General features: G+C 37.8%; 2 protein-coding genes and 1 long non-coding RNA gene across 3 annotated transcripts in view; 1 reads left to right on the top strand and 2 right to left on the bottom strand.

Annotated features, from left to right (window-relative positions):
- Nucleotides 1-27,562: 27,562 nt before the first annotated feature.
- On the bottom strand, nt 27,563-51,998 carry LOC141559960 (uncharacterized). The gene is made up of 4 exons (XR_012487592.1): nt 51,935-51,998; nt 50,709-50,869; nt 28,021-28,052; nt 27,563-27,631 (listed from the first exon to the last, which is right to left on the bottom strand). It is a non-coding gene; the product is annotated as an uncharacterized LOC141559960 (long non-coding RNA).
- A 266-nt stretch (nt 51,999-52,264) lies between these two features.
- CLSPN (claspin) lies at nt 52,265-95,534 on the top strand. Its single transcript, XM_074305108.1, is given in 26 exon segments — nt 52,265-52,441; nt 65,028-65,157; nt 70,614-71,089; nt 72,147-72,229; nt 72,231-72,303; nt 74,071-74,148; nt 74,363-74,435; nt 76,566-76,674; nt 77,184-77,773; nt 79,754-79,951; nt 81,046-81,263; nt 82,585-82,775; nt 83,769-83,833; nt 85,211-85,410; nt 86,075-86,229; nt 86,929-87,149; nt 87,495-87,606; nt 87,993-88,074; nt 88,298-88,431; nt 90,514-90,678; nt 90,781-90,902; nt 91,136-91,263; nt 91,819-91,924; nt 92,859-92,941; nt 93,588-93,749; nt 94,058-95,534. Coding segments are annotated over 26 exon segments (4,083 nt in total). The 5' UTR covers nt 52,265-52,417; the 3' UTR covers nt 94,163-95,534.
- A 15,208-nt stretch (nt 95,535-110,742) lies between these two features.
- Nucleotides 110,743-112,402, bottom strand: part of C3H1orf216 (chromosome 3 C1orf216 homolog) — a 10,479-nt gene continuing 8,819 nt past the window's right edge. The window contains exon 2 of the mRNA XM_074305106.1: nt 110,743-112,232. Within this exon, the coding sequence (XP_074161207.1) occupies nt 111,430-112,227 (798 nt within the window). The 5' untranslated portion in view covers nt 112,228-112,232 and the 3' untranslated portion in view covers nt 110,743-111,429. The remainder of the gene's footprint in view (nt 112,233-112,402) is intronic.

Here is a 112,402-nt window from a genome sequence, read left to right as displayed (position 1 = left end):
ATCCAGTTTTCCCTCGGTCCCTAACCTTGTGCCTGGTGCTTCGACCTCAGGTGGCTCACGCCTGGCCCAGGCGCCCCATGAGAAGACCCTAAGATTCAAAATTGGTAGAAGGTGGTCTGAGCCCGACCCTGGCCCAAAATAAAATCTGGAAACTCCATACGGATACCCTTCCCACCCTCCATTTAAAGCTCTACTCATTCGGACTTCTAACTTTTTCAGACCTAGTCATCATACTTCACCCACTCTTATGTTCTAGCTGAACCGGCATTCTCCAAGCACCACAGCCTCTGTCAGGGCCTTTTGCACTTTGGTGCCTGGAACTTACTTTTTGGAAACTTCCTCTCCCCTCTCCTCCCCCCCCCCTCCTTCCTTCAGGCCTGACAGACGGTTCCTCCTCTTTCCGGGAAGCTTTTCCTGTAGTTGCATCCTCACCTTCTGGTTTTCTGTTTGCGTTTATCTGGTACAGTTTGTGTATCCTATACCTATATACAGTAGAATGTATCCTATACCTATATACTGTAGAATGTATCCCATTTGAAAGCAGGGGCTGTTCTGGCCCCTGTGCTTGGCACATAATAGGCACTAAATATTGAATTGAATCCAGCACAGTTTACAGATGAACAGGTCAGACAGAGAAACTGGCTAAGGTCAGAGTCAGCAATAACAAAAGGCATTTGAACTGCCTAAGTTTAGCAAAGTACTGAGGAAACAGGATCACCTGAAGCCACTGCTGCCCCTGAGGGTTTCACATTCTAAGTATCAGCTCACCCCCTCCTCCTCCAAGGAACTCCCCAAGCACTCCTGGAAATTATATTTCTGTCTCAAGGAGCCTAGCAAATTGATAGGAGCCCAGGGCTCTAATTCTATAGATAATAACAGGGAATAATAATATGGGAACTAGCTAGTTCATAACCCTGTTCCACAATTACAAAGCCAGCCCTGTGGACCCTGCAGCTGTTAAATTTGGAAATTTCGACCTTCTAAGCCAGGATAATGAGAAAAATACGATGAGTATTACAATATTGGACTACAATCAAATATGAGTACTTCCTCAATTAAAAGAGTTCAAAAGTAAATAAGAAACAATTATATATTCAGGACACTCAGCAAACTTAGTTATCATCTAATGAAATTACACAAGATCTAAAAGGCCAACTCAAGTTTCCCTCAAATGGATTTTTCTCTTAGTCACATTCCTCCAAAGAAATCAGGTACCTTGCTAGTGGAGCTGTGAACAGATCCAACTTTTCTGGAAAACAATTAAGATTATGCAAATAATATGACTAAAATGTCCATCTGTATCCTTTGATCTAGAAATTCTACTGGTAGGCATATATTTCCAAGGAAGTCACTGACAAAAACAAAGTTTCCAATATGTACCAAAATACTTTTGACAGCATTTTTTGTGGTAACAGAATTGGAAACAAAGTAGATAGTTACTGATTAGGGAATGGCTAAACTGATATATGAATGCAATGGAATAAACTGTGAGAATGTTCTGGAAAGATGGTGAAATATCAAGCTCTCCAAAATTCTCCCACAAACAAGATAAAACATCACTTCAAAGTGAGGTTCAGAAATAATTACAAATTAAGGTGAAAGTTGTCCTTCTCTAGGGGCTAAAGCATGGCCCCATTGAAATAGAAACATGGCTCACTCCATTGAATCAACAAAGGGCAGGAACTTTCACCTTAAGGGCAGTGTTGGAGAAACAGCTAAGGCTAAGGAGGGGAGGGCTGAAAGACCCTGCACTGTCACAAGATGCAAGTTTAAGTATGTTGAATAGATGCAGTCCCAGGTCCAGGTGCCAGGTCTCAGACCCCAGACCGTAGCAGTGGGTGGGGCATGCTTGGTGAATGTGGTAGCAGAATGGGGCAGGGACCTTACTGGTTGTGGTGACTTTCAGGAGAACAGAGTCCCTGGCTTCAATTCTAGAGCAGAAGGTTAAGCTGAAGTTTGCAGCTGTGGGAGGGACCTGAGAGAGCAAGAGCATTTGAAATCACAATGTAGCTGTGGGGGGCTCAAACTGTAGCTCAGGAGCAGAGCAGGCACCCAGACAGAGCTCAAAAAATATAAGTATGAAAAACCTGAAGCTTAAGGCATCATCCTACACTCCTCAGGACTAGAACTAGACTATTAATAAGCCACTAAAATAACAATGTCATTAAATATATAAAATTTTTTGAATTTACAAATTTATAATTTATAATTTTTATCTAAATATAGTATATGAATATAGCATATAATGAGTTAATAATATATAAATATGTTACATTATAAGCAAAAGCGAAATAATCCAATCATAGATAGCTATTATGGGAATTGAGAAGACCTGGGTTTATACTCAAAGTAAAATGTCAAATGGTCACAAGCCCAAAAAGAGTTCTTGGAAGAGCCTAAAAGTCTCTTTAAAGTCCTAAAGAGGACTTTAAAAAATAAACATGAGTTTAAGGGAAAATTAGGAAAAAAATAAAAGAGCAATCCAAGAAAATCTAGAAATTTCTGAAAAGCCAACCATCAGAAAAAAGTTCCAAGAAATTTAAGGAATAAAAAAGTTCCTTAAAAACTAGAATTGGGCAAAGGGGAAACTTTAAAATTAATATACATAAAAATAAGGATTATTTGGTTTTTTATTGTTGACCTTTATCCTTGAAAAGGACCCAAAATGATGCCACTATGTTACAGTCAAGTTACAGAGTATCAAACTGTGGCTGATCAGACCAACATGAGTTTGAAATCCAGTTCCATAGGTTGGACACAAGTAGTCCATGTAAACATCTAAATTTATGCATCTTGCATTTCTTTTGAGCTATTTCAAATATGCTTTCTTCACAGAGAATAGTACATTCTCTGAGGCACACCATGCTTGACAGTCCTGTGCCAGTGTCTCCCATGTCATGCAATCAATTCCAAAGTTCTTCAGAGAGACTTTGATAGTGTCGTGTATCTCTTCTTGTGACCATCATGTCATTCACCTGCCTTATGTGATTTCTCTATAAATTATAAGAAAGTCTTTTAGACAAGCTTAAGTTAGGCATTCAAACAATGTGCTAGTCCATCAGAACTGGAATGCTTGACATTTTTTGTGGTAACAAAGAATTTGAAACAAAGTTCAAGAAAGGACCTTAGTCTTCAGTACCTTATTCTGCCAGGTGATCTTTGGAATCTTCCTAAGACAGTTTTTATGAAAGCAATTCAGTTTCCTGGTATGGTGCTGATACACTGTCCAGGTTTCACAGGTATACAACAATGAAGTCAATACAACAGCTCTGTAGACCTTCATAGACTAATAACACCTTTTTCCCCATATTTTCCTTTGGAGTCTATCAAACATTCTAGCTCTAGTAATGCATGTGTCAGCTTCACTATCAATATGTACTGTGTACTTTTGGCAATATGGAAAGTGTATTGCCAATGAAAATGAACATGCACAGTATTCAAAACTTCTCTTTTTGTTGTAATCAATGGTTCTACAGACAATATGGTTTTATTTTTTGTAAAGGGCTGGAACTGAGCAGATGCGCTTAGATAACCAAGCATTTAAAGCTAATTACCAATTGGACAATACTCTTTTAACATATGCTTGAAGAATGACCCTGCCCAACTATTCTGTGCTGGCTGAATCTCTGGGTGTAGACAGAGAAGTGTGAGAGAGATCGGAGAGTGAAGTAGAACAAGGGAGATCATTCTTTGGTGGTGGAGAGAGAGAAAGGAGGTATGGAGATTTCTAAGTCTATTCCCCTGATATCTACGTCAAAAGACCAAGAATAAAGACTTTTGCTTATCCTGACTCCGGATGATTCTAAAATATCCAGGGTACTAACATGGTCATTACAGTTTTTTAATCCATACATTGTTGCATCTCAGCTTTAAAGGCTGCATAGAATACATAATCACCTGCAAACAAAAAAGTCATGTATCAATATTCCCTCTACTTTAGTCTTTTCAAGCTGAGTCATTTACCATCAGTGTGCCATATTTGTCCTTATTCAAGGCATTTGACAACATGGCTAAAAACATCTTACTCAAAAGCATGAGAGCAAGCACACAGCCTCATTTCATTCTATTGGTGATTTAGAAAGTGCAAGAAGGCAGGCATGCTATCACAAAATCGATAAATAATATTGATGAACTCAATCAGGCAACCAAATTTTGATATTTTGATTTTTTATAATTTTTTATTTTTGAAATAATTTCCCATAAATCCTCACAACTGACAGTATGTAAGGCCTTGGTTAAATCAACAAATATCTTATGCAGAGCTCTGTTCTTCTCCTAGCATTTCTCCTGGACATCAAATACCATATCAATTGTTCCTTGACTTTTTCTGAAGCCACACTGGCTCTCATCTTCCAGGTGAAGGATAAGTCTATTAAAGAGAATTCTGAAAAGAATCTTACCAGCAATAACTTTGTAAGAGGTCCCCATGACTGTTATAGGACAATCTATTTCCTTTATCTTTTTATAGAGATGGATAATAGGAGTGTCCTTGAACTCTTGGAGGATAACCTTCTCTTGCCATTTAATCAAGAAAATATAAATCAACTTTTGTATGAACATTGAATTATTCCCCTTTCCTTCACAACAGCTTGCAAATCTCAGTTGAAATAGAATCAGCACTACGTTTTGCCACAGGAGAGGAACTTAATGGCATTCAAAACATCTTCTTCAGTTGGAAATTTGTCTAGAGAGGGACTGACTTCAACTTAAAGTAGATAAATTGACTGATTATAATCTGTTGAGAATACAATGGCACAGTTTATAATCATGTCCTTATCATTAATCAATGTGGCTCCATAGCATTGAGTAGCTAAGACGCATCATATGTCTTTGACCCATAAAAAACCTTCAGAGCATCATAAAAGTGCTTTGGATTGTTATTGTCAGTGTAAAATTGAATTTTATCTATCTTCTTACTAGGTCAAAAATCCTGCATCTCTCTAAGCTTCTCTTACACTTTATTTTTGAAGGAGTTAAATGCTGCCTTCTTAGAGGTGGATGAACTATCCTGCTGGTTAACGCTGTGGAGTTCTCATGTTTTCACTTAGCATCTTCTGAATTTCCCTATCATTTTTTTTCAGAAGATTCTTTTTTATTATTATTATAGCTTTTTATTTACAAGATATATGCGTGGGTAATTTTTCAGCATTGACAATTGCAACTTTTCCCCTCCTTCCCCCTGCACCTTCCCCCAAATGGCAGGTTGACCAATACATGTTAAATATGTTAAAGTATAAGTTAAATATAATATATGTATACATGTCTAAGCAGTTATTTTGCTGTACAAAAAGAATCAGACTTTGAAATAGTATACAATTAGCTTGTGAAGGAAATAAAAAATGCAGGCGGACAAAAAATTGAGGGATTGGGAATTCTATATAGTGGTTCATAATCATGTCCCAGAGTTCTTTCCCTGGATGGTTCAGTTCATTACTGCTCTATTGGAACTGATTTGGTTCATTTCATTGTTGAAGAGGGACATATCCATCAGAATAGATCATCATATAGTAGTGTTGTTGAAGTATATAATGATCTTCTGGTCCTGCTCATTTCACTCAGCATTAGTTTATGTAAGTCTCTCCAGGCTTTTCTGAAATCATCCTGCTAGTCATTTCTTACAGAACAATAATATTCCATAATATTCATATACCACAATTTATTCAGCCATTCTCCAATTGATGGGCATCCACTCAGTTTCCAGTTTCTGGCCACTACAAAGAAGGCTGCCACAAACATTCTTGCACATACAAGTCCCTTTCCCTTCTTTAAAATCTCTTTGGGATATAATAAGCCTAGTAGTAACACTTCTGGGTCAAAGGGTATGCACAGTTGGATAACTTTTTGAGCATATTTCCAAATCGCTCTCCAGAATGGCTGGATGTATTCACAATTCCACCAAAAATGTATCAGTGTCCAGTTTTCCCACATCCCCTCCAACATTCCATATTATGTTTCCCTGTCATTCTAGCCAATCTAACAGGTGTGTAGTGGTATCTCAGAGTTATCTTAATTTGCATTTCTCTGATTAATAATGACTTGGAGCATCTTTTCATATGTCTAAAAATAGTTTCAATTTCCTCATCTGAGAATTGTCTGTTCATATCCTTTGACCATTTATCAATTGGAGAATGGCTTGATTTCTTATAAATTAGAGCCAATTCTCTATATAATGAGAAATGAGGCCTTTATCAGAACCTTTGACTGTAAAAATGTTTCCCCAGTTTATTGCTTCCCATCTAATCTTGTCTGTATTAGTTTTATTTGTACAAAAACTTTTCAATTTGATATAATGAAAATTTTCTATTTTGTGATCAGTAATGATCTTCTGTGGTCATAAATTCCTTCCTTTTCCACAGGTCTGTTCTTCTAATTTATTTATAATCTTATTCTTTATGCTTAGGTCATGAACCCATTTTGACCTTATCTTGGTGTACAGTGTTAAGTGTAGGTCAATGCCTAGTTTCTGCCACACTAATTTCCAATTTTCCCAGCAATTTTTGTCAAACAGTGAGTTCTTATCCCAAAAGCTGGAGTCTTGGGGTTTGTCAAACACTAGATTATTTTTTTTTTATTTTTGTATTCATTTTTCCAAATTACCCCCCCTCCCTCCCCCCGATGACAGGCAATCCCATACATTTTACATGTGTTACAATATAGTCTAGGTACAATACATGTGTGTGAATACCATTTTCTTGTTGCACAATAAACATTAGAATCAGAAGGTACATGCAACCTGGGCAGACAGATATTAGTGCTAACAATTTACATTCACTTCCCAGTGTTTCTTCTCTGGGTGTAGCTACCTCTGTCCATCATTGATCAACTGGAAGTGAGTTGGATCTTCTTTATGTTGAAGATTTCCACTTCCATCAGAATACATCCTCATACAGTATTGTTGTTGAAGTGTACAGTGATCTTCTGGTTCTGCTCATTTCACTCAGCATCAGTTGCAAACACTAGATTATTAAAGTTATTGACTGTTTTTGTCCTTTGAACCTAACCTATTCTACTAATCAACTAGTCTATTTCTTAGTCAATATCAAATGGTTTTGGTAACTGCTGCTTTATAATATAATTTTAGATCTGGTACAGCTAGGCCACTTTCATTTGATTTTTTTTTCATTAATTCCCTTGAAATTCTTGACATTTTGTTTTTCCATATGAACTTTGTTGTTATTTTTTCTAGGTCACTAAAATAGTTTTTTAGGAGTCTGATTGGTGTAGTGCTAAATAAATAGATTAGTTTAGGTAGTATTGTCGTCTATTATATTTGCTCCTATCCAAGAGCATTTAATATTTTTCCAATTGGTTAGATCTGACTTTATTTGTGTGGAAAGTGTTTTGTAGTTTTGCTCATATAGTTTCTGATTTTCCCTTGGCAGATAGATTCCTAAATATTTTATACTATCAGTAGTTACTTTAAATAGAATTTCTTTTTGTAACTCTAACTGTTGGATTTTGTTAGTGATATATAAGAATGCTGATGACTTATGTGGGTTTATTTTGTATCCTGTAACTTTGCTAAAATTATGGATTATTTTTAATAGCTTTTTAGTAGAATCTCTGGTGTTTTCTAAGTATACCATCAATCATCAGCAAAGAGTGATAATTTGATTCCCTCATTACCTACTATAATTCCTTTAATCTCTTTCTCAACTCTTATTGCCAAAGCTAGCATTTCCAATGCAATACTGAATAATAATGGTGATAGTGGGCAACCTTGTTTCACTCCTGATCTTATTGGGAATGGTTCCAGTTTATCCCCATTACATATGATGCTTACTAATGGTTTTAAATAGATGTTACTGATTATTTTAAGGAAAAGTCCATTTATCCTATCATTTTTGTTAAACCCAATGTTGATGTTTGCAAATGTTCTGACTCACGGGAGCAAATTCAGTGTTGTATAACAAATCTCTGAAAGTTGCTCACTTCTTTTGTGCTTTACTGTTGTACTCTGTGTCATACATTGCCTTCATCACTCTTCTTATTTTGTCTTTTCCTTACAATGACATAGTTTATTAAATGCCAATATTTGCTGCAAGGGTGAAGCATGAAGTTTTATTGCTTTTAGATAAATGAAAAATAGTTTTGGTGATGAGAATGATATAAGATGCACCAGTATGCAGTAGTAACTAATGCTATTGCTATTTCCAACTCTATACCTCCTAAGGCCTCTTTGCCACATCTGGTAGTCTGAGCCTATTCTAGCATTAAAGTCACCCAGATTATAAACTTGCCCTCTTTTGGTATAGTGATGAGAACAGTCTCTAGGTCTTCATAAAATTCTTCTTTGACCTCATCAGGGCTCCTCATGGTGGGGACAGACATTGATGATGGTGGCCTGGCATTTTTCCTACAAATGGCAATCACATTGCCATAATAAGTTTGTCATTCATGCTTTTGGGGAGGCATATAAGTTTGTTGACCAGAGTAGTTATGATTGCAAAAGTATGCCAGCTTCACAGTGCTCCCTTCCATTGTGGCCACTCCAGAAAAATTTGTATTCATTTCTGACCTTCATTTGACATTCTTATTTCACTTGAGGCTGTTATTTGGATGTGATAACTTGCTGGATTTTCTCACAACAGGAGTTATTTGTCTTTCAAGTCTATTGGATTTTGTGTTGTCTGTAAATATGCACACATTCCATGTAATGATGGTGAGCAGAATCAAATTTGCAGAAGTTTTTGTACATTTTTTGTGTTTCAACTGCAGGGTGGATTTCTGCCTGCTGTTGTAAACAGACCAGAGTTGGATAAGCAGACAATTTTTAAGGTACCTTTTCTAATCCCTTCCTCACACTAGGAAGTTAATAGTGGGGTCCTTAAAAAGATGCTGCCCAATTCTACTGCTGCTTCCAATGAGAAGATAACTCTATGGCCTGGGCTGCTTGTGGGCAGAACTGTGACCAGAATCCAATGTATTTGGACCTTCGACTTCATCACTTGCCTGTTACCACAGGATTCTGATGTAAATAAAAAATAGTAAAGTAGTATGGGTGATGTTTTTGATTTGTGCATAAATTGGATTTAAGTTAAGGCAGAGTTGTATAAGGTTGCTGGCCTCACATTCTCTTCCAGAGTCATCACAGTTCAGTGGCTGGATAGAGTCAAAGTGAGTGAGAGGGCTCAAGATACTATAGCATGTAAATTTTAAAAGGAAAAGTGATACTATAATAGTAGGGAATTTTAATCTTTTCCTTTCAGAATTAAACAAACCTAACCAAAAAAACAATGAAAAAAGCAAAGGACATGATCACAATCTTCCCCCCCCCCACCATGGATACAATCTTAGATAAGCTAACTATGCTAGATATCTGGAGAGAATTGAATGGGAATAGAAAGGAATACACCTTCCTCAGTGATACATAGTACCTTTAAAACAAACTGATCATACATTAGGCATAGAAACTTTAGAGTTAAATGCAGAAAAGCAGAGATATTAAATGTATCCTTTTCAGATCACAGTGCAATAAAAACTGTCTTCAATAAGGGACCATAGAAATACAGATTAACAAGAGATAGCATTACAAGTTGCAAAATGGTAATTTTGATTACATTAAATTAAGAAGGTTATGTATAAACAAAACCAATGTAACTAAGATCAAAGAAAAATTGAAAACTGAGAAAAATTTACAGACAATTTTTCAGATAATGGTCTCCTGTCTCAGATATATAAAAAAGTTGTCAAATTTGTAAGAATACGAATCATTCTCCAATGTCAAAGAATGTAAACAGGCAGTTTTTTGATGAAATCAAAACAATATATAGTCATATGAAAAAATGTTCTAAAATTGTTAATAATTAGAGAAATACAAATTAAAACAACTTTTAAGATCATCTTAGACTTATAAGATTGGCTAAAATGATAGAAGGGGGAAAGTGACAAATGTTAGTTGGGATGTAGAAAAATTGGGATATAGAAAAACTGGGATGTTAATTCACAGTTGGTGGAACTATGAACCGATCTAATCATTTTGGAGAGAAATTATGCTCAAAGAGTTATAAAACTGTATACGCTTTGGCTCATCCATACTATGATTAGGTCTCAAGGTGATTAGGAAAAAAAGAAAAAAAATTTATATGCTCTAAAATATTTACAGAAGCTCTTTTTTATAGTGTCAAAGAACTGGAAATTGAAGGGATGCCTATCAATTGGGGAATAGCTAAACAAGTTGTAATATTATGAATGTGATGAAATATTACTGTGCTATAAGAAATGATGAGCTTGTTGATTTTATAAAAATATGCAGTAAAAACTTGCATGAAATATGAAGAGTGAAATGAGCAGAACCAACAGAATGTTGTACTTAGTAAAAGCAATATTGTTTTAAGAACAACTTTGAACAACTAAGTTATTTTGAATATTGCAAATATTCAAATCAACTACAAAGAAGCTATGAGAGAAGATGCTATCCATCTTCAAAGAAAGAACGGATAAACAAAGCAGATGTAGTATGGTTTTTACATATATCTAAAGCTATCTTATATCTATCTATCTATTGCTCTATATTTTTTCCACTAACATCAAGAAAAACAGATGTAATTTCTTTAAATACTTAAAAAACTGATCATGTTTCCTCTAAGTCTTGTAATTAAATAGTCTCACTTAATTCTACCTATCTTGACATGGTATGATCTCTAGGACCTTTGCCACCATTAAAATGCTCTTCTGGATATTCTATAGCTTATCCATGCTCTCCAAAATGTGTCACCCCAAAATGAACATAATATTCCAGGTATAATCTGACCAGAGCACAGTGCAATAGAACTACCACTTCTTTAGATCTGTAGGCCAAAGGAGTCCATATCAGAAATATGGAGCCCACAAGACACCCCCCCCAATATGGAAATATGGAGCCACATTAAAATGTAATTGGGAAATATTTAAAATAAATAAAAACATGCCAGACATTGTGATAAGTGCTAAGGAAATAAAGAAAAGCAAAGAAATCTCAATCTCTGATCTCAAGAAGTACACAATATAATGAGGGAGACAACATGCAAACAACTATGTATTAAGAAACTATAAAAAGGAAAAGCTTGAGATAATCATTAAGATTAAAGAAGAATAAGAAAGACTAAAAAATGTTAAAGAGAATAGGCTCAAGCACAAATCACTTTCCAAGATTACATATAAGGAGTTCTAAAAATGTCTAACTGTAATGTATAACTCAAATCTTTTCTATATGGACAACATAGGAAAGGTTGCTTCAAATCATAATAAAATACAGTTATCCCTTGTACACAGCAGGGGTTAGAGGTACAGCCCCTTATGAACTGGGAAATTTGCATAAGATTTGTTGACTTTTCCTTTATACCAAAGAAGAAGTCTGAATTTCTTCTTCTTCTTTTTTTTTTTAATGGGGTATTATAGTACCAGTAAAATCTGGGTTGATATTATATAATACTATACATATATTTTATACATTTTGGAGTTTCAAAACTTTTTCTGTGTTGTCTGCTGGCCCCCAAGTATCATCTGCAGTTTTTGCAAAACTCCCCCAAAATGCCCATTTAATTTCTTATGCTTATTTACAATATATTGAAATTTCAATAGGGAAAGTTATGATGTGGAAAGGATAAGTATAATGCAAATCAAAACAACTTTTTTTTACTTCACAACCAAATGATAAAAGATATCCAAGATGATTAAAAAAATAGCAAAAGTAAGTGTTGACGGCACTCTTAATAATCTTTTTGGTCAAATTGTGAATTGGTCTGCCATTTCCATTAACTTTCCCTTCCCTCCTCCACTCCTATTTTTCAACTCTTGTTCAGAGAATAGTAATCAAATCACTACTACCATTCCTACTAATAACATCTCAATTAATTGTCCATTCCTTTAGTCACCATTCCCTCTGCCTTCACTCTTTAAAATACTCCCAGAATATCAGTTTCCTAAATGTGTTACCTTTCCCCATAAGCTTCTTGAAGGCAGGCATTTCCTTCCCTGCTTATATTTGTATCCCTAATACTTATACAGTACCTGGTACACAGAAGGGCTTACTTAATAAGTGCTTATTTGTTCATTCACTGAATCATTCATTTATTGTGAGAAGTCAAAGATAGAAAGGTCTCAACTACATAAAAATATAGCTGTACTTTTTATATTAGGAAAGAACTGGAAACATAGTAGCTGCTTATCAACTGGTAATGATTAAATAAACTGGCATCAGAACACAATGAAATACTACTATTTCATGAGAAATAATCAATAATTTTAAGTGAAATAAACAGAAGCAGAACAATAATATATACAAAAATTTTAAAAATGCAATTGGATTATTTTACTTTTTTGCAAGGGTGAATGTTGAAAATTATCCATGTATGTATTTTGAAAATAAAAAACTTTAACTAAAGATGCAAATGAAAAAAATACTGACATTCAAAACTAGATAATTATCATGACTATAGATTTATTTTCTCTCATTTCTCTACTGGCTACATAACCTTAGGACTTCTCTTAGTACTTACCAAGCTCCAGGAAGCATATTTTTAAGATTATCTTTTCATCCTGTAAATTGTCATAAGCCTTGGCATTCCAATTTATCATTACCCTTGAAAGGACATTGAAATTGAAATTGAAAGATACATGGGACAAAATCAAAGGGATGACAGAGGTACCAGCCTTGAACATTTTATCACTCAACCTTTTAGCAACCGTATGTTTTTTTCACTTCTATGCCTTTGCTATCTCTTTCTCTACTGAATTCCAACCTATCTTTTAAAGTCCAGTTAAAATGTTACTTTTTCCACAAAGCTTTCTTTGATCTTTCTGGTCAGTAACTGCACTTTGTTTTGTAATTTTAATGGATGGACTTAACATAGTATTGTATTTTATAATTATTTGTGTTGGTGTCCTTTCACCCTACTATACTGCAAGCTCTAGGGTGAAGATTATGCCTTTTTTTTTTAAGCACCAAGCATTGTGCTTTGCATACAGGAGGTATCTGATGAATGTTAGTTGAATGTATATATGCTGCAGAGGTCATAGGACCAAAGAAACAAAGATTTAAAGCTGGTTCAAAACTTTGTTATTTGTTTTTACAATAAATTTCAAAGCTGGTACCTTGAGGACCTTAGAGGTCAAGTTCAGCTTCCTCATTTTGGTTTCTGAGAAGAAAAATAAAAGCTCAGAACCTTTCCCTGCAAGGAGAAGGCCTTCTCAAGTAGTTCAAAGACAGCTAACTCAACTCAGATCTGACCAAGATTGGGAGGGTATAAATGCAGCTAACACATCTGTCCCAATTTGCTTTAAAGAGTGGTGCCTGGAAATGAGAAAAGATTTATCTACAACAGAGAAGGTGTTCAATGGTGGTGACAAAATTTGTCCAGAAGAGGCTGAAGCTTCCAGCCAAATATAAGATAGCCAGGACCCAAGTTTCATACTATAAGCTTAATGGAGATTCCAAGTCTATTAGTAATGCCATGAAATCTAGGTCTTTCATTTTTCAGTTTCTGACTTAATTTAATGAATTAGTCCCTGACCCGGAAACTATTTTGCTCACTTGAAGGAGAGCAACAAAAGGGGACAAAACAAACTATATTTCTTAGAATTCCTTGAATTAAGCAGTTTCTATATTGCTTCTGGGACTTCCAAGGTTTAAGAAAGTGGCATATATGCAGTTTCTTATTAGATTGCTTATTAGCAATGTGTGCTAGTTATTATGTACTTTATTGATTCTATCCTAAGAGTAAGTTCTGTTTGCAATATCCAGACATATGTGTCTACTTCTGTAAAAAGCTAATACAAGGTTTTTGTTATGGTCATAGGACCAGTGTTCATTAAAACACATTAAGTTCAAGAAAGGACGTGAGGTTCCCCAAAAGAACAGGGGCTATAGGTAAGTTCTTATTAAGTAGAGCCAAACTTCAAATGCCCTTTGACACTGGCAGTGAGAGAGGAAGAACTAAGGCACAGATTGTCCCTTATGTATCCTTTTCTAATAGCTTCAGAGAGTACTAAGCTTATTAAATAAGCAGTTCTGCTCAATAGGGCATATAAGAATCCATATTTAATAGTTAACATTTGTTAAAATGTCCACATAATAACAGGCCATATTACACCACTGTACTATATGTTCCTTGTATGTACTATGATTGTTCCTTGATAAAACATTGTATATGAGGGGGTAAGAAGTTGTGAGAAGTTGAGAATGATTTCTAAGTTGTGAGACAGAAGGACTGCCTTCTAGAGTAATAAGTAAGTTATGAAGGGGAGAATTTTGGAGAAGAAAGGTAAGATATATACAAGACATTCAGTTCGAGATGTCTGAAGGGCAATAGGAGATGGAAGACTGGATGTCAGCAAAGAAATTGGGGAGATGATGATTAAATTTTAAGATGGTTAATGAGATGACCAGGTAGTATAGTTCATTATATATATATATATATCATGAGTGTGAGAGTATCCAACAAATGGATACTAATACAAAAATTAACTTTTTTTGGGCGGGGGAGGAATAAGCTCTAGGCATGCAAGACCAAAATAAGAGTATGAAAAGTTGATCAGAAATATCTAATCTTAGGGTAAGAAATTTTTCTAGAGTTAGATTCTGTATCTTTAATGCCTGTAAGCCTCACCTGTAAATAATCAGCACTATCTTCATTAACTCTAATTATTTTTGTGATAATCAAGAGAATTTTCTTACAGTGTTGATATCCTTATGATCCATGATGAGAAGAGTTAAAAGATAAGGGGAATTTGGAGGCAATCAACCTATATTCAATCACGAGAAAGACTCATTTTTAAAAAGGACATAAATCTTAAGTAATATTCACAAAACATTTCTTGAGCACCCCACTATTCGCCAGGCTCTTTGATAAGTATTGAGAACATCCTCAAAAAGGAAAACAGTATTTTGCCCTAAAATTGTTTTAGTCTTGAAAGACTACTAAAAGCATATAGAACAGAACATCTCTGTTGACTCTGGGCATTATCTCTGGCTGTCCCTCATATTAGGAATGCTCTTTCTTTTCCCCTCTGACTACTGATCTTTGGCTTCTTTTAATTTTCAGTTAAAATGTCACCTTATGGACCTGTATGTGCAAGAATGTTTGTGGCAGCCCTCTTTGTAGTGGCCAGAAACTGGAAACTGAGTGGATGCCCATCAACTGGAGAATGGCTGAATAAATTATGGTATATGAATATTATGGAATATTATTTTTCTGTAAGAAATGACCAACAAGATGATTTCAGAAAGGCCTGGAGAGACTTAACATGAACTGATGCTGAGTGAAATGAGCAGGACCAGGAGATCATTATATACTTCAACAACAATACTATATGATGATCAATTCTGATGGACGTGGCCATCTTCAACAATAAAATGAATCAAATCAGTTCCAATAGAGCAGTAATGAACTGAACCAGGTACACCCAGAGAAAGAACTCTGGGAGATAATTATGAACCACCACATAGAATTCCCAGTACCCTTATTTTTGTCTGCCTGCATTTTTGATTTCCTTCACTAGCTAATTGTACACTATTTCAAAGTCCAATTCTTTTTGTACAGCAATATAACTGTTTGGATATATATATATATATATGTACATATATATATATATATATATGTTAAAGTATAAATCAAATACAATATATATATATGCATATATATATTGTATTTGATTTATACTTTAACATATTTAACATGTATTGGTCAACCTGCCATCTGGGGAGGGGGTGGAGGGAAGGAGGGGAAAATTTGGAATAGAAGTGAGTGCAAGGGATAATGTTGTAAAAAATTAGTCATGCATATGTACTGTCAAAAAAAAAAGTTATAATTATAAAATTATTTTTAAAAAAAGTATTAAGAAAAAAGAAAAGAAATTCAAGCATGACTTTTCCAATTTTTTCAAGAAGAGCTGAATAGCTTGAAGAGGGAAATTTCACTGTGATCAATGCCCAGAACATTAATAGTTTAAGGCTGATATGGGGTTAGACCAATTTCAGGCTTAGGGATGAAATCCACAGTAAAGAACTCAAAGTCAGGACTTCCTAAATTTTTTCTACTTTCAACCCTTTTGCCCAAAAAACTTTTATGTGACCCCAAGTATCCATGTATATAAAACAGGTATACAAATTAAACATTTATTGATGACAAGTCATAATTATGTAACCCCCATATTCAGGTATAAGACTCCATTTTGGGGTCATAAACTACAGTTAAGAAGCTGGGCTTTAAGGAATGGTCTGCCACTTCACTCTAAGAGCAGGCACAGATTGATACCCCTGTAAGTGGAAATGGCTAATGAAATGTATTCAAGATGACTGTTTTGTTCATTTTGGATTTGATTCAGTGTTCTTTGTTGACATATGTTAACAGTTGTTTAATATATATTTAATTGATATTATTTAATTTGTGTAAAGAAGTAACTATAAACTAGGGTATGCCAAAAGAGAATAATCAGAATGATGGAAAAAAAACTAGAAACCAAGGAATAGAGGATATTTATCTTAGAGAAAAAGATTTAGGGAGGACATGACAGCTGTTTTTAAGCATCTGAAGGGCTGTCATATAGAAGAGGGATTAAATATGCTCTATTTGGCTCCAGGGGGCAAAGTCAGGAGTAACAGGAGACAAGTTTCAGTTCAGGATAAAGAGAAAACTTCCTGGCACTAGGGGACAAGTAGGAACTGGATGACCATTTGCTGGAGATATTGCAGAGTATTCTTGATCAAATAGGATTGTATGAAGTGGTCTCTGTCCATGACAGTTTGTTTTAGCTCACATAGCTGAAGCTTCATGGACAACCTAGTGAGTTTACACAGTCATAATACCCTAGAGAAGCGGTTCCAAGCTATTCTTCTAGTACTGTACACAATGTACACATATGTTTATGGAAGGAGTAACAAATTATTAAACAAGATATCCAGGTATCTTCAGTAGAGTCTAGCTGTTATTTCCAATATTTGATATAATCCCTTATTAGTGATTAAATCAAGACCAGCAGCTTCCTATTATAGAATATACTTTGATAGTTTAAATAGACCTCATCCATCTCTTGGGTAAAGGCCACAATGAGCTTTTAAAAAAATCTATCTATCTAGTACCTTTTGCTTTTCAAAGCCATTTCCAAATGTTACCCTCTAGCTCTAGGAGAAGTATAAAACGCTGAGTTGGAATTAACTTTGAAGAGAATTTAAACCCAACCCACTCATTATACAGATGAAGAAACTGAGGTGTGTAAATAATGGTATTGATAGTAAATAGAACCTTTGTGTATGGATTCCAGACCAGAATATGGGATGCTACTTTGTAGGCACTCATTTTACTTGGCTGACTCTTGCTCAACTAGTAAATATTCCTCACTTTAACTGGATATTTTCCAAGCTAAAAACTCAGTAATTGTCCCAAATTATAATTTTGTTTACTTTCAAGTCACACTGATAAAACTGTAATTTTACTATTCCTTCAAAACACTTCATAAAAATCCTTTACTTTCCTTTTCTGCTGCTGCCACACTATTCTAGGTCCAATTACTGAATGACTATAATATTATTTTCACCATGTAACTCTCTTATTTAAGAATGTCCAATGGCTACCTATTGCCTAGAGTATTATAATCCAAATTCCTCAACTAGAATTCAAGGAAGCATGATATAGTGGGAAGAATCAAGGCTCTGATAGTTACTAGCAATATGATTTCAAGCTATTTCATGTAATCTCTCTGAGCTTCAATTTAATAATTTATAATACTACAACATTATAGGACTGTTGCAGTGAAAATGTCTCGTCAACTTAAATGTTTTATATAAATGTGAATGTAAATCCTTGAGAGTAGGGATTATTTCATTTTTTTCTATTTTTATTTCCAATGCCTAGCATAATGGTTAGAATATGGCTGGAGCGTAATAAACCCTTGCTTGCTTAGTTGTTATTCCAATTTCTCCACTATCTGGCTTAAAGTACCATTCTGGCCTTCTTTCTTACAGTTCTCACAAAGGAGTCATATGCATACCATAAGAACCAAAACATAAGAATCTGAGGATTCAGATAAACCTGATAAGTCTTATGTAAACAATGCAGTCAAAAGAATACCACACAATATAATGAGGTTTGCATCTATACTTCACTAACAAACCATCAAACTCTGAGCCTCTGGCTAGTATCACTTATAAAACTTCTAAAAGTGGGTGTGCTGAAGAGTCCAAAGGAGCTAGAGGTTTGGGATAAGAAATAATGTGAAGCAAGATATGAACATTTACCATCATGAACATTTGAGAAATGATGGTTCAAAATGGGAGAGGGAAGAATGGCAGAAAGCCAGATAAGTCTTTCTCTGTGACTGGTTTGGCCTTGACCCCAATTCTACTCCTCCCTTAGTAATGAAGAGGCATAAAGGACTAATCAGTTTTTAAGAACCCAGCCAATAAGCCAGTTGCATTAAAAAACTGGTTATTCATAATTGGAATTTCATTTTTTTAATCTCCAATTAAAAAAAAACCAAAAACTGGCTGTTCCTAACACCTACAATGTACTCCCTTCTCACCTCCAACTTATATCATCCCTCTCCACTTCACTCAAGATACAACTCAAAGAACCAACTTCTACATTAAGCTTTTTCTGATCCTCTCAACTCTTAATAAACTCCCTAACTACCTTGTATTTATTCTGCATATATTTATGCATATACATGTTGTTTTCTCAGAAAAAATGTAAATTGTTTGGACGTAGGGATAATTTCATTCTTTGTATTTGTATTACTAATACCTAGCACATAATAGGCTGATTTATTAAGTGCCCAATCGTTAATGTATTATTTACTGTGACACACTGAGCAGAAAAAGCAGTAGTATTGGTAGCAAACTCTGGCTCCTGAGTTCTATGACTTTATTTTAACTCTTTCAAAGGCCACGAGTGCAAAAATGAGTGGTCTTTAGGTGGCACAATGGAAAAAGCATTAGGCCTGAAAATCAGGAAGACCTGAATTCAAAGCTGGTCTAAGATATTTATATAACCTGCGGAGGTCACTTAGCCTTCATCTGTAAAATGGGGATAATAATAGTACCTTACTCCCAAAATGAGATATCAAATGAGATAATAATTGTAAAGCATTTAGCACAGTGCTTGGTACATAGAAAGCACAATATAACTGTTAGCTTGACACATAGTATACATTATATAAATGTTAGCTATAGTTATTATTATGAAAAGTTCCTTAGTGGGAAGGCATTGAGTCTCCAACTCCAATACTGGACATTCATAGCCCTTAGTGAAGTGGCTAACTTTGAAAGTAACTGAACTTGGAATTACTGGATTTGGAATGAGACAACAGACATGCTAAGGGCGGCCTAGAAATAGATCCAGGCCCTGGCATACAGACTATATGGTAGTTGTTTTAAATATATTTGAATATTATTCTTTTTGATTCTGTGGTATAAGAAAAAAACATTGTATAAAGCCAAGCCATGCATGTGTGATTAACTCAAATAAGTCGTGCTCTTGTGAGTAGAGTTCAATGACATAAGCACAAAAGAGAGAAGATAGTTCCACCATGGGCAGAAATTTGAGTCATATGAATCATAGGATTCTAAATGGATAAATCCATACCAACTCAGACCAGGATTCTTTACCTGATAGTATTTTGGGGGGTGGGGAGCAGGGGCAGTGGCTCATGAAAAAAATTATGTCTTTATTTTCATTAACTTTTATTTTTCATTAACCCCAACCCCCTCTTAATTCTCTGTTATTTCCTATCTGATGTAATAGGTCTTTTTCTATATGTGTCAGCACATTGTCTCCCCCATTGAAATGTGAGCATTTTGAAGGCAGGCTCTGTATTTTGCCTCTTTTTGTATCCTCAGGGCCTTGCACAGTGCCTGGAACATAGCAGGTGCTTATAATTATTTGTTGATGGATTGACTTAATAATATCTAATAGTTTATTTTATTTTATTTTTTTTTTTTGCTGAAGCAATTGGGGTTAAGTGATTTGCCTGGAGTCCAGAAAGTGTTAAGTGTCTGAGGCCACATTTGAACTCAGGTCCTCCTGACTGCAGGGCTGGTGCTCTGTCCACTACACCAGCTAGCTGCCCTAGTTTCCTTCTATTATTTAGAAAATTCTGAGAAGAGGTTCACAGGCTTCACCAAGCTACCCAAAGTGCTCTATGACAAAAAAGGTTAAAAACTCCTGACCTGGATGATGACTAATCACTGCCACCCACAACACAGGCTGAGCTGGTTGACAGTAGATTTCTGAGAATTAATTCTTCCTATTGGGTACAGCATATAAAGAGTTGGACTGCCCCATGCCTGGTTTTTATTATGAAGAGGATTAGACTAGTTGCAAGCAGTACTCTCTGGCAACTTAAATACATAAGAGCTCAAATATGAAAACTGATCTTATCAATGTGGGTAGCATTCCCTCTAATGATGCAGCTCACAACCTACCATGCCTGTTCATTTTAAAGATTCTAATCCATGTCATCCCATTAATTTGCCATAAGAGACTTCCCCAACAGTTTGGTCCCTTTCTCAATATGGAGCACACAGATTACCCATCCATATTTCTGGCTATGGGATAAATCTACCTTATTTTGTCATGTCCAAATTTCCTTGAGACATCATTTATTGTGCTTTCCCCTTCTTTATAGTTCCTTGTTTATTAATACCCACTATATACCTTTACATGATACTACAGTATTATATGATTCATGGCCATATGCCTATTAGAATATTGGTTGAATTACTTGAATCTATCCAGTCCTTTAAAGTTCACAGGCTGCTTTACATATTATTTCATTTGAGCTTCACAACATTGTAAAGTAGCTACTTTTATTATAATGCTGATGAGAAATTGAGGCAATAATACACTATGACCAAGTGGGATTTATACCAGGAATGCAGGGCTGGTTTAATATTAGGAAAACTATTAGTATAATTGACCATATTAATAATCAAATTAATAAAAACCATATGATCATCTCAATAGATGCAGAAAAAGCATTTGATAAAATCCAACATCCATTCCTACTAAAAACGCTTGAGAGTATAGGAATAAATGGACTATTCCTTAAAATAATAAGGAGCATATATTTAAAACCTTCAGTAAACATCATATGTAATGGTGATAAACTAGAACCTTTCCCTGTAAGATCAGGAGTGAAACAAGGTTGCCCACTATCACCATTACTATTCAATATAGTACTAGAAACTCTAGCCTCGGCAATAAGAGCCGAGAAAGAGATTCAAGGAATTAGAGTAGGAAATGAAGAAATCAAATTGTCACTTTTCGCAGATGACATGATGGTGGGAAAAAAGGGGGGGGGGGGAAATTGGAACACTTACATTCTTATCACCATTGCTCCAGAGGGCTTTATTAATAAGAATAGTAAAATAGTATTAAAGAGTAGATATGGGAAAAGTTGCTGGATCAAGCCAAAACATGTTGAATCAAAAGAACTGTGAGGGCATTGAGGAATTGATTCTCAAGGTGCTGATCTTTTCATCTTTCAATATATTCATTACCATTTTATCTCCCCTTCTTAAAGATCTTTCATAATTTCGTTTCATAAAGGCTAAATTCCTTAAGTTACCTTAAAATTCTAGATTCTCCACAATATGGTACTGTATTACCTTTACAATTTTATGCTTCACTATTCTGTAGATCTTTAATCCAAGCTAGGATATTTGTTCTTTCTCTATGCTTTTCTCTTCACATCATTCCCTCTCTCTGTAACATCATCTTCTCATCTCTGAGAAAATTTCTCTCTGGTATGTTGAAGCAAATTCTTCAAGGGTTGCAGAATGTAGCCTAGTTACTTTTAATCATTTTATATAGCTGTTACCCATATCTTAGCATATATGCCAGAGGGAACTTCTTTTGACTTAATATTTCATAGATAAGACTAGAATGCTTAGATTGTTTATGATGCCTGTTTTTACTAGGTGATTATACTGCTTCCTTTTCTATTATACTCACCACCTTTAATAGTTTCTTATACCACCTAACCACATCAGACCATTGTTGGTAATATTTACAGCTTAAGTGATACTCATTCCATTGTCTTTTGCTGTTTTTAATGTTCTATTGATGAATTTCCTTTTTTAAATAAAGCTTTTGATCTTTAAAACACATGTATAGATAGTTTTCAACACTCACCCTTGCAAAACTGTGTTCCAATTTTTCCCCTCCTTTTCTCCCACCCCCATCTCTAGACAGCAAATAATCCAATATATGTTAAACGTATAATTCTCCATATTTCCACAATTATCATGCTGCACGAGAAAAATCATCTTAAAAAGGAAAAAATGAGAAAGAAAACAAAATGCAAACAAATAACAACAAGAAAAGTGAAAATATGTTGAAATCCACATTCAGTTTCCACAGCCCTCTCTTTAAATGCAAATGGTCTATCACAAGACCATTGGAACTGGCCTGAATCACCTCACTGTAAGAAAAGAGCCATATATTGATGCATTTTCTATTGACATTACAATTACTTTCCCAGAGTACTTTCCTTTTCAAAAAATAACCAGTCCTATAAATTTCATTACTGTAGGAAGAAACCTTTTCTACCAATAAATACTGGCACTTTCTCTGCAGATGACAGTCTTAAATACTGCTTGGATTTCCTCAGGTCATATACCTAATATGTGTCAAAGGTGGAATTAGAATCCAAGTATTCCTGATTCTAACATCAGATCTCTATGTACTATGCCATGTTATCTCTCAGTACTCTCCTTTATTTAAAAAAAAAAAAAAAAAAAAAAAAAAAAAAAAGCAAAAAACAATCTTATCTTAACTCATTCTGGCAAAGATGATAAAAAAAAAATTAGTGTTAGGGCTATGCAAAAAGAGCTATAATTGGTGGAGGGGGCCATCTCAGTTGTCCTGATCTATATCAGGCCTCTGGACCCAGGTGGTTCTGAAGGAGAAAATGAGGCAGATGACCTCACACAGTCCCCCCTCATTTAAATCCAATTCACTTGCATGTCATGGCATCATCTCCCTGATATCATGGTCCTCTTGGAGAATAAAGAACAAGCAACAATTGTCCCTAGATATCTAGATAAAGCATAATATTTATAAGTTGTGCTTAATTACCCAGGAAATATTCAATCCAAGGCTTCCTGACTTACAATTGGGCATTCTTTCTGCTATTCTATTTCTTATCATTTTATTTCTCCAAATGAAATTTATTGTTATTTTCTCTATAGCAATTTCCTAATATTTTAGGTCACATGAACTTTTGATTCTTCTGAGGTCATGGTGTTCCTTAGTTTGCAAGGTGTTGGTGTTGGTCAATTTTGCAGAATTTTTTTCTTTTTAAAATCTTTATTATAAGGAAAACTTTGCTTACTGGACAGGGGAGGAAAGAAATATGGGGAAGGGAGGGAAATCAACAGGTAGAAATTTTTTTAAATGCCACCAAAATTTATTATTGGCAAATCTATTCTTTTATTTATTTATTTATTTGTTTGTTTGTTTGTTTGTTTGTTTGTTTATTATCCTTATTCTATAAATACTCTTAGAATCAATTGGGTCAATGTTTAAGCCAAGATTTAGCAGGTTCACTACTTTTTGCTACATAACAAGGTGATACTGCTTTCTAATCTCCTTATTCTATCTTCCTTTAAGTTCTACAAATAAAATTGTATTATAAATCAGTATTGCCTTTGGCTACTATGTTTTTATTCTTGGCAAGGAGGCTAAATGTTTATAGACTGATGTGTTTCTGGCCTCTTTGGTGGCACTGGTGTTTTTTCTTTTCTTTTTTTTTAATAATAGCTTTTTATTTAACATATTTGCAAATATAATTTCCAATATTCACCTTAACAAAACCTTGTATTCCAAATTTTCCCTCTTCCTTCCCCTCATTCCTTCTCCTAGACAGCAAGTAATCCAATATATGTTAAAACATGTGCTGTAAAGTGTATGAGATTGCCTGTCATCTAGGGGAGGGAGTAGAGGGAGGGAGGGGATAATTTGGAAAAATGAATACAAGGGATAATGTTATAAAAAAAAATTACTCATGCATATATACTGTCAAAAAATTTATAAATAAATAAAAAAATAAAAATAAAAAATAAAAAAATGTGCAATTCTAACTATACATATTTCCACATTTATCATGCTGCACAAGAAAAATCAGATCAAAAGAGGGGAAAATGAGAAAGAGGAAAAAAAAGCCAAGCAAACAACAACAAAAATGGTGAAAATACTATGTTGTGATCCACAGTCAGTTGCCATAGTTCTTTTTCTGGATGCAAATGGCTCTTTTTATCCCACGACTATTGGAACTGGTCTAAATCACCTTATTGTTGAAAAGAGCCTCATCCATCAGAACTGATCATCATATAATTTTGTTGTTGCTCTGTGTAATGTTGTCTTGGTTCTACTTACTTAGTATCAGTTCATGAAAGTATCTCCAAGACTTTCTGAAATCATTCTGCTGATGGTTTCTTACAGAACAGTAAAATAGTATTACATTCACATAACTTATTTAGCCATTCCCCAATTGATGGGCATCTAGTCAAGTATCCAATTATTGTCACTACAAAAAGGGCTGCTACAAATCTTTTTGCACATGTTTTGCACATTTTCCCCTTTTTATGATTTCTTTGGCATACAAGCCCAGTAGAAACACTGCTGGATCAAAGGGTATGCATAGCTTGATAGTGTGGCACTGGTTTCATGTGGTCATTCAATTCTGTTTTGTTTTTCTCGTTTATTTTTAAATTATATCCTTAATTTGCCTTAATATTACTTAACCTCCCCCCACTCAAGTATTCCTCCCTTGCCTTCTTCCCTCACTTTGCTTCATTAACTGCCCATTCCTCCCCCTTATTTCTTTATAGATTTTGGAGGGTGCCATACCCTTTATGGTATATATGTAGTGTTTCCCATTAAACCTATTCCCAATGTGAGCAGGTTTCCAGAACTATGAGCTCTCCTGTCCTCCCTAATACCTCCTCTGTGTCTAATCTTCCTCTTCACCTCATTGATATAACATAATTATTATTTTTACATTAACTCTGCCCCAATCTTTCTTTTGAGCAACCCTATTGTTAATGCCAGTCTTAAAAATATGGTATATATTTCCCACGTAAAAGAAAAGCATAAACAATTTGTCCATGTTGAGTTCCTTGAAATTGGCCTTTGATATTAGCTCTTATATGTTAAATTTTCTATTAAGTTCAGGTTTGGTTAATATAATGTCTTGAAAATCTACAAGTTCACTGAATATACATTTTTTTCTCATTCAATATTATAGATAATTTTGCTGGGTATGACATTTTTGGCTGCAGGGCTAGTTCTCTTGATTACTAATATATAGAATTTCAGGACCAGCATTTTTTAATTGAATTTATTGTTCCCCTAGAGCTACATGTGCTAATATTTCTCTTAGCCCAGGAACTATGATTGGTTCTTTGTTCATCTCTGGCTCTGAGAATTGTGCTCCTCTTTGCCTGAAACTGTAGCTTGTAACTATGTATGGGTAATATGACAAGGGCTAGATTGAAGGGGCCATCAAAATATCTTTTATAATCTCTGACCAGTTGTCCAATTGCTCTATTACCATCCATGGACTAAGAGCTCCTAAAGTTGTTGCCACTGTTGCAGATGCTTTCAAGGCCTGCTTCTAGCATTGCCTGGCACAATTTACACTATGCTCTGGGTCTACCTATCTTTTGTGTGACAGACCTTTCCTGCTGACTTAAAATTGTCTTTGGATAGAAAATTGTTACACCCTAACCTATTGTGGGCTCTGCTTTTTCAGAATTTGTTTTGATTTGAGGTATACTTTGAAGTTGTTTGGAGGGAAACTTGGCAGAGTTCAAGCTTCTACTCCATCATCTTGACCCTGCTTGTCTTTATCTTAAACTTCTCTTAAAATATGGTAATAAACAATGTTTTTACTTTTCACATGTTCCTAGCTTTCAAAGTCAACTACTTATTTGGATAACTTGATTGGAACTTTGGTTGTTTTATTTTTTTATTGATATCTTCTCAACTTAAACATTTTTTCTAATTTAGTATTGATTTTGGTCCTTTGTTTTAAAGAGGAAATTGCCCATTCTCTAACTGATAAATGGTCAAAGGATATAAACTGGCAATTTTAAGGGGAAGAAATTAAAGCCATTTCTAGTCATATAAAAAAATTCTAAAGTACTATTGATTAAGGAAATGCAAATTGAGACAACTCTGTACCACATCACACCTCTCAGATTGGCTAAAATGACAGGAAAAGATAATGATAAATGTTTGAGGGGATGTGGGAAAACTGGAACACTAATACATTATTGGTGGAGTTGTGAACTGATCCAACCATTTTGAAGAGCAATTTGGAACTATGCCCAAAGGGCTATGAAACTGTGCATATCTTTGATCCAGCAGTCTTACTGAGTCTATATTCCAAAGAGATCATAAAAAAAGGAAAGGGACCCACATGTGCAAAAATGTTTATAGCAGCTCTTTTTGGAGTGGCAAGGAACTGGAAACTGAGTGGATGCCCATTAGAGGAATGGCTGAATAAGTTATAGTTTATGAATGTTATAGAATATTATTGTATTATAAGAAATGATTTCCAGGATGATTTCAGAAAGGCCTGAAGAGGTCTACATGAACTGACATAAATGAAGTGAGTAGAACCAAGAGAACATTGTATACAGCAACAACAAGATTATATGATGATCTACCATGATGGACTTGGCTCTTTTCAATAATGAGGTGATTCAGGCTAATTCCAATAGATTTGTGTTGGAGAGAGCCATATGCATCTAGAAAGAGGACTGTGGGGATTTAATGTGGATTACAGCATAGTACTTTCACCTTTTGCTGTTTTGCAATTGTTTTTTCTTTCTCATTTTTCCCCTTTTGATCTGATTTTTCTTGTGTAGCATGATAAATGTAGAAGTTTGTTTAGAAGAAATGTACATGTTTAATCAATATTGGATTACTGTTGTCTAGGGGAAGAGGGAGGGTGGGAAAAAATTTGGAACACAATGTTTTGTAAGGGTGAATGTTGAAAACTATCTTTGCATGTATTTTGAAAAATAAAAAGCTATTATTTTTTAAAAATTTTGTTAATAAAGAGAAAATGGCCATGCTGCACATAGCTTCTGAAGTGATTACCATAATAATTAGTCTCATCCTGTCTTAAAATATAATCAATTTTTTTTTAATGTTATTTGATGATTATCACATCTAGGACCTCCTAGTTCTTCTCAAATTCATCTTAAATGCTACTCCCATTTTCTTGTATACTTCACAACTTATTGCTAGGTCAGAATCCAAATGTGGTAGCTCACAAAATGCTGCCAAATCTATTTCATTTCATATCTATCTGTTGTTCCCCAATTTTTTCCATAAAAAGTCCCAGTACAATCTGCTATCTTCTTGATGAAAAGATTCATGATATACAGATATAAGATATCTCTATATTAACATTTTTCATTTTCTTCTTCCACAAACCACATTTTCCTTTTCTTTTAAAATGATTTAGCATTAATATGTTATTCCTATAATTCAATTATTTTTATCTAATTTATATTTTTGTAAGTTTTTATTATTCTGTCTGTACAGAGGAGACATAACAACTCCAATACAGCCTTGCCTCTGAGTTCTCCACAGTTTGTCCTTCCAAAGTTCTGAGAGCCTTGTTCACTTTCTTCTGCCATCTTAAAGATACAAGTGAAATATTTAGGCTTTCCATTTGATTCCCCACATAAACATCTTTTTTGCTTATATGCTTCCATGATGATACACACACACACACACACACACACACACACACACACACACACACAGAGGCAAGATTTTACAAATAATATTCCATGGAAGACCAACCATATCTTCCAATTACAACTAATTGGAAGATGTAGGGAATAGAAAATTCTATTTTGTTTATATTTGTTATTTTAAAAAAACCCAACAACTCAAATCCAAAAATGTCAATTGAGCAAAATAACATCTTAAAGACTCATTTTCAACAGGGTGTCTTTCTTCAATACATCAAACTTGTACCAACAGAAAGGGAAAGTACATATGTAATCTGGAGAAATTTTACCTTGTTTCTGCCTTTGTAAGTCTTCCAAAGACCTAAGAAGATAGCCAAGTAGATTAGTAGATAAAAGTTACAGGCCTGGAATCAGAAATATCTGAATTAAAATCCTGTTTCAGATACTTATTAGCTTCATGAACCTAGGTAAGTCACTTTCAGCTTTAGTTGTTTCTTCTGTACAATGGGTATAAGAATACCTATTTCACAAGGTTATGAGAGTCAGTTGCCATTATATATCTATAGAACTTTGTGTATCTTAAAAGTATTATATAAATTCTATTATTACCCAGGTGACTTAGGGGAAAACGAAGCAGAATAGATTTGTAGAGCCTTGTTTACCATAAAGGGACTGCTCTTAGAGTCTTGCTAATTCCTTCTGTGCAAAAGAATATAACTAAGAAGGATGGTTATATTTTATAGCACTTTGTGAACTTCTAGGTTCAGTTGTAGGCACACCAATATGTTAGGAAGAACTTTTAATAGTTCTATGTGGGGATAATATACCTAACTACTAGGAGAGAAACTGCCATAATCAACTCCCCTTCTGAATGCACTGAGAACTTCAAGTCAGGACACATTCTAAGTACTTTGCTTCTTTGCCTTCCTTTGACCTTAGAAATTTTGGGAGACTCCTTTAATTCCCTCTTCATTATGAGTCAGAGAACTATATGGGGAATGTTTCATCACCAATAAGAATGTAAGAATAGGGGATGAAAAGAAAGCTGTGGAAGTAGAATGGATGTTTTACTTTCACTTTAATTTTATATGTATTAAAAATGAGGTGATATCTATAGACATTGTAGTCAGAGAGGAGAGAAATTCAGGGTGATTATTCCAAGGCATGTGGACAAAACTAATATAACTGTAAAATTTATTCTATATATTAATATTTTATTAGTCCTAGATTGCGAATTTAAGAAGCAGTAATCTGTGCAAAGGGGGAAAGCTTCTTTCACAGGAAAATGAATGGCTGCCATTAAGAGAAATAGCTTAGGTTTTGAGTACCCTCTGGTGGCCAGAGGATAAAATTGGCAGATTGATAAAAAGATTAAGGGTTGCACTAGGCTTACATGCAGACAGCACGATTCAATATGGGATAACTTAGCAGCTTACTCAAATATTGCCCTCTGAGTTACTCCAAACCCATTTACTGGATTTAATCTATATGACAGCTTTCTCCCTGTATGTATAAAGGAAGTACCATAATCCAATGCAAATCAAATACAAAATATATTCAAAGTACACACAAAAGTAATTTGTTTTGGTGATGAGGATGCTAAGAACTAAGGGTGCTGGAAAAAGGCTCTAAATAAGCATCTGTCTGGTGTCATTTCTCTTACCTAAAAAGCCTCCACCTCTACCTAGAGGCAGCTAATTGGCCACAATGGCTAGAATATTGGCCTTGGATTCTGAAGACTCCACTTCAAATCCAGACATTTATTAACTATGATCCAGGGCAAGTCTCTTAACCTCTTAGCTTCCACAAATATAAAATGAAAATAATAACCGCACTTATTTCCCAGGATTGTTGTGAGAATCAAATGAGATAATATTGGTAAAGCACTTAGCACAGGGCCTGACACAGCAGAAGTGTAAGAATGTTTGTTTCCCTCCTTCCTTCCTCAGCTTCTTTTTCTTCAAAATACCAATTCAAGCACAGTTTCCTATGCCAGAGGTTCTGAAAGCACTTCCAATTAATTCTTTGACAGTCAAATAAGAAAGCAGGGGTGACTAAAAACTGTTTTTGAAAACTGGTTTTTCAAGTTATTTTAGCCCACCTGTTGCAAATATTGCAAGGACAACAATATCACATTTTAAGTTTTCATGATTTTTGATAATGTTCCAGGTCATCCAGGTACTCACTTCATTCACTGTGTGAGAATGTGATTGTGCATATTTGCCAAGAGGTAGATAGAGCCCTCTTCACCTACCAGTATAAATATGATGATTTAAAGGAAGAAAGACAGTTTAGTCCAGGGGTTCTCAAACTATGGCCAATGGGCCAGATGTGGCCTGCTGAGGACATTTATACAGCCCACCAGATTATGGCAAATGGGCTGAAGGGAGGAGACAGAGTGTGAGTTTTTGTTTTTACTATAGTCCGGCCCTCCAACAGTCTGAGGGACAGTGAACTGGCCCCCTATTTAAAACGTTTGAGGACCACTGGTTTAGTCTATGTTGCAAAAAATATTTCATATGATAAAAAATGTATTTGTCATATATCAGTGTAACTTTATCTTTAGGCATGATAATTCTGTAATTTTTTAACTTGTTAATTTAAAAAATTTTCCTTTTTATAACTACTTGGTTACTTTGTAATAAAATTGAATCAAAAATTAATTTTTCTTATATTATAATTTCTTACATATTAATAAACATGAAAAACTTATTTTTAATTTTAATTGCCTACTTCCAATAGGCTAAAATTACTATGTTTTACATTTTTTAACTTTAAAAGTACAAAATTGAATTATATAAGATTCAGTCTTCTAAAAGATTCTTTCTCACTACTTAGAACCTGGTTATATTCATACTATTACAAACATGCTTTCAGAGTGCAAGGACTTTGAGAATAAACAAGCATTGGTTTTTAACTTAAAATCCTCTTCAGTATTACTTTCCAATAAAATTTAAAATTTAAATAAAAAATTTAAAGCATTAAAGATTATCCCGCTTCTTTAATTATTTTCTTCAAATCATCAGGATATTTAGCTGTTGCACCCTTATTTGTACTCTATTTCTCTGGGAGTTTTAACATTATACAATTAAACTCAATTTTTAAAGTGAACTAACCAAACCTGGCATTAAGTTTCAGGCACTCTTGACATTTCATCCTATTTTAGAGTTAATTTTGACTATATTCATGACATTCAATTATATTAAAATTTTGTTCTAATGTAATAAAAATAAGTCTCTTCTTTTTTGGACTGGTAATATTTCCAATTGAAATATTCTTCCTTTAGTCCATTTAGTTATGGGCTCTTAAAAAAACAAACAAGCAAACAAAACAAAAAAAACAAAAACAAACAAAAAAAAAAAACACATTCCTCCTCAACATGTACTCTTCAATCCAATGAAACTGGCTTCCTGGCTGTAAAATACTCCATCTCTCAGTTCCAGGTATTTTCTCAAGTTATTCCCTAATCCTGGAATGCTCTCCATCCTCCACTCTACTTACTGACTTCCCTGGCTTCCTTTAAGTCCCAACTAATAGCTCTTCTTCTACAGGGAACCTTCCCTAATTCCTCTTAATTCCAGTGCTTTCCCTCCTTTAAGGATTTGTTGTTTCTCTTGTTTATATAAATTTGTTTCCTTGTTGTCTCCTCCATTAGACTGTGAGTGACTTGAGGGTAAGGACCACCTTTTGTCTTATATTTTAGCCCTGGCCCTTAGTACAGTGTCTGGCACATGGAAACTACTTTCCAAAAGGAAATAAATAAATAAATAAATAAATATTGGCAATAAGGCATGCAGTAGCACATCAAAACTAAACATGTGTCACATCAATACCTTTTGTGTTTATATCCCCATTGACTTCTAAATCCAGAAAAATGAAATTTAATGCATTTCTCTCCCCATCTGTCTGGCTGTTTGGACTTTAAAAAACCAATTTCATAAGTAAAAAGTGGGGAGACAAGTGAAAACAGAAGTTTATATAAAAAAAAAAAAAAAAAAAAAAAAAAACTCAGGGTTTTGGCAGACTAGAAAAGGATAGTGAGATCTCAACAGTGAGACCAGGAGTTAAAGAAGCAAATGTACTGAAAATCAAGCTGTCCAGATGAAGGAAGGTAATATTCCTATTGTATTGTACTCTAGTCAGAATGAATATGAATTAGGCTCAGTATTGGGGGTCACATTTTGAGGAGACCATAATAAGCTAGAGAGTGATTAGGAATTTGAGATCACTACACATAAAGGTCAGTTGCTTAGCTCTGAGAAGACCAAGGTAGATATGATAGCTGTCTTTAAATACCGAAGAGCAGCATGTGAAAAAGGGATATGTTCTGTTTGGTCTTAGAAAGTATACATAGAAGCAATGAATAGAAGCCAAAATGAATCATGATAAGGATTGATAATAAGTAAAAAGTTCCTAATAATGAGAGCTATCCCATAATGGAATTGGACACCTTCTGGATTTAATGGGTTATGCCTTATTAGAAGTTTTCAAAATAGTCTGGATGACCACTTATAGTGATAATGTGTTAAAAATGTTGAACTCTGAGATTCCAACTCTGATATTATCAATCTTTTTCTTGATACTAAACTAGTACTTGTTAGGATTACTAAGTGAGAACTGAGGTTGTCTGGATAGTGACAAGGTGAGAATTCAGGTTTTCTGGACAATTACAAGGTGAGAACTCAGGTTGACTTGATAGAGGGGGCAAGCTCATTGGCTGGGGTGGTTCTTCCCAGAAGCCCTTGCATTATCCCACACCCATTCTCTGGGAGGATAAAAGAGACAGCACTGGGCGCAGAGAGCAGATCGGCCTGGAGAAGGATAAGAGCTGGAGGAGATTCAGAGCCAGGATTCAAGAGAAAGACTCTGCATTGCATCAGGCTTGACGGGGCTCTCTGCAGGAAGGGAAGTCACTTCTAAGGACAAGAGTTAACAGCAACTACCTGGAGACAACGGTTCGTTACAGGAAGAAGAATCTGTCGGAGAGATTTGAGTAGAAGACACAGCAGATCTCTTCCCAGAGAGTGATCCGGCAGCTTCTAGAGACGACAGCTCGTTACAAGTACTTTTTTTTGTGTTATGGACCCTTTTACCAGTCTGATGAAGCCTATGGATCTCTTCTCAGAAAGTTTTTAAATGTATATAGGATATAGGATAACAAAATAAAAAAGTTTTATCAATATAAAAATATTACTTTTTCCCTATATAAGTTTATGGACCCCTTGAAATCTATCTATGGAACCCTATGGGGTTCCTGTACTCCTGGTTAGAATTTTTGCACTAGATCACACAATCCCAAAGGCTGAAATTGTGCATTCTTCATCGTACCATTCCCCACAATTCTTGTACATGGCAATTTCTTAATGAACATAATCAAACCTGCTTTTCTAATTTTATTTCATTTCTTTCTCATTTTCATCTCCTTCTCACAGACTACAGTTCAACCAAACTGGACTACTCACTATTCCTTGATCTTGTTCTGTTGTCTCCTAAGTTTTTACTTTTGTACCTGTAGCTTTCATTCATGAAATAGATAATTCCAACTTTTTCTTTTCCATTTCTGCCTATGAAACTCTTTTCCTTATTCAAGCCTCTAGTTCCATGAGACCTTTCTTAGTCCTCGAGCTATAAGTTATCCATCCTCTTGATTCTCTCAGGCCCCTTAATTTGACCTCTCCTCTGTCTCATTTTCTATCTTATGTTATAAATATTTGTTTATATTTCCTTTCCTTAAAAGTCTATGTTTCTTGAGGGATTGGATTGTAACATCTTTAATCTTTGTATCTAAGCCCTGAAAGACCTTACATATATAGAGCTTAATAAATGTTTGTCAAATTGAACTGAATCTAGTTTAACCAGTTATTTTACATATAAAAACATGAAGAGCTAGCAGTATGGTTCATTTAGCCTTTATTGCATACTTTCTTGTAATCTTAATTTCTGCAGCCCTTGTGTGGGTTCCTTCATAGCATAAAGTCTGAATTACCTATGGAATTAGAAATGGATGATAATTCTGTTTGTTCTCTTGAAGTCTAGACCATTCAGAAACCTGGAAAAAAATCTTGTTACAAAATATCCTGGATGGATGACAATGGTTCTATCATTTTAATCATTTTTTTACAAAGTATCAGAGCACAATTTTATTACAATAAAATTTTTATTACAATAAACAAAACCAGACAGAACAAAAAAAAAATACACTGCTTACTGTGACCTATCTCCTCAAGTTTATTCAATTCCCAAATGAATACTTTGGTATGCACAATCACAATGCCTGACAGTCTGTTTCTAAGGACTAGAGAGGTCCTATATAAAAGGTCTTGTTAACCATAAAGTACTATATGTCATCTATAATTATTGTTGTTGTTATCACTATTAGCAATTCCAAAAATAGTCAGCACTTATTATTTGTAGAGCTCTAAGCTAGGCTGGAAGAGATACAAAGATATATCTATTTGTGTGTATATATTACATATATATATATATATATATATATATATATATATATATATATATATATATATATATACAGAGAGAGAGAGAGAGAGAGAATATTCCTACCCTCATTCCTCACAGAGCAGGAAGAAAATACATACATATGATACTAATTGCTTGGTACAATATTGTCTATAGGATCTGTATTTAAAGGAACTAGATTCAAATCTTAGTTTAACTATTGTCCTTCATTTCAGAGAGGACCAATAATATCATAAGTGATGTCTTGACTTGTCTATGAATTGGATTTAAAAGAGGAAGAGTTGCACAAAGTCATTACCTTTACTTTCCTTGAGTCGTCAAAGTCCAATAGAAGGACAAAAATCAAGACAACTGGCAATGGCCCAGGATATAGTGGAAGCCTGGCATCTTCAATGTCTGACCAAGTTCTAGATGTTCTACATTGCTTTCTTTAGTTGTCTTTATGGCCACTGGAACAAATTATTCTCATTTCCCATCCTGCTAAAGGAAATCTTTATCCCTGTCGGGTAAACATCCCCTAATTCACCAGTGGGCTTAAGGCCTGTTAGTTACCCTCAACCTGGTCTGCTAAGAGTTTTACTGGGATATGGCCACTATTCGTGCTATGGCTTCTTGGGTGAGAATCAGGTAACATGTACACACCAAAGCTGAAGAAAGGCCTTGAAAGGGATTTAGCCAATGCTCACATCAGAGGTGCTAGTTCTCCTAAACACTACATAATTGCTACATGTAGGACTTTGGATGTTTCCATCCTTGCTTGGACATATCCAGGCCCCTTCACTGGGACTCAGTTTCTTCATTATGAAATGAAAGAATTGGATTAAATGACCTCTGATCTTATAACTCTAAATTTATAAATCTAAAACTTCTATGATCTCCAAATCTTATCATTTTTATATAGCATTATGCTATAAAAGTATATATATATATATATATATATATATATATGTATATATATATATATATATATATACACATACATATATAATTCTTATGCTATATATTAAATATGACAATATTAAAATGACATGCCCCTTAATCGATATTTGCATGTTTGTAAGTCCTAGACATCATCTTAGAGGGCTACAATAACCTCATTTCTTTGTTGGCACTTTGTGGTCACCTAATTGACCCACTGCATCTCTCTGACATCTTACTATAAGACTCACATACGACAGTTTAAATGTCTACAATTCTTGGAACTGTTTATATAAAATGAGCACATGCAAATGTGCTCTCTATATAAAGCTCTCTATAATTTATCTGGACTTACACTTTACACACACACATATATATGTATATATGTATTTAATTTTTTGTAAGCCATTGAGATTAAATGATTTGGTCAGGATCACAAAGGGAGTAAAGTGTCTGAAGCTACACTTACTTGAACTCAAGTCCTCTTGAGTCTAGGGTGCTTTATCTATTAAACTACCCAACTGCTCCTAATACATATTTTTCAGTTCTAAATATTTTATTAGCTCCCAAAGGGAAAGTCCTATAACTCATACCAGTGACTGACTGATTACACAGGATAATAGCATCTTGAAGTGGAAGGAACTTCAGTTATTATTTAGTCAAAGCCCCACAGTTTATAAAGATGGTGAAAAGAGCCCAGGGAGGGAAGTGACTTGCTCAATGAAGTCTTAGAGGTTGTCCATAGTATAATTGAGATTCAAACACAGATATTATGACTCCAAATCCTAAGTTCTTTACTGTCTATTAATGTGTGTTGATTTCTTTTAACGTATAATTTAGACTACAGATTTCAAAGAGCCTGGGTTTTGATACACATAAGTTAGGGGAACCAGATTAAAATGTAATTGAACAATTATTAACAAAATAAAAATAAAACAGAACATGGATAATGTTAAAATATGATTTCTTAATCAATATGGTACAGGGATCCTTATGTATGATTCAGTGGCTCTCTGTTTCTATTTGAGTTTGACATCACTGACTTAAAAGAATAAAACTGCTTTCTAAAAAGAAATACCATTGATAATAAAAAGATAAGGAATTTTTAAAAAGTTCATTAGGTTTTCTTCTAGGCCCAGGCATATATGATATACAAATCTCACAGCACACAAACTGTGGTAAAAAGGCACTGCTCTTAATGGCCTTTGATACATTAGCTTTCACATACTATTGCAATGAGTAACTGCCTACAAGTGGAATAGAAAGCAAGTTTTTCCTAATGTGCAGGAAGTAGTAGTGTCTATCAAATACTTAGGTGAAAGCCAAATTCAACTGAAAGGCTAAGAGAGTAATGAAAATATCAGTGGGAAGTAAAATGGGGAGACTAGAGTAAATGACCTCTAAGGTTTCATCCAGCTCTAAATTTATGATCCTATGAACGTCAGCACCTAGTCTGAATATAATCCATGGATTAATGGTGAATAGTTTTGTTATTGTTAATCCTTCTTATTTTTTTTATCTATGCCCTTGAGATATTATCTGAGAATAATTTATAACATGAAGAAAATTACCCTCCCTATCCCACTCCAAACACACACACTCAACAGAATATAAACTCTTTGAGAAGAGGATTTTTCATTTTTTGTGCTCCCAGAATAATGTTATGCTTCCAGCAGACATTTAATATTTGTTGAATCGCTGAAAACAAATTAAAAGGTTATTTGCTCTTGCAGACAACAACTACTAAGGAGTTTCTTGTTGTAAGGTAGCCGTTCCCAGCTGGAGACTCTTTAACAAATCAAAATTAAAAGCAGTCATTCCTTCTTCCTAATACAACAGAGGCAGAAGTTGAAATCAGGGCATTGGTATAAGGATGGCTTTGGAATCAGAGAACCTGAGTTCCAGTGTTGACAGCTATACTTCGACACTGGATAAGTCACTATTCCTCTCTATGCTGGATCCCTCCTCCAATTACATGTAAATAATATTTTTTAACATTAAAATTTTTTTTGAATTCCAAATTCCCTTTTTTAGAAGGCTAAGGATTTATTTTAAAGATTTTTTTCAAATACATGCAAAGATAATTTTCAACATTCACCTTTGCAAAACCTTGTGTTCCAAATTTTTCTACCTCTCTCCATCCTTTTCCACATCCCCAAGATAGAAAGCAATCCAATATAGGTTAAACATGTGCAGTTCCTATAAGATATTAGCATATTTCCATATTCGTCATGCTGCACAAGAAAAACTCAAAAGGGAAACGAACATGAGAAAGAAAGAAAAAAAAAAAAAACACAAGCTAACAAACAATAACAACAAAGGTGTAAATAGTATGATTTGATCCACATTCAGTCTCAGTTCTCTCAGGATGTGAAAGGCACTTTTCATCACAAATTTCCACTTTTCATCACAAGTCTATTAGAAGTGGAAGGCAACAGATTTATATAGATTATAAGTCACTATTCCTCTCTAAACTTGTTTCTTTCAGCTCTAAAAATAGATTATATTAATAAATAAAAATTATGTCAGAGGGTCATTACAATGCTCAAGTGAAATAGTGGATAAACATTTATTAAGAACCTCTTATGTGCAAGATACTGAACTAAATACTGAAGACACAAATAGAATAAAGATGGTCTCTGCCCTCAAAGAGCTTGTAGTTTAAAAGATCACACAAAAAGGAAGTCGAGAAGGTGGGGGTTAGGATAAGGAAGAGAAAGGACCAGGTATAGGGACATGATAGAGAAATGCTAAGAGTGTAAGTGGAAAAGAAATTTAAGAGATGGCTGATCGGGGCCTTCCTTGAATGGAGATTTGGGGAGGTGCTCCCCATTCCACTTTTCAATCAAAGAGTACTAAAAATACTAAGTCTGATGTGATTGTACATAATTGTGAGGTTCCTGGTGGCATAATAATACATATAAAGGGCTTTGTAAAAGTCAAAACTACAACAAACCAAAACACAACATAAATGATTTTATGTCAGTGCATTAATGATTACAATGATTCTTTCTCCATCAGGCAGATCACAAAAGTTGTATCCTTTCTCATCCAGTGAAATTCTTACTCATTTTTTCTGAAAATCTTCCATAAAGGACCTATTTAATGTGGTAAAAGTCTTTCTCTGATTCTTTTAATATTTGGGCATGAGTACAGGCCTGTAGCTTAACTTAGAATTGCCTACAATTTTGATTCTTCTGAGATAATAGCATGACGTGAGCTATTATTATTATATGGAAGTGATGCAGGGAGCTTGGTAGAGAGAAGATTTCCTCTTGAAGCAACTAAAAGGATATGACAAAGGTTCCTGAGGTGGGGCATCATCTTTCACTAATTTTAACTTCTCTCTATGACAGGATGTCTTGACAGCTGGCTAGGGTTTTATGCTAGCAAATTTTTAGGAGTGTTTCGTCCTCAGTGTTTCATTCACACTTTTGTTTTAAGAATTCCTCCAAGATAGATGCCCATCAATTGGAGAATGGTTGAATAAATTGTGGTATATGAATGTTATGGAATATAATTGTTCTATAAGAAATGACCAGCAGGATGATTTCAGGAAGACCTGGAAAGACTAACATGAACTGATGCTATGTGAAATGAGCAGAACCAGGAAATCATTATACACAGCAACAACAAGATTATATGATGATCAACTCTGACGGATGTGGCTCTCTTCAACAATGAGATGCTTCAAACCAGTTCCAATTGTTCAGTAAAGAAGAAAATCAGCTACACCCAAAGAGAGAACTATGGGAAATGAGTGTGGACCACAACAGAGCATTTCTACTCTCTCTGTTATTGTTTGCTTGCATTTTTGTTTTCCTTCTCAGGTTTTTTTTTCTTTCTTTCTAAATCCGATTTTCCTTGTGCAGCAACATAACTGTATAAATATGTATACATATATTGGATTTGACATATACTTTAACATATTTAACATGTATTGGACTACCTGCCATCCAGGGGAGGAGGTGGGGAGAAGGAGGGAAAAAGTTGGAACAGAAGGTTTTGCAAGGGTCAGTGTTGAAAAATCACCCATGCATATGTTTTGTAAATAAAAAGCTATAATAATAATAAAATAATTCTTCCAAGTCTTATCCAATCTCAAATTATACAGAAATATCATTAGTTAGCCAAAGGGAGGACTCCTTCTTAGAACAAACAAGATTCTGGAAAGAACTGAGGAAGAACAAAGCTCTTCCTTAGGAGATGCATTAAATAGGGCAAACCCCTACTTGCCTAAATCTATACTCTAACTCAGAGGTATGGGTTGGACAAAATGTGTTGGTAAGGAGATAATATGAGAGTTCTTTTATCAAGTCTTAAGTCAAAATTTTCTTCTTCAAAATATTGAGAGTAATTTACAAGCAAGAGTAATGATTACTCAAATCAACAAATATTTATGAAATTGTTCCTTTAGCACTGCTATTTAACAAGACATCATAGCACTAGGAACAAAAACAAAACAGTTGTTCTGACCTCAAGGTGCTTACAATCTATTTAGGTATACTGCATCATAGTAGTGATGAATAACAACTAACAATATACATTCATATAGCTGTTACTATGTGTCAGACATTATGCTAACTTTACAATTAGTATCTCATATTTCATTTTAACAATTAAGGGAGATAAGAGCTATTATTGTCTCATTTTCAGATGAGGAAACTGAAGCGAATGCTACAGCTAGTAACTGTTGAAGGTCATGTCTTCCCAATTTGGGGCCTGATATGCTATTCACTGAGTTAACATAGAGAGTCCTATAATAGATTAATCAAAGGTCTCTAGGAATATCACACAAGAGAACAAGCAATAATAATTAGGGAATTCAGGGAAGGTTTCACAGAGGAGGTGGCACACATGTTGGGTCTTAAAGGAGTGAGGTTTCTGAAAAGCAAAGGTGAAGAAGAAATCATTCCTAACATGGCAGGTGGGTGATAAAGCAAAGACAGTAACAGGAAGATGGTTTTGTATGTTTAGGGAACAGCAAGTAACCTAAGTTGGCTAGAAAAGAATTGAAAAAAATAATGTGAAATAAAGTTAGGAAGACAGACAAGAATCTGGAGGGCCAAAAATCCCAGTCCAAAAATGCAATAAGAAATTAAGTTTTTTTTTTTGCAGGAAAGTTACACAGCTGAATAAGTACTATAAAGAAATTATTTCAGTAGCAATGTGAAAAGTAGATTATAAAGGAGACAGGTGGCAGTAAGCCAATTAGGAGGTTACTACAATAATCCAGGTAAGGTATAATAAGGAACCCAACTAGGATAGTAGTCATGTGAATGAAGAGTAGAGGACAAATACAAAAGATGTCATGTAGGTAGATGTGACAGGACTGTATATGGAGAATAAGAGAAGGGAAAAGTCAAATATAAGCCTAAAGATACAAACCTAATTGATTGACGTGGATAACTATGGTTCCCTTAAGAGATAGGAAAGTTTGGAGAAGAGAAGGTTTGAGGGAAAAATGAACTCCACTTTAGACAAGCTGTGTGATGCCTATAGAATATCCAGATGGAGATTCTAACAAGCAGTTGGAAATATATGCCTGGAGGTCAAGAAAAAGAATAGAACTAAACATTTTTTAAAATGGTAATCACCTGTCAAAATAATAATTGAGTTCAAAAAAAGCAGATAAGTTCATAAAAGAAAACAGGATAAATATAGCACAGAGTAGGTAGCCCAGGACAAAACTTGTTGGACAGTCACTCTTAGGGATGGTCAATAGAGTATGATCTACATAAAAAAGGGAAAGGGACCCACATGTACAAAAATGTTTATAGCAGCCCTTTTTGTAGAGCAAGGAGCTATCATAACTACCAAGGAATCTATCATAACTCTAAGCAGTCCTTGCCCTCCTTTGAATCCTCTCTGGTTTATCAATGCCCTTCCTAAAATATTACCTACAATTGAATATACATGTTTGGTGTAGTCTGACCAGAGCAGCACAGAACAGGATGACTAACTCCTTAATTCTGAATATTAAATCTCTACTTAATTAATCTTAGGATCAGCAGGATGATTTCAGAGAAGCCTGAAGAGACTTACATGAACTGATTCTAAGTGAAATGAGCAGAACTAGGAGATTATACACTTCACCAACAATCCTATATGAGGATCAAATCTGATGTAAGTGGCTTTCTTCAACAATAAGATGATCTAAATCAGTTCCAGTTCTTAAGTAATGAAGATAACCAGCTACATCCAGCAAAAGAACAATGGAAAATGAGTATAGACCACAACACAGCATTTCCACTCTATCTGTTATTGTTTGCTTGCATTTTTATTTTCCTTCTCAGGTTATTTTTACATTCTTTCTAAATCTGATTTTTCCTGTGCAGCAAGATAACTATAAATATATATATATATATGTATATATATACATATACATATATATATATATATATATATATATATAGTATTTGACATTTACTTTAACATATTTAACATGTATTGGACTGCATGCCATCTAGAGGAGGAGGTAAGGGGAAAGAGGAGGGGGAAAGTTGGAACAGGTTTCAAAAGGATCAAAGATGAAAAATTAACCATGCATATGTTTTGTAAATAAAAACTATAATAATAAAAGATAATAATAAAACAAAAAATAAATTTTAGAATCATAGTTGCTTTTTTATCTTGCCATTTCATCCTTTTAATTCAACTTTGAGCTCACAGTTTATTAAGACCCCCAAATCATTTTCAGGCAAACTGATATTAGCCACAACCCCTCTATCTTTTATTTCTGAAATTTTTTAAAGTCTAAACTTCTCTCTACTGAATTTATTATTCAATTTTATTTAAATCTTAAAATACTCATCAATTACCTATGGTAAGATATTGTGATGGGCATTCATGGGTTAAATTTCTACAGGAAATTGGAGATGTATGGATTAAAGGTACATACTGAGATGTTAGTCTTCTCAAAATAAGCCATTTCATTTCCTGAAACTGTTGCAAGTGAAAAGACTACTGATGACACAGAAAGAGATGTAGAGGAGATAAGGGAGCTCATAATTAATTATCTCAATCTTTTCAGTGAATTATGAGTTTAGGAAATTCACGATTTGAGGTCGGAGAAGTATTACGGCAATCATTGTAGGGAGTGTAGGAGAGTCAATTAGCAGCATCAAAAATCTAGTTGAGATTAGTTACCATGGATTTGTAGTGGATCTGGCAGACACTGTTACCTAACTCCCTTTAGTAGCATTCAACAACCCAAAAAGAAAAGCAGAGAAGTTTAAAGAAATCTTAATGAGAGAGCCAACTGAGTAAATCAGTCTTTGGAAATTTAAAGATGAAGCAGGATAGAAAACAAACCACAAGAAAGATTTATAAATAGTTTCATAACAAATTCACCATCAATGATAAAGGAGTTATGAAAGTAGATAGTGGACATTATGAAATATATTAAAAGTCCAGGCTTTTCACAGTTAGAAAATAGGGAACAATATTAATATCAAAAAATTACATTATCATATTAACTTAAGATTCAACATTGCAAAAGGACAATTAGATACATCTACTATTTACTAGGGAAAATGCTTTCAGTGTATAGCTTTATTTTTTTAATAAAGTTTTTTATCTTCAAAACATATGCATAAATAGTTTTCAACATTCACCCTTGTAGAACCTTGTATTCCATTTTTTTCTCGTTCCTTTCCTTCCCCTCTCACCTAGACTGCAAATAAACCCATATATGTTAAACAATTCTTCTATACATATTTCTACAACCACCATGCTGCACAAGAAAAATTATATCAAAAAGGAAAAAATTGAGAAAGAAATCAAAATGCAAGCAAACAACAACAAAAAAGTGAAAATATTATGTTGTGATCCACATTCAGTCCCAGAGTCCTTTCTCTGGGTGCAGATGGCTTTCTCCATCATAAGACCAATGGAACTGGCCTAAATCACCTCATTGTTGAAAAGAGCCACATCCATCAGATCAATGTATATCTTTTGAATTACTATTTAGAAAATCTTGTCTTCTGTAAAAACATGTTCTTTCTGCATCCCTGTAGCCTGTATTTAAAGAATCATGCTATACCTTTTGATCCAACAAGGCCACTACCGGGTCCGTATCTCAAACAGATAAAAGAACTTACATATGCAAAAATGTTTGAAATATTTCTATTTGGGCTGGCAAAAAATTGGAAAATGACTGGATGCCCATCAACTTAGGAATGGCTAAATAAATAGTAATATATTAAAGTAATAAAATATTATTGCTCTATAAGAAATTATGAACAGGCTGATTTCAGAAAGGCCTAGAAAGACATGAGCTGATGCTAAGTGAAGCAAGGAAAATATTGTATACAGCAACAACAAGATTGTGTGATTATCAACTATGATATACTTAACTCTTCTCAGCAATTCAGTGAGTCAAAGAAATTCCAATAAACTTTGGATGGAAAATGTCATCTGTATCCAGAAAGAGACCATGGAGACAGACTGAGGACTGAAGCAAACTATTTTCACCTTTTTTTTTTAAGTTTGCTTTTGTTTGCTCATGGTATTTCCTTTATGTTCTGATATATCTTCCCACTTGTATGAGAACATTGAATGTATAACCTAAAAAATAAGATAAAATAAAATAAAATAATCTTGCTATAGTGAGTATAGTGGTGTGTGCCTCTGATGCCTGCAATCTGGGAAGGTGAGATCAATGGATCCTACTTTATTATTCTAAATGTATGAAAAGCATTTGAGAAACAGTGTGTTACAAAGAAATGGAAATCATGATCCGTTTCTTTAAGGAGTTCCCAACCTAGTAAGGAATATAGAGCAAAACAAACAAACAAACAAACAAACCCAGACAGCTAAATAAACTTCAAACTTTAGTGCAGAGGGGAAAAGAATACAGTAATCTATGTTTTAAAACTTTGTATGTTCTTTCAGAGGACAAGCAGTTGTTTTGTTAAGGAACCTGGAATGTAGTAGCATCATGTGACCTGAAAGTTTCTTTCAAAAGCAAAGAATTATTGAACACTCCATAAAACCCTTACACTTTATTCACCCAATATTTACAAACAGTTTAGATTCTTCAATGTGCTTTTGGACAAATGTTGTATTAATTTTTTTGTTTACCACATTAATAATATTTAAATGAATAGAAATAATTTATACCAATAAATTGCCTCAAAGTAACAGAATTAAAGCTGGAAAGAGCAATTAGGTCAAATGAGTAACAAGACTGAAGACTAAACATTTTCTCTAATCTTCATGACCTCTCAAACCTCAGTTTTTTCCATAGTCTACAACTTCCAGAATGTAAAGGTAAAGAAAAAAACAAAACAAAACCAATTCCCAGGAACAGATGCTCACTGACCCTAAGCCTATCAATACCTCTTTCCTACCTCCTATGCTACCAGTAGCAAGATTGTGCTAGCAGACCCAAGGACATGACACAGGCTTGTAACAAAAGGCATTCTTGAATCTCATTCTCCTCCACCCTCTTTCTAGTGCCACAGCATCCCCAATTACACATTATGGAAGTTTGCTCAGGCCTTGACAGCCAATTGACCTTCAAAAGCAAAAGTCTGCTCTAGCTCGGGCTGGCTAGAGAACAAAGGAACAGAGAGAATGAGATACATTATTAGGACAGAATATCATTCATGTGAGGGACAATGCAGCACTAAAACAATTCTGAAGAAAAGAGTCAACATCCAGCTAGGGTCAGTTGTGCCCATGTAAAAGTTCTTTGGGGCAAAGACCTAAACTGGTGAACTATGAAGTGTCCAATGTGGGAGAAGGCTGGAATACTTTGAGATGCAGCTCCCAAGAAAATCACAATCAGAGGGGGAGGGAGTCAGAAAGTGAATGATAAGGAAAATGGGGAGGAGGGGGAGAAAATGAAAGAATCAAAAATTTCAGGAAGAATAAAACTCATAGGCCTTGAACATAAACATAAATCAACAGGGAAAATGGTGACAGCTGAAGGAAATATGGCTTCCAGATCTGGTAAATGAGTTCAGACATTTATGAATAAAAATTGCCAATTAAAGAAAAATGATCTAACACTTAATAAGACAGAGTATCCTGGGGAATTTGAGGGCACAAAGGGACAAAACACTAATCCTTAGTGGTTTGAAAGAAAAATAAAAGTTACTGAGAGCAGAATTTATGTCCCACACAACAAAAATAATGAACAAAACAGAAAAACGTGAGCCTGCAAATTGTCAAAGAAAGAAAACAAAGAACGATAGACTAGGAATGCAAATACATAAAAGTGAAGAACAACTTAGAAGAGAAACAAAAATAATGACAGTAAAAACAACAACAAAATACCAAACCAAGTTCATTATGCAAACAAAACATACCAAACTCAAAGATAGGCCTCACAGACACAACCTAAGGATTATAGGTCTTCCAGAAGAACATGACAGGACAAAAAACCTTAACACTATCATGAAGAAAATAATAGAAGAGAATTACTCAGAACTTCTAAACACAGAAAATGAAATTCCTGTCAAAAGAATTACAGATTGCTTCCAGGAGAAAAAAATACTAATAAAACTCAAGGCTGCAGACTCCAAGACACATAGTGATTAAATTTAATAGTTCATCTAAGAAACAACAGAATCTGCAAATCATCAGAAGGTCCTTCAAGTACAAAGAAAAGAACATTCAAATAATTCAAGATTCTTCTGTACCCACCAGAAAAAGGAGGAGAGAATGGATGTATTCTGAAGAGAGAATGTAGCTCAGAGTGACCTACCTTGCAAAATTTGAACTTAATCACAGAGGACAAAAGACTTGGACATTCAGTAATAAAGAAAAGCTAGAAACACTTTTAGGAAAAAAACATCAGAACTGAAGAGATTTGTCTCAAACATCCCAAACAACAGATACTCAGGAGGAGTGAATAAATGTACACAAGGATACAGTGGTGAAAGCAGAAATTCAGTAGAAGTAACAATGAAGAGACAGACGGGATATTATAAATAGGACTGTGTATAGATATATATATGTAAATGCTTCTTTTGTAAAACTACATTGCAACATGGAAAGGTACATAGAAAGGAGGGAAGGGAATAGAGAGATAATGAGGAATAAGTGATGCACTAGGGTCAAATCAAGGGCTAGCAACAAGAGGAAGATGATCTCTGTAGAATTTGAAAGAAAAGGAGTGGATGAGGTAGAGGTGGGAAAGACTTAAAGAAAGAGATGGAGATAGGAATGGGGTCTTACTTTGGAGATAAGAAGGAATTCGGGTTTCACTGATGAATGCTCCTATGAATGAAAGATGGTTGGGAAAGGGCAATGAGAACCTTACAAAGGGGATTTGAGGCTTAAAATGTCTACTTATCCTGAGAAGGAAGGAGTTGGGGGCAAGTGGCACTTGGAAGAGTGGAACATACACAAGGAAATTTCAAGGCAAATGTAGAAAAAAATGACAACAAAAGAGGATATAGGTCAATGATGATTTGTATAATCAGGGAAGGTGGGTGAGGGGTTCTCTCTGAAGTCCCTAATGATGTAGTGTTCTATGAGTAGGATACAATGGAAAAGGGAAATCCTTGGAGCAAGAATTACAAGGCAGTAGCAGAAAGCACCCAGAGGGGAGCTTCTGGGGCAGAAATTTTGGAAATTTTGAGGGAAGAATACAGAGAGAAAAAAAGAGAGCAAATAATTACAGAGGTCATGAATCAGAGAATAAAGGTGCAGAACAAATAGAAAGAAGAGTAATGAAGAGAAATCCTTTTTGAAAAAGGTTGTAGAAAATGAAATTTAAAAACCAAGCAACAGAATTCACTGATGGGGAGAAGAGAAAGAAGAATCTAGTTGACTGAAAAGAGGAAAAAATAAATAAATAAATAGATAAAAGCAAGAAAGAAAAAGGAGCAAGTAAAACCCTAAATGGAAAGGGGTATCAAATGAGAAGAGGGGATTAGAGGACTACCTTTAAAAAAAAAAATAAAAAAAAAAAAGACTAACAATATAAAAATTTTGGAAGTCTACCAGCCAAGATAACTCCAAGTACCATAAAAACACAATTACAAAACACTCTTCACACAAATAAAATAAGATCTAAACAACTGGAAAACTATCAATTGCTCTAGGTAGGCCAAGCTAATATAGTAAAAATAACAGTCTTTTTTATTCAGTGCTATACCAATCAAACTACCACAGACTACCTGGGGGAAAAACAAAAACAAAAACAAAATCCATCTGGAAGACTAAAATGCCAAGAATATCAAGGGAATTAATGGGGGAAAATGCTAAGGAAAATGGCCCAGTTATACCAGATCTAAAATTGTATTATTTTATTTTTAAGAGTTTTTTTAAAATTATTATTATAGCTTTTTATTTACAAGATATATGCATGGATAATTTTATAGCACTGACAATTGACAAGCCTTTTGTTCCAATTTTTCCCCTCCTTCCTCCCCACCCTCCTTCCCCAGATGGCAGGTTGACCAATACATGTTATATATGTTAAAGTATAAATTAAGTGCAATATATGTACACGTGTCCAAATAGTTATTTTCCTGTACAAAAAGAATCGGCTTTTGAAGTAGTGTACCATTAGTCTGTGAAGGAAATAAAAAATGCAAGCGGACAAAAATAGGGGTATTGGGAATTCTATGTAGTGGTTCATAGTCATCTCCCAGAGTTCTTTCGCTGGGTATAACTAGTTCAGTTCATTACTGCTCTATTAGAACTAATTTGGTTCATCTCATTGTTGAAGATGGCCATGTCCATCAGAATTGATCATCATATAGTATTGTTGTTGAAGTATATAATGATCTCCTGGTCGTGTTCATAAAATTGTATTATTAAGTAGCTATTTGGTACTGGCTAAGAAAGTGGTAAATTAATGGAACAAATTATGTATGTAAGAAACAATAGTACATGACTACAGTAATTTACTGTTTGATAAACCCAAGATTCTAACTTCTAGATAAGAACTCACTATTTGACAAAAATTGCTAGGAAAGCTAAAAAACAATATAGAAGAAACTAAGCATAGACTAACATTTCATGCTCTATATCAAGATACAGTTGAAATGGCTACATGATTTAGACACAAAGGATTATACCTAAACAAATTAGGTGAGCAAGAAATAGTTTACCTGTCAGATCTATGGAGAAGGGAAGACTTTATGGCCAAATAAGAGAAAGAGAACATTATAAAATGCAAAATGGATCATTTTGATTGCATTAAGTTTAAAAGTCTTTGCACAAACAAATCTAATGCAACCAAGATTACAATGAAAGCAGAAAGCCGAGAAACTATTTTTTAAATCTAGTGTTTCTGAAAAAGGCCTCATTTCTCAAATATATAGCAAACAGAACTAAATTTATAAGAATGCAAGTTATTCCCCAAGGGATAAATAATCAAAGGATAAGAATAGACAGTTTTCAGATAAAGAAATTAAAGCTATCTATAGTCGTATGAAAAAGCTCTAAAACATTACTGATTAGAGAAATGCAAAATAAAACAACTCTGAAGTACCACCTCACCCATACTAGATTGGCTAAGATAACAGGAAAAGATAATGATGAATATTGGAAGGGATGTGAGAAAACTAGATCACTAATGCATTGTGGGTGCATTCTGGAGAGCAATTTTGAACTATTCCAAAAAGATTATAAAACTGTACACTACCTCTGATCCAACAATCTAGGTTTGTATCCTGAGATCATAAAAAAAAGGAAAAGAGCCCACATGTACAAAAATATTTATAGAAGCTCTTTTTGCAGTAGCAAAAAAATTGGACATTGTGAGGATGTACATCAACTGGGAAAAGGATGAAAAAATGGTGGCATATGAATATAATAGAATACTATTTTTGCTCAGAAATGATGAGCTAGCAAATATCAAAACAAAAACCTGGAAAGACTTGTATGAACTGATGCTGATAGAAAGAAGAAGAAACAGAAGAACTCTGAACATAATAACAGCAATACTGTTCAATGATCAACTATGATAGACTTAGCTAGTAGATAGGCATTCACTCAATTTCCAATTCTTTGACACTACAAAAAGAGCTGCTACAAACATTTTTGCATATATGGGCCTTTTTCCTTCTTTATGATCTCTTTGGAATATAGACCCAGTAAAGACACTGTTGGATCAAAGGTTATGTAGAGTCTTATAATCCTTTGGACATAGTTCCAAATTGCTCAGTATACACAACTCCACCAACAATGCATTATGTCTGTTTTCTCACATCCCCTCCAACATTTATCTTTATCTTTTCCTGTCACCTTAGCCAATCTGTTAGGCATGAGGTGTTACTTCAAAGTTGTTTTAATTTGATTTAAAGTATTGTTCATATGACTACAAATAGTTTTAATTTTAATTTTTACATCTGAAAATTATGTGTTCATATTCTTTAACCATTTATTAATTGGGAAATGACGTGTATTTTATAAATGCCTCAATTTTCTATGTATTTTAGAAATGAGGCCTTTATGAGAAATGCTGGCTGGAAAAAATTGTTTCCCAGTTTTCTGCTTCCCTTCTAATCTTGACTGCATTGATTTTGTTTGTGCAAACATTTTTTAATTTAATATAATCAAAATTATCCATTCTGCATTTCATAATGTTTTCCATTTTTTATTTGGCCATATATTCCTCTCTTCTCCAAAGATCTGACAGATAAACTATCTCTTGCTCTTCTAATGTGCCTATAGTATAATCCTTTTCGTCTAAATCATTAACTCATTTCAATCTTGATATAGAGTGTGAGATGTTGGTCAATCCCTAGTTTTTGTCATACTACTTTCCAGTTTTTCCATCAATTTTTGTCAAATAAACTGGAATCTTTGAGTTTATCAAACAGTAGTTTGCTATAGTCACTGACTATTGCATCTTGTGTGCCTAACCTATTCCACTGATCCAACATTCTAATTCTTAGTATCAAATGGTTTTGATGACAGCCACTTTATAGTATAGTTTTAAATCTGCATTTACTGACTATATATCTCTCCTAAAGAACCAGGCCTTAAACCAAACCCAATCTGATTTTAATTGGCCACTAATAGTTCCTAGGCCAAACCAGATTTGGTCACAGTTTGGGTCCTATTGACTCAGATTGAATGTAAATAACAGTCTTTTCTGCTTCGTCACAAGGGGAGGGACACATCGGAAATTGTGGTGATATAAGAAACAAAAATGTCAATAAAAATATATTTTTGAAAAAGCTAGGCCTTTTAATTCCTAGTTCAGTGCTTCCCCATATATAATAAAAACATGTGACTGAAGGAATAAGGTCGTATCTGACCTTAGCCTGAATGAAAAAAAAAAAAATTCTAAGGAGTGGAAATGAGGAAGAAGTTCATTTCAGGCCATGCTTATATCAGTAAAGAAAGGCAGGAGATGGATACTGAGTTCTTTCAAAAAAAAAAAAAGAAAAAGAAAAGAAAATCGAAACAATTTATCTTAATCTTGACTTGTTTTTTGCTTTTCTTTATAACTCCAATGCTTAGCATAGGTACATAATAGCTGCTGAATTATGCTCATTGGTTTGATGTTGGCTGAAATTATGAATAGAAAATGGATTTACAGAGTCACTGACCTAACTGCTAAAAACCCTAAATTTTAGGGTTATTAGTACGCCACAGGGGGGCAGTACGTCTCTACAGATGAACATTTTAAAAAAAAAAAAAAACTTACTTCACTACTTTGTAAGCTTTCTGAGCAGAGAATCATAAACGGTCCAGTTTTTCATAAAAGCAGTTCCTCTTCCTGAATCACTATGGTTGTCCGTAGCTTCCACACTTCAAATTCTGGGCGTCTTGGAGGAACAGAGGCAGTTTCTTTGTTTCATATTAACCCTGAATAAAATAATAAGTTTTAGAATTAAGTCATCTACTCCAACTCTCACCTTCTAATTAATCATTTTTTAAAATGTATTATTGGTGTAGTTTGACTTTACATTATTGTTATTTCTAGAAAAGAAAGAAAAAAACCCTCTCCTGTTGCAAATTGAACTCTCCTGACCAAAAAAAAAAAAAAAAAATCAAAATATGTCCAATACAGTCATTGTATTTTATAAGAATTAAAATACTATGGTCCTTATGGCTTTCCTCTTCCCCTTTCTTGCTAAGGCCAAAAGAGAGGAAGAGCCCGATGTCGGAGCGGAACAAAGTGCAGATCCGCGATTTTTAATCTACAGACAGAGACTTTCATACTTTCCTGTGCTGTATGTGAGGTGTACCTCAAACAATGCACAGCTTTGCAGGCCGTGGGCACAAAGTGAAAAAGAACCTTGGGAGGGCGCTAGAGAATCATCCTCCTGAGCCCAGTGGGGCCTCCAACACTTCCTAGCTGGGTGACCCTGGGCTAGTCCCATAAGCCTGTCTGCCTCAGTTTCCCCATCTGTAAAGTGAGCTGGAGAAGGAATGGCCAACCGCTCCCGTATCTCTGCCAAGAAAATCCCAAATGGGATCAGAACCAGCCATGACTGAAAAACAGCTTCCGTCCTTCAAGACCAAAAAGTTACAAGACTAATAATAATATAGAGGCCCTAGGTCCGAGGAGATGTAGTCTTATAAGGGCTGAAGACCCCAAAGAGAAGACTCTAGACCAAGAGGACCCCCAAAGACGTCGGAGCCTTTTTCCTCGGGAGATGGACTTCAGACCCACAAAACCAGCCTTAGACGGACCCACAAACACTCATTATGTGGGCCTTAAACCCAGGGAGTCCTCCAGAGAGAGCAACTCTTGTCCCGGGGAAACTCTAACTGTGAGCGCTGAGTCGGGAGCCCCACAAAGGAGCCCTAAACAGCGCCCTAAGAATGTGGCCTGCCGGGGGATCCCACAAAAAGTTGGCTCTAAACTCGGGTAGCCCTAGACCCCCGGAAAGGCCGCACAGAAGCCCGGGGCAGAGAAGAAACTACCTCAGGGCCCACAGAGGTCCGGAGGCGGGGGTCCTACTACACCCATCGCCTCATGGACCCTTGCCACCCAGTCGAATTTGGGCACGCGCAGTTCCAAGCCCGGAACAGTCAAAGGTCACCGTGCCTGACTGCAGACACTCATAGACTGCTCTGGGACAGCTCCCCCCAGCGACTTGCCAGCGAAGGGCGGGGAGATAAGTGCGCGCCAAGCGCCTCCCGCGAAACCCGAGGACCCTTGGCGGCGCCAAGCGGGAGGCGGGGTCTCCGTGACCTCATCAGGAGAGCTTCGGGGATTGGTCGGGAGTGGTAGCGATGGGGCCTCAGCCCTGACTGAGCGCGAAAGCTCGAACGGCTGTGGCGGGACCTGAGACTGGTGGCACGGAGGAACAAGGGCCCGGGATCTGGCCTGGAGTCTCAGGAACAGCGCTAGCGGCACCGGCGCTTCCAGTTCTCTCCGAGGAAAGCTCTCGAGCATTGAAGGCCATGGCAGGCGAGGTGGTGGCTGAGGTGAGTCTGAGCACTGGGATAACTTTCTCAGGCGGGGGAGGGGGTAATGGGAGCAGTAGAACGAGGAACTACATATCCCAGCACACCCCGCGACTCTGAGGAATTGATTGACGCCAGTGGCTGATGACGGGATTTCTATTCCACTTTGGTTCTTTAGGAATACAGAAGTTGAGGCGTTGGATTCGGGATTGCGACTGGGAGTAAACGGGATTAAGGAGACCCGGGATTAAGGAGACCCCGGATTCGGAGTCATAGAATCTAAATTGGAAATGCCATTTTAATACCTGGTTGTGTGATATTTGCACAAGACTAAGGTCTCCTTTACAAAAAGATGCTTTCCAAAGTCCTTTCTAATTATCAACCCTACGATAACTTTTTCTTTTGTTTAAAATAGCAAAACCCTATTGCGTCACGTGGTTCTGGGGGGAGGCTTCGAGATCAAATGAGATGAAATGATTAGATTAGTTTGCTTTGCCGCTGTGTGCCAAAAATGCGGAGTATCCGGCCTGGCAGCGCTCAGTTGGCCGTACTCTCCTGAACCAGAATCCCCCGCTTCACCTACTTCAGCTGGAGCCATCCACGGAAGTCCGTTCTGGTTTTGGACAGTTTGAATGAAGTGGTTCTTGTTTTCCTTTTACAGAGATTTAATCTGCCTCTCCCCAAATAATCCTTTCTTTTCGTTCGCTAAACCAGACAAGCCTGCTCCTTTCTACATGACAACCTTGGAGCAATCGAAGTAATTTTGTTTATAATAATTTGTTATAAATAATAAACTTGTCATAAATAATTTGTAAAATTATTAACAGAGTTATTATCTCAGTTGATGTTCACAAGTTGAAGATAAATGCTGTTATTATCCATGTTTTATAGCAGAGGAAATTGAGGCAGATGGGTTAAGTGATTTGTCAGGGTCACATTTAAGTGTCTCAAGCTGGATTTGAACTCAGCTCTTCCTGATTCCAGGCCCAGCCTTCTGTGCATTTAGCCACTGATTGTCTCAATAGCAGTATTTCATTTTATTCTGTCTACTTTGTTTTCGGCTCCCTGCCGTCCCAGAAAAAGTGTGGCTGTAGCAAAGGCTCTGTGGGATTGAGAAATTAAGTATAGAGTTAAGCACAGCGGTTCTCAAAGTACGGCCCGCCGGTTCTGGCAAATGGGCTGAGCGCGAGACAGAGTGAGAGGTTTTGTTTTTACTGCAGTCCGGCCCTCCCGCAGTCTGAGGGACAGGGAACTGGCCCCTGTTTAAAAAGTTTGAGGATGACTGGTTTAGTAGTTGCTAGTGTCGTCTTGGTTAGTTCTGTTGAGTGATTATACTATATCATGTATCATGTTTTCCAGGAGATACCTTGAATATTTTCTACAGATTATTGTTAAAATTGTGTAGCTTTCATTATTTATTTTGTCATGATAGAATCACTTTTTTTTTTTAACAGAACTTTATTATGAGTGTCATTGACATCCCAGTACCAGCACATTTGGTATTGAATTAAGAATTCATATATGGTAATTCCATTATTGATTATAAGAATATATTTCTGTAAAAATGATGACAGATTTGTTCTATTTTATTTATATTTGTTTTCGTTCCATTTTTGTATCCCATTTTGTTTATATGTTTCCATTCCAGTTTTGTAAGATGTTCTTGGAATGATCTTTTTAATTTGAGTCTCACGGCAGGATTTCTGCAGGTTTCTTTTCTCTAAGGCTTTCATAGTGTTTTCTGAGCTAATCTTCAGTTTCTTCCTTAAAAATTTGCAGATACTCTTGTATTACTTGGCTGCATGTCTCTCTGCTTGGTAAGGAGACTGAGTATTTCCTGGCTTTGTAAACTTTCTGGCTTTATCGTTTTGGTGATTATTTTATATCAGTTAAATTTCTCTAAAAATGGTGATAATCAGTCTTTATTTTTGTCTACCATAAAAGTATTTTAAGGTTAGCAAAGCACTTTACATATTAACACATTTGATCCTCAAAAGAACTCTGTGAGGTAGGTGCTATTACTGCCCCCATTTTACAGATGTGAGAATTTTTTAGTTACTACTGTACAGGAAAAGCACAAAGTGATTTCTCAGGATCACACAGCTAATTAGGATTAAGGCAGGAATTGAATATGGGTCTTCATAACTATGTCCAGCAATCTATCTCCCACCAATTCTCTCGTTCATTTTTTCTTTCAGAGATAATATCTTATTTAAATATTGGGTTGAAATTGTATTTTTATCCTTTGGCCTTTTTAAAATTACTTTGCCCTATGCCCTAATTATTCCAGGATCTAATTGAATTTATAGAGCTGATCAATCAAACAAGCATTTGTTAAGTGCCTGCTCTGGGGTAGCCCTGCACGAGGTGCCATAGAGGCAAAAACAAAATGAAAAGAGTTCTTGGGTGCAAGGGACATTACATTCTGTACATGTACATGCACATAAACATGAAAAATATGTTAAATTGTAAATGCAAAATTATATTTAGTAGCTAGTTCCTTCCAGAAAGTAAAGAGTAAGCTACTTGAAACCAGCATTCTGAAAGGATTATGTATGGATTGCCTGATAGGGCCAGCTATAAGATTTCCAAGATCACACAGTCTAATGTCTTTTCTTCTTTTTAGAAAAATACAGTCTTTGGTCATTATGTTAGTCACTTTGTCCCCTCTCTTGTGAAAGGAAAAATAAGCAAAAACATCCCATAATGTAATCACATCTGGCAATACATACAGTATTCTGTCCCAGTTGTCCCTTACCTCTCTGCCATGAGAGGAAGAGGAATTTTAATAGCAGCTCTTTCAGGACCACCTTTGATTTTTCAGTTACTTTTTGTGATCTTTTAATTTACATTGTTGTAAATGTATGTATATTATGTGTATGTTCTTCTTAGTTTTTATTTTTCTCTGTATCAATTCATAAAGATCTTTCCATGTTTTTAATTTAATTACTTGTGTTTGAACAGTAATATTCTATTACATTCATATGCCTTAGGTTTTTCAGCCTTTTCTAAATTGATAGGTACCCATTTTGTTTCTACACCCATGACAAAGTGTGCTGCCAGGAATATTTTGGTATATGTTGATCCTTTGTTTTCATATTTGATTCCATTGGGCAATGTTCCAAGTAGTGGGATAGCTGGTTCAGTTACTTTTCTTATATAATTCCAAATAGGCAGCTAGATGGCACAGTGGATGCAATGCATGGCTTGACAGGCAGGAATAATTTAGTTCAAAGCTAGCCTCAGACACTAAAGTAACCCAGAGAAAGGCAACTGTTGAAGCAGTTTCCTTAACTGTAAATTGGAATAATAGTACCTTCCTCCCAGGGTTATTGTGAAGATTAAATGAGGTGATATTTGTAAAGCATTTAGGACAATGCCTGATATGTGGTAAACATTATATAAATGATAACAATGATGATCTGGTGGTGGTGATGATTGATAATGATAGCCAGAATGGTTGGACCACGCCAGGTCTCTTCAGTGTGCCATCCTTCCCCCAGCCTTTTCAACACTGATTATTTTTATCTATTAGCTTCTTTGCTATTTTTGCCTTATAAGAACTGAAACCTCAGGGTTGTTTTAATTTGTATTTCTTTTTTTTTTTTTTTAATGGTTTTTATTTACCAGATATATGCATGGGTAATTTTACAACATTGACAGTTGCCAAACCTTTTGTTCTAATTTTTCCCCTCCTTCCCCTCTCCCCAGATGGTAGGTTGACCAATGCATGTTCAATATGTTAAAGTATAAATTAAATACAATATATGTATACATGTCCAAACAGTTGTTTTGCTGTCCAAAAAGAATCGGACTTTGAAATAGTGTACAATTAGCCTGTGAAGGAAATCCAAAATGCAGGAGGACAAAATTAGAGGGATTGGGAATTCTATGTAGTGGTTCATAGTCATCTCCCAGAATTCTTTTGCTGGGTGTAGCTGGTTCAGTTCATTACTGCTATATTGGAACTGACTTGGTTTATCTCATTGTTGATAATGGCCACATCCATCAGAATTGATCATCATATAGTATTGTTGTTGAAGTATACAACAATCTCCTGGTCCTGCTCATTTCACTCAGCATCAGTTCATGTAAGTCTCTCCAGGCCTTTCTGTATTCATCCTACTGGTCATTTCTTATAGAACAATAATAATCCACAACATTCATATACCACAATTTATTCAGCCATTCTCCCATTGATGGGCATCCACATAGTTTCCAGTTTCTGGCCACTACAAAGAGGGCTGTCTCAAACATTCTTGCACATAGGTCTCTTTCCCTTCTTTAAGATTTCTTTGGGATATAAGCCCAGTAGTAACACTGCTGTATCAAAGGGTATGCACAGTTTGATAACTTTTTGAGCATAGTTCCAAACTGCTCTCCAGAATGGCTGGATGTATTCACAACTCCACCAACAATGCATCAGTTTCCCAGTTTTCCCACATCCCCTCCAACATTCTGCATTATCTTTCCCTGTCCTTTTAGCCAATCTGACAAGTGTGTAGTGGTATCTCAGAGTTGTCTTAATTTGCATTTCTCTGATTAATAATGACTTGTAGCATCTTTTCATATGACTAGAAATAGTTTCAATTTCTTCATCTGAGAATTGTCTGTTCATAGCCTTTGACAATTGGAGATTGGCTTGATTTCTTATAAATTAGAGTCATTAATTTGTATTTCTTCTATCGGCAAGAGACTTTTCATGTGGTCAAAATCTGCAGTTTGTCATTTTGGAAATTGTTAATATTGTTTGACCTATTAAGAATTTGATAATTAGATCTTTCTGTCAGTTGCTTCTATATATTGGATTACAGGCCTTTTAAAAAAATATTTGTTGCAAATACTTTTCCCACCTATAGTTTCTCTTTTTTATTCTATCTTCATTGATTTTATTTGAATTTTAAATAGTGAAGGTTATCCATTTTATCATTTATGATCTTCTCTATCCCTTATTTAGTTGAGTTCTTCCCAGGGCCATAGTTATGAAAGGTAGCTGATTTCATTTTTTTTACTTTTTTTTTATGGTGTGACTTTGCACATTTAAGTTGAGTATTGAGTTTTGAACTGTTATAGTATTTGATTCAAGATATTAGCAAACCCTAACTTTTGTCAAACTATTTTCTCAAGAATTCTTTGTTAGAAAGGAAATTGTTCTTATGGAAATTTATTTTCTTGGGTTTATCAAATATTGAGCTACTGTTTTCAGTTGCTTCTGTTAATTAATTGTCTAGTATGTTCTACTGATCTACTTTTCTGTGTTTTGTTTTGGTTTTTTTTTAAAGTACCTGATAGTTTTAATAACTACTGCTTTATAATATAGTCTGAGACTTGGTAATTTTCTGCCCTCTTTATTCATACTTTTCCTCATTATTTCCGTTTTTATGCCAAGCTTTTTATTAGTATTTTAACAAGTTCTATAAGCTATTCCTTTATTAATTTGGTATGACACTAAATATATACATTTATTTAGCTAATATCATTTTTATTCTAATTGCATAAATCAATCAAGAATACTGAGTATGTTTTTAATTATTAAATCTTATTTTTGTAAAGAATGTTTTCTATTTGTAGTTGTGTTGATAGGAATCTTACCTCTTGTAGGATAATTCATAGTTCATTGATTTTGTGTCTTTAATGGAATTTTCCCTTGATTTTTGTTAGTACTATATAGAAATGCTAATGATTTTAAAATTTATTTTGTATTTTGCTACATGTAAAAGTTTGCAGTAGTGTTTGCAGATTCTTTGGCTTCTAGGTATGTTATTATATCATTTATAAATAAGGATAAGTTTGACTTCTTTTTGTTGCAGTTACAATTGTTACCTTTAATTTTGTTCACTCTATTTGTTGCTATAACTAGCATTTCTAAAACTAAAAATAATTGTGGGGAGAAGCACCATTTTTGTTTTATCCCTCTTTTTACTGGGAAAGCTACTATAGTTTCTTCATTGCAAAAGAAAAAAGAAACTTTCATAAGTTTACATTTAATACTTGTTCTTGATGATAGGCAGGGCTCTTCCCCAAATGTGTTTCTTGACTTTTTAAGATAAAAAACTGGGACAGCTAGAAGAGGCAGTGTGGCTAGAGCACAAGCCCTAGCATCAGGAGGACCTGAGTTCAAATGCCACCTCAAACACTTACCAATTCCTAGTTATGTGACCCTAAGCAAGTCATCTAGCCCCAATTTATTTTCTGCATTTATTACTACTGGCATCTTGTGAGGATTTTATCTGCAATCTTGCAACAGTATATCCATTATTAAGATTGTTATTTAGTTCATATTCTCTGCTTTTTTTTTTTTTTTTTTTCCTTTTCTGGTTTGGATAACGACCATATTTGTCTCATAAAAGGAGTTTGGTACTTCTGTCTATTTTGAGAATATTTTCTGTAGCATAGGTACTAATTGCTTTTTAAATGTTTGATAGAGTTCATTTGTGAATCCATCTGGACTCAGGATTTTTTCTTTAGCAGTTCACTTACGGCTTGCTTGATTTCTTTTTTCTAAGATTGGATGATTTAATATTTCTATTTTTTGTTTTGTGTGGGTATTTCATATTTTTGGATACATGATTTCCTTTGACTTCTTAGTTTTTCGAGCACAATTATGATTTTTTTATTACCTCTGTTGTAAATTCATTTTGTTTGTTTTTTAATTTTAGTAATTTGACTTACTCTTTTCTTTCTTGGTCAGTCTAGCTAATTGTTTATCAATTTTATTAGCCTTTTCAAAAAAGCAGTTCTTAAAGCTATCAGTACTCTAATTTTTTTATTCTCTGTTTTCTATTCTCTAATATTCCAAAACTGCTTTTTTATACTTGGTTTAGATTTTGCCAATTTTTTTCCATTTCCTAATCTTATTAATTGCATGGTCAGTTCCTTGATCACTTTTAATTTGTTAATGTGAGTTATCACTGACATAAAATTTCTTCTGAAGGATGTCTTACTTGTGTTCAGTGCCCCTATTTAATAGAAGAGAAAAGGGATATTGAGTGGTAAAGTCAGGCTGTGTCATATAGTTTATTTGGCAGAACTGGGAAAAGGAACCCTGAAATTCTTTTTTTTTTTTTTTTTTTTTTTTTTTAAATTTAATTTTATTTTATAATTATAACTTTTTTTTTTTGACAGTACATATGCATGGGTAATTTTTTACAACATTATCCCTTGCACTTATTTCTATTCAGATTTTTTCCCTTCCTCCCCCAGGAACCCTGAAATTCTTGATATTAGTTCAGTGACCTATTTGTTCTTGATTAACAGTCTTTTTAGTAAATAGTAATTTGTGAATACTATTATCAGTTTAATTAGTGTCCACAGAATAACTACCAGAAAGGATGCTTTGCATCACATATAGTAGATATTTAATAAATGTTTTCTGGTTTAAATGACAATATCTAGCACTAATAAAGTTCTTTAAGCTTTTCAAAGTGCTGTGTATATGTTCTTTCATTGGATCCTCCCCACATCATTGGAATGATATGTGAGCTTGTTATCCCAGATGAGGAAATTGAGGCTAGAGAAGATGTGATTTATCCAGGGTCAGATTGGTAGTAAATTCCAAGTCCAAACCTCTATTCATTGAATCACTTATTGTCTGAATTAAATTTGTGACATTGTTGTCATCATTCAAAAGAAATTGCTTTCTCCAAAGTTACCATTGAGAGATGGAGGTAAGATAATAGAGAGGAAGCATTAGTGTAGCTTGCCCTTCACATCACCCTGACAAAGGTCTAGAAAATATACCATGCCAAATTCTGATCAGGAAAGCCAAGAAAAAGTCATAGTGAATGAACTTTTTCTAGGCTAGGACAGATTAGAGATGGGGGCTGGTCAAGAATATATGAAAAGGACTGAAAAAGGTATCAGTTTAGGAAACATGGTGTAGGAAAAGTTCCCAGGGGATCCCTCAAGAAATTGCAGATACAGAAACAAGTGCTATCTGGCATCTCTGTAGCCAGTTCTAGGTGATAGATCTATATTGAAGAGGAGCAGCATTGGAATTGGTCCTACACTAATACATTGTTGGTGGAATTGTGAACAGATCCAGCCATTTGGAACTATGCTCAAAAACTGTGCATACCCTTTGATCCAGCAGTGTTTCTACTGGGCTTATATACCAAAGAGGAAGGGACCCACATGTGCAAATATGTTTGTGGCAGCACTTTTTGTAGTAGCAAGAGACTGGAAACTGAGTGGATGCCCATCATTTTGAAGAATGGCTGAATAAGTTATGGTATATGAATGTTATGGAATACTATTGTTATGTAAGAAATGATCAGCAGGATGATTTTAGAGAGGTCTGGAGAGACTTATATAATTGATACTTAGTGAAATGAGCAGAACCAGGAGATACACGGCAACAAGAGATTATGCATTATGATCAATTCTAATGGATCTTCAACAATCTTCAACAATCATCATCTTTAACAATGAGATTATTGGGGGCAGCTAGGTGGCGCAGCGGATAGAGCACCAGCCTTGAATTCAGGAGGACCCGAGTTCAAATCTGGTCTTAGACACTTTACACTTCCTAGCTGTGTGACCCTGGGCAAGTCACTTAACCTCAGCCTCAAAAAACAACCAAACCAAAAAAAAAAAATGAGATGATTCAGGCCAGTTCTAATGATCTGGTGATGAAGAAAGCCATCATACCCAGAGAGAGGACCGTGGGAACTAAATGTGGACCACAACATAGCATTTTCACTCTTTTTGTTATTTTCTTACATTTTGTTTTCTTCTCATTTTTTTCCTTTTTGTTCTGATTTTTCTTGTGCAACAAGATAATTGTATAAATATGTGTATATATATATATATATGTTGGATTTAGCATATATTTATTTTTAAATGTTTAATATATATTGAATTATTTGCCATCTAAGGGAGGGGATGAGGGGGAAGGAGGGGAAAATCTGCAACATAAGATTTAGCAAGGGTCAATGTTGAAAAATTATCCATGCATATGTTTTGATGAGAGAGAGAGAGAGAGAGAGAGAGAGAGAGAGAGAGAGAGAGAGAGAGAGAGAGAGAGAGAGAGAGAGAGAATATGAGAGAGAGAGAGAGAATGAGAGAAAATGAGAGAATGAGAATGAATCGGTCCTAATGGTGTATTGAGTAAGGAACAAATTCTAGAAAGCACATGGAGGCTGCTTTGATTCCAGGAGTGGAGTGTTGCCTCTGGACCCAAGGGAAGCACACAGTTCAATTGCTCTGAACCTGTAAAACTTCTTAATGGGCTAATAGTGGCTGAATTCAACAGCAGTCTATTGAAACTCCCAACTGTGGCCATGCCAACAGATCCAAATCTGGATTAGAAAATTACAAAATTCAGACCAGGAAGCCCGGAAACAGGAACCTCGTCCTCTATCCTTTTTATCACATATCACATTCAGAGCATGAAGAGTTTATAGGCTATCAGCACCAGAAGATGGGAGAGGACAGAAGTTCAGGCTATAAGTATTCAGAGTCTAATACTAACATAATATCCTGAGTCAAATAGATTGGAAGACTTAGCAAATAAACAAACAAACAAAAAAAGAACCTGACCACAAATGGCTTTTAATGGAAATACAAACATAGAAAAAGAGATTAACTCAAAAAAATCTGCTACCAAAACAACAAAGAAAAATGAGGTTTCAGACACAGGTTCAACTAGAATTCTTGGGAAAATTTTCCCCTCCCAAAAAAGTTTTTAAAAATTTATTTTAGAACCTATATGATAGGGAAGCTAGGTTGGTGCAGTGGATAAAGTACTGGTTCTGGAGTCAGGAGGACCTGAGTTCAAATCTAACTTGACATTTACTAGCTGTGTGATCCTGAGAAAGCCACTTAACCCTGATTTAATCAAAGCACTAGAGAGAAAAAATGGAAAAAGAAGTAAGGGCAAGGAAAGAAGGCTTTAAAGAGTTAATAGCTTACAGGAAGAGATGCAAAATCTTACTGAAGAGAATAATTCCTTGGAAATTATTTCCTTGAATTAATTCCTTGGAAATTTGGACAAATGGAGGCTAATGACACTATGAAATATCAAGAAGGAAAAAAAAAAAACCAAAACAGAATTAAAAGACTGAGGGGAAAAGAAAATGTGAAGGGTCTCATAGGAAAAACAATTGATCTGGAAAACAGATTGAGGAGAGGTAATTTAAGAATCATTAGACCACCTGAAAGCCATAAACAACAACAAAAAGTACCTGAATATCATTTTTCATGGAATCTTAAATCAAACTGCCCAGACATCTTAAAACCAGAGGGCAAAGTAGAAGTTAAATTAATCCACCAGGGGGCAGCTAGGTGGTACAGTGGATAGAGCACCAGCCTTGAATTCAGGAGGACCCGAGTTCAAATTTGGTCTCAGACACTTAACACTTCCTAGCTGTGTGACCCCGGGCAAGTCACTTAACCCCAGCCTCAGGGAAAAAAAAAAATTAATCCACCAGTCACATACTGAAATAAAGCAACACCCAAATGAAAACTCCCAGAAATATTATAGCCAAAATCCTGAACCCCTAGATCAAGGGACAAAAAAATACAATAAGCATCCAGAAGGAATTCAGGTACCAAAGAGCCATAGTTGGCTGCTAAATCTTGTATGATTCTATCTTCTTAAAGGAGTGGAGAGCTTAGAATGACATTCCCAAAAATAAAGGAAGTGATGCCAAGTGAAATAAGCAAAACCAGGAGATCATTATACACTTCAACAATGATACTGTATAAGAATGTATTCTGATGGAAGTGGATATCTTTGACAAAGAGAATATCTAATTGTTCCAATTGATCAATGATGGACAGAATCAGCTACACCCAGAGAAGGAACACTGGGAATTGAATGTAAACAGTTTTCATTTTTGTTTTTCTTCCCAGATTATTTTTACCTTCTAAGTCCAATTCTCCCTGTGCAACAAGAGAAGTGTTCGATTCTGCACACATATATTGTATCTAGGATATACTATAACATATTTAACATGTATAAGACTGCTTGCCATCTGGGGGAAGGAGTGGAGGGAGGGAAGGGAAAAGTCAGAACAGAAGTGAGTACAAGGGATAATGTTGTTTAAAAAAAACTATATTACCCAGGCATATGTTCTGTCAATAAAAAGTTATAATAAAAAAAAAAATTAAAAAAAAAAAGAGCTGAAAATTGGAGGAAGAAGGGAGACTTGAGTTGGTAAATTGAGGTTCCTCTACTATTAAAATTTTAGTTTCTGATTTTTCCTGTATCTGTCAATCTTTCTTTTAAGAATGTGTTGGGAGTAGCTAGTTGGTACAGTGGATAGAATACCAGCCCTGAAGTCAGAAGAATCTGAGTTCAAATCTGGTCTCAGACACTAAATACTTCCTAGCTGTGTGACCCTGGGCAGGCCACTTAATTCCAAATGCCTCAGCAAAAAAAAAAAAAGAATGTAACTGTTATGTCCATTGGTGCACATATGTTCAGTATTGATATTGTGGTCCCTTTTAGCAAAATATAGTTTTCCCGCCTGTCTTTTAAAAATTAGATCTGTTTTTTGTTTTTGTTTTGTTTGAGATTTGTTTCAGCCCCTTAATTTAACTTTATGTATATCTTTGTTTCACATATTTTTCTTGTAAACAACATAATGTTGGAATCTGGTTTCTAATTCAGTCTTTCATTTTCCATTTTATGGGTGATTTCATTTCATTTACATAAACAATTTTGATTGCTAACCTATTTGCCCAAAAACACATAACGAGGCAGTCCCTGGAACAAGATTTTAAACTTGGGTCTCCATGAATCTGTGTTCTATTCCATTATCCAGTGTGCTCCCTTATTGCCCAGGTGAAAGATAGAAAGATCCAATATATTCATAACAACCCTTTTTGTGATAGAAAAAAATAGGAGACAAGATAATTAATTGTCTGTTGATTGGAAAGAATAAACTGTATTATATGACTGTTATGAAATATTACCATGCTTTGAGAAATGACTATGAAGAATTCAGAGAAGCTTGGGAAGACTTAAACTGAAGAAGAATAGAGTGCATCCACCAAGAAGTCAATACATGGATTTTGAAATCATACTGCTAGAATCATAGGCATTTGCTCTAATTCACAGATTTCATCTTGTGTTAATGTTGGTGAAAGCATATATGTGTGTGTGTGTGTGTGTGTGTGTGTGTGTGTGTGTGTGTGTGTGTGTGTGTAGCAGGGTTTTGAAAAATATGGAATTCACAGCTGATATGATAGGTAGACCTTATCAATCATACAAAACAAAAAATGAACACAAGTGGACAAAACTGATGAATTCTGCCTAGGCAGATATTTGGTTAGTTTGTCTAACCAACAGTACCTATGCACCAAAATCAAAGTGAGTGGGGTTTTGTTTTTATGTTGTCTTAGAGAACTGTTTTGTGTTTCTACCCATACATTTTGTTCTCTATTATTTGATGTCCTTTTTATTCTACCATATTGTAACTTTCGTTGTTGCTATCTTAATTCAATATCATGATCCTAAACTTTTTTCTTCACTAATAATTTATTAACAGTTAACTATAAATTCAACATTACAACAACGTCCAAGTGAATATTTGTTACCTGTAATGTTGTCAGGAGAACAGTTTGCTAACAAATTAATTTAAAATTTATTCCAATTTTCTAGCTTCACCTAAATGTTGAAGATCCCAAATTGAACACAAAGGAAGAAACAGATTCAGACAGCGGGCAGAGTAGCTGTGAAACAGGATCTCCAGGACATTCTAACACAAAGAGCACACCCTTGATTGAAAGAGGTTTGTAATATTGTTTGATCTCTTGTTTTCACATGTAAAACTTTCAGAGTTCATTTACTTTATGAACAGGGTTAAGTATTTTTTTTAACTGAGGACATCATTCTCTTCCCAGTTATCCTTAATTGATTAAAAATCTTGTTGTTTGTACTTGCCCATCTTTTCTTAAATATTTCTTTTAGTCATGCTGCAACTACCCTGGTTCCATCCCTCTTTTGCCTAGACTATTGTGGTAACCCCCAGTTGGTCTCTCTGTTTCTAATGTGTTCCCTCTTCTATTTATCCTCTACATAGTTGCCAAAATAATTTTCTAAAAATTAAAGTAATTTGGGTCTGACCCAAACCTTTACTGGCTTTCTGTTGTCTCTAGGATAAAATAGATTGCTCAGGCTTCCATTTATAGTTCTCTACAGCTTGGTTTGAGTTCACTTTTCCAATCTTGTTTCACATCTTGCTTCTTCTAGCTAAACTAGACTCCTGGATGTAACGTGCTCTCCTGGCAGTTACAATTACTAGTCTGTCCTAGACCCACCAGAGTACCTTTGACCACTGTCCTTTGCAGTGTGAGCTCTACCCGGCTCGCCTCCTCTGAGGCCTTCTAAGGTCTCTGGCCACAATCTCTTGAATCTATAGCTTAATAACCGGTAGCGCACTCAAGAACAACCACATGTAATCTTAAAAGCCTTTATTATACCTACTCACATAATGCCCTAACTGATGCCCTGACTTGTTGGTTCCCTGGTGAACACCTGGTCAGAAGACCCATGTGTTCACTACCAAAATCCTTACCTCTTTCGGCTACCCATCTTGGCTTGGCCACCCAGCTAGGGAGCCAGGGTGAACAGCAGGAGGTTAAAGAGCGCGGTTGCTGCCTGCAGTGGGCTTATATAGGGCCTGTGAGGTCACACACACAGCCAATCAGCGAGAGAGTCACCCATTACGAAGCTATCTCAATATGGCCAGGATCCCGCCCAAGGGCAGTCCTAATATCCACAGAAATTATTTCTGGGCCTCAATCCCGATGCACTGTGTCCGCCCATTTAAAGGGCCCTTACAATTCCCTTTCTCTTGTTTTGCGGGAACCGCACATCTCACCAAGCTAAACTTTTAGCACCAGCTATAGTTCACTTGATCCATGAGATGACAGTGTTATGCCCAAGGAGGTACAAAGCAGCAGATCAGTAAACAGAAGTATGACAATGAGAACCAGGCTCAACAGTGGCCCAAATGTTCAACCCATTCATCAAAGTCATACTCGAGATAATAAGCCAAAGAGGTTGGATGCCAATGAGGTAGGATGTCAACACTGAGGTGGGAAGTCAACAAGGTAAAACATCACAATTCTAGTTAACAAATATCAGTAGGTATGTTGTCACAATTCTAGTTACATTTATCACAGTTCTAGACCAATTCTAGTTTCTTACAATTTTCTGTTGCACTTTTCACACTCCTAGAACAATTCTAGCTTATCACAATTCTCAATTGCACTTTTCACAATTCTAGAACAATTCTAGCTTATCACAATTCTCTATTGCACTTTTCACAATCCTAGAGCAATTCTAGTTTATCACAATTCTCAATTGCACTTTTCACAATTCTAGAACAATTCTAGCTTATCACAATTCTCTATTGCACTTTTCACAATTCTAGAACAATTCTAGTTTCACAGGTGCACATAAGCAGTCATGTCCAGTAACATTGTCTCAATAACAATGGCAGGTGGGTGTGTTGGTTTTTCACCCACTAATTTAAAAGCATAGTCCTTCAATAGAAAGCATAGGGCAAAGCCTCTTCCCAGGCCACCATATGGCAAGTGGCCACGGGAGAAGCAAGCAGGCCCATTGTCCATTTACAGTCTTTATATTGCGTATCACCCAAAACAGTCCATTTCAGCTGCAACACTGGAACTGTGTCTGGTGTCTCTGGTCACGGTCAGGAGGGGCATCGCTGCCATCAGCGTCTGAAGGGCTGCGGACATCTGGCTGGTCTCTCTGGACTGTTGTCTGGTCCTTCTCTTGGATCCCCAGGTTACAAATGTCTCTGGTGGGGATGAACTCTGCTGCTGGATCTGCACCTAGGAAGGAATGTCCCCGGGGCCCAACTTGGGCCTTTCCAAATGCCATCCAGGCCTTTCCACATCACAGTGGAAACAAAGTTGTTGTCAAAAAGATTAACAAGTCAGACAAAAGTCAGTCTGTCACTTAGCTGCACTTTCTGTGTATGCCCGAAGTGCATTGCTAAGGTAAAATGCAAAGAATTTAAAAATGTAAAACCAAAATAATTTAAAAGTGTAAAACCGAAATAGATTAAAAATGTAAAACCAAAATAACTTTAAAATGTAAAATCAAAATACTTTGAAGATGTAAAATCAAAAATGTTTAAAAATGTAAAATCAAAATTTAAAAATTGTAAGCAATCACATATCCCAAAATTCCCTTCTCTTGTTTAGAAGAGATCTTGGGGATAGTCTGTGCAGTAATGACTTTACTAGAACACTCTGGCTATATCCCTGAATTCTTTTGCCTAAAAATCAAAGTTTGAGTTTCTGATACCGAATTGTACTTCAGTAGTGTGAATCAATAAATCTGATATTTTCCTCCTGGGTCAAAGATCACACACTGTCTATTTATTCTAGTGATTAAAATAGCAATTTTCCAACCCATTCTAAACATAAACACGGTTTTATAAGTACCCGTAGGGGGTTGGGAAATCAAGCTCACCTGTGGAAGTGGAAAATCCACGAGGTAAGAAAAGAGGAGTTCCAACTCTCCAAAGACGATCCTAGCAGTTTTAAAAGTATAAAACTCCACTCTCTCTAACTGCAAGGCCTTATCCCTGTAAGGTTTCTTAGAAATTAACTGAACTGTATTTTTAAAACTTTTCTGATTATACTCAATACCCCACAATTCCTTTTTGCCTTGGGGCATAAAGCCTACTCCAGTCCTTTGAAATGAAGACACAGGAGTTTTGAATGGATTAATGGGCAGTGCTGATGGTATTATCGCCCTTCCTTTTCCTCCTCCCCCTTCTCCCTTGGCCCAAGAAGGTGAGGCAGAGGGAAGAAGAATTGGAAAATCCCCCAAAGGCTGATTCAAAATCAAACCTGAGCTTTGCACATAAAAAGAACTAAACTTCTTCTCAATGGAAGAGTACTGGATAAATTCCTTAAAACAACAATGCAGGAGGTAAACCAACAAAACGCTAAGAAGAATTTCTACAACTGAAGTCCATGTGATTCGTTTATTTCCTTCCTTAGTTTCAGCCACTGGTTTGAACTCTTCCTGTTCTATCTGTAGTAACCTAGCTTTTTCTTCTTTCTCTATCTCAATCTGTAGTTTAACCTGCAATTCCAGCAACTCTTGCTGTGGCATTTTATACTCTCTACTGTCATACAATCGCATTAGCTCTAGGTTGCTCCCTCTCCGAGCTATATTTAATAGGTGTGGGGATAGCCTTCTCGGAGCTTGATTACAAGCTTCCTGCTGTTCTTCAGTGGTGATCTTTGTTAAAAGATCTTCCATCTGGCTCTTTAACCTCTTTATATAATAAGCATTATGTTCAGCTGTGTCCTTGAGTCTGATCCCAGATTTACCTGGGTCCATATTGCTTCTCTGTCTTCCCTCTTAAGTGGCGTTTCTACCGGATCTTTCAGAATCTTAATTCTGAATATTAAATATTTTCAAAACCTGATAATTCCTGATGCGTCCACGTTGGGCGCCATATGTAACGTGCTCTCCTGGCAGTTACAATTACTAGTCTGTCCTAGACCCACCAGAGTACCTTTGACCACTGTCCTTTGCAGTGTGAGCTCTACCCGGCTCGCCTCCTCTGAGGCCTTCTAAGGTCTCTGGCCACAATCTCTTGAATCTATAGCTTAATAACCGGTAGCGCACTCAAGAACAACCACATGTAATCTTAAAAGCCTTTATTATACCTACTCACATAATGCCCTAACTGATGCCCTGACTTGTTGGTTCCCTGGTGAACACCTGGTCAGAAGACCCATGTGTTCACTACCAAAATCCTTACCTCTTTCGGCTACCCATCTTGGCTTGGCCACCCAGCTAGGGAGCCAGCGTGAACAGCAGGAGGTTAAAGAGCGCGGTTGCTGCCTGCAGTGGGCTTATATAGGGCCTGTGAGGTCACACACACAGCCAATCAGCGAGAGAGTCACCCATTACGAAGCTATCTCAATATGGCCAGGATCCCGCCCAAGGGCAGTCCTAATATCCACAGAAATTATTTCTGGGCCTCAATCCCGATGCACTGTGTCCACCCATTTAAAGGGCCCTTACACCTGGATATGGATTAAACTCTCCATTCTGTCTCCTGACTCTGTATTCACTCAAGTTCTTTGCCCTCTCTGCCTGTATTTCTTTCCTTTCTTCACTCAGTCCATCAGAATCCTTGTCTTTTTTTTCCCCCATATTATTGTTGGTGTGTTTGTTTTGTTTTGTTTTCAAATTATTGGTGGTTTTTTGTTTTGTTTTGTTTGTTTGTTTGTTTGAGAGGCAATTGGGAAATTGCCCAGTCACACAACTACAAAGTTTTAAGTGTCTGGGGCTGAATTTGAACTTGAGCCCTTCTGACTCCAAAACCAATCCTCTATCCAGCTCTTTTGTATTTTTGTTTTGTTTTGTTTTTTGGTTTTGTTTTTAAGATGTATGTAGCTCAAAGGAGTTCTTCCTTTGCAGTGTCTTTCCTGTTCCTCTCAGTTGTTAGTGCTTTTCATCCTTAAATTAATCCACCAAATTTCCTTAATATATGTAATATCACTCTAGCGCAATGAACACAAGCTCACTGAAGTCAGGAACTATTTCATTTTTGTAATGGGCCCAATAGCACAAACTTGATAATTGAATTGAGTTGACTTGAGATTAAATGTGTAATTCCATTTGGAGAAGACCCATATGCACTTTGCTAGTTTGCTGGAAATATAGAGATTAGATTAGGACATTTGGAGGCCTAAATTCTAGTCACAACCCTACCACTAACTTATGTAACTTTGGTCATGGCCCTTCCCCCTCTAAGTTGCAGTTTCTCTCTTTTATATAAATGAGGGAGTGTACTAGATGATCTCTAAAGTCCCTTCTAGTTCTAAAATTCTATGATTTACAAAACATATTTGGAGGAACTCATTCCAGCTACAGTGTCAGAATTGTAAAATTTCATACAGATTAGAAATGTTTTCTACACTGAGCTGTTAAAGTGTGGATAATTACATTTCTCAATATGTGGAAGCTATGTTAGGTTTGGGAAAATGTTTTCATAATGTGGATAAGACTCGATTTGCTGTGCTAAAATAAACCTTTAGTGGTAGTTGCAAGATTTCACAAGCTGAGATAAATCTCTGACGCATTATAACCATCCATTTCTACAGATGAATATTTTGGGGGGAGGGGGAATGGAGACCAATCCAAGTGACCAAGTAACATTCTTTTATCTTTCATTTATTCCAGACTCAGATGAAGAGATCTTTGTGAGTAAGAAATTGAAACGTAACAAGTTTCTCCTACAGGACAGTGACAGTGAAGAAGACAGAGATGTCCTTCCTAAGAAGGCTGACTATGACAATGTAGAACTGGAAAGTGGGGAGAATAAAGAAAACATATATGCAGGGAAAAAGGGGAAAGCACGAAAGATTTATCAGACTCTGAAAGACAGTGATGAGAGTGACACTGAGGAGCCACCATATCAGAAGAACCTTGGCAGCCGGGTGATGACTCCTTTGGCTGAAAGTAGCTCGGATCTGGGTTCGCAATCCCCAGAGTCTGCGACCTCACCAGCAGGTGCTAGGAAAAGGTTCAAAGAATGTGCTCGGGCTAAAGAAGATACTGAAGGGAAAACAAAAGGGAGATCACAGAGGAGGCTTGAGAAAGAAGCTAAAAAGATGGAAGTGATTAGTCGGCTGAAAAAAAAGGAAAATAAAAATGAGGTATTTTTAAAAGTCATTCAGATATTTTTAGGATGTTTAACATATTCATTTTGTATTTTAATTACCCATGTCCATAATTTATTTTTCATTTCTTAAAGACAGGGACCGTATGTTCTTCATATTTTTTCCCTTGATGACCTAGCACAACATAAAGAGACAGAAGGGAGAAGGAACTGGACTTGGAATCACAGGACCAGGGTTTTAATCCTGGCTCTTCTTGTTGTTCAGTCATGTCCAGCTCTTTATGATCTTATTTGGAGTTTTCTTAGCAGAGACACTAGAGTGATTTGCTTTTTCCTTCTCCAGCTCATTTTACAGATGAGGTAAATAGGATTAAGTGACTTGCCCAGGATCACCAGCTAGTGAGTATCTGACACCAGATTTGAAATTAGGAAGATAAGAGATTCTAAGCCACAGCACCACCTAATTGCCCTAGGCCTGGCTCTACCACTGGACAAATCATATCAACTTTTTGTACCTCAGTTTCCTTATCTGCACCGTGGAGGAAATAATTCCTAGATCACATGATAATTTTAAGGAAAGTGCTTAGTAAACTCTCAAGTGCCATATAAATATGTGCTGTTAACTTGAGACAATTAGTGTTTGATTTGAAGGATGCAAGTGAACTTTGAAATGAAAGGATTTTTTTAATACTTATGTGCATGCTTCCAGCAATTAGAGATCTTGTTTGCTTAGTCAAAATTCAGCCTTAATTAGTTTTAAAAGAAAGCACCCAATAAGATGATTCAGTTTTCAAAAAGCCCTCATTAATTTTGGGCAGTTTGTTTGTAGATAGAACTTTCTGTTCTACCCAGGTTGGATGTGTGTTATGAACTAATTAAAATAATTCTTCACTCTAGCAGAATCAATTGTTATCTGTTTCAGAATATTAACTTGATCACCTCAAAATCTTTTTCAGAGGTAGATGGGGCATAAATCTTAGATGTACAAACAAAAGAAAATGTTAAATGTTAGTTTGTTAAAATGAAGAACATAGGCTTTATTTTTGCTTTGATTTTTTTTTTTTTTTTTTTTTTTTTTTGGTAACATTATACAGGAAGGTGAAACCAAACAACCTTTCAATGATAGTGGCTGTCTTCTTGGGGACAGTGATCTTTTTGAGACTGGTTTGGAGGAAGATCTCCCCACCAGAAGATGAAGAATCATTAGAATCCATACGAGCTTCTGTGAAAGGCAAAGTCAAAAAGCACAAGGTAAGTAAAGTATTAATGGATGCAGGCCTTCCCATCATTCCCAATTGTTTTTCCTCCTTAGCTTGGAGTTGGATGTTGATAAAGATTTTTTTTTAAACTTAAGAAATCATGTGCTGATTGATTTAGGCTTTTTAGCGGTTGTTAATTTTGGAAACTGTTGTACAGGTGACAGACATGCTAACCCGTCAGAAAGTGGGGCTGAGGTAGTATTGCCATATTAGGATTGACTGATAGCAAGTGTTGCTTCAGATTCTGTAAAAATGTTAAAATTCTCCATAGGAACAGACTGGTCATTAGGATGTTTTCCCCAATTTGGTTTATAAATCACACATATCCTGGTAGGAGACAGTCAAAAGGTAGTGTTGAATTCCAGCCTGGGGTGTGAAGCTCACAACCCTGGATGGAACAGATCTGTTGATTTTGGATTTTTTTCCTAATAAAAACAAAGAATCCAAATAGGGGAAACAGAGGATCAGGCACGCAGGTAAAGTCAAAAGGGGACAACTGCCAGAGAACCCAGGGGAGATGGCAAGAACAGCTCTAATCTGAGCCTCCTGAAACAGACACACTAACAGTATTTACTGACATGCATAGGGTGCTTTGAGAAGCAACATGACACGGTAGACAAGAATCAGTTTTGGAGTGAAAGAGACTTTAATTCTTCCCTGTGATACTTATTTGCTGTGTGAACTTGGGCAAGTCACTTAGCTTGTCATATATAGCCTTAAAGTTTATGAAGCCCTTTGTAGAACATTACCTCATTTGGACCTCACACCACTTCTGTGAGATAAGAGGTGGGCACTACAGATATTATATCCATTTTATAAAGAAAACAGGCTTGCTCATGGTTATGGAGTTAATAAAATCAGATGAATTTGAATCCAAATCTTCTGACTTCAAGTCAAGTATTCTGCATACTTTATCATGTTGCCTGCTAGAAGTTTTTCTGATCTCCTTGGAAGCATAAGAGGCATATGGAGAAGAAAGGGTGCTTTGGGGAACTGGTGTTGAATGCTAATTATATTGTTAGGCTGGTTCAGGGCATCAGATTTGTTTTTTGAGCTTTTTAATGAATGTCTAGAATCTAAGAAACTTGACATTTGGGGATTTTATATCTATTAAATAATTAATTCAACCTAAAGACAGTCTAGTACACTGGGAGTCACAAAAATAAATCTGTGCCAAAACTTTCTGGTAAGAAATATCTTCTCAACCCACTTAGACATTTGATCCCTTTAGTCACAGAAAAGAATTATAGCATGTAGGGCCCAGAAGAATTTTTAGAGACCATCTAATAGCTAATCCATAATAACTAACATTGATAATAAAGCCTACTGTGTGTCATGTACTGTGTTAAGCATTTTACAATTATTATTTCATTTGATTGTCGTAATAATTCTGAGAGGTGTTTGCTATCATCATTCCCATTTTACAGATGAGGAAATTGTGGCAAACTGAGGTTAAGGGTTTATACTCAAAGTCATACAGCTAGTAATTGTCTGGTAGATTTGAACTCAGCTCATCCTGACTTGAGACCTGGTGCTCCAACTACTGCACTACCTATTTCCCTCACTTATCTGCTCTGGCTATGTCCTTTTACAGAGGAGGCAACCAGAGAGGGACCGTGATATGCCAAAAGTCACATAACGAGTTCATGCTTGAGCTAGGACTAGAACCAAAGCCTCTTGACACCCAATCTGGGGCCTTTTCCCTGTGTCATGTCATTTCATCTTTGTTAGATGATTACTTTGCTATCTTTTCTTTTAGAAAAAGGAGCTGTCTTTGGAAAGTGGGGGCTGTTCATTTGAAGATGAAAAGGAGCTGTCAAAAGGAATGATAAGAAAGGTGAAGGAATACTTAGAAGCCATGTTCCCTTTGGTTTCTTTCCAGTGAGTTGTTCATTTCTCCCTCCTCGTGTTTATTCTGTCCTGAGTCCTGCCCCTTTCTCCCCCACCCCCATTTCCCTTTTCTTCTTGTTCTCTTAGAAAAAGAAGCCTCTTTCAGGAAGAAGCATCCATCTTTATTTAAAGCACTAACATAAGTTTCTTTTCTCTTTAAGGAGAGAAAGGCGGCCAAGCTAAGTAAAGAAGCTATGAAAAGGCTACATAGTGAGAGCCAACGCCTTATTCGAGGTAATGATATTAATGCATTGTGCTTTGTAGAAAACACAAGTGAAGTCTTTGTAAGAAAATCGGTTTTGGCTCAAGGGATGTTTCTAACATTCTTAGGTTTAAATTTAGTTTATACCACTGTTCTGCCCAGTATTTTTATTTTTATCAATAACTTGGTGCATATTTAATTCAGTTTGTAGATGGCATGAAGCTGGGAGGAAGAGTAAAGTAATTCATATAACTCACATTTATTTAGCACCTTAAAGTTTGCCAAGTACTTTGTACACTCATAACAACCTTGTGAGGTAGAGAATACACATAATATTCACAATACTCCCTCCCATTACTGGCATGTATGACTTATTTTTACTTTGTCTTTTTCAGATGAGAAAATTGAGGTAGAGGGAATTTAAATGACTTACCAAAGATTACATAGCTAGTAAAAGCTAGAATTCAAATCTAAACCTCTTTCTTCTAAATCTCAATCTAGTGTTCTTTCTACATATACCATAGCTTCACAAAGCATGTGACTTGCCCATAATTATATGACAAGCATAAAGGCCTGGATATGAAACTTAAGTCACCTAAATCTCAAGACTGTGAATCAAGAAATGGATTCTGGTCTTAATATTGCTACTTACTCGCTGTGTTACCTGAACAAGTCATTTAAGCTTTTTGTGTATCAGTGTGCTCATCTATGAAAGGAAAGGGTTGAACAATATGATCTCTTATCTTTAATTTTATATCAGCTAGGGGCAGGAAGGTGGTGCAGTGGATAGTGCACCAGCCCTGAAGTCAGGAGGACTTGAGTTCAAATGTGATCTCAGACACTTAACACTTCCTAGCTGTGTGATCCTGGGCAAGTTACTTAACCCCAATTGCATCAGCAAAAAAATAAAAATAATTTTATATAAGATATAGCTCATTGGGATCAGTGGTTCCCAAAAGGCATGCCAGTACATTGTCCTAGGTGTGCCACATTATATGGGGTATAGCTTTTCAATTCAATCCATCTCCCACAAATTGTTTTAACTTTACACTTGCATTCTTACATGCATATGCAAATTTCACATGCATGCACAGGGGAAAAAAATCTATAAACTTCTGTGTTAGATAATAGAATTGGGATTCTTAAGGATTTTAACAGACTGAAACAATGACCAAATCTAATAATATTACATATAATAGGGATAAAAGCATTTAGCATTCAAAAATCCAGTTCACAAGTCTGGGATAGAGGAGACATAGCTTAATAGCAAAAAGACTTGGGTCTTTTTTTACAAGTTTAATGTGATTTGGCAAAAAAAAAAAAAAAAAAAAAAAAAAGCTAATGTTGTCTTAGGCTGTTTAATTGTATTCAGAACCAGGGAGGAGGTGGTCAGTATCCAGGTTGGTCCAAATCTTAGTATTAGATTTAGTTCTGAATATTGCATTTTAGGAGAAAAATTAACAAGTTGAAGAATGCCCAGAAGCATGTGACCAGGTTACTTTTCCAGTGAGAAATCATTATAGAAAATGTGAATTTTGCCCCTGGATAAGGGGAAACTTAAAGAGAATATATAATCATCATCTTTCAGTATATGAAGGTTGTCTAATAGAAGAGGGACCAGGTTGGCTTGGCTTCAGAGACTATTGTGGTAGAATTACACAAGGCAGATTTTAATCTTAGTATAGGAAAGAATTTTCTAATAGTCAGAAAAAGTCTAAATGAGCTCTTTGGACTAAAAATCTGACAGTCTATCTTAGGAGATTATGAGTTCCCCATCTCTGGAGAGATTTAATCTGAAGCTAGATAACTGCTTGCTGGATAAACATATTGTGGTGGGAATTTATGTCTTATATAGCATTAGACCAGATGTTCTTTGAGATCACTGAACCCCTATGATTCCATGGTCTTTAAGCCTAGGGAACTTTGGTGAAAAGAGTCACCATTGTGAAATTCCTGGTCTCTTAATATAAACTGAACATGTTTTTCGACCTGCAGTTACCTTAACTTCTCCATAAGGAAGATCCTTTGTTCTCAGCCCTCCCTTTGTTGGAATGATTATGTCCTTTCTTGCCTATTCACTGTTGGCTAATGGAGTTTCATGTGCACACTTAACTGTGCATTTGCTTCAGTCTTTGACTCCTTTGCTTTGCCTCCTTCTGCAGAGTCCGCACTCTCTCTTCCCTATCACATGCCTGAAAACAAAACCATTCATGACTTCTTCAGAAGCAAGCCTCGACCTTCTGGCCAGGGAAGCGCCATGGCGCTGCTGAAGTAAGAGCCCTTTCTATTTATGTGGCTGGGTTTTCAAGACTTACTATTTTGAGAAATCTGATTTTTGGGTAAATAGTTACCTCTCAACCCCAAATAAAAAATTCCCCAAATTGCTGAAAGGCTGCATATTCTAATGGAAAGAGCACCTGGCTTCAGTGGCAGCAGGCCTGGTTTAGTCCTAATTTGGCCTTGTATTAGTTGAGTTATCCTTGTTGGGTGGTCACTTCATCTTCACTTGTAAAATGGCAATTTTCTTGCTTTCCTTACCGGGTCTTGGATCATATGAAGTAATGATCATAAAGCCTTTTTATTAAAGATTGAGGAGCAGCTAGGTGGCGCAGTGGATAGAGTTATGAGGACCTGAATTCAAATGTGGCCTCAGATACTTAATACTTCCTGGCTGTGTGACCCTAGTCAAGTCACTTAACCCCAGTTGTCTCAGAAGAAAAAAGATTGAGAATATGGCTCCCTGAGGATCAGAGTCATTCAGCCTGTTTCCCTCCTCATAGGTCCTCTAAGTATCAAGCAGCCTTCAGTAAAGAAATCAGCACCACTACTAGCTCGAGTGACATCAGCAATACCAGCCACTCCAGAGGCTCTGACCAAATGGTGGGCCCTGTACCGGAAACTGAGAACAACCCGTTGCCCTTAGCTCCCCAGGCCCCTGCCGACTCTGCTGATCAGCCTGCTGGTGAGGATGGCACAAAAGAGAAGTCAGGACGCTGTGGGGGTTGGGGACAGAAGGAACTCATAGAGGCCCCTACGAGCCCTTCACCCAAGGACAGCTCAGAATGTCAGGAGGAATCTGGCATCTTCAGGAGTAAGGGGCCAGCACAGATGGAATCAAGGGCCCCTGTGGCCCTTGAACTCAATGTTCTAGAGGAAGAAGAAGAGCCTCAGGATCTTAAGAAAACAAAGAGCAAGATAGATGAAGGCAGGCAGCAAACTGTGGGAAAGGCCACTGTTCCATCAGAAAAAGGAAGGAAGGTCAGCTTCCTGGATAAACTCCAGCGACTGGGAGTAGATCTCTCCATTAAGCCAAAGCTGGGGACTGATGAAGATTCTTTTGTGACACTTGACGAGCCTGAACCCAATAGAGGTAATGCTTTAATCTAGGCCTTTCCTCTGCTGAATAGTGATTGTTCTAATATTTTGGATGTAACTAATGCAAACAACTCATATATCTTTGATTATAGATGGGGAGGTGGGAATCACTGAAATTAATAGATAATTTCCAAATGTTAGTAGGTATAGGTGGAATTTTATTTTAGGAAGCCATAGTTTTCTAAAGAAATGCTATCTGTTAGCTGATCTTTGATGCTGTTTTGACCCTGCATTGAGGAGTCTGGGAATATCACGTTCATACATACAAATCCTTAGTGAAGTAGAAGACTATTCATATGCACAAGGCAAAAGAGTGTACTTTTAAAAAATAATATAAAACCAATATAGAGAATACATTATATCTGCATACATTAATAGATTGAATTGAAGGATGGGAGGAGAAAAGATAAGTTTTGAGTTACTGTTATGCATGTGTCTTAAAGATACTCTTAATATTATGATATTAAAAGTCAGCTTGCTAAATGTATTCCTTAATGTATCAGTAATAGGAAATGTCCTTAGTGGGCTCTGAAGTGATTATAGGTAATTGTATATAAACAGTTGCTAAGATAGTATCAATGGTAATTGAGAAAGTAATTCTACGTATTTTCTGGAGGCATTTGTGTTTTGTCCCAGGACTCTTTTCTCACTTTAGAGCAAACAGATGTTAGCTTAAAAGAGGGCCATCTCTTGTCATCTTGATCTGAATCTGGCTACTGGACCCAGGTGGCTGGGGAGGAGAAAGTGAGACTGGTAATCTTGATCAGCTTTCCCTCACTTAAATCCAATTCACTTGCACATCAGGGCATTACTTCCTTGTTGTCTTGGTTATCTTTGAGAACTAAGGACAAACAACAATAACAAGCCTCAGAAAAGATTTCTTCTAATCCCCCTTACCTCCACAGTGCTGCTTTGGGTTGATTCAGAAACCATTTAAGTGACTGCTATATGCCAGGCACTATGCAAAGTGCTGAAAATAAAAATAAAAAAAGGAAAGATAATCCCTGCTCTCTAGGAGCTTATAATCCAATGAAGGAAGATAGGGAAAGCTTGAAAGGGGAAAAGGTAAAGACACCAGGCGTTACTTAGTTGCGGACATCTAGTTCCACAGTTAGCCAAATGATTTAGTGAGCTCCATATTTCTTCCATCAACCAATGCAAGGTCACTCTTTCTCTGCAACAGGAGGAAAAAGGTGTCAAACACACTGAATCAGAGAACCATGTCTCTAACATTCACTAAATGTTACTCCTAAACATTCCTCAATGTTACCCAAGTCGGATTAAAATGTGATTGAGGAATATTTAACATTAAATAAAAATACAGTGCTGTTTAAAAAAAAAAAAAAAAAAAAAACCAGCCAATTTTCATAGCAGCAGTGGTGCTGAAATGGGGAACTTTGGTATAGAGCTTGGTCCCAGGCATCTATTCTACCAATAGGATTATACAAATAATAATGTTATGACTTAATAGAGTTAATAAAAATTTAGTGTTCTGGTTAAATCAGGAAGTTTAATCCTGGTTTAGGATTTGTGTCCTTTATTTCATAGTACTTGGGATTTGACCATTTGCCAGTATTTTTTTTAGTAGATTGACTGCTAACTAAATTTGTGAGCACATCTGTTATGCAGGATTTCTTGCTCAACAAAATTTGTTTCAGTCCACATTAATGAAGTAGTAGTAGTGGTGGAAGCAGTTGGAGTAGTGTAGCATATTTTGAGGCCAAATCAGGGAAGTAACCTCATAGATCTGAAGGATACAACAATTCAGTAAGGTAAAATCCTATATTATAAACATACAAATAGACGTGTGTGTGTGTGTGTGTGTGTGTGTGTGTGTGTGTGTGTTTCTATTTGCTGCTACTCTATAGCAGCATTAACAAGATTAACTGGCTTGTTGATGGTTTTGCTCTTTATTGGTGAAGAAGCCCTTTGGGCTTAAAACTAAACATGGATGGGGGGGATGGGTTTTGTTTAGAACTGGAAGCTTTAAAGGAGCGTTTCTGGAAGCACGCGTGTCCCACAGCCAAGGCCCAAACTGTGTCTGAACGAAAAATGAACCTGAACATTATAGTGAAAGAGACGGGTACTGATGGCAAGGAAGAGCTGAAGGCTGATGTGGTCCCCCTGACTTTGGCTACAGAGAAATTAGATGGAATGAGCTATGCAAAACCAGGTATTTATGGAGTTTTTGTGTTTCTGGGCATTTTCCTAGTCCTCTAAAGAAAATGCCATCTGTTTGCAGTTTGTTGATGCTATGGTGGTCTTGCAATGGGGAAGTGTGGAATATCAGAGTTAAAGGATTCTAAGAGTTCAAGATCATCTAGGCTACAGATGAAGAATCCAAAGCTTCATATAAAATTGGGGAGGTGCTTTGCCCAAGGTGAACATGGCAGATTCAGGATGCAGACCTAGGTCTCTTGGCTTCTAGTCTAGTCCTCTTTCCATTGCAACCTCATCTGTTCTGCTAATTTTGCTAAGGGAATAGTACAATATCATCTCAATCTGCTTTCATTTGAATCCTGTTTCATTGATTTCAGACTGGTTAGTTTTGTTTCTTGTCCTTTGGAGGCACCTACCCACAAGGCTCTAAGTTCTCTCCCAGATAATATATTAGAGGCATTTGACAGTGTCCAAGGATGTGGGTCTAGTTCATGACAGCAGCTAACAGTTGACCAGCCTTATACTCTAAAACATTTTTCCCTGGAATTTTTGTGTACTAGAAAATATCTCTGGCCTGGTTCTTATATGATGCTTTGCTCAGAAGTGTGGTAATGGAATTGGCAATTTTTTTTAAGGTTCTCCCCTTGACCAATCTGATTCAGTCTATTATTTGTCTACTATTTGTCTGATGTCTACTTTTTGTCGAGCATTGTGCTGAGAGCTGGGGATACAGTTTATAAGAATTATAAGAATTCTTCCCTCAAAGAGATCACAGTTTACTGTGAAGAGACTAAACTCATGGCCAGTGATACCATAAAGAAGATTTTTGCATCAGGTAGGGCTTGCACTAGATAAGCACAGGGTCCTTCCAAGCCTATGCCTCTGTGACTCTTTGGATTCATTAATTTTGTCTGCAAATGAAGCATCAATTTAAGAAGCCCTGCTTTTACCAAAGGAAGAAAGGCCTAAAGCATCAGAGACTCACTCTAGTTTTCTTTTTAGAAGTAATATTACCACATGAATCTAATTACCTGGAATCACATGTTTATAAAGCTCCATTGTAAAGGGTCTAATGTATTTTTATTGTATTCTTGCTCACCTGCTCAGGTGAGAAGCTACAGGTACTGAAAGCAAAACTTCAGGAAGCAATGAAACTCCGAAGACTTGAGGAGCGCCAGAAGCGGCAGGCGTTGTTCAAACTGGATAATGAAGATGGGTTTGAAGAAGAGGAAGAGGAGGAGGAGGAGATGACAGATGAATCAGATAAGGAAGAGGAGGAGAAGGAAGAAGAGGAGGAGGAGGAGGAGGAGGAAGGCAATCAGGAGGTCTCTGGCAATTGTGTGATTTTGTCACCTTTTTAATGCTTGCTGACTAAGTCATGATTAATGAAGGAAAGAAAATCAGACTGATATTATTTCTGGCATTGTTGCCAGAAAAAGATAATAAGCATGTTTAGTTACTTAAGAGATTTAAACTGCCTAGATTGAGGTGACGACATAGCCTGTTCCATGATTCTCAGGGCTATTTTCCAGGGTTTTCAATTATTAGCACCATTTATTGAACACCTACAATATTCAGAACCTTGACTGTGATTCTACTTTATTGGTATCTATTTTTGAACATAAAAGTTATATTGAGGCCCCTTTGTATAAATTAAGCTTTTGCTCTCCTTTAGTGATTTAGTTAATTCTTTCTTTTCTTAGAATAAAAGGGAAAAGCCACTTAGACCATTGTAATTGCTGACTTTCCTGGGTGTGGGAATGAAATCTTCAGGCTCTGAGGCTTTTCTGGGTCACTGATTGTCTAGGTTGAGGGAAACCTCCCTCCCTGCCCCTCAGCATGGAACTTTATAGCTTCTGTAAAGAGCAATAATAATTTATTTGCATTAGCTCATTAGTTGGAAGGTTATTTTACAACTGAGTTAGTTTAATGTCTTGAAGAGGATACTTAGAGGGGATTCAAGTATCTAAAAGGTGGTTATTTGGGAAGGACATTAAATTTATTTTTTGTAGCCCTAGGGGGCTGAGCTAGAAGAACAAAAATTTTAGCACTTTAAGACTTGAAGCTGATCTACTGGAGGACTTGCCTTGTGAGTTTCTTGAACCTGGAAGTGTTCAAGCAAGTCTTGCTGACCAGCTACCTATTGGTGTTGTGTGATAGGACATGGAGCTAGATGGCCTCCAATATTCTGAGGTTCTAATCCTGAGCAAATCACTTAATTTCTTAGAGTTTTAATCCTCTTTTTCTAAGCTATAGATAACAATCTCTCTTCCCTTTCCTTTGCCTCCCAGTGCTATACAGAATCAGATGTGTGTAAAAAAGTGTCATGAAAATGCAAGAATTAAATTATTATGGCCTAGGGGCAGCTAGGTGGCACAGTGGATAGCGCACCAGCCCTGAATTCAGGAGGACCCAAGTTCAAATCTGGTCTCAGACACTTAATATTTCCTAGTTTTGTGACTCTGGGCAAGTCATTTAACCCCAGCCTCAGGGGAAAAAAATTTATTATGGCCTTAGCTCAGGGTAGATTCAATTCAAGTTGCATTTTTAAGCTAAGAAGAAAAAACAATTATCCTTCAGGCTAATATTTTGCACTCTGTCTCTCTCTCTCTCTTTTTTTTTTTTTTTTTGGTGCTATTTGTAAAGACAGGAGAATTTTTTCTTGATGATGAAGAGGTAGAAGACAAGGATATGAAAGAGGAAGATAAAGAAATGGATAAGGAGAACATTGTTGACAGCACAGAAATTTTCAAGGCTGTTGATTGTAGCTCTATTCCTAAGCCTCCCACTTTGGAATCTACCTTGCTCCTGTTCAAAGACAGCTCTTCCAAAATGGGGTAAGTGATTCTGCTTAGGGACTAGAATTTCTATTCATGAATTGTCTCTGGTTGGGCCAAAGAACCTCTAAATGAGTTTTCACAATGTTTAGAAGAATTGCACATCTTACCTAAATTGGATTGTTTGCTGTCTTGGGGTGGGGGGAAGAGGAAAAGAGAGGGAGAAAAACCTGGAACACAAGGTTTTGCAAAGGTGAATGTTGAAAACTACCTTTGCATGTATTTGGAAAAATAGAATGCTATTAAAAAAAAAAAAAAAAAGAATGACTTTTCACCTTTTCTTGATGTCTCACTTATGCTTCTGAACTCCAGATATTGTATAATATGGAAGGACTCTTGCTCTTAGAAGCTATTGAAATGTTAAGATTATTTACTCTTTTTTTTTTAATTCCTTTTCCCCCCACTCTTAATGGCATTTTATTTTTCCAAATGCATATAAAGATAGTTTTCTACATTCACTTTCGCAAAACTTTATGTTCCCAGATTTTTCTTCCTTTCCTTTCCCTCCCTCCCCTCCAAGACAGCAAGCAGTCTGATATAGGTTAAATAGGTGCAATTTTTCTAAACATATTTCCACATTTGTCATGCTGAGCAAAAAAAAAAAATCAGATCAAAAGGGAAAAAAACACAAGAAAAACAAGAGGGAAAAAAATGATGACAACAAAGGTGAAAAAATGTATGCTTTGATCCATATTCAGTCTACCTGATTTTCTCTTGATGCAGATGACTTTTTCCATCCCAAGTTTATTGAAATTGCCTTGAATCACTTGATTGTTGAAAAGAGCCAAGTCCATCACAATTGATCATCCCATAATCTTCCAGTTACTGTACACATTATTCTCTTGGTTCTGTTTACTTCACTTGGCAAAAGTTCATATAAGTCTTTCCAGACTTTTCTGAAATAAAGACTATTTACTTTTAAATTGGATTGCCTCAAACTGTTGGGCAGATTCAGGATAAGGTCATTATTGACCCTGTCTTCTTATTTTGTAGATACTATCCTGCTGAAGAAAAATCTGAGACTGATGAAAGTATAGGCAAAAGACTTAGTAAACTAGGTAAGTACTTGGTCCCTTCTTTTTAGAACTTTGCTAGGCCTGGGTTTCCTAAGGAATAGTATGAATTTCTGATCATATTCAACTTAACTAAACACAATTGTTTGGACACTAGTCTTTCAGATGGCTAAGACAGATACTTTTGCATGAAAATATGTTACATATAGGTTTTTAAAAATCATCTGCACAAATTGAAGATAGGAAAGGCATGAAAAAGAAGGCTTGGGGAGAAGGTTTGGGGCAGCTAAGTGGCTCAGTGGATAGAGTACCAGTCCTGGAATCAGGAGGACCCTAAGTTCAAATCTGGCTTCAATCACTTACTAGCTGTGTTACTTTAAAAGCAAGTCACTTAAAAGTAACTTAATTGCATCCAAAAACAAAACAAAAACATGAAAGACAGGGTTTTTAAAGGAAGCTCAATGAGCCAAAAAAACTAATGCTAATACAATATTGACCTTCTTTTAGAGACGCATGGTAGCCTGAGGGAGGAGAGACTAATTCTCCTGTCCTTTGTCAAATTATATTAGGAAAATTGCTTTCAATTCTGGACACTTGAAAAAATATTAGTAAGTCTGGAGGAAGTTGGCCAGAATGGTCTAGAGATCATGTATCCCCAAGGGCATGATGATTTCTTCTAGTATTGAAGGGTCATTATGTGAAAAGGGGATTAAATTTATTTTGTTTGGCTCAAGAAGTCAGAATAAATGAATGGAAGGTAAAAGGAGACAAGTTTTTGGTTCAATATAAGAAAAGACTTCTTAACAATTAGAGCTATCCAGAAATGGAATCAGTTACCTCAGGGAAATAGTGACTTACCCATCACTAGTGAGGATATTGTAGGCAGAGCAGATTCCTGTTTAGGTACTGGTTGGGCTAGATGGTTTATAGGTCCCTTCCAACTCTGAGATTCTGTGTTTTTGTCAGAATGTCAGAATCCTGAATTGTGTCATGTTTTGTGTAATTGTAGGACATAATAGGTACCCTAGGGGTACTGATTGATTTATATGAACACTAGTAAGGTATTTGCATTCATATGGAGGTCATAGCTAAGCACATGAATAGGGGAGAATAATCATGGAAGTAACATATCCAAGCTGGGCAGGATGAAAGGAAGCCTTTTTGATCAACTTCTTGGAAGAGATAAGAACTTTCAGTAGACTTTTTGTTTAAAGTTACAAACTGTAATTGTAGATTGGGGGGGGGGCTTCAATATTTTACCCAAGAATGTACCTTCCCCTAATGTATTGGAGCATGTAATTTGTGGGGATTGTCAGGAATTTTACCTGACAGTTTAATTCATAGCTCAACTTGGCTCCAAACAGACCCACCCCTATCCTATTTGGAGGATAATGTACTTATAAGCTGTTTCTCTTTATTTAGAAGAAGATGATTCATGCTCATTGCTAACAAAGGAAAGCAGCCACAACAGCAGCTTTGAGATGATAGGCTCCATGATTGCTCCCTATCAGCCTTGCAACAAGCAGTCAGGCCGTGGGACCAGCTTCCCCCCTGGGCTGGGGGGATTCCGATCCCCCTCCCCTGGGTTATTTCGAGCAAGTTTGATGAGCTCGACTTCCAAGGTAATATGGTGATCATTTCCCATTCTCTTCCCTATTTCAGTTTCCTCTACTTCATTACTAAATAAACAAATCAATGCCAGCTGACTTCCATAGGTTTGCTTCTTAATTTGGGTACATTTGGAGACGTTCTCTGCCCTTTGCACAGGAGGTCCCCTCCGTGTCTCAGTTCTCCCTTATCCTCAGAATCCCTGGCCTAAGCAGTCAAAGAGCTACTATTCAAGGCCTTTCCAGATTATTAGCAGTTTTTCCTTCTTTGTATAGATATTTAGTACTTAATTATGTCATCTTGATTTCTGTGGTAGAATGCAAATTTCCTGACAGCAGGAACAATTTTTTGTCTTTGTCTCCCCAGCATTTAATATAATGCCTTGTACATAGTAGGTGCTTGTTAAATATTTGTGGAATAGACTTGGGGAGCCTAAAATGCCTTCTCCTTTTTGCCTCCTCACTACCCCAACATTCTCATCACAGATGAGCCCCAGCCAATCAGCCTTCATTTTGGAAGTGTTTTCCTTTCTTCCTTTCAATGCTGTACGTTGTCCTCTTCAACTGTAATTTCCTGGGAGTGGAATAAATGTTTCATATAGTAGCTTCTGTTGTTGTCATGGTGGTGAGTGACATTTGTAAAACGTTTTGTTTTTGTTTGGTTTTGTTTTGCTGCCAGAGTTCAGGGAAGCTGTCTGAGCCTTCCCTACCCATAGAGGATTCCCAGGAGCTGTATAACGCCTCCCCGGAGCCGAAAACTCTCTTCCTGGGAGCAGGAGACTTCCAGTTCTGTTTGGAAGATGACACTCAGAGCCAACTGTTAGATGCAGATGGGTAGGTAGTCTTATGTTCCTGTGGGTGGGAATGCTGGTTGGGTGCCGCTTGATTTTGTTAAAAATAAAGTGAATTTCTGTCACTCCATCTGTGCTTAGTGCAGACTTCTGAGAAAGAGAAGGTGTGTAGACCACTAGAATTTAACAAAGTCTTCTGCAGATAGATAATGTGTAAATCGTCTTTGTTAGGATTGTTTCTTTGATGGCTATCCTTGAATTGCACACATGGTGTTCTATAAATAAATAAAATATCCCTGCAGCCTTCCTGCTGTTTTGTATGGTCACTATTTCATTAGAGTAAGGATTAACAGGATTCTATCATACTTGACATTTGGGTTTTTTAATTGTCTTGTTTTAAACTGAAACCTGTACCTTGTATGAAGGAGGTTTTAGAGGCAAGAAAGCATTTGTTAAAGCTCCTCTTAGATATTTTAAGTCATTCCTTCAACTGATATTTAATTAAGCACCTACTGGGAAGTAGTACACTGTATTAATCACTGAGGGAGGATAGTTTAGTTTTGCCCTCAAAGAGCTTGCGTCCTATTAATGGGCATGAGATAATTGCAACATACTATACTCCATGATAAGTATTTTATAAATACTTATAAAGGGGCAGAAAAGTACTGTGTGAGATCTCAGGAGGTATATGATGGATTACAGGATCTACCCTGGTAATTAATACAGGCTCTGGTATTTTTAGGTTCTTAAATGTTGGAAATCATCGAAATAAATACCAGGCTTTGAAGTCACGGGTGCCCTTGGCCAGTATGGATGAGAATGCCATGGATGCCAACATGGATGAGCTGTTGGATTTGTGTACAGGAAAGTTTAAGGATGAAAAACCTTTGCCTGAGAAGGATGACAGAAAGGAAGACATGGAGGAACTTCTGGGTCTTTGTTCAGGGAAATTCACTTCTCAGGGTAAGTACTATAGCTATAGTTCTAAATCTAACCATAGCCTAGTATCTGCTTCAGAAGAGAATTTTACTTTTCTTGGGCTGATGAGGTCCCCACATATAACAGTGCTTGTTCCAAACTGATGTTACATTTCCCTCTCATTTGAAGTTTTGGTTTCCTCAGCATGATAAAGCAGCAGCTGGAAGTTTTTAAAGGAATAAGATGTGATTTGTGATTTTCTGCTTTACTGCTTATGATCGTTTGTTAGGACTTTTTGGCTCTTTGATTTACTTGCTTTGAGATTTGCTGCTTCTGGGTGAGGAAATATTCCTTGGTAACAAATCTTCCTTTTGCTTTTTGTGATAACAGGTTCTTCGACTCCTGCTCCTTCAGAGTCCTCCAAGCAGGAGAAGGAGATAAACATTGATGACCCAATGGCAGAAGCCCTCGCTCTTTGTTCAGGGTCCTTCCCAACAGAAAAGTAAGTTCTCAGGATTATTGGGAATCTGAGAATATCCTGGTCCTCCTTGAATTTAGATCCTGGCTTATTGAATCCCAGGACTATATTGCTGAGGCCTAGTGGGCTCTCATTATCTGATGGATTCTGTCCCCTGGGAAAGAGTTAGCTTTTCAACACTTCAGTGTCACACTTTTGCATGATAAGGAGGTATCAGTGGCAGGAGGGTGTTTTAATAGTTTCATTTGTGTTAGTGGAGTAGAGTTAGCAGAAGCAGGGAGCCTCATTAGCTGTCTCCTGAAATAAACCTAGTAATAGGAGCAGACTTGAAACCAGGAATTTGAATTTCTGGTTTGGGTGATTGCTACTTTGTTTGCATTTAAGAGCTTATTTATTGATTTGCATTTCAGGGAACTGGAAGGTGAAGAAGAAGAGGAGGAGTTTGGTGATTTTCAGCTTGTCACTGATAGCAATGTGTTTGATAGTGAAGAAGTGAGTATCAAGACCCTACCAAAATGATTGGATTTCTTAATATGGTTATATCAAAGTTTTCCCCTACCCAAACATTCTAAAGTCCCAAATTTGGCACTATATCAGAAGCAATGCCATAGATCTAAATGTATGACTCATTAAACAAAAGCTTGCAAAGCTGACTTTCATTAAAAGCACATTTTAGTGTGTTTAGCCACAAATGTGACTCTCTTTCGTGTGGCAGGGGGAGCATTCTGAATCTGACAACGAAGCTTCTGAAGCCCAGGAAGATGATGAAGCTTCTGAACTGGGAACCCATGAGGAAGATGATGATGAGGAAGAACTTTTGAAGCAGTCTGAAAGACAAAAAAGACAAATGTAAGGAGTCTTGCTCACTTTTATTGCTACATGGGCCTACTTATAGAATTTCCCCTGTGAACCTCATAGCTTCATTGGGTTAGGTCCATGTTTATGAGTTAGCAGGTTCTTACTGGATGAATTGGGGTTCATGTAAAAGTAAGTCCTCGATTTTTCTTGAATAACATTTAACTTTTTTTTTCAATTCTAATAAAATTCTAAGATTTTGGAAGGACCTTAGAAATTATATAGTCCAAACTAAAGGATTTTTTCCTATAATATGCCCTCTAGGTGATTGTTTATCTTTTCCTTAAAAACTTCCAGTGATGAGCAGCTCTGTGGTATAGTAGAAGTAGTTGGGAGGACTTGGTTTTGAATCACAGATCTGATCCTTTCTTTTCTTCTTCTTTTTTTTTTTTTTTTTTTTTTTTTTTTTTATGCTTTTTATTTTCAAAACATATGCATGGTTTTCAACATTCACCCTTGAGGAAACCTTGCGTTCCAATTTTTTTTCTCCCTTCCTTTCCCCTATCCCCTCCCTTAGATGGCAAGTAATCTAATATATGTTAAACGTGCAATTCTTCTGTATACATTTCTACAATTATCATGCTTTCCTTATCAGAATACAATGTCTTTTTTAATGTAGTACACTATTACATTGGAAGTAGTTTTTTCTTTTTAGTAACTTAGTCACCTTGTTGACTTATATGATGCTTTCAGTCCTCTAAAAATAGGAGTTTTTTCACCTGAACTATTGTTTATTCAGTCATTTCAGTCATGTCAGACTCTTTGTGAGTTTGGAGTTTTCTTGGCAAAGTTAATGGAGTGGTTTGCCATTTCCTACTCCAGCTCATTTGACAGGTGAGGAACTGGGGCAAACAGGGTTAAGTGACTTGCCCAGGTTCACATACCATTAAGTCAAGTCTTGTACTAGGACTGAGATAACACATGCCATGAGTTTAGACTGAGCAAGTTGTATTATAGATGTTGGAACCTTCCAAGGTTGAAAGACTATAGGACAGTTACAACTGGGGATTTCTCCCAAAGTTCTTCAACAGTACTGATAAAGCCAAGAGTGGACTACTGCCAACGGGCCAGAGGCAGAAGGCAGACTGGAGCAGATGCAGGGTCATAACCCAAATCAGGAACAGTGTCGGGGACAAGGGCAGGTGACATAACCAGCCCACTTTTTCTAAATTTACTATAACTGTACAACTCATTATGGCTATCACCACTTTCAAGTATCAGTCATCACATCTTCTCCGTCTTGAAATTATAAAGTAGGCTTTAGTGGCCCAAATGGAGGATTTTATATTTACTCCTGATAATCTTTTTTGTATTTTTTTAAAAGTCAATCTAAACCAAATGTATAGCAGGCCAAACAAAAACAGATGAGGGGCTGGATTTGCCATAGTTTGCCAACTTCTGATCTCTCCTGTCATGTTATTTTGTTACCTTAATTCTATCATTAGTTATATTAATGATCTCAGTCATCTTCCTATAAGTTGCAGCCTTGAGCAGGGCAAGGCCAAATATGGAGCCAGCCACAGGAAGTGAGGCTTCAGAAAACCCTGATGGGGACATCTACAGGGTCTGCTGTCAGTGTGAGTCAAAGTCAGGGATGCTCTGAGGACCTTACTTAGCACAGGGAGAGGGATGCTGAAGGCTTGGCTTTGTCACTGCTATGATGCTGGGCAAGTGACTTCTCCCCTCTCAGCCTGTTCCTTCTTTTGTAAAAAGATCTTTGGGATCGATCTAAAGAATCTCTGAGGTCTCTTCTTATTTAAAATCTTATGTCTTTGAGCTCATTCTTTGTTATGGCTGGGGGTGAAGATTGGGGGGAGGTGACCAGGAGCATCTGAGGAGCTGTGAAAGGAAAGCCTTCGTACCACCTGCTTGTACCCTATGCTTCCATTTCAGTCTCTCTCACACCCATTAAACCTCCCTTGATGTACTGTAATTGGAAGCAAAGTATGATTGGTTTGATCAGTCCAGCAGGTACACTGATGACAAAGTTGGGGGTGGGAAAGGAGGCTGTTATTTTCCTATTGGTGTTGTTGGGGGGGGGGGTATGTTTTAACAACCTTCAAATTTGTTCTCTAGGAGGCTGAAGAAGTACCTGGAGGATGAGGCTGAGGTGTCAGGGAGTGAAGTAGGAAGTGAGGATGAGTACGATGGGGAAGAGATCGATGAGTACGAAGAAGATGTAATTGATGAAGAGCTTCCCTCAGATGAAGAACTGCAGGATCAGGTCAACAAAATACACAGGTCAGTCTCCTGGCAAGCTCATCTGAGAGAGAGGCATAAGCATCTTAAGAGATGTTTGCATCTAAGCTGATTGTTGGTTTTGATGTGACCTTATTTCTGTAGGAAAGCTATGTTGGATGATGACAAGAGACAGTTACGCTTATACCAGGAGAGGTACCTTGCTGATGGAGATCTGCACAGTGATGGCCCTGGACGAATGAGGAAATTCCGTTGGAAAAACATCGGTGAGATCTGGGAGCAAGGAATATGTGCTTTGTGGAGTTCTAGTCTTTTTAAAATGACAGGAGGAAGCCAAATGTCATACTAGAGAAAATGTCCAGCACTTGACAGATAAGTCTTTTAATGATTTGGATACGTTTTATATTAATACAAGTGAATCTACATTCTCCACAAGGCAGATGGATGCACTTGTCTCCTAAAATTAGAGAAAAATGACTCCATGCTTCTCTTGCCTTAGATGATGCTTCCCAGATGGACATGTTTCACAGAGACTCTGACGAGGATCAGAATGAAGAACAGTTTGATGAGACAGAAGCCAAATGGAGGAAAGAGCGGATTGAGCGAGAACAATGGCTTAGAGATCAGGTACCAAATCTGTGGGAAATTTCCCGGGTCTGTGATCCCAGTATCCATGTAAAAAAGCATGAATCTCAGATTCATGGATTATAAGCACATTTCTTAAGTTCTGTGGCCCTCAGGATCCTCCTCTCTTGGGTTAAACTAGATAGTCTCTCCGGTCCTTCCCTCTCTTAAAGTTCTATGACTGGTAGGGGCCACTCAGTGAACCAGTGCCTCCATCAGTGCCTTCAATAACTTATGACAATATCTCCTTGGGAAGTTCTGGCCATGATGTGAGCTTCTTTGGTTATAACAGATCTTGGCCCTGAAGTCTTTTGTTTGGGAAGTAGCAATTTCCAGCTATTCCCATGCAGCCAAAGTTCCTTGATCTAACTCGGACGACCAGAAGAAATATAGGCACACATCTATGTGTCAGCCTGTTGCTTAAAACATTGCAAAAGAGAAGACTGATTGCTCAGTAACCTTGGTCTCATAACCTCAAATTTGACAGGGCAGCCCTTTGGGGAGCTCTGGGAGAATTGTGTGATTTTTCTGCTAGTGGCATCTGAATTTTATTTTCAGGCTCAGCAGGGGAAAATTACAGCTGAAGAGGATGATGAAATTGGAGAAGAAAGTCAGTTTATGATGCTGGCTAAGAAAGCCACTGCCAAAGCACTTCAGAAAAAAGGTGAGCCGGCTACCCACCCTTTGGGGCCTGTCTGCTTAGATTGATCATGGAAGAAGCAGGCTAATCCAGGCTGAAGGAACTGTGGCATCTTGATCTTCAAGACCTGGGGGATCCTAAGAGTCTCATGGTTTTAATTTTTCTGGCTTATTTGCATAATATTCCCCAAGCATAGCAGTGAAGCCATGCTCAACCTGAGCAATTTCAACATAATATGAGGGTTATCTTGGCAGCTTTCTAGTCTTGGAAGTTATTAGGAGCTCTGGAAAACTTAGGGGCCTCATCCATCTGTCATGAAAACCTAAATGGGGGCAACTAAATGGTGCAGTGGATAGAGGCCTGAAGTCCGGAGAATCTGATTTCAAATCTAGCCTCAGACACTTAAAATTACTAGCTCTGTGACCCTAGACAAGTCATTTCAAAATCTAAGTGCTGCTTTGTCCCTCTTGGGCAGGAGACTGGTGCAGCCCTTTAATCAAGTCCCCACTACCTTCTGATAATACTACATGCCAGAAAGCCCACCCACAGTGTGTTGGAGAGGGTTCTTGTGTCCTGGTATTACTAAGAGGAAGGGTCCTGCTCTATCCTTAAAACAATAATAAATCTCATATTTCTATATTGATGTAAATCTTATATAAACTTTAAATAAAATCCTTTCCTCCCAACAGACTTAACACTACAGAGTTCTTATTTATGATCACCTAGTCTAGGCTGAATTCCTATTAAAGATTATCACAGTACCTGCTTCCAGGTTCATAGGATCATATATTTAGAACTAAAAAGGATTTCCTGCCATCTGCCATCCAGCTCTTAGTTTATTTGCATGGCTGGTTAGACAGTTAAGAATTAAAAGCTCACTTAGGCAGCCTTTGCCCAGAACAAGTTTCTTCCGTGCCATTGCCAAGTAAGATACATGTTCGTTTTTCTTTGTTTCCAGCCAACCATGTCACTGTTGCTCAGGAAGCAAAAACCTTGCCTAGGAGTCCCTTTGAAGCCATCAGACCTGGAAGTGCCCACCAGGTTGGTTGATGCCAATTTTTCTTACCCTTTCTCTTGCTAGTCTGGCTTCCAACTTCATCACTCAGCAAGACTGCCCTCTCCAGAGTTACCAGTGATCTCTTAATTATTAATGGTCTTTTCTCAGCCCTCACCCTTTCTGGCCTGTCTGCAGCCCCTCATCTTGTTGATCTCCCTCTTCTCCTTGATTCTTTTTTCTCTAGATTTTTCAAACATTGCTCTTTTTTATTTCTCCTTCCACCTGACTAATCCTTCTCCATCTCCTTTGCTGGCTAGTTGTGGGTATCCCTCATGCTTCTGTCTTTTGTATTCCCTTCTTTGATTCGCAGTGCTTAGCACATTGCCTGGTGCATAGTAGATTTTTTAAAAATGTTAATTAACTGACTTGATGGCAAGCAGACAAACTGTCCCGACTAGTCTGGGGCTTCGTGTGTTTGAGTTGTGGTGGGAGGAGGGAGACTGTATTCTTTGCTTTATTAGGGGTAGATGGAAGCAGAAGCAAAATCTATATCACTTTTGCAAGTGAAGCAGGGTGGGCCTTGGAAGGGAACCTTTAACAAAACCAAAATGAATGGTAGATTCCTCTCTGTTCACCTTCTACCCAGAGTTTGGGGCATGTGACACTCTGGTTCTTTTTCTCTCTCCTCAGCTAAAGACAGGCTCACTGCTGAATCAACCCAAAACTCTACTCCAGAAGTTGTCTGCCCTCTCTGACCTCAACCCTAGTGCTCCTCGAAACTCTAGGAATTTTGTCTTCCACACACTCTCGCCAGTCAAGAATGAGATGGTAAAGGAGCCTGCTAAGCCTCAGGTAGGGAAAAGAATGAGCTGATGTGGGAAAAGGCCCTGGGACAGCAAGTCCTTCAGAACATCTTTGTTAGGTTTCCCGCTTTTGTGGCCTAGATGGCTGTTAAACAGTGGCTAACCCTTTGGGCTCAGAATTTCCCTACCCTCAAACATATCCCACTACACTTGGTATGATGGGCATACTGATCTGCCCATAAAATGCATATTTTATTTCATTCTTAGCCTATTTCAATTTAAGGGGTGTCCTAATTGAGGGTTACACTCCAAGATTTTTGATTGTTGGACTATTAACTTTGACTCTCTGTCTTGTAGGTGAAGAGAAAGGGCCTACCTTTGGCCTCCCCATCTCCCAAGCACTTCAAAGCAAACAGCACTTTAGGATCAAACCGGAGTATCTTTAAGTACTTGGAAAGCTAGCTTTGTGGATATTTGGTGCCAACCTCCACCTCGAGTCAGAATCAGAAGCCGCCGTGGGACATTGCTGGCACTGAAGGGTGCCATTGATTACTTCTCCAGCCTGCTCTCCTCTTCCCAGTCAGCACATTAAGAAGAAACTTTGAGGACTGAGCCCAGTAATTTGTGCAAATGTGGCTTGTCTTTTCTGCTGTATCATACTCTGGATTGGCCATAGGTCTGCTGCTGCAGTGCTTGGGCTCTAGTTCTGAGACAAGCAGTTCAAGCCGTCCTTCCTCTGTCAGTGTCCCAAGAGAGGCCCGTCCTGGCAGTCAGGGGAAGGTAGATAGAGAAATTATAATATAAAGAAGTACAGTATTGAGGAAGATATCAGTGTTAGTGGCAGCGACACTGGGAGTCACCATGGCAGAATTCTCTACTCTTCAAAAAGACTCAGGGCCATAGACCTTGAGAGACTGGTCTTAGGGATATCATTGAACCCCTCTTTTCCAACACATACATACCTGCCTTTTTTCCTTTCCTTAAGTCATTTTCCAGAAATTTGCCTTTGCTAATTTTTTTATGGTTCAGTTTCAAAAAAGATTTTCTTCTGGCACTCTGGCCCTCACTCTCATGGGGATGAGATTGATAGGGAGAGGAAATAAGGTAAATGAGGTTAATATTTCAAGCCCAGTTGCATGAAGCAAGGAGAACTTTGCTCCTTTTTTTTTTTTTTTTTTTAAATTCCCAACAAGATTAGCAGTCTTTTCACCTGGGCCAAATCCACTTGGGCAAAATGATCCTTCCCTAGTTGAAAGAAGTTTAGCTAGGCTTCTTCCTTCTCCCTCCCTAGAGGAGAATCTTCCTCTTACTTAATTGTATTTTTCCAGAGCTGAATGAATGTGTGGCCCTTCCCTGACCAGGGCAGTGGCATTTTTATATTTAATTAACCTGAGGAACAGCCACTGTGTCATTCCTACTCTAGCATACTTTTCTTTTTTTTGCAGAAACGTAGGTGTTTTGTGGTTGAAGAGAACTATCTAAGCCTCCTTCTTTTCTCTTAGCTACCTAAGGTTTTCACAGCTTCGCCCTGACCTGAAGAGCCAGGCTGCCCCAAAGAGAACATGCTCTGAATCCTTGGGAAGGTGGCTCAGGCCAAGCTGTTCATTCTGGGGAAAAGTTCCTTCTGAACATTAGTTCAACTGGTATCACTAGGTCTGAGGTTTCTTTCAGCGCTTTTCAGCACTAATAATTCTGATGTTTTATGGCAAAGAAAACTATTTGTATATTTGTAATTTTATGGGAGGGGAAGATTTTATGGATGTATAAAAGTATCTTAATGCAGATGTAGTTTGTAATAAATGTCAGTGTGTGACCCATGGTACAATTTTAAAAATACTTGTATTCTCTTTTCAGAACTCCACTGTCCCACTTTAAAAAAACCTAGGAAGATTATCTCAAGGAGCTCTGCCCTTAGCATGTTGCTGCAGTTTTCCCTTTGTTGGTATCTTGGAATCACTGAAAGATTCACTGATTGGATGCCAGGCTTAGAGCCAGCCTTTCTTGGATTTTGTGTCTTATTCCCTGCACTTTGTCTCTGGCTTCTTTTCCTTACTCCTTGGCCCCCATCTCTTGCTGTGGCTCAGATTTTTTTTTGCTGCATCCTAAGGTCAAGTATCTTCGGCTCTCTTTAGCCAGCTCTTTGAGAAGTCTCATTCCTTTTCCTTTACGTGGCTGAATTATAGCAGTTTTTTTCTGTCCTTTATGGGAGAGGGAGAATTCAGACGGAGTCATTAAGTTGCAAATAGGCTTTTATTAAGTGTCTACTATGTGCCAGTTATTGTTCTAAGCACTGGTGATATCCATACTAAACTGGAAAGATTGTACCCCTGTTCTCCAGGATTGTACCTGTACCTGTCCTTACAATTGAATGGGGAAAAGACCGCAACCCAAAAGAAGCTGAAAAGAGGGGGAGGGAGGAAGGAAAGATATCCTATGGTGGAAAAATCCGATGAGTGCCAGGGTTGTGCAGAATGGTGAGAAATAAGCTCCACTCTCCAATCTTTGAAACAAAGGATGCAGATAAGATAGTCCACAGGTAGGTGGGATCTTGCAAGATGATTTTTCCCAATCACAACTTTCTTTGGGTAGTAATGTGCCAAAGAAATGAGGAGGTCTCCAACATCCACCTGTGAAGTTTGTGCCTCCGTCCCTGGTACCCAGAGTGGACCAGCCTGGGGAGGGGAGAGAAGATGGGAGTTCTTTTCACCTTGAGAATCTTGGGACTTCAACTTTGATGACTTAAGATGCTGCAGATCCTAATTTCTTTTGAATTTGGTTGGAGAGTTATGGGGGGAAACAACTACTCTATCCCCCACCCACATAATCTTCACGAGACTGTGAGCTCCGAGAGAACAGGAATCATCTTTGCCTTTGTATCCCGGCACTTAGACCAGACCTTGTTGGCCAGGGATCTTACAGCTGATGGTACAAGGGACATGGCATCAGGAATGCCTGAATTCAAATTTGACCTCAGATACTAGCAATGTGACCCCGAGCAAGTCCTTTGACCCTGTTTGCCTCAGTTTCCTCATCTGTAAAATAAGCTGGAGAAGTGTGGAGCAAACCACTCTAGTATCTGTGCCAAAAGGGGTCATCAAGAGTTGAACACAACTTACAGCACCATTTCTCTGTCCCTTTTATCACTATTACTATTATCTTCCCTCACATTTTTAAAAGTTTTCATGATTACAAAGTGTTTTGCATAGAAATAACAAGTACTTTGAAACCTCACAACCAGGGCAGACAGCTGACACAGTAGATGGAACACCATCCTTGAAACCAGGAGGACCTGAGTTCATATACAGCCTCAGATGCTTTTTTGATGTGTGACTCTGGGCCTTCCCCCCAAAAAAAGAGGAACCTGAACAACTCCATGAGGTTAACAGCCTTAGTCCCAGGATCCCCATTTTACAAATGAAACGAAGCCAAAAAGTAGAGGAAGTTGTCCCGCTCGAGTCGGTGAAGTAGATGAAGGATCTTGTTCTAATGGGTGATGAGTCCAGAAGAAATAACTAGTGGGGGAGAGAGAGAGAGAGTAGTTCTCTTCAGCAGGGGCTCTCCTTGTACCCAGTTGAGCTCTAGGTGGTACAGCTCAGTGCCTGTTCAGGGTTCAGCTGAGGCTTTAGTCTCCAGAGACCCCTTTGAGGTAGAGGGTAAGTTAACAGACTGGGTCTGAGAAGTCATGAGCTGTATGTGACCTTAAGGGAATCTCTTGCCTCAGTTTCCTCATCTGTCCAATGGGAGTAGTGATTTGGCGGTTTCTCCTACCTACCATGAGGGTTAGCTGGGATCCCATCTAGGTGCTACTATATATATAAGTCTCCGGAGGTGACTGTGCTCTTCCCCTACATCAGCGGCTGCTCATTGTGCGTGGGGATGGCCAAGAGCTGTGGTCTGTGGGAATGTGTTAATGAGGAAAGGAATGAATGTAGCCAGTGGTCTGAGACAGAAAACCCTTGCTGGAGAGTTGGGGGTTGGAGGCTAGAGATGACAGCAAATCCAGTTTTAATGAGCTCTCTATTCCCTTGCCACCTCATTATTTTAACACAGATTAACACAAGCCTTTTCGGGGGACCCTTCAGGGGCCTCTTTATGTACAGCCATCAGGTTACTGCTCAGTTGCTGAGGCCTTGTGGTGACAAGGTGCCCTCAGTCCCTTGGGGGGCTGTGTGTGTGAACAGAGGGGGGTTCGCAAGCATCTCCTTAGCCTGTCCTTCCGCTTCTTTGAGGACTGAATTTAAGTGGCTAGAGCTGGGATTTTGCAGATGGGCAGAGAGGGATTTGGGCTGCTGCCACTTGGAGTAGCCTCCATGGAGCCCAGGGCCAGAATCCCTGAGGGCTTATTCCCAGGGAGCAGCTGTAGAAGAGCACGGGAGCTCCTGGGGGACCATCCCTTCTCCACACCCCCCAGCAGAGGGGCTTGTATTCAGTCTGTGCTTCTAAAACATCATCTTGCTCCAGTGCTTAACACAATAACGGGCACCTACTTGTTGCTGAATAAAATTTGGATTGGCTGACCCTATCTTACCATTGTAGTGCTATTAAAAATTTGCCCTATTTAATCCATACAATAAACTTTGTGAGGTAGGGAAGGGCACTGTTCTCATCTTGGAGGTGGTAAAACAGGCCTGCAGTTGTATACAGAGCTTATTTGAGGGCTCTTTCCCCTAGGGGGAAGATAGAGAGCCTTGGATAGGACCCCTGAACCCAGCTAGGAGAAGGCCATTTCTCTTTCCTCCCTTGGATCCCTGAGAGATACTCATGAATATCAGAGCCAGCAGAGACACTGGGAGTCATTTGGTATAGCCTCTTCATTGTATGGCTGGGGAAAGTGAGGTCCAGAGAGAGAGAAGGAACTTCTTGCTCAAGTTTATACAAGGATTTCATTTCTAGTTACCCTTACAGGACCCTTAGGAGGCTTTATAAACCTTAAAAACATCAGGTATTACTATAGCTAATGGTAGAGTTGGGCTTACAACAAGGGGGCTTAGGGGAAGATCAGCCTTCTCACCCTGCCTCTGCCACCTGGACTATAGCATCTTATAGAAGGTTCACTTGGGTTTCCTCCATGCTCCCAGATTCTGCAATATTTGGGGAGTGTGAGCAGTCTCCTATGAGCAGTCTCCGATTTGCTGCTGTCTCTGGAGAGTTTCCCTTGTTCTCCAGCAACCTGAGTTTCAGTCATTGAGTCTGTTTTAATGGCTGCATCCTGACTGCCAGGCCAATGGTACTCTGACCCTTCCTTCCCTTGTTCCCTCTCTCCCTCCCTCCTTTTGCTCTCACCTCAAAGGCTTTTCATTTCCAGGTTATTGATCTGCTTCTCCCCTGTGGTGGAAGGCTATGCAGGGAGGGACTCCTGCTTCGATGAGAGATATACCCACAGTTGCTGCTTGGGGGCATTGTGAGACGGAGTGGGGCAGGCAAGAAACCTGGCTTCCATCCCCAAGGGCCCAGAATGAGAAATCATCTGAGGAGCTTTGGGGTGAAGGTTCTAGGCTCCCCACTTTCCCAGGGCCTGAACTCCCTTTTGTACAAAGGAGAGGAAAGGGCCTTCCAGCTACCTAGGATTAGGGTACTCTGGGGCAAAAACTGAGGCTTGAGAAGTAATGGGCTTACAATGAAGTCTAGAAAGGTATTGAGTCCAGTTATGGCCTGACCCATGCACTATTCCCCTCCCCCCATTCTCTTCCTCTTCTTAAGGGGGAAAGCCAGCCTCTGCCTACCCAACTCTTTGTCTTGTCTAATTTAACTTACGTTATTTATCAAAGAGACAGGTTATTTGGCAAACCAGATGGACCCGGGCAAAAATCATCTGGGTTTTCCAAATGTGAAAAATTAGATCCCAGTGGCCAGGAGGGAAGCTTGAGCCTTTGGGGAGCGGGAGTGGTGATAAGGGAAGTCTCATGTGACTGTTGGTCACATTTGGGGGGAGGGGGAGGAGGGATAGTTAACCACATTACCTCCCTCCCCCCTCTCCGCCGCCCTCAATGTTACTATCATCCTGTCATTTCCAAAGCTCGTCCTGAGCTGTGACCTGTCCATGGCTCATACAAAGGTGTCAACTGTGGACCACCAGGAGAGGAGGGACCATTTCTCCGACCCTGGACCTTCAGCCCCCTTTTCTTTGAATTCTTTGGGATATGAAGGCAAACAGGAAAATTCAACATCCATCTCAGGGAGAAGGAAACACATTGGTGGGAGATGAAGTCAGGAAACTAAATATTCTGTCTGTCTGTCTATGACTGTCCTTCCTTCCCCTCTCCCATCTGGGCAGCTGAGGCATACCCTACCAGAATATATTTCCTATTCCTGGAGTGTGGTCGGCAGATAAAACCCAAGTTAAATACAAGAAGAAATCCCCCTAGCTGCCTTTTTGTTCACTAGCCAGCTTGGGTTAGTATGGGGTTGGGAATCTGTGAATAGGGTTGCGGTTTTCCCTACTGTCATATTCCTTTAAAATATGGGCTTACAATGAAATCTATTTAATAATTGATATTTAAAATAAGGAGTGGGGAATGTCTAGCCCGAAGGTTGTATGAGGCCCTTGAAGTCATTTGCTAAGGCAACCGCAGGCAGTGATGAGCTGGAAGCTAGGAACAATAACCTCCCACTGCTTGAACTCTATAAGATGATAATTGTGTGTGCCCTTCGAATGATGTTATAAATATCCAAGTGGTCCTTGGCAGAAAAAAGGTTCCCAATCCCTGCTTTAAAATCTCAAGAGAAGGAGGCACCATTAACCTTCTTGAACCATTCATTGGCTATATTTTCTCTGGGTCTCAGCTTCCTCATCTGTAAAATGGGCTAGGTGGGCTAGATGGCCTAATAGGTCCTTTGATATCAAAGCTTGGAATGCTTTCCCTTCTGCTTCTCCCTCTTTCCACACCCCCGCCCCCCCAATCCCCTGCAGCCATGCCTTCCTGGATGGATCATTTTTCTTTATCTATAAATATAGCTGTTTATATAGAGGACAGCTAGGTGGTGCCATAATGTACAGATATCCAGGACAGGAGTTAAGGAAGACCTAAGTTTAAATGCAACTGGTCAAGTCACTTCACTTGCCTCAGTTTCCCCATCTGTAAAATAAGCTGGAGAAGGAATGGCAAACCCCAAATGGGATCAGAAAGTCTGAAACAGCTGAACAACAATGTACACACACACATTTTGTTCCCCCCATTAAAACCTTGAGTTTTTGAAAAAGTTATCTCCAGTGCTCAGTATAGTGCCTGGCATATGGTGGACATTTAATAAATGTTTGATTGATTGAACTGATTCAATTCAGCAAGCATCTACTAAGGATCTCTTATGTGCCCAGACTTGGCAGAGGACCTTGGCTATGGCCAAAATTTCCTCCTGGAATCTTGGCTAGACTTTTCCTCATCAAAGGATATTCATAAACAAAGTACTGTATAAATTCTATTTTCATCAAAGCCTTTGCAAATTGGTAAACCTATGGGCAGCCGGGTGACTCAGTGAATCTCAATTCCGGGTGTGGGGTCAGGAGGGCCTGAGTTCAAATTCAGCCTCAGACATTTAGACCCTGGGCAAATTTGCCTCAGTTTCCTCATCTGTAAAATGAGCTGGAGAAGGGAATAGCAAACCGCTAGTATCTTTGGCAAAAAGGGGTCGTGAAGATCATGAACAACAGCCAGAGGTTCTACTACTGTCATAGACCGAGAACCCAGGGACGCCTCCATGATGAGGCATTAGAAGAACACTAGAGTGTTCTCACCGGGGGTTGAACGGCGAGATTTTGCACCAGAGATGATTTAGCAGAGCTTCCTCTGGTAAAAGTAACTAACGTTTATATAGTTCATGGTTGATGTTTCACAGCTATTGGAGGTATGATTAGAACCAGGAATTCTCTTCCTTCGTGCCCAGTTATTCAATATTTCGCTGTTTCTCTCCGGACATGAGTCAGAAAGCCTCAAACTCAAAAGGAGATCCGGTGTTTGCGGGGTGATGGAGGAAAGGGCAGGGTCTGCGGCCATTAGGGATCTCAGCTCCCAGCAGGAAAGGGTGTCTTGCTTGAAGCCCCTTTTTACCTGAGGGATCCGGCCTCAGGGCTGCTCAATGGGCAAGAAGGGTGGCCCGGGTGTGTGCTCCTGGGAGGGGAAGGGAACGGGAGGAAGAACCCGTCCCCAGCTAAGCTCCTGTGCAGCCACGTGCACGTAGGCTAAAGATTATTCTGACAATTTTTCATTTCCTTCCATGAGGGCCGTTTCTTGTCCCTGGGCCCAAGAGCCGGGCATGGGGAAGAGCTGGGGCAGGATGTGGGGAGCTGGTGGTTGTGCCAGTGCCGTACGACCACCAGAGGGCAGCAGTGTTACAGCCACCCAGCCTGGCCAGAGGTGCCTGTGGGCCGGTGGACGGCTGGGCCGGGGCTGAGGCATCGGGGTGGGACCGAGGTCGGCTCCCATCTCGCCCTCACCTGGGAGCGCCGGCCCACCCTCCTGGAAGCTAGAGGCTTAGTTGCACATCAGCTGGGCCGGGCGGTACTTTGGCATTATTTGCAGTTTCCTATTCCGTCCCCCTCAGAATGTCTGAGAATGTGAACCAGAGCCCCCTCGCCCCCTGCACCCTCTGCCCAGGGGGCTCCGTGCACTGGGTCCCTCCATCCCTCCCCCATCTCCCTGCTTGTTCCCGGGCCAAGTTAGCCAAGGAGAGACGTCTTTCCCCTGGACTTTTTGATCTCACTTCATCCCTGAGGACCTTGGGGGGGGGGGGGGTAGGGGACATAGAGGGTAGTGGGAGTCATTCCCCCTAGCTCCGGCATTAACCTCCTGTCACTCACTCAGCTAAGCCAAGTTCTACTTAGCCCCCTGGCCCTCCCTACCCCACCCCGATGTCTCCCACCTCTCTCCCCTGCCAACTAAGACAGATTGGTTTTCTCCAAGACAAAGTAATTACTTGGGCCTGAGGGCCCTGGCTAGGCTGGGTCCTGGCACTGTAGCCCGGCTCTCCCAGTCTCACTCCCGATATTGATTTTTATTTTTATTTATTACGATGATTTGTGTGAGAGAAGAGAGAGACAGAGACAGAGGGGAGAAGGGGGAGAGAAAAAAGGAGGGAGGAAGAAACAGAGAAAGAAGAGGGGGAGACAGAAAGAGACAAAGAAACAGAGAAGGGGGAAGGGAGAGGAAGAAAGAGAAGAGGAGAAACACAGAGAGACAGTAACAGAGACAAAGAGAGACAGAGAAAGGAAGAAGAAAGGGAGAGAAAGAAAGAGAAGAAAGAGATAGATAGGGAGAGTGACAGAAAGAGACAGAGACAGAAAGATTTAGCCCGCATGGTGTTGGGATGAGAGGAGCAGTAGATAAACAAATTTCTTTATATTATTATTTCGTTTCTTATACTTAACACAAGTCAAACTTTTGACATCTATCCCTTTCTTCTCTCTTCTGTCTTTATACCTCTCTCCCTCAGATTTTCAGGAATCTTCCTTTATCCTTATCCAGTTCCTAGCACTATACCTTGCACTTAATAAATGCTTGTTCAAGCTCAAGAGTTTCTATTCTCAGTCTTCTCTCCTTTCCCCAAAGTTTCTACAAGTAATCTCCTTCCAACTTCAAAAGGAGGAGTGAGTCTCCTCTGTCAGGGCTGGATTAGGGATAGTGCTTCACAAAGAGAGAGTAATAACCAAAATGATCCCTGTCCTCTCCCTCACCCCTCTTTCCCTAACCTGGGTAAGGAAGGAGCTGGCTGAATAAAGAATGATGACATTTGTTGTCACTTCCACTTTAAGGCCATGAGACTGGGAGCAAGCATCTTTTTGTTCCTTCCACTGTCAAGTCTAGGGACTGGAGTTAAGATGTGGTACTTTGTAGTTACCTCTTTCACCGACTCCTGGGGAGGGCAATCCTTTTTCATTCCGACCCAGGGGTAGTCCTGGCACTAATTCATTTCAATTCAGCATTTTCAGAGCATATTCTCTATGTTAGATACTGTTTTAGGTACTAGTGAAACAGACAAAAACCAAATCAGATGTTGTTCCATTTTTCTCAGGATAATATTTATTAAATACATGGAACTTCAAAAGAAACTAATTATACTGACAGAGATGTAATTCTTATCCCACCTAAGTTCAAAGATTCCAGAAATCTATCCCACAAAGGGAGCCTTTTTAATAGTGGCAAAAGAACCTGGAAACTGCGTGGATGCCCATCAGTTGGAAATGGCTGGATAGGTTATGGTATATGAATGTTATGGAATATTATTGCTCTGAAAGAGATGATCAGGAGGATGATTTCAGAGAATCTTGGAGAGACTTACAGGAACAGCTTAGTGAAGTGAGTAGAATCAGGAGATCTTTGTACAATGCAACAACAAGATTATAGGATGATCAGTTTTGATGGACATGACTCTTCAACAATGAGATGATGGATGCAATTCCAATGATCTTGTGATGAAGAGAGCCATCTACACCCAGAGACAAGACGGGGAGAACTGAACATAGCATTCTCACTCTTTTTGTTGTTGTTTGCGTTTTATTTTCTTTCTCATTTTTTTCCCCTTTTTAATCTGATTTTTCTTGTGCAGCACGATAATTATGTAAATATCTATGCCTATATTGGATATAAATATCTATGCTATATTGGAATAGTGTTTAACATTCTGTGGATCTCAGGTTAATAAACTTTGCACCAGAGGGTACCTGATGTCTTTTTCAATTCTTGAATTATGGGAAATTGAGGAACAGACACAGTTCACTCAGACTGCCCTGCCCTGCTCTGTGGTGTTCCTAGACGTATCCCTTGGTATCTGGGTATAAAGTGGTATGTGTTATCCTGAGGGAGATACGTTTTAGGACAAAGATGACGTCTAAGAGGATGAATTGGAAGCAGGGAAGTGGACAAGGAAAACCCCCCAGGGCAAGGGAATGAGAAATTATGTTCCCCTCACTGCTATCTTAACAGATCCCCAAGAGCCAGGGAGCTTTTTGCAGGAATAACTTAGTTCATTGGTGCCTGCTCCCCCTGCCCATCCCTAGGCCCCTCTCAGTCCATAGGGATGAATAAATCATTGCTTAATAAAAACCAAGAGGCAGCTGCCTGGTTAGTGACACCCCATCCTGGTCCGTACAGCCCGCCTCCTCTCCGCCCCAGGCACATGCCCTGACTATAGAGGGCTGCTGAAGCAAAGCAATTGATACACCCAGCTCCCGAGACCCATTGAGCCTGGGCCCCTTCGCACGAGCCGCTGCTCTGGGCCCATTCATTTGGCCCTTTGTGCTGGGGGTTAAGTGGCTACACGTGGGGGGCCCGAAAGGGCCCATCAGCCTTTGAAAAGAAGCTTGACACTGAGCCCTCCTCTTCCTCCTCCTCCTGCTGCTGGTTCATGAGGAGGAGGCAGAGAGGTGGGCGGCCCCCGGGAGGGCCCACGGATTAGGGAGTCTGACGAAGCAGCTGCTGGGAAGGGGGATGTGTCCCGGCTCCCCTTTGCTCTCACCCCCTCCTGCCCTACTCACTCATTCTGAGAGTCTTAACATCACAGATCCAGAGAGGGACCCCAGAGAGCGACTCCTCCAGGTCTGCCCGGCTGTTCATTCTCGGTCTCTGTCCATTATCCCACCACCAGGCACACACTCACACACACACACTTTGAGGGACTTAATAGTGTTTTTACCATCTTGACACGGAGAGGGGTTAAAGGAGTGTATCTATAGAAGGCGATGGATTAGATCGCTGTTTTCTAAGTCAAACTAGGCAGTGTAGAGCAATGGGCATGACAAACTATCTAGCTTAAATTCTTTACTGCTGGAGGGACTGCTTCTTATTTTTAATGCTCTGGGAGGAAATAAGCATTTATTAAACACCTACTACGTCTAGGCACATAGTGGATGCTATGAAGATATTTTGATTTTCACAGTTCTATGAAGAAAATGCTAAGGATCATAAGATCCTCGTTTAATATTTGAGGAAACTGAGGCAGGCAGAGGTTAGATAATCACCCAAGATCACATAGGCAGGACTGAAAGCCAGATTTTCCTGGCTCCAGGCCTGCTGCACCACCTAGTTGCCTCTAAGCAGCTCCCTCCAAGTCTCTGTATGATGGCCCTCCGTGGCTAGGAGAACCATGACCTATGGATGAATAAAATGTGCCCTGAATTATGAATGCTTTATGGATCATGAAAACTGGCCATGGATTCGTGCTGGAAACCACTGAATCTCTTTTTGAGCTCAGATGTTCTAGGATTCATGACAGAAGTTGGAGAGGAAGAGATGAGTCATTTCCTCTTATTGAATTTCCAAGGTTTCTTTGGAACGCCCTTCTTCCCTAAGAGCTCACAGCCATAGAACCGAAGGGCTCTAAATTAGAGGTAGAAGGAGTGTTACTGTCATGGAATTTAAAAGTGGAAGAGACCTCAGTGGCCCTCTCCTCCAGTCCATATCTGTAAAGGAATTCCTTCTGTGATACACCCAACAAAAGTAAAGTGAGTAGAACCAGGTGAACATCGTACACAGAATATACGTTCATTAATTCTGATGACGTGGTTCTCTTCAACAGGGAGGTAATTCAGTCCAGTTCCAGTGGTCTTGTGATGGAGTCCTCTACACCCAGAGAGAGAACTGTGGGAACTGAGTGTGGATCACAACATAGTATTTTTTTTTGATTAAAGCTTTTTATTTTCAGAACATATGCATGGATAATTTTTCAACATTGACTCTTGCAAAAAACCTTGTGTTCCAAATTTTCCCTCCTTTTCCCCCATCCCCTCCCCAGATGGCAAGAATACAAGATACAACATAGTATTTTCACTCTTTTTCTTGTTGTTTGCCTGCATTTTGTTTTCTTTCTCATTTTTTCCCTTTTTGATCTGATTTTTCTTGTGCAGCATGATAGATGTGGAAATTTCTATAGAAGAATTGTTTAACATGTTTAACATATATTGGATTACTTCCCATCTAGGGGAGGGGGGAGGGGAAAGGGAAGGAGAAAAAAAATTTTGGAATACAAGATTTTACAAGAGTGAATGTTGAAAACTATGTATGTGTTTTGAAAATAAAAATCTTTATAAAAAACAAAAACAAATGACTGTGATAACTCAGGATGCAGTGGGTGACTTTGATATTTTTGATGTCTGACCAAGGGATAAGTGCTCCATAGCACCTGCTTCACGGCTATTCAAACAAATAGTTCTCATCCCATTCTACTGATGAAGGCTTCACATGCTTGGAGTGGACATCCCCCAACTCACCAACAGCTTCCTCCCCCCTTACCTTCAACCTATATTAGGCTATCTGCTGAGATGGCTTAACTAGGGTGTGGCTGCTGCACCTTGGAGCCATAATATTTCTGGATGTGATTAGCACTTCTGAGAGCTTACTAAGATCTTTTCCTGGGCTGTTCATGCACCTTTGTTACCCAACTCTTACCTGCAGTACCTGGAGGAGCTAACAATCAAAGGGAAGTGAGAGGAGGGATGACATAGCATATGCTCTCCACCTCCTAACAGGCAATCAACCTTCTACCCTAGAGCCCAGAGTTCCTGATTAATAAAAATTAAGTATATGGACTCTGACCCAGACTCATCACTCTTATATTATGGTCATTTTCTTGCTGTGCTGCTTTCATCTCTTGCTCTGGGAACAATGATCAAACTATCAGCCCCATTCCTAGACATTTCAATCAATTATGCTACATCTCTACTCCCATTCCTGTGACTTCTCTTAACTAAAACAACCCTTCCTGGCCACTCTTCTCCTATATGGTGTTATATTTCCATATTAGAATGTAAGGTCTTTCAGGACAGAGACTATCATGTGTTTTGTATTCATATTCCCACTGCTTAGCACAGTGCCTTAAACATAGCAAATATTTAATGTTTTATCATTCATTCATTCTTATTTTTAAAGTTACAAAATTTGGGGAGAATTCATTAGAAACCTGAAGGATCAAGAAAGACTTCATATAGAAGGTCAGACCATCAGAGTTGTGCTCTCTGAATTAGAGTTTGAATGCCTGGCAGTTCAGCTGGAGAAAGGACCTCAGTGTCTGTACCTTCTCCTGCCAGGTGATCTTCAGAATCTTCTTAAGATAATTCAGATGGAAGCAATTCAGTTCCCTGGCATGGTGCTCTTAGAGCGTCCAAGTTTCACAGGTATACAGCAATGAGGTCAGCACAACAGCTCTGCAGACTTAGGTCAGTGTTCAGGGGCTCCGAAGCTCATTTTACAGATGAGGAAACTGAGGCAAATAGCACTGGGTCACACTGCTAGTGTGCCTGAGGCCATCTTTGAACTCAGGAAAATGAGTTCTTGACTCAAGGCCTGGTGCTCTATCCACTGCACCACAGAACTGCCCAATCAGAGGACCTGAGTTCAAATCCCACCTCTGATGTTTACTACCCATGCTTACTACCCTTGGGCCAGACACTTATATTTAACGAGTTTCTGTCTTCATCAGAAAAATGAAAGGATCGGACTAAATGATCTCTCCTGTGCCTTCTAGAACTATAATCCTATAATGATCTTACAAAAAAAGATCACTTCTGTCCCTTTCTCTCTACTTACATGTCCCCCACTTTTGTGCCTCTGTTCTGATAATCTCTCACCTGGATTATCACAGAAAGCCTCTTCATTAGATTCTCAAATTCCTGCCTCTTCCCTTTTCAATCTAATTGAGCCTAATCCAATTCACAGAGATGCCAAGTCATCTTTCCAAAGTACATCTGACCATATCACTCCTCTCCTATAAAAACATCAGTGGTTCTCTATTGCCTCTAGAATAATATTATTCTCCTAAGCATGGCATTTAAAGACATTCACAATCTGGGGTCAATCTGCTTCTTTAAGCCTATCCCATATTAGCCCTCTTAATATTTCAGACCACTGGTCTGCTGGCTTTTCCCCAGAGCTGGCACTCCAGCTTCAGGCCCTGTGCCTTTGAATAGATTGTCCCCCATACTTGGAATGCATTCCTTCCCAGCCTCTACCTCAAAGCATCCTTAGCTTCCTTTATAGCTCAGAGGCCACATCCTCCCCAGAGCCTTTCCAGACCAATCAAAAAGGCTGCCTTAGTTTTTGTGATATTCCCCTCTTCCTCAAAGTACCACATCTACACTGATCTTTTTATATGTTCTATACTCATACCTGCCTAGTAGAATGTAACCTCCTTGAAGATAAAGGCAACTATTTTTGTTTTTGCTTTCAGTTTTATCTTTGCAACTCCAAAGCCTAGCATACAGCTGGGACATTCATTATAAGTACTTTAAAAAATACCCACTTTTGGGAGCTTGGCTGCTGGGAAGAGTTGAGAAAATGCATCTTCTTCTTTTCTTTGTAAAGGTGGAGTATTATGAATATGAAACAGTATATACAGGGAGAACCAAAACTGCTAATTTGCCCCTCACTACCTGTGATATTAGAGTTCCTAATATAATCATATATATATGTATATATATGCATATGTAATACATATATTATGTATAAGTATAACATGAATAATATATAATATAAATAATATATTATATGACTATGAATAATATGCATGGTTATAATATGTGTAATAATATATGTATAATATATAATATGCATGTATGCATATAATTTTATTAATTTAGAGAATTATTGTGCCTAGTTGAATAAGGTTACTCTCATTGTGTGCTGCTCCAATCTGCCCACGTCTGGAACATGATGTTCAGTTTTTTGTGTCACATTTTTGAAAGGATACTGATAAATCATCAATCCATTAATTACTTAGTTAAGTTCTAGGTAGGGTCCTTAGAAGTTGTGAGTAGCTTAGATCTCAGCTGATAAATCTCAAAGTGAGCATTTGAATCCAGGACTTCTTAAATTTAGCCATCTCTCCATTAATCCATGCTGTTTCTGGTGCCAGAGTCCAAGCTGGTGTCCCAAGGAGAATGGTCAGGATAAAGAGAGACCCTGCCAAATTAGGACACATTGAGTAGAGTGTGTGGCCATCAATAAGTCCCACATCTGCCCCTTGATTGCCCTTATAACTCTAGGCAAGTCACTTCCTATAAAATTAAGGAATTGGACTAGAACGGGGTTTCTTAAGATTTTTCCATTTGTGATCCTTTTTTGCCCAAGAAATTTTAATGCGTCCCAGATGCGTGTTCTAGGACACCCTATGTGTGTTCCAGATCTGTGCCTCCCTTTGTACCAAACACAGGTGATTATTCCTAGGATCGTACATAGACTCTTCAGTTCTTAGTTTCTTCATCTATAAAATGATGGAGTTGGATTAAATAACTATCCAGTTCTGAATGGGTAGCTACGTGGTCTAATGGATAGAGTGCCGGGCCTGGAGCCGGCCCCAAATTCAAATCCAGCCTCAGACACTTACTAACTAGGTGACCCTGGGTAAGTGACTTAGCTTTGTTTGCTTCCATTTCCTCATCTGCGAAATGAGCTGGAAAAGAAAATGGCAAACTGCTCCAGTATCTTTACCAAGAAAACTCTACCTGGGGTCATGAATTGTCACACACAACTAAACTGATCAGCAAGGAGGCATTTAAATAAAAGCTAGCTCACCGCTTCTCAAAGAATAGTCCTATACACTTATGAGTTGCATGGGAGAATAATAGATTTCGAGCTGAATTTTTGCTTAATTGTTTTTCAGTTTTCTTGGGGTTTTCTTGGCAAAGATACTGGAGGATTTGCCATTTCTTTCCCCAACTCATTTTACAGATGAAAAAACTGAGGTAAACAGAGCTTAAATTTTTACTCGGAATTAAATAGCTGGTAAAGTGTCTAAGGCTGAATTCCAAACCTGACACTCTATAAACTATTGAATGCCCCTAATGACCTGAAATTCATTTCCTTTTCCAGTTTCCAAAAACTGAACAGGAGGAGTAGCTGTCTCAGGGTCTCAGTTTCCCCAGAGACCGGAGGGACTGCCCCATGCCAGGTAGCTTCCTTAGACAACATTCATTCACTCATCAGTCCCAGTATTCTTCCTTGCAAGACTGAGCTTCAGAAAACCTATCATTGGCAGGCTGCTTAAAAATATATATTATCAAATAAATTCAACGTCCAAAATACTTTGAGTTTAGCACAGAAGACTCAGAGACAGAGAGCTTTTTGCTCAACGTTTTAAACATCTTGTTCATTACATTCTAAGTTATAAATGTACATTCTTTTTTATTGAGATGTCATAAATGAATATTACTGATAATCATTTTCTCAGGTGACTGTGGTCAGAACTCAGGTAAAGAATCTGGTTGAGAAGGCAGAACTCCAAGTCAAGTCCGGGAGCTAAAAGACCTGGTTTCTAATCTCAGTTCTGCCCCCAACTCTGTAATTACACTTTGGGTTCCTTCCCCTTTCTGGGCAGTAATCTCCTTACTTGCCCATTGAGGACTTTGAATTATGAGGTGTCTAAGGGCCTTCTCCGTTCTGACAATCTATCATTCTAGGCAGGGTGCCCACAGGTGATTAATCTCTTTACTGTGGAGGGGATGGGAGGGACAACTTAGATTCTTCAAATTCTGGATAATCTGAAACTGGAACACTACCTCCCATAAATCTCCTAGCAGAGGAGCACAGGGTGTCTGGGGAGGACTATGGTGATGATGCTGGGAGCCTTCCTAAGAAGCAGGGAGAAGGGGAAGCAGGGCTTGGAGAATTCCCAAAGAGGATCATCGGCCCCTGGAAAGCCGATGAGGGTGGACCCCAGGTGAGACTGACTTTAGGAAGCAATGGGTCACAGAGTGGGGAGGAGGCTGGGATGGAGGCTGGGAAGGGAGGCTGGGAAGGAGTCAGCATTCAGCCTCTGTCTTGGGGTCGAGGTGGCAGCCCCTGCTGGAGGCCTCGGATGAGCTCCTTGCGGTTGTCTAGGATTGTGTCAAAGCTCTCTTGCAGCCGGGCCTGTTGGCCAGCCAGGCGGCCCTGGAGGCCTCGGATCCACTGTAGCAAAGCAAGGCGACGATACATAATCAGGTGAATGTGGTGTTTCTCCTTCTCTTGCTCCTTGTATCGCTCCCGAGCCAGCAGCTGCTGCACCGCTTGGGTCACAGTGGGCAGGAAGGCATCAGGGGCCGGGCCAGGCTCTGGGGGGCCAGGACAGGGGCTGGGGGGGTCCCAGGAGGCACCCGGGCTGCTCTCAGGGCTTTCAACACTCAGAGAGCTGCTGGAATAGCCAATATCTTCCAAGGGGGAGCCAGCAGCAGCTGTGGCCCCCACCCCATCCCCCTTCTCTGGCTCAGGCCCTGCAGCTATGGGGAGTTCGGCCCCCTCCGGTGGGCTGCGCATCTCCCCAGCTCTAGGGAGGAAGAAGCCATCGGGCTGGGGCCCCGGGAGCCCGTGGGCAGAAGCCTTTCTTTTTCCCAGGAGAGCCTGGTTGTCAGAGGGGACTGAGGGCAGATTCTGCATGAGGGTCAGCTCCCCCCCTCCTAGACCCGACCCCCTGGCTCCCCCGAGTCCCCGGTTCCAGTTCTCATTGGCATCATAGGTGCTGGCCACAAAGTTGGAGTTACTATCCGGTTCATAGTCATGTTGAGACACAGAGGCAGGTGGGCCCCCCATGAATGGGGGCTCAGGAGCCCCAGGCTGCACTGCAAACATCCCGACTGTTGAAGAGAAAAAGTAAAGAAAAAACATTTTATCTTTTGTATTTATAGTGCTGGATATCAGACCTTATTAATAGTAGGTGCTTAATAAATGTTTGTTAAATTTAATGGGTTGTAACAAGAGTGAAAAAGGATGACCAGGAGCTCTAAGGAAGGGTCCTATAAAGTGA

Source organism: Sminthopsis crassicaudata, chromosome 3 (genome assembly GCF_048593235.1).
Source record: "Sminthopsis crassicaudata isolate SCR6 chromosome 3, ASM4859323v1, whole genome shotgun sequence".
In the NCBI taxonomy this organism is placed as follows: Eukaryota; Metazoa; Chordata; class Mammalia; order Dasyuromorphia; family Dasyuridae; genus Sminthopsis; species Sminthopsis crassicaudata.
The sequence above is the reverse complement of the archived record's forward strand: the minus strand, read 5'-3'. Positions and strand labels throughout refer to the sequence as shown.